At 32.1% G+C, this 117,491-nt stretch overlaps 5 protein-coding genes and 1 pseudogene across 17 annotated transcripts; all 6 read left to right on the top strand.

Annotated features, from left to right (window-relative positions):
* The first annotated feature begins 4,376 nt into the window (after nucleotides 1-4,376).
* Nucleotides 4,377-8,018, top strand: LOC132728492 (anhydro-N-acetylmuramic acid kinase-like). Its single transcript, XM_060714128.1, has 2 exons — nucleotides 4,377-5,723; nucleotides 5,924-8,018. Exons 1-2 carry the CDS (start codon nucleotides 4,980-4,982, stop codon nucleotides 6,317-6,319), a joined length of 1,140 nt encoding a protein of 379 aa, XP_060570111.1. The 5' UTR covers nucleotides 4,377-4,979; the 3' UTR covers nucleotides 6,320-8,018.
* Nucleotides 8,019-15,865: 7,847 nt separating this feature from the next.
* LOC132728491 (dynein axonemal heavy chain 10-like) lies at nucleotides 15,866-36,805 on the top strand. Of its 5 annotated transcripts, none has more exons than XM_060714125.1 (4): nucleotides 15,866-16,068; nucleotides 35,169-35,376; nucleotides 35,904-36,080; nucleotides 36,593-36,805. In XM_060714125.1, exons 2-4 carry the CDS (start codon nucleotides 35,191-35,193, stop codon nucleotides 36,614-36,616), a joined length of 387 nt encoding a protein of 128 aa, XP_060570108.1. In that variant the 5' UTR covers nucleotides 15,866-16,068; nucleotides 35,169-35,190; the 3' UTR covers nucleotides 36,617-36,805. The 5 variants fall into 5 exon arrangements, with proteins under 5 accessions (XP_060570108.1, XP_060570106.1, XP_060570107.1 ...); XM_060714123.1 differs by lacking the exons at nucleotides 35,169-35,376; nucleotides 35,904-36,080; nucleotides 36,593-36,805 and adding exons at nucleotides 16,855-17,062; nucleotides 17,937-18,113; nucleotides 18,770-19,168 and having other exon boundaries at nucleotides 15,884-16,068; XM_060714124.1 differs by lacking the exon at nucleotides 15,866-16,068 and adding an exon at nucleotides 34,426-34,577.
* Nucleotides 22,710-24,768, top strand: LOC132728490 (leucine-rich repeats and immunoglobulin-like domains protein 1). Its single transcript, XM_060714122.1, has 3 exons — nucleotides 22,710-22,902; nucleotides 23,309-23,629; nucleotides 24,421-24,768. The coding sequence occupies exons 1-3, from the start codon at nucleotides 22,842-22,844 to the stop codon at nucleotides 24,486-24,488; spliced, it is 450 nt and encodes a 149-aa protein (XP_060570105.1). The 5' UTR covers nucleotides 22,710-22,841; the 3' UTR covers nucleotides 24,489-24,768.
* A 20,585-nt stretch (nucleotides 36,806-57,390) lies between the features above and the next one.
* On the top strand, nucleotides 57,391-92,380 carry LOC132728494 (uncharacterized). Of its 7 annotated transcripts, none has more exons than XM_060714133.1 (16): nucleotides 57,392-57,541; nucleotides 69,006-69,032; nucleotides 69,433-69,645; nucleotides 70,023-70,055; nucleotides 70,365-70,571; nucleotides 82,617-82,694; nucleotides 83,216-83,242; nucleotides 83,906-84,112; nucleotides 84,578-84,610; nucleotides 85,702-85,908; nucleotides 86,548-86,609; nucleotides 87,786-87,801; nucleotides 89,173-89,199; nucleotides 89,896-90,108; nucleotides 90,902-90,940; nucleotides 91,335-92,380. In XM_060714133.1, exons 1-16 carry the CDS (start codon nucleotides 57,466-57,468, stop codon nucleotides 91,544-91,546), a joined length of 1,677 nt encoding a protein of 558 aa, XP_060570116.1. In that variant the 5' UTR covers nucleotides 57,392-57,465; the 3' UTR covers nucleotides 91,547-92,380. The 7 variants fall into 7 exon arrangements, 6 of the variants coding, with proteins under 6 accessions (XP_060570116.1, XP_060570112.1, XP_060570117.1 ...); XM_060714129.1 differs by having other exon boundaries at nucleotides 86,548-86,625; nucleotides 87,724-87,801; XR_009625493.1 differs by lacking the exons at nucleotides 82,617-82,694; nucleotides 83,216-83,242; nucleotides 83,906-84,112; ... (6 more) ...; nucleotides 90,902-90,940; nucleotides 91,335-92,380 and adding exons at nucleotides 71,398-71,475; nucleotides 72,000-72,026; nucleotides 72,694-72,900; ... (5 more) ...; nucleotides 77,717-77,749; nucleotides 81,576-81,682 and having other exon boundaries at nucleotides 57,391-57,541.
* Nucleotides 92,381-97,927: 5,547 nt separating this feature from the next.
* LOC132728504 (uncharacterized) lies at nucleotides 97,928-108,238 on the top strand. 3 transcript variants are annotated; one of them, XM_060714144.1, is made up of 4 exons: nucleotides 97,928-98,045; nucleotides 106,078-106,687; nucleotides 106,964-107,008; nucleotides 107,271-108,238. In XM_060714144.1, the coding sequence occupies exons 2-4, from the start codon at nucleotides 106,081-106,083 to the stop codon at nucleotides 107,729-107,731; spliced, it is 1,113 nt and encodes a 370-aa protein (XP_060570127.1). In that variant the 5' UTR covers nucleotides 97,928-98,045; nucleotides 106,078-106,080; the 3' UTR covers nucleotides 107,732-108,238. The 3 variants fall into 3 exon arrangements, with proteins under 3 accessions (XP_060570127.1, XP_060570126.1, XP_060570128.1); XM_060714143.1 differs by lacking the exon at nucleotides 97,928-98,045 and adding an exon at nucleotides 98,067-98,254; XM_060714145.1 differs by lacking the exon at nucleotides 97,928-98,045 and adding an exon at nucleotides 104,131-104,259.
* A 4,632-nt stretch (nucleotides 108,239-112,870) lies between these two features.
* LOC132728503 (uncharacterized) lies at nucleotides 112,871-117,273 on the top strand (annotated as a pseudogene).
* Nucleotides 117,274-117,491: the final 218 nt, after the last annotated feature.

Raw genomic sequence — 117,491 nt, 5'->3', positions numbered from 1 at the left:
CTTGGACCCACACACAGCCAACAACATCAACCAGCTGGAAGCTGTCCAAAGACGAGCTGCCCGATTTATAAAAGGCGATTACAAGACTACCAGCAACACCACTGCAATGATTGCAGACCTAGGCTGGCCAACTCTACAGCATCGCCGCTCCAATGCCAAGCTAGTGATGGTCTACAGGATCACGCACGACCTCATAGCCATCCCAGGTGCACAGTACTTCCACCCCCTGACACTTGGTGGCCACGGCTACGGACACAGATTCCATGTCCCATTCTGCAGAACAGACACCATGAAGTTCTCCTTTGTACCTTCGGCCATCCGCCTTTGGAACTAGCTTCCAAAGCACCTAGCCACAGCAGTCAACCTTGAGGCTTTCAAGGAAGGACTAGTCATGGGGCCCTTATATGCCGGAGTTGATTTTATTTTTAACATGTTCTTCTTTTAAATTTGCACTTATTCGCCGCACAACACTTTGTACATACACCCTGTACGTTAATGCCACAGAGTGGGTTATTGGAAGAAGAAGAAGAGGCCCGGGGCGTGGACGGTAGTCTGCACTTGAAAGTATCGTCCATGAACAGGCTCAATCAACCCGAGCCTGCAGCATTTTCAATTTTGCCGTTTTGGGCTTTCTTTAGGGATTCTTATTTTCTCTATTTGGTCTCAAGCTAGTAGCTGGCCTAAGATTCTGCTTTTAATTGAAACAATGTACAGGAATCTTCGTGAAATTAAAGTGTCATTCTCGTTTATTTCTCTAAATAAATCATACATTTAATAAAAAAAAAATACTTATTAGAAACAAAGTGGTCGGAACTGTTACGGATGTTCTTCAAACTTCCCTTTTAAATCTTTTGTAGACCTTCGTCTGTCTTCCGATAATTTTCTCTCTTTTTTCACACTGGTTTGTTATAATTTTTGGCAGTCTATACAAAAGTGCTTATCTTTTTTAGATGAGATGTTACGGCAATTGAAAATTCGGAAGTTATTCATCACTTTGTCTAATATATATTTCTTTTTTTGTTAAGTCGACGTAGACTCCATGGAAACCCATATGGATCTCAAAACTAAGCATACTATGTGAATTTCCGCTAATCAAGATGAAAGAGAAAATAGATCAATCACAGGATATATGTTTTCAAATATAAACTTTGATGTAAAATTCAAGGGGTTTTTTTGAAAATCGAAAGGTGATTCAACCATCCTGAATTTTCTCTGTATATACCCATTTTTGGTTCTGGATTTTTTATGCAATCTTCGTCAATATATTCTTCCCGTCGTGGGTAAACATGCAATATATATATATATATATATATATATATATATATATATATATATATATATATATATATATATATATATATATATATAATATATATATATATATATATATATATATATATATATATATATGAAGAAAATGCCACTAAAGGGACTCGAAACTTCCTAATGGTGTCGTATCCTTCATATATCGGCGATACGCCATATTTTATCATAAAAGTAAGCCATTTACTGTTACCGTGAATGTTGGAAGCTCTAAGGATACATGTATGTCATCATTAGAATTAAATGCCTCCATTTTTTAAGATTGAAACATGTGCTATATTTGATGTATACTGCATACACTATGTAATGATTGACACTAGAGTTTTTGTGACATTGGTACTGGTATGAATAGGTCATCACTGACAAAGCAATTTGTGTTGTTGTATTTAGGTTTGTTTATACTCGGCGCCGGAATAACCATATGTCCGAGATAAGTTATAGCATCCTTGCCGGTCTACTACGGTAGTCACATCGGGGACGTCTTTTTCAAGCAGAATCTTCCTGGTAGCCCATTTTTCGTTCGTCGGTGGTAAAGGAGACGACAATACTGTCAAGGCATAACTTCCTGACTGACGACAACAAAAACGGCCTTCGTTAGCGCCAACTCTCCAAAGTTAGTCACGACAGGTCAACCAATCACCTCTGGTACTTGAGATGACTTGATCTTGACCTGCCGTGTGCCTTCTCCGCGACGTGCACGCCTCTGGAAGGATTTGGAGAAGACAAAGCAATGCTTTACTGCTTCACCGGTTATTTAGGCAGTTCGTGTGGCTACTGTTTCCCAGTATACTTGTCAGATTGAGTTACACATATATTCTTGCTATAAAATCTGGCCCGAAAAAACTTACGCACTTCATCGTTCAATGTCTCTAAGCTGAATTTTGGTCTACAATTGTTATGTCAGTGTATTTTTATAAAAGGAAATTTTATTGACCGACGAGTAATTAGATTCTAAGTTGTTTGCTGGTTTGAACATTTAGTGAAAAGTTTTGTTATCTAAGAAGCTTAGCTTTGCATCCATGACGATGTTCCGACCTGAATACTACACATAAACATATATATTTTTTGTAACAAGATCATAATTACGTGACCGATTTTAACCGTGGTTTAATAATACTTTCTTTCTCTTTCTCCACAAATTTTTACAGCATTAGAGAGTTGAACCTTCCGGCCCTTTTTGAGAGAGCGACATTTCTACTTTCTTCTGCTTATCAACAGAATTACAGGTTATTTATACAGAGCAGTTAACGTTTTTTTTTCAAAACTGATTGTACATGTAATCAAGAAATTTTTGATTTTGGTATTTCTATTAATAAACATGAGATTGACGTTACGTTTAGAATTATTTTTTTACCTAGACACATTAATAATTATGGAACATTCAGTTAGATATATATTTTCTTTGACGTAAAACGAGACATTTATTGCCTAATCTAAAAACAATGGTAATTCTTGTCATAAAGTAAATTGTGAAAAAACAATAATGTTTGCACGAAGAATTTCAACTTATTACTTACTCTAAATTGATAAGGGAAATCATATCGTAAAAAACGAAATGGTAACCCTAAGTTCATTAACACTTCCAGCATCAGAACGAATAAAAAAATACGTGATTTGATTCCCAAGTCGATTGCCTTCATCAAAAATAAGGCACGCCATAAAACAGCCTTAAAGTACTGTCACCGAAGTATGTTTATCAACTTTATTTGCATATAAATCATTTTCGATGAGACCTGTCTTCGAGTGAGTATAAGAGGATTGATTCAATTTAAGGTTTTATCAACGCCTCTCTGGTTTGATGAATCAATATGTTTATTTTAACACGTTGATTTTTTTACCTCTACGCCTCGATTCACTTTCAAGTAGATATACGGTTTTTATATGTTTGAAAATACATGCATACTGTATATTGTTGAAGATATTGTGATATTGTGTATGTAAAACGTAATATACTCGTATTTAGATATATACATCCGAGAAATATAGTCCTTTGTAAACTGTTCTACTTACCGGATAGATCATACTATATCTTCTCCATTACCTTATATTTGTATCATTTCTATTTTGATATATCAGTCATTCGACTAAGCACTATCTTACCATTTTCTGACTTACAACCCCAATTTGTCATTTTTTTATCTCTGTCTTTTTACTAGGTCACATTATTAACATTTCTTTGTTAATACTTGACTTTTATTATAGCAAGATCTTCTATCGAACTTATTTTAGCTCTAAGATTCTCTATTTCCAACTCTAATTTGACGCTTTTGCATTTTTCACCCGCCTTAAGTCAAAGATCACTGTCTATATATAATATTCCCTATTATATACAAATCATGTTCTGAAAAATCCGCATTATTTACTGAAATAACTTATGTGTTTGGAAAATACCTTTATAAGCATGATTAAATAACAAAAACTCATTTTTTATTAAATAATTCAAGTGATTTAAAATATTAATGTATAATATTGAAAATCAAACATTTTGTTTTATTACCTCACCATTAAATAGAAAAAATAGGGGAAAGAAAAAGCAAAATTTACAGTCGATATTACAGTTACGTACAAAGATGCATTGTTGTATCTATATACGCGGAGCGTTGGCCCGTACCTTTGGGTATTACCTAGGTAGAAATCAGCTTAATAGATTAATGACCATTCAGAACTTACTATTCGGTAACTATAGGTCAAAAATAGAAAATAAGGAATTGTTGATATATGATCTGGAACATTTACAGTTGTAAAAAAGAATACATTTACGACATATCTTAAAGTGTATCATTGCTATCTTTGTAGACATAACTTAATCACCTTTGTAGCAATATTAAAGGTCAATCAGATCTGTTTCAAAATTCAAGCTCTCATGACTTTGTTATTACCTTAATTAAATGAATTAAATGTATGATATCGTTTTCTTTTCAGAGCTCATAACTTTTTACACGAAGTATATATGTATACTCTAGTAGTTAGTTACTTGAAGTATATTTAAATCATTCATTATAAGCAAGTATTAAATATTGTTGTGTATAGCATGATAAATTATATCTCATGGTAAAATCTTTCATGACATGTTTTTAGCGTGTGTAATGTGAGATCGATTTTACACAGCTGTTTCGTACTATACATAGGATAAAGGCAATATAATTATCAAGCTTTTCATTTCTTTTGTTAAGTATCGTTTTACGGTATTGAGCTGTACACAGCTGAATGACCGCTTTTAATGTACTGCTCTATAGTAAACAGGGAATTTGATATACACGAGAACAGGATATAGAATTTAAAAATGTTCTAAATAGTGATTACGACTCGTACTTAAAGAAGTACAAGGTCATCCGAGATAAAGCGTAAATCATGCTTTCATAGGATGTAGAAATGTTTGACTAAGGATAATCAATTCATAACACAGTGCACTGACACGTAGGCCGGTACGAATATTCAGTTCAAATAAACGTGTTTGCCATTCAACGAAGTCATTTAAGGTTACGTACACTCGGATATAAACTATGTGATATACAGAATTACAATATATACGCGCCAAATTGTAACAGGTCGTTGTATAATCAGTGATTAATCGATGAAGCTCTCTCCCTTGGTCAAAGCTAAATCTGACAAGTGATTGGTAGCAGGAACTATTTCTGTACTTATAGTACGACAGGATGGCCACATTTATCGGAATTGGTTGTATGTCCGGATCGTCTCTGGATGGCTTGGATATGTGTTGTGTTGAGTTCACAGGGGATGTCTGCTCAGATTTGTGGGGTTATCGGATCTTGTGTGCTCAAACAGTACCGTATACTGCAGAGTGGAGCGCTAAGCTTAAAAACGCGGCAAAACTTTCGGGTGCAGACTTAATAAAACTTCACGTTGAATACGGGCTGTTTATTGGGAAAAATGTGTCAGAATTTATAGAAAATAACAATTTGGAAAATGTTCAGTTTGTAGCATCACACGGGCATTCAGTTTTTCACCAGCCATCAGATGGCTTTACATTTCAATTAGGAGACGGACAAACGACGTCAACCCAGCTTTCTGTTCCGTTTGTCTGCGACTTCCGGTCCAAGGACGTTTGCCTCGGAGGCCAAGGCGCACCTTTAGTGCCATGCGGAGAGCGTTTTCTGTTCACAAACAATGAAATGTGTGTTAATTTAGGAGGAATAGCGAATATAGGAATAAAAGGTCACAAAGGTTATGACATTTCATCTTGTAATATAATACTGAACCGCCTCGCTGCCCAGAAAGATAGCAAATTGCTATTTGACAAAGATGGTAATATTGCAAGAAGTGGAAAAATTGTTAACGAGGTCCTTGAAAGATTAAATAACCTGTCATATTTCAAATTGCCACCGCCAAAATCTTTATGGAGGGATTACATTGAAAAAGAAATATACCCACTGTTAAATGTAAGTTAATAATTTAAATGTAGACATTTGTACAGTTATAAAATATTTGTACTTAACATTCTTATCATAGATTTCAAAATTAATATACAATCAGCTCAGCATAAACTCATTTATTACATTTAAAATAACTTCATTAATTACCATATTGTCTAATTAATTATGTTTAATATCTGAAGTTCACCTTTTTTTTCTCTCAATAGGTGAAGGAAAACAAAGTTGAAGATCTGTTGCGCACGTGCACAGAACATGTGGCGTTTAAAGTTGCTGAAGCATGCATTAAAGCTAAAGAGCTCGTGCCCAACGTCAGCGTCCCTAGCGTTCTTTTCACCGGCGGAGGAGCGTTAAATAAATTCCTGCTTGAATTAATACACGAGAAATTAGATGGCAGGGGGTTTGAAGTTGAACAGGCAGACGAGGATACAATCAATTTCAAAGAAGCGCTCATTTTTGCATTTATTGGATTACGATGTTTACTTGGCGAAGAAAATGTATTCCGGGAAATTACAGGTTCGAGTAGCGACACGATTTCCGGCAGTATTCATAGACCTTTAACAAGTGGTGCTGTTAAACCTATCAGTCTGCTGAACAAAAGATAGTGCTGTTGATGATATCCTAGGTTTAATGTATATACGTATCTTATTTATCAAACTGTGTCTTGGCTCACACTTTTACGTCTGTAATTAACTATGATTAATTGAACGAAAAAAAAAACCCGAAAGCATTTTAATAATTGTGACTGTAATTAGAAAATTGATAGCTCTAAACAGTAAACATTAATTAATCAATTTCTCTCAAAATACTTGTCTACACCTACATCACCGACATTTTATGACACATCATTACCATCAAATGAGACTGGAATGTGTACCTTCACAAAATCTGCCGAATGAAAATAAAAAGTTCATAACCGTTTTTTGAAGGTAAATTAAATAAATGTTCATGGACGTTTTAAAGGGGTTTTGGGAAATTCGTGTCCGATTGTTTTTTATAGTTTGTTTCGATTCATTTTGATGTGTATTCAAACTTAGTCAGTTGCCAGTATGTACATGTATTTATTTAGTCTACAGTAAAGTTTACATTTCGTGCGTGACAAATGCATTTTAAAAGTGTTTAGTTTTGTTGAAAAACATTTATGTTCAAGTGTAATAAAGTGTGCTGACCGAGAAATAGGTTGGTAACGTATTTAAGGAAAAAAGATATCATCAAAGTACACGAGTCAGTGTTTATTACGAAACTGTGTTCATCATACTGCATGTGAAACGTGTATTCACCATGCTACATAGATTGTCACAGAGTGTTCAACATGATACACGAGAAATATGTGTTAATTATACTGCACGAGAAACGTGTGTTCATCATACTGCACAGGAATCATGAATAGAAAGAACATTTTTGCAATGTGCTAATGTGCTTGGCATTTAAGTATACTTTCAAGTATAATCATTGCGTCTTGCCTCGTGATTTTAACATACTTTCAGGTATTATTATGTCTTGCCATGATGAATATCCGGGATGAGATATTTAAACTACATGTATAATGATATATTATCATGTTGCAATATATAACATTCATTCATTACTATCATTTAGGGTAATCATGTGACCTTGTCGATTATAGCGTAATAGTTAATAGATATTTTGAATATTAGGCTCGTGGCTGAATAGTTAAAGGCCCATTATGCCTAAGAAGTGCTATTATTTTTATTTCTTACAGCCTTTTTATTTTTCTTGTTCTGTTTCCAAAATGTTACTCATTTGCTTATTACCTGAATCTTCTTTTGCTTCTGTTGTCTTTTCATAATTAGTACAGTAGTGAGTAAGTATTTTGTATGGAAGTCAAAGTACTACTTTGTTTACATTTTGCTACTATTATGACAAATAATTTTGTATTCAACGCTACTTTCTGTATGTGATAAGCATTTGACATGCGCTTAAATCATTGTTCAAGCACAATGCAAGTGAACATCATGTTTGGCTATTCTAGAATATGGGAAACTCTAAGGCATACTGTGCCTTTAAGGACACTGACTTGACTTCAAAATACTCCCTCGTATCCAAGGAAAGCTCGATCTAACCAAGGGGCATATTTTTATCATCACCAATAAGTACCAAAGGTAAACAGAATGCGTGTTGCCATTATCAAACATGAATTATTTTTTAAGTTTGCTCGAACCATATTTCATACATTAATTTGAAATTTAAAAGAAGATTTAGTTTCGCGTCAATGAGTATAAAAACTTTTGAGCGATTGAAAGTTGTACTTCTGTTTAATGTATGGTGTTTAAATAAACACTGAGTTTCAAAACATGATATTTGTTTTCTTCTAGATGCATGTATATCAATATCTTCGTTTGAAAAAGAAGAAATGATAAAACAACAACAAAAAACAAACCAAAAAAAAACAACCGCTTATATGAGTGACACACGTTATTCATTAAAAGATTAATAAATCTTACTTTTTCAACTTGTGCTATTTATCTAATCAGAAAAAGTAGTATAATTTATAAACTTACGGTAATATTTATCTCTGTTTTTATATAGGTCATTGACATTTTACAACAAAGACAACGTTATTGCTTAAAGACAACCTGACTAGTTAATTTACTTAATTTCCATGACTAATTTACCTTGAGGCTTTTGCCTTTGTTAATATACTGCTCTTTTTGTATTTTATACCAGTCACATGTTTTGTGTTATGTACTCATTCAATGTCTTTTAAAACTTCTTAGTTATACGGGTTTAACCCTGACCATGGCTAAAATGGCTAGATGACCTTAAAACTTCCACTGTGCGGGATTTAAATATCAAAATATGGACATAATGGTATTGTCCTGAATTTGTGACCATGGTAATTTCCCATAATTCCGGGTAACCCATTAAAACATGTCATTTCACAGTCCATATGGGCGAGTCCTCCAGAAGAGTATTAGACATTTTAGATTTTGGAGAAAAGTGCAAGATAGAGATACAGAATGATGGCCCAATTCCAGAAGCTTCTCCTAGTTCTTTAGCCTGTCAAGTGTTTAAGCACTCATACACGGGACCTTGATTTAAAGTCTCTTCCGAAAAACTTACTAGTAATTTTAGTTGGCCAGCCCAGGAATCAAAACCACAATGTTAAGGTTACAAGTCTCGCGCTCTAACCAATGGGGTTATGCGGGCTGGTTATGGGCAATCGTTGCCGAGTATAAATATACTTAAATAAATAAACCCACGTATCTTAAACAACCCTAGATTATACAACATTTGATGTGTTAATAGGTTATCAGTTTCTATCTGTCTCCTCTGAAGTCTAAGTGTCTCAATGTTAACCTTGTATGAACTTTATGAAGTATGAACTTTATCTATCTTGACCTTGTAATAGATAAAAACTAAACTTTTTTCATACATGCTTGCTCATACAGGCATGAAAACTAGTTGGAATAGAATGCCATTATTTCGGAAAGTCAAGCAATTATGAATAGAATCACATTTTTATGTCTCCATGTTATATTTCTTATACAATAAAAGCACAGAGAAACTTATTGTCCATACAAACTTGATATAATTTAGAGAATTAATGTTGTTACATATTGTATAACAGTTAAAATTTACAATAATACTTCAAATATAAAGTGCTTCATTAGTACTGATATAAAGCACTACATCTGTAAACATAAAGGCTCTATATAAAAAGAAATGTTTATACAAGCTCGTAAATAACTTTACCAAAGTGATTAAATTGTAACGTATGTGAAGTTTCACTTCACGCTGCATTACACTTCTTCTATACAGCTTGATTTATAGACTAAACAATATATTAACTCAGTTTTAAAAAAAAATCTTTACCTAAATTGTTAAGAAACCTACTTTCTTTAATAGTTACCTGGATTTGTAATGTAATGTAGTACTCAGGCCGGAACATCATCAAGGATGCTAAGCTGAGCTTCTTAGGCTGATTTGGTAGACATGGCTCTAGACTAGTCACTTTAGAGACAGCTATGAGATACAAGGGAATCCGGCTCTTATTGAAAAGACCCCTTGGTCCGTTTACATACCAAGTGTATACCACTTATACAAGCGAGGACTACCAGGACTTCTTACCTGTACACCTCTAATTAGGTGGGAAACACTGAAAGTGTCTTTGAAAAATCCCAAGGGTGTTACCCAGCATCGAACCCGGGTCCTCGGGAGTGACAGCCAGTGGTCTAACCAACTGAGCTAGCGCTTCACCATTTATGCAATCCTCTTTCCCCGCTATAAAATTTTGAACCCTCTATTGCTGGTGCTAGGGATTTGGCTGTTAAATGCAACCAGCAGACTGCACGGATGTACGAGCTGGCCTGATAAATAGGTCAGTCATTTTTGTCACGAGTATGTTCACAGAATTATAGATAAAGTGCTAATAAGAACTATAGATAATAAGAACTATAGATAATAGTGTTAGAAGCGATATGTCGTAACGTTTTTACATAAAGAACCAGCCACCATGAAAAACTGTTTCAGTTGGACCAGTCCATTGTTGAATATTTATTTTAAGCATTTATATATTAACCTTTCCTATATCAACAATAGGCAGCTACGTTGCACAAGTCATGAAAATAGTTCCACTAAATTTAGCACTATTGAGGCCAATCAATTTCCTCAAATATGAGACATGTCTGCCAACATGAATTATAAAACACAGTTCACTTCTTTACTTCATAATACCTCTAAAGTGATCAATTACATTTAATAAAAACATAAGACGGAAATGTATTGAAGAACTATATTGACCTAACAAAAGAATGTCAGTATACATGAATATGAGTCAAGAATAGTTACAATACGAACATTTGCTTTGTTTTCAATGTCCAAGAATAGTTCAGCTGTGTTTTAAAGAATATTTACCGGTAATTGATTTCAAGTTTCCAATTAACAATTCCCTAAGAAATGAAACAGGTTTGATGGTGATTGACTAGATGCAACTGCTTTTTCACCCCGTGTGTAAAACTGTAAGGAGATTTGAAGTTTATTTCTCTTGCCAACGTTACACGGTTATTGTCATAGTTACATAGAACACGCTGCCTCCTGTAGCAACCTTGGCAGACGACATTTACTGTAGCACGTAGCATGTCAATCAGGCCAGCGTCTAACCCCAGCAAGAATATGTTTAGCTAACGATTAATAGTCTGTGCCAATCAATGACATGGTGTTTAGGAGTCCCTGAGGTAACTGCCAGACTAGACTAATGTAATGTTCACACAGTGCCTAAAACCATTAATTATATCATCTACAACATCCACAACAGCAACAAATGTCCATGCAGTGCTTTACTTACTTTAACATTTCAAACCGAAATCTTATGAACATATACATGTATAAAGTCAGATCGTTGTGGTTTTTTTGTGTTTTTTGTTTTGTCTATAAGCAAATGGCTTGGAAAGAAAGATCATTTGTGCATATTGAATATTTTAACAGAATATATAATTTTAAGTTAGCATAAAGGCATAATATAACGACGTTTCAGTATCAACATTACAATTTGCGTTAAGCAGTCATGCATATTTATATTAAACCTCACAATTGACAAAATTATGGTACTTTAAAACCATTTAAAAGTTACAGTTAACTGCAGTAACAGATTTAATCAAAGCAAAAAAGAAAAATATTTATTTTTCATTTTGCTTAAACGTCGGTTACATGAAAATAATATATTTTTTCAAGGTGAATACATTTGATTTTGAGTTTTACAGAAACTTTAATTTGAAAATACATTCTCTTTGTACCTAGATATTTAAGATACATTTAAGAACACCCAAGTTGTAAATATTGCAGACAAGGTTTGATTAAGCCTGTTCATTTACGATAGTGGTAACTGATAGCTACTGTCCATGACCCCCAAGCACCGAGGAAACCAGACATTATAACGGTGATTAAATTAGAATTTTGAAACATTCGTAGATGTGTTAAACTGTAGCCAAATTATTTAACAGCCAATTTGAATCACTTGGGCAATATCAGTACATCTATTAGTTCATCAAACTACGATACTGTTATATAACAAAATACTTTGAAGAAAAAGAAAAGCAAAGCAAACAAACAAAATCAACAACAAAAAACAACAACATAAAACACAAAATAAACACAAGGAAACAACAAGAAAAGAAAAGAAAAGAAAAAGAAAAAACAGCAGCAACAACAACAGAAATACAAATCATTTGGAAAAAAATCTTATTTCCTCTGAACCTTTATAACTTTTAATAAGATTTTTATAAAGACATGATGACAAAGAGATGAATTACACGGTGAGATATTGGATATTTGATTTTCTGATCATGGTTGAGTATCGTGTAACACTTTAAACTCGTCATGTCCAAACATAAGACGAAATTTCAAGTTCATTATCTATTCAGACGTTCAACTTGTTCTTTTTTTCTTGTTGACACAATTTAGTACAAAAACAACAACCATCAAGAGCACGCTATCAACATATTGTAACAAAGTGTCTCACATAATTTACGATAATTTTCAGTGTGACCTGATGAAAAGCATAGTTCACTGGCCTGCTTATAGATGATACTCCAAGTATTAACGTCATAAAATATGGGTTTATTGTTCAGATGACATAAAATCTTAACATTCTTTTCCGTTAAAAATATTTTTATTGAAAAGTCCCATTTCCAAATACAGGAAGGTCGCGATGTTGTGCAACATGTTGTAAGAGAAATAAAGATAACGTACATATGTAATCAGAATGTACTATTTTTCAAACTATTATTTTGTTTCTAACATGTATGTAATTGTACAACAACATATTAACCAAAACATCATGATCATTTCTAACGGCTATCATATTAGTGGCAATTAATCCCCTTTGAAGTAAATTAGGCTATCAAGTAATGTTTTTGAAACCTTACGATTGATTGATTGATTTGATTTGATTGATTGATTGATTTATTGATTGATTTATTGATTGATTTGATTGATTGACTGATTTGATTGATTGATTATGATTGATTGATTGATTGATTATGATTGATTGATTGATTGATTGATTGATTGATTGATTGATTGATTGATTGATTGATTGCAGTTAATTACATTTTCTTTTAATGAAGCTTTTCCATCACATTCAAGGGGAATTTTACATACCTAAATTTGTTTTGGCATAGGTTTCATCCGTACAAATAGTCAGACTTAAACTAAACAACTGTTACAACGAAAAATCTGAATGTTGATGCTTTTGAGCGGTTTGACAAGAGATTATAAAATTAGGTATATAAAATTAGGTAAACAAAATAAAGCTTGCAATTAATAACACGTTAACACGTATCGGCATCGTTTAAAATAGTTGATACAGTTGTCTCCCCTGCTTAAATACTACCATCATAAGAGGTAACTCGTCAATTTTTTCAATATGAAAAGGAAAACTTTCACTATTAAAATTATTATAGTTGTGATAATTTGATGATTACTGTTCAAAGAAATTTACCGTGTTTTCAAATTGATACTTACACGTGTTGTCTGCGATATTTTAATACTGATTGGACATAAATGCTTTTTTTTCCAAAAGGATCACTTTTTACATGCCCGAAAGAATTTCGGACATTTATGTTATACCCCCTGGCGTCCGTCCGTCTGTCTGTCCGTACAAAACAGAGCAACATTATGGGGTTAGGTCTATTGTTCTCATAACAATAGATGTTCTTACCAGAGCTACATTATTGGGTTTTCTTTTGTTATTTCTTTTGTTCTTTTTAACCCCACAATGCAGAAAATAACCCCACAAGAGAAACGGAATGAATGACATCAAAGACATCCGAGCAAACATTTTGGGTTTACGGGTTATATAACAGAAAAGAGAACAAAAGAGAACAATAGGTTCATTCCGTGATCAAAGGGTTTATGGGCTAGTAGCCCTTAAGAAAACAAAGAAAATAACAAAGAAAATAGCCCCTAAACCCAAAATGTTTGAACGTCCGTCCGCCCGTTAGCAATTTGGTTTCCGGAGCATAACTAAAGTTCCATTTGGCCCACAATATTCAATCTGATGATTGCCCATATTAGCTACAAGATCCCTATTGATTTTGGGGTCAAAAGGTCAAAGGTCAAGGTCACTATTACCTTAAAACTGAAAACAGTTTCCGGAGCATAACTTAAGTTCCATTTGGTCCACAATACTCAAATTTCATAAGATGATTGTCCATATTGGGTAGAAGATCCCTATTGGTTTTGGTGTCACAAAGTTAAAGGTCAAGGTCACTATTACCTTAAAACTGAAAACAGTTTCCGGAGCATAGCTTAATTTCCATTTGCCCCAAAGTATTCAAACTTCATAGGATGATTGTCCATATTGGATTAAAGATTCTTGTTGATTTTGAGGTCACAAGATCAAAGGTCAAGGTTACTATTACCTTAAAACTGAAAACAGTTTCCGGAGCATATTTTAAGTTTCATTTGGCCCAAAATATTCAAACTTCATAAGAAGATTGTCCATATTAGGTAGAAGACCTCTATTGATTTTTGGGCCACAAGGTCAAAGGTCAATATTACCTTAAAACTGAAAACAGTTCCCGCTCAATAACTAAAGTATTAATCATCCTATAGCTGAAAAATTTTATAGGATGAACAGCCATGTCTAATACATGACCCCTATTGAATTTAGGGTCATAAGGTCAAAGGTCAGGGTCACAATGATCTTTACACTGAAAATTGTGGTTTCTGGAGCAAAACTTAAGTTCCATTTGGCCCACAGTGTTCAAACTTCATAGGATGATTGTCAATATTGAGTAGAAGACCCCTTGGGTCACAAGGTCAAGGTCACTTTCCGTCCATCCGTCGTAGCATTTTATACTTACAATATAACAACTTGATGATGGTGCTTTTGAAACAGCAACTGTATACATATATATGAAGGTTCTTCAGCTATAAACTTATTTAATTCCCATGTCTTACAAATGCTTCATCCTTACTAAAAAAAAAAAAAAAAAAAAAACTTTTTCGTGCATATAATGCACCGCCTATAGCGATGCTCTTGTTGAAAGTCTGTCAAGTGCAAATTCACACTTAAACATATTGTAAAGGAAAGTATTAGATTGAGGGTACAGAAAGGAGGAAGACAATCTGGGCAGATCATAAATCTCACAGCACATTAAATCAGATATAAGAAGCATTGATAAATGTTGAATTCTTCTTAAGTCGGTTTTAGGGGGCTAGGGCGACAGCTTGCTATTACCACTACCGTGATTAAACCGGTCCAGCGACATTTTCAGTTTTGACGTATGGAATCTGTTTTTCTCTATTTTACAGAAATAGATTCTGGTAAACATGTTGGAACTGTATTTGAAGATCTAAGAAAAGCTTTTGATTATTTGCATGGCCAAAAAAGTTTTTTTAGATACGTTAAAACTTTATCATTTTTTTTCAGATTATAATTTGTCTTGAAATTTTCAAAGTTATGACATTTGTTTCTAAACTTGATTATAAATTTGCATTATCGTGGCGTATTAATTATTTCACACGATATAGTGTTTGACAAATGAAATGAAACAGTTATTTTCAATACATATATTATACCGAAATTTCTATTAATGCTGTACTGTTTGGAGCAAAAGAAATCAAAGGTAATTAGATATAATTATAAAAACAGAGCTGCAAGATTTTAAAACATTATATGAGCCGTGTCACGACAAAACCAACATAGTGGGTCTGAGACCAGCATGGATCCAGACCAGCCTGCGCATCCGCGCAGTCTGATCAGGATCCATGCTGTTCGCTTACAAACCCTATAACAAATAGAGAAACTGATAGCGAACAACATGGATCCTGATCAGACTGCGCGGATGCATAGGCTGGTTGGATCCATGCTGGTCGCAAACCCACTATGTTGGTTTTGTCATGACACGGCTCAATTCTATTTTGTAAGAACTGAATTTCATTCAATAAACGATATATTTTATACTAGGACTCTTATAAAGCTTTTAACAACCTTGTACCTTCTTATATATCTGAATTTTTGAACTTTCGGATATGAAAAATTCACATTTAAAGATATCAAAATCTTGCAAAATTGACAAGTTGGAGAGATCGCTTACCTATACAATTTCAGTGTCGATAGAAATCTCGTTCAAGTATTGATCAAGTATTGATCCATAACGTGTTCCATAATTTGACTTCATGCCTAAAATTAGCAACGGTATTTTAAAAACATTTTGCAATAAATACAGGTTCTACAACAAATATAGTACCTGGGGATTTACCTTAATGTAAGAATAATACCCGAATTAGTCACTAAATACAGCGAACGTGTATATATACGCTTTAACAAAGTGATCGTTTATTAAGATATAAAACATCTAAGGCGTCAGGTTTTTACGTTTAAAAGGTATGTCTTTTTTACCAATTCATTATTTTCGTTACTACCATTATTATTTGTTTTGTACGGTACTGATCGTCAAAACCCACACATTCATATACAAAGTAAAGCCTCTGAAAATCAGCATCGTTTGGAAGACTTTTTATTTTGGTTATTGCTGAAAGGGGTAGTTCCTAGAGAGTTGAAGACTTATTTTTAGAAGCATTGTTGATAAAGGAGTTTGTTTTTTTACACAGGGTCGCTCTACAGAAGGTGTTTTCTAATGGAAAATGTATATATCTATAAACAGTTTGCTGATATAAATAATCATTTTACAATATATATTATTATTGTTATATTGGCATTGGTTGGTTCTTACGTTTTGCTCCGCCGAACGTTTAACAAAGTTATCTTTACATTTTTGACAATAAATTAAAAAAAATAGATTCTAAATTAATTAATTAATTTTTTTAAAAAATGTAAGAAACAATAAAAAAATGTATATAAATTAAAAAATATACACGTAATAAACAAATAAATGTTGCAGAATATTGTCCCTATATTTTGGTGAATTATTCTGGCTTGGAAATGTGTTCTTATAGAGTTTTGTTAAATTGTTGAAGTTATTATTAAACAATTTACTAATGATATACAGTAATAAATTTTTCAGTTACAGACTCCTATTCATATTGCGTTAAATGATGAATAACATGTACATTCTTCAGTGAGTTGTGTTGTGAAGAAGGACATATTGGTGTCGTATATCCAAATTCTCTTGTCTTCATGTATTTTATTTATAAAGATATAATTTTACAGGATCAATTCACTGACAAACACCATGACGTCATCAGGACAGGTGATAGATGATGATAGAATATCTCGTATATCAGTTGCCAGCAACGCTGTAGCCGCTATACCGAAGAGTGATCTGACAGAAACTAAAAGTTATGCAGCGCCACCACAAGCTGTAAAAGATGTATTGGAAGCTGTGATGATTTTAGTAGGATACAAAGGGGCTGATTTGGTAATTTATATGAAGGACAATAATCTTAATGCCTTTAATCAGTTCAATTTATGAACAATATGCCTAGTTAATGACTTAAATGTAACACGTCTTATATATTGCGTTAAAGTGACATTATGCCCATACAAGGGTATATATCCTTTTAATTTAATTACCTCATTCGCATAAGATAAATAACTCGCGATGTCCAAGGCATTTTTGTGAATATCCAATTCTTTAAGTTGTTTAAAAAAGAGTACGACAGTCTTTTTATGTTTTAAGCAGATTCATATTTTAAACTAATCGTTTTACAATATTAATAGTTATTGTTCGTCAATCACCATTTTAACAGTCAATCATTTGAAATACTAGTATTAAGTTAATTCAGTTCAAGTTGATAATGAAAACTGAGCATAATGTCACTTTAGTGTATAAAGTTTTCTATCTGTTGTTATAGAGTTAGTGGCTGCAGTACAAACACCACTCCTCAACCGATGAAGTCCAAACTTGGACTTGTCTAGACCAAACCAGTTAAACCTCCCTGGTTCTAGGATAACAAATTGGCTTAGATCATTTCAAGAAATTATCATTCTAGTAAAAGAGGCCATTAGGCCTAAATACTTAACAAAACAATGGCAAGAAAAGGAAATACTCGTTCAAAAAGAAATTTACTTGTTACCGACATATTCAAGCTCATTTCCAGGCATCGTATAACTTATTTTTACACATTGATAGAGTAGTGTACATACTTTTGGTATACAGAAATACATTAGTAATAACGAAGATCATGAAACATGCTACCATACCCTTTATGTATCAGTATTCAGTATATATGTGCTTATTCAGAGATTTTTTTTTATATATTTAAAATGTAATTATATTTCTTTATGTAAAGGACTGGAAAAACATAAAGAAGGTCATAGGGGGAACACAATTTTTGAAGACCATCGGAGATATCGATTATGAAAAGATTTCACAAGAAACTCGTGCGAAGGCTATGAATAAAGTGTCTGAATATTCTCACGAAAGTATTAAGGCAATAAGCAGCGCGACAACAATATTTTATGATTGGGTATGTATATTTTAACGGATTTGATCAGTTGAGTTTAAATCTATTTATTTAGCTTGATTGTGAAACAAGTTCTTGCAACTTATATTGATTTATCACTTTGGAGTCCGCTTCCTGGAACTTATCAGTCATAAGAAGAAACATAGCTGTGACCAGAGTCTTGGGTTGAGAGGCAGGCACCTTAACCACTAGGTCACCGATCTCCTTAACGGTGTTTTATACTTTCGTTATTATAGCCGTCCTTAGGCAGCACATGTTTCATTTTTATAGTGATTAAGTAAGAAATAAAACTTAGCAGTTGCTATAGGGCAGTTAATATGTCACAATTTCAGAGCATAATATGAGTAATATTCTCACAAAGCTTTCGATAAATGTACAACACAGATCTTCTAATCCCTTTTGAAGCATCATTATTTCTAGAGTCAGGATGGCCTGTACTTATATGCACTCTGGCCCGACTCTACATTGTCGGCCGAATAACTTTATATTTTCGTATTGATAAATTAATTGATTTATTTAGATCTAATTAATTAAACTGGGCTGGGGAATTCCATTTCAGTATTCTACAGGTACCAAATACTTAGTATGTAAGTTTTTTTAAATACACCTTAGTACGTTTCATATAAACATAATTTTTATAATATAATGTTTATTTCCAGGTTATAGCAGTAGCTAAGGAATAGCAGAGTGATGTGTTTCACAGAAAACTTGCAATATTGAAATTTCACTGCGGAAGCTTACATACATTGGCACCCAAGGACATTCGTGTAATAAATGCGAAATTATATTATGATGACGACATTCATAAAAACAACAATAATTCTTACAACCGCTCCACTTTTCATTACACATTAATATTTTTGTACCATTTCTATAATTTAATGTAATCTAACACATGTTTCTATTTTAATGTTTGTTATTCTGCGTATAAGAAACTGTTGCATAGCAACAACAAAGATGACGATCAACCCATCTTAATTTTATATTTTGATTAAGTCTTTCTTGTCATAAAATGTGATAAATTCTGTAATAGTGCAATAAAGAGTTTTTCAATGAAACCAAAAGTGTTGTGCTTTTTTTGTTTGTTTGTTGTTTTTTTAAAGTGGACGGATCCACATAAGATCTCTATCTTTGCGCCTAACTGCCTTTATCAGGTCCCGAAGTAGAAATAAAAGCCAGCCGTTTGTGATTATGGTTCATTTCACATGGTACTTTGTCAGTACTTCATTTTTCCAATTTCATTGTGTATACATACGTAATTATACATTTTAACATATTAGAACCAAAGATATATTAAGTTGTCGCACAGTTTGTAATATGATGACTTTCCAGCTTTCCTGGTGGAGGAAGACCGTATTATTTCAGGCAAGAACTGGCCCCATCGACGTTCCGTAAGCTAGCTTGATAGCTCCCTCACATAAAAGAATCTAAAATCCCTTGAGGTTCAAACTGCTATGAAAAATGCTTCAATACTAATGAAACTTGGCACAAATGTTGACTGGACCATAACCTCTGTAACATGATGCTCAATCTTAAATTTCCTGTTACAATGGCAACGGGGGGACGTCTCAAAATTGCCAAAAATCGCTATTTTGCATTGTTTTTTTCCATCAAAACTGATTGCATTGAGATAGAGTAAAAGGCTTTTCAGCGTTGGTTACACGTTACATTAAGATCGTCCTGAGGTCATTTTTAGCCTGTCACATGTCCAAAATTTTCTTGGCGATGAGGGGGACTGTTACCCCCTTCAAACCCCCCAAACAGACGGGGGCACATCCCCCTTCTGGCAACCCCCTGATGTATCTTTTGGATAGGGGGCGGTGCCAAAAAAATGGTCACTTTTTTAACAACATTTCTCAAACGAAAAACAGTGTTTGGGGTCTAAACAGGGCATTTTTTAACTGTTTGAGGCCTCAAAAGGGGGTGGGGGCAAAAAGCCGTCAAAACACGTCTATATGAGGGAAAAGGTTAATGAAACACTCTAAATTGTATAAATTATACTTAAATATCAATGTTTCAATGTGAATTTGTATTATATGATTTGTATATATGAAGGTATTGTTATGATGATGAGATTAATACTCAAGTCTAAAATATATTTCTGTTCTTTTCTGTTCTGTTCATATTTTACTTACCTATATGCCATATTTTCCTTAAGTCATGTGACAATATTGTAATAAATTGATAGAAAATATCATGTTAATAATATTGCGAGAAGTTCAACCCTTACAACAAAAAGACTTTACTGCGATAGTCACGCACTAGAGATATGGTGACGAATAATTCAAAATCAGCCGGTAATCGCGGAGGCATGCACCTTTAACCTGCTGTAACCGGAAGTGACCAGTATGTAGAGCCATGCCAGTCTGCAAATCTGTACATCATGACCTAGTTAAAATATTTTGACGTGACTAAGCTAAATTCTGTGATATTTTAGTTCTAGGTCATATTCTCGCTTCGTAAAGCGAACATATAGCTCATACCCAAAATATCACAATATCTCAGTGCATAGTACAATTAGTTGGACTAAGTATGACCAGGCTCTATACTGTTGGTAGCCCAATTTTTAGAGCTTATAAGTTAATTGGCAATCTGAATAGGCTTTATCTTGATGTTCCAAAAAATGATAATTGGAGTTCCATCAATAGAAGCTGGATTACTAGTAGTACATTAAAGGAATCGAGAAGATTTAAGGTAAATGACCCAAAAATATTGAATGATATGTACCTGACATGAAAAGCACTTCTAAACATTAAAATAACGTCAGTATATATAAGAACTGGAATAAACTCTAATTTACTACACTGATTGGTAAATATTAATTACATTAATTTTTCATTCTTACACAAACCGATGCGAATCAGTAATTATTAATTTGGTGATAGACCTTTAAAGCTGCATGCCTCCAGATAAGCCAAAATATTTCAAGAAAATCAAACTTGAGAAATGATTTTAAGAAGAGTGAAAAGATTCAAGCACTAATTTACATGTAATGTGCGATAAATTACTGATTTTGCAGTATTATTCACCAAATTTCTTTAGCGTGACTAACGCAATAAGGGCTATTTTTGCATATTAGACCTCCTTATGGTAATTTACGTGGAATGTAAGTGCCATTTGCAATGTGTTAATGACTTTCTCTGTTCACTTCACAATATTTTATTTGTATATATATTTTCAAAATGATCATGGAAATTAGCATGAATCTGGAGGCAAGCTGCTTTTAATTATTTCTAATAAGGTATAAAAATTTAGTGCCATCTCATAATATAGTAGATCTATCACTTTAACCTATTCTCAGAAAATAGGTTATGTTTGTTTATGTTAATTAGTAAATAGATCTAGATTCAGGAGACTATTTCGAGTTTCAGCTTCATGTATTAACTAATAACTAGATGCATTATTAGTGCTTAAGAACACTAGGTACAATCGCAACTTTTCGGCGCTTTCCGTCAGTCTTCGGATAAGGATAATATAATATAGTAGATAAAACCCGAGGACATTCCGATTGCACTTGGTACTGCATAAACGGATTACTGCTTGTTGCGAAATCCTCCTCCCCCCAACCCCCCCCCCCGTTGAGCCGAAGCATCATGCACGTACGTGCAGTCTGACCAGCTGGAGGTTCTATACTGTTGGCAGCCTTTTTTTCGTATATTGATATTGAAATAACTTAAAGCTTTAATAGGTTGTTAAAGAAATCATTAACCACATATTCAGCACATTAAGAATTAAAGAGTTGTTTATTGCTTTGATTACTATTAACGTTACCAACATCTTTAAAATACGATAAAAAGATGCATCATGCAACAATCGTATTACAACATACTAGAAGTTTTGCTTAAATAATCTGTACGAAAGTTCATGTGTATTTCTGAAGGTAAAAACTGAGAAAGCCATACTACAATGTCTCTTATTATACCATATAATTTAAACTATTCCACATCTAATAGAATATAAACAATGTACTTTCAGCATTTGCACCACGTGGTGTTCCAATAGATATTATTATTGGATCCAATCTCGTTTTTATTTCCAGAGTCCAACAAGTCCATATCAAATCTATAACACACCCTTTATAGCCTCGTTTCCAGAAGGTTAATTTAAAATGCATATCACACCCTATATAGCCTCGTTTTCATTTCCAGAGTCCATGTAGTCTCATTTTAATTTTTTGAGGTCCAAATCCAAAGTCCAAATCAAATCGTTATTGCAATAGAAGAATCAAAGTTGTGTCAAAATATCAAAAAATTGTAGTGTGAAATAAAAATGTCATTAAACATGGTTATTCATTTGGACTCATACACAGCTGCAAAACCTACATCAGACTCGGATAGCACCCTGTCCATGCTGTGTACTCATTAAATAGAATTCATTATAATACTCAACAATGTATAATAACCTCACAATATTTTCGTTAAGCAAAAAAAAACAACATTTTTTATTAACATGATTTAAAGTATTTAGACTGTAGGAGAACTGAACTAAGAGTAATTCAGAAACAAGAATGACAAAAATAGTTACTGTAATTGCCGCACACTCGCACCTAGGTAGTTATACAAAGTAAATCATAAAGTTGTTGCATGTTGTATTTTGATGATACATTCCCACTGCAAGTTATTTTGTATTCTTGCAAATTTACGTTGTTGGCAACGCTACAAATATTCTCTGATGTTTATTTGATGATTTAAACATGATGTAATTTTGTATTGCTAGCGACAGAAAGTCAAAATGAGTTCTGTAACAAGTTCATGTATAATTTTATTTTGTATGGCTGGATTAAACTTTGCTGGTAAGTAATCACTTATATAAAAACGATGATTTTATTTGTGAAAGCATATGAATGTTACAATTAAAGCATTTGCCCCACACAATTGTCTCATTGGTTCTTTGAACGTTGCTTTCCTTTGTGGGCAATTGCTTTCATTTTCATGCCTCACCTAGGGTGGGGTTCATGCATATTAATTTTGTCGCTGTGCGTCCGTTCCGCTGTCCGCTGCCATGCTGTCACGCTGGTCGTTCATAGACTGACCCAATTTGTTATGTGGACGCGATTAAGAATATTTTGCAAAGTCAGTGGAAAGTGAGAAATGTTATTGAATATTTAATTAAATATTTGTGTCCAACATTTTACTCGAACATAATTCAGTCCATAAGATATCAGTTCTAAATTTATATTCAGTTTTTTTCCTCTTCAGCACAAATTTCAATTAGAGGACAAACATCTTTGGCTGCAGGAGACACATTGATGTTAGTCTGCAATGGAACCGACTTACAAACACCGCTGTCAAATTTAGACTGGTTAAAAAATGACAAGACACTTTCTCCTGACAAGAGAATTTCTATAGCTGTTTCTTCGAAATTATCCGACCGCACTAGAAACGTGTCCAGTAATTTGAGCATATCTCACGTGACTGAACAGGATGCTGGGAGATATACATGCAAAATTTCTAACGAAATGATGGAATTTGTAAACGTTCAAGTAAGCGGAATGGTGTTTACAGGAAGAGTGCCATCAGGTAAATGAATATACGTAAACTTTATCACGTTTTTCATTCATTAAATGTTTTTGTTAGTTAATAAATATATGATAGTGTATTTAAGGAACTCCACTGAGATACAATATGATAATAGAAGCCAGCTGGACACTTTAACACAAAAAGAAATGCCAAAGGTTACCTGAAGAAAGTAGGCTAAGCCCTAAATATGAAATGTCATAAAAGTAGCAAAATGTAAAAAAGAAGTATTTGAGCCGCCTCACGACAAACCAACGTAATGCGTTTGCGACCAGCATGGATCCAGACCAGCCTGCGCATCCGCGCAGTCTGATCAAGATCCATGCTGTTCGCTTACAAATCCTATAGCAAGAAGAGAAACTGAAACTGGATCCATGCTGGTCGCAAACCCATTATGTTGGTTTTGTCATGACGCGGCTCATTTGACTTCCGTATAAAACACTAATTCACCGTGACTGTGCAAATTGTCATAAAAGCAACAGAAGAAAGAGATTGTTTAGGTTATTAGCCAATGAGTATCGTTTTGGAAACTATTAAAGTACATCAAATATAAACGTTTTTACCAGTTTTGTTTTATGTCCAAAGTACTCAGCGAAAAATTATTCTTGTATTTAAAAGAATAAACCGCGAAATAAATATCAACAATTAAGAACTAATAGTAAGTCATTTCATAACATTATTAAATGAGAAAGGTCACGGTTAACGATATTACTGCTCTAGCTGTGTAATTGCATTTCATTTATTTCTTCATCTTTTTTTAATGTTTATATTTGTTTTGTTTTTTTATTCCACAGGGTCCGATGCAATGTCTTTGTCAGCAACAGCGTCGTTACTTCTGGTTTTCACAGTGTTCTTTGGATAAATAGATTGGAACTTATAGGGTCGCCCAAAGTCATATGAGTCGCGTCATGATATAGGGTTTGTAAGCGAACAGCATGGATCCTGATCAGACTGCGCGGATGCGCAGGCTGGTCTGGATCCATGCTGGTCGCAAACGCACTATGTTGGTTTTGTCATGACGCGCTCATACTTATTTCATCGCAAGCCTTATCTTTTGTCATACATTAAAACTATTTAAATCAAGGGGCAGGACGTGAAGTGGTTGCACACTTGGTTCAAGCGAGCGAAATAGTTGCAAACTTGACAAAATGGCGAACACGGCGTGATTTTTTGAAACGGGTGAACGACTTTTTGCCAGGCAAGTGGGTTTCTTTGTTATTTTGAAGTTCATTAGTATGTCTATTCCACAATGCAATATATATGCCACACTCGGTTAAATGTTTCAGCATCCTAGATTCTGTTTTGACGAAGTTATTGAAGATATAAACTGATCATGTAGATATTTTGAAATTTGACATGTGACTGTTCAGGTCGGTTTTTCTCCTAATTTATTCGAATTTGTAAGTTTTGAACTGCATTTAACAATAACAAAATATGTTTCTGTCAATGCTGTACAAATGGTTTAGCGATGAATATCTATTCATTTTTTAAATAATTAGCAATATTAAGGCAATTATACCCGTCCATCTAATAAGAAATATATATATATATACAAATTGTGCATGCGTGCAGATATATCCTAGCACAGGGTCTTTAAAATAGATATAAAACACAATATGCTAAATTGAAGTTCAGTTGTGTTTATCTTCATCATTTTTTCTCCCCGATATACTTCTTTTCTTTTTACAAAGTCTTAGGACATTTTTATATCTTGGCATGACTAACTGTAAAGGAAAAGAAGAAAAAATAGCAACAAACAGCTTTCATTATTGTTCTTTTTTGAGATTTGAAATAAATTTGATTATATAGTAGATAAAACTATATTAACATTGACACAAGGGCATTATTCACATGTTTCTTTAAATTGTTCCTTATTATTGACCTATCGAAACATCTTCCAAATTCCCTAACTCGACCAATGACTTTAAGTAGTTTTGTCACGTATCAGTCAATGTAAATAACCAATCGTATAACATTTATATCCCAAATCCGAAATATTGTAAACAAGCATGTCATTTTAACTTTTGGTTCGTAAAAATATTTTAAGTACATTTACATACTTTATGTCTAAAGCAACTGCTGATCTTTACATACGAAACAAACAAATTAACATTTCTTGTGGTTTTGATAAACTTTGGAAATTTTGCCGAGTAACATTGTATGTGTGCACATGTCCTTATGTTTATGATGAAAATAATTCACTTACATACAACAGAACTCTCACATACGTTTGTTTTGTATGTAGTTTTCATTTGCATTTTACATATGATGACATATTTTAGAATTGAAGTATCAATAAATATTTTTCTATATGCTATTATTTTGTTTGCAGGCTTTTACTGACTATTATAGTATTGACCTGAGAACCATGTAATTTGAAACATAAAGTGCATAATTGTAGTAAAAGAAGAAAGTATAAATAACATTTATAACAAAAACAAGTAACAGAACATAAATGTCAATAATTGCCATTGAAAATAGGTTAATAAATATAACCTTCTACACTCCTTTTTAAAAGTTTTACTATGGATTTCAATAGAATGAGAAGAAGTTTGCAACCAAAAATGCTTGAAGTATAAGCCTGCGACCAAAATGTGCTTGAACAAGATATTTTTGTGTATTGAACGTTATCTTCGGACTTGCGAACTAAACCATTTGTACAGCATTGACAGAAACATATTTTATTATTGTTAAATGCAGTTCAAAACTTACAAATTCGAATAAATTAGGAGAAAAACCGACCAGAACAGTCACATGTCAAATTTCAAAATATCTACATGATCAGTTTATATATTCAATAACTTCGTCAAAACAGAATCTAGGATGCTGAAACCTTTAACCGAGTGTGGCATATATATTGCATTATGGAATAGACATACTAATGAACTTCAAAATAACAAAGAAACCCACTTGCCTGGCAAAAATTCGTTCACCCGTTTCAAAAAATCACGCCGTATTCGCCATTTTGTCAAGTTTGCAACCAATTCGCTCGCTTGAACCAAGTGTGCAACCACTTCACGTCCTGCCCCTTGTAAATGGACAGTTTAAGTGTCAGTGTAAAATATTGTTTTCTTTACAGTTAAGTAGTGATTATCGGATTACCCACGTATATGCCTGTTTTAATGTTGGCAGTCCTATCTATAAAAAGGACACTTTTATACTGTAATAAAAAAAAACAACAACAAATCAAAAAAAGAAATTGTTTCTGTTATACTTGAAAATACTAATGTTAAGTATATACAAATATAATTTGTAGAAAGTGTAAAGTTGGAAAGTCTATACAAATCAATTCATGTGCATGTTTTTATTGGTTTACAAAATGGTATTTTTTCCTTTCTATTTTGGCATCCTTAGCTTGAAACACAATCCTAACATTTCAAGTGGTTGTATCAAATGAACTAATTATGTAACCTTTAAGTAGTAGATAATTTACAATAACAACAAGGCAGCATTATCGCAAAATAGTTCCGTCACAAAAGCTTTTTACAGAGATATGGGTATTATACATATGCATATAGGAGATATGCTCTGGGCAATATCCGGATAATATCTGGATATTTTATCATGTCTAGTGACTTTGACCTTGTAACTATTAACCTATATTACATGTGTCACACTTGTAGCCATGATAGTTATCATTTGTGTTACAATCCATCAATAAATGATGACTAGATTGTCCCTGTATACATCTTCCGTTTTTATCTTAAATTTGACCTCTGTGTGTGACATTGACTTTGGTAGCAAGAACCTGAATTATGCGCGCAATACTTAGCCTTACAATGGTGAATATTTGTGTCAAGTTACATTAAAATCCCTCAATGCATGTAAACAGTTTGCTTCAGACAAGCGTTCTTCAAGGAGCTCTAAGTATGAACTTGACCTTTAACATAGAGACCTGGTTCATGCCCGCGACACGGCTTCTCATAGTGTTGAGCATTTCTATGTAGTTTTAATAAAATAAATTTCCCCATGTGTGTAGGAGATATGCTCCGGACAAAATTGGACGCCGCCCATTCGTCAGGAGCGTTCACTATAATACGACCCGTTTTTAAAACGGGCGTATAGTAAACTTAAAAGAAAAAAGGAGTTGACATTCAGTGTTGATCTAAAATATATACTATGGTGGCTGATTTGTGCCATTCGTGTTTTTGCCCTGCGACCCCGCCAAGCGAAAAGTCGAGAATTAACAAGTTAAAATGGCGAGGGCGCGGAGCAAAAAGTCTCTAGTTAGCGGGGGCGGAGCGAAGTTTAATAAATAAAACTTCGCCCCGCGGAGGCGCGGAACGAGATTTAAGAAATAAAAGGGGGGGGGGGGCGTACCAAAATTTTTAGTTTTATATGTACCATCCACCCATAGTATTTTTGTGCAAATTTGATAAGATTAATCACTTTGTGTACCTATCATAATTTAATAAAGATGCTGAATGACAGGCGTTGTGTTGTTCCTGTTAGGTTGACACACTTATTTATAATCACTATTGGGAAATTGCATGGCAACATATGTGTTTATTCCTTAAGTCTAGTGACGCGTCTGGATAAATACACTCTTTTCATATGTTTCTGATAAATATATAACGTGCGCATGCGTCGGATTCGCTAACACCTAAATTCAAAGCTCATCTAAAATCTTTCTAAACACATCAATTGTCAACTAATATTGTTTATTCCTGACTTGATTTGATAGAAAACTGAAACATACTAGTACTTTCATTCATATTTATTGGGTATTTCACGGGATTAATCGTAAGTAAGTTTTTTTCCCAAGCTATGTAAATTTCCCACCATTGACCTTGACCTTCGTAATTCATATATCAACTTCCGGTTTAGAATTAGAAAATAACCGAAAACAACCAGCTCAAGACATGCTTACAGGTATTTATATTTCTTGTTGTATTGTAGCATGTGCAATTACACTCTTTGGAGTACCTCAGTTTCCAGAAAATGAAAACACATTACTCCATCCCAGACTTTTTAACCAACCAAATAAATACACCCCTCCAAGTTGTATTCATGTAGTCTGATCGTAAACAATCTTAATACAAGATTCAAATACAAAACAAAAGATGAAAAATATACTAATAAGAACTTAAGCCATCTGGTCATCCTGCTACTGTCAATCTCCTGCGATGTTGAGAGTAACCCAGGCCCTGATTTTCCTTGTGTAAGCTGTGACTCCCATGTCACTGATGATGATCCCTCTGTCAATTGTGATAGCTGTGGCAACTGGTTCCACATAGTATGTCAAGTAATAGAAAACACCTGGTATCAACAAATGGCAGAAACAGAAGTATCCTTTGCATGGACATGCACTTTGTGTAATAGTTTAAACCATTCCAACACCAGTTCAAGTATAATATCCATTACCTCACAAAATAGTTTTTTAAGCCTTTCAGATACAAATGTGACCCCATACCCCCACACTAGTACATCCAAACCACAAACTCACAATTATGTTTCGAAAATTAAAATTATCTGTGTAAATTGCCAATCTATTGTGAACAAAAAGCATTAATTTCAAAGTATGATTCTTTCTCAAAACCCTGATGTTGTCACCATAACAGAGTCTTGGCTGAAAAAAGAGCATTTAACATGTGAAATCTTTCTAACATCCCTAGGGTACACAGTCTACCGAAAAGATAGACAAACCGGAAAAGGAGTACTAATACTTGTAAAAAATAACTTTATCTCATGTGAACAACCAAAACTAAGCACTGACTGTGAATTTTATGGGTTAAGGTAGAAATTAAAGGTAACAAACCATTCTACATCGCATCCTACTATAAACCACATGAAAACGACACAAAAAGTACACTTGAATTTGAAAAATCACTAGACTTAACAAGAAATCTTAAAGGCACAAAAATAATTCTAGGAGATTTTAACTTTTCAAAACTTACATGGGACTCAGAACATAACTATTCTTATAAATCTCGCTTTAATTCAAACTCCACTTATGATAAATTTCGTGAAGTCATCGAAAATCATAGCCTTACTCAAATGATAAATGAAAACACAAGACAACACTATTTTAGATCTCTTTTTAATTTCAAACCACACACTTGTCAACAAAACAGAAATAATCCCAGAAATATCAGATCATGACATCATCACAACAAGTGTACACGCAAGACCAATTATAAACAAACAAAAACCAAGAAACTGCCAAATCTACAAAAAAGCTAACTGGCCTGAATTTAAAAATCATATGCAGATATTTAGCCAAGAAATCATACATAAAGTTGATACACTTTCAGTTGAAGAACTATGGACTCAATTTAAATCAACAATTGAAACTGGAATTGCTAAATTTGTTCCAATAAAAAGAATAGGATCAAAAAAATCCCTACCCTGGATAACAAAGGCAATTAAAAAAACTCATGACAAAAAGAGACCATCTATACCAAAAACTAAAAAGACATAAATCAAATCATGAACTTAGGCAAAAATTCAAAAAATGGAAAGCACTCATCAAAACTCAAATCAAAACATCTTACGACCAACACTTAGAACACATATTAGAACTTGATGACAATGATCCCACAGACACCCAAACTAAATTTTCTACTAAAAAACTGTACTCTCACTTAAAAAACTCCAAACAAGATTCCCAAAATGTAACAACTCTCAAATACCAAACAACAGGCTATCTTAAATCACACTTGTTGTGATGATGTCATGATCTGATATTTCTGGGACGGCGTGAGCGGTTCAGTGCTCAGCTGGCTTGATTCATACCTTCGTCCAAGGGGCTGTCGCGTGTGTGTCAACTCGGCGGTCTCAGCTCCACGGCAACTAGAGTGCAGTGTCCCCCAGGGTAGTTGTTTAGGGCCTTAGCTCTACCTAACGTATGCGGGAACCTTGTTTGACGTGATTCCATCTGGATTATCGGTGTATGGATTCGCTGATGACCATACTGCAACCAAACGTTTTAAACCGACTGAAGAAAATAGTGAAATTTCTGCAATCGCTGAATTAGAAAATGGTGCGATTGATATCAACGACTGGATGAACGCTAATAAACTCAAGATGAACTCATCGAAAACAGAATTCATAACATTTGGAAGTTCTCAACAACTCGAAAAGTGTCACCTAAAATCCATTTGTATTAACGGAGATAAGATCAACTCCGAAGAGTCCATTAGATATTTAGGCGCATTTCTAGACCAAACACTAAATTTCAAGGAACATGTCAAACGAAAGTGCCGTACTGCAATGTTAAACTATCTTAGAATAAAACGTATCCGAAAATACCTCACCAAAGAAGCAGCTGAAATACTAGTTATAGCACTCGTAATGTCACACTTGGATTATTGCAATGTCATTCTTTATGGTGTATCCGATTTTGAATTGAAAAAAATGCAACGTATTCAAAACATGTGCGCTAAGTTAGTTCTGCAACGAAAGAAATTTGACAGTTCAAGGCAAGCATTGTTCGACCTTCACTGGCTGTCCATCAAATCTAGAATCGAATATAAAATTCTGACTTTTGTATACAATTGTTCAATCGGTCATGCTCCAAAATACCTTTCTGAACTCCTAACCAAACAAGTACCAAATACCCGACTACGTTTAGCTAAAACCTCTGAGAACTGCTACGTTATTCCATTCAATAAAAGAAAAACATTTAGTGACAGAAGTTTCGGAACTATTGGTCCAAAATTGTGGAATCCGCTGCCATTAGAGTTGAAACAATCTAAAAATATTGATGTATTTAAGAGAAATCTTAAAACACATTTTTTCAGAAAGTTTGAATCACTATTTTAAAATCTGAAATGAGATAAACATGAGTAACGTATAACTGATGACTGACAGTGTGATGAATGTGCAATGTAAATGAATGTTTTATTCTTTTTAATCTATTTGTAATCAAGTTACATGTATGTAAATAATCTTATCTCATGCTACATGTATATCAGTTTTATCATTTTATGGTCTCTAAATTTTTTTAAAAATATGTTAATTGGAATTGCATGTAAAAGCTTTTATTTCATTTGATGTTGATCCACATATTCTTATGCATTCACAATTTTATTCTTATTATATTATATGTACTGTACAACGCCGTTGAATATTGTTAAATAGAAACAGGCGTTTAATTAAATAAAAAGTTTCAAGTTTCAAGTTTCTTAAATCAAACAACCGCGACAAGGCCAATATATTGAACACGCAGTTCCAATCAGTTTTCTCCAGTGCCTCTCCACTGTCTCTAAAACAAACTTACATGCAAAAACTTTATTACCTTGACCCCAAAAAATACTGTAAATACCCTCAAATGAATGATATATCTGTCAGCAAAAATGGGGTGCTGAAACTTCTTGCCAACTTAAAGATAGATAAAGCTGCAGGCCCAGACCTTATTCGGCCGGTTGTCCTCAAAGAACTGAGGAATGAAATCACAGATATCATCACAATTCTATTCCAAAAATCTTTATCCTCTGGTACAATTCCCTTTGACTGGACCAAAGCCTATGTTTGCCCTATTTACAAAAAAGGTGACAGCACAGATCCAGCCATCGATTTCATTAACAAGTATCCTTTGCAAAACGCTCGAACACATTGTCGCCTCAAATCTCTCTTCACACTGCAGTAATCACAACATTCTCTTCGACCTTCAACATGGCTTAAGGGAGAAACGCTTATGAAACACAGCTTATTGAACTAACAGACTCCCTTGTCAACAACATCTCAGTAGGGAAACAAACAGATTTTATTCTCCTTGACTTTAGCAAAGCCTTTGATAAAGTAAATCATCGTAAACTTCTCCTTACCCTTCAAGAAAACGGTGTCTCCACACAAATTCTCAATTGGACACGTTCCTTCCTGATAGGTCGGAGCCAAACTGTTGTACTGGAAGATGATCACTCTACAGAAGTTCCTGTAAACTCTGGTGTCCCCCAAGGCTCTGTCCTCGGCCCGCTCTGCTTTCTGATCTACATTAATGAACTTTCATCTTCTGTCTCCAAGTCTCAAATTCGCCTCTTTGCTTACGACACTGTGGTTTACATTACCATAAACTCGTCCTCAGACTCACAATCCCTTCAGGGGGATCTTAATAAGATGCAAATCTGGGAAAGGGAGTGGGACATGGAATTCAACCCCTCAAAATGTCAAGTCCTTCACATCACTAAAAACAAAAAAGTCATCAACAACAAGTACTTCCTTCATGGCCAAGCTTTAACACCAGTTCCTAGCTCAAAATACCGTGGCATTGACTTGTCCACAGACATAAACTACAACACACATATCTCAAGAATTACATCAAATGCAAACAAAACCCTAGGATTCATAAATCGAAATATCAATACAAAAAATGAAAAAGTAAAACAACTAGCTTATAAATCCCTAGTAAGACCCCAGTTAGAATACGCATCAACTGTTTGGAGCCCCTACACACAATCAAACATAAAAAAATAGAGATGGTCCAAAGACGAGCGATACGCTGAGTAAAACAGGATTACTCCCCTTTGTCATCAGTTACAGCCATGCAGAAAGATCTTGGCTGGCGTTCTCTCGAGCATCGCAGACTAGACTTTAGACTTATTATGTTTTTTTAAAATTTACCATAATCTAGTAGCCATTAGCCTTCCCACCTACATTAAAACTCCATCAAGGCTTACTAGACATATGCATCCCCTCTCTCTTAGGAAAATACAGGTTACATCAGACTAATATATACTAATAAAAATATTTTAATAATGACTAGAAGTTTTCAATGTCTCTCACTGTCCTGATCATGTTCATTTTCAGGTTTTACTTTCTCTCACACCTTTTACTAACACATCCGACGCGCACAATTTCCTGCCTATAACAATCGCGAGAGGGGTTGGCAGTATTCAGAGATAGATAGATAGAATATTTCGGTGAAAGACAATTGAACTGGCTAAAGGTTTATCCAAATCAAGAATATTAGAGGTCAAATTTGATCGTGAATACATACAATCCAATTAAAAAATGTACATTTTAATAATGCATGAAATAATTTTATTTTATATAAATGCCTTTTAGTGATCTACACCCGGTTTAAGGGATACAAAAAGGGCATACTTTCGAGAAATTTTCAGTATGTTTTGTTGTGCTTTAAAACCACAAGCTTCGGATGAGTAAAATAAATAAAGAAATAATAATAAACCAAACTTAAGAGATTTTTAAGGAAATGTATAACTATTCACAAGGCAGATGTATTAAGCAAAATATAACAGCATTTATTTATTTATCACCAAAATATTTTAAAACGATAACGTACAGGGTAAAAAAGAAATTTTCTGCATGTTTTGATAAGTAATGGGCAATTATTGTTGATAGTACATACCTTGGGGTAGACTAAATCATTTAATCAACTTTGCTCATTATTTTCCTATAAACTAACACATATCTGGAGGCGTGCTGCTTTAAGAAATATTACAGAAAAAAACCTGTATCAATTACATATTTACAATCGGAATTCAGTCTAAATTTAATTCTACCCGGGTATTTCAATATCAACAAAAGTAAATGATTACAAAAGAACTGGGCTACTTTTATCGACCTAATATCCTACCATATAACTATCAGTGTAATGTAGAACTTTAAAACCAAATCTTTTCAGCATTTAAATCAGATCAAAGATTTAATTATCTCAAAATAGTTATAAATCCTTATATATGGTGGCTACCATCTAAACAACACATCACTTAAAAATAATTCAATTTGAGTACGAGAAAACATTTTGAAAGCGGCCTTATAGAATAAATATGAATATATACATGACTAATTATGATCGATAATTTGACCTCGTGATATATTTCAAAGTTTATATTGCAAATATATATACGTATATATTGGGAATTTACCTGAATGGGAGAAAAATACCCGAATTAGTCACTGAATACAGCGAGTTAACTTGTATATAATAGCTTTCATGAAGTGATTTTTAATTCAGAAACGTTAGACGTTCAGGTTAAACATTCCGAAGGTAAGACATTTATAATTCCTTCATTGCCTCTTTCAAATGTTTTCTTGAGAGTGTAATTTATTGTCAAAATCCAAACCTAAGGATATTCCTATACAGTCACAGAAACTTTATAGCGTCAGTGTACTTTATGGCTAAAATAGTTTTGGAAATAACAGGACATGGGATATAATCATAATAAAATGTACTTTTGTAGTTCGCAGTGGTCTCAATATTTCGAAAGTTTATACTGTAGGGATTTACATAACAAGCAAATTATTACTCTTGTCTTGAATATTTTTATTCTTCTTGAAGTCTTAAAGTACATTTTTCACAAGTTCGATAGTCGTGAAATATTTTGTCATGCAGCTTGAAGTGAACAAAACTTTTAATGGAAATGGATTCTAACTAATTGCGAACATTTTATGAAATGTTCGGTATGATATGACATCAAGTAGTGTAGGAGTCTCATTTTACATAACTTTTACTGCTGAATATCTGTCATATTTCACTCTGTCTTTCCAAAGAAGAGGATCGTTTTGAGTTTGTTGAAAATACAAAAAAGAAAAATGCCATTAAACTAGATCATGTATATTCTTAATATGACTTTTACAGGATCAATTCACTATAAAACAAGATGACGTCATCAGGACAGGTGATAGATGATGATAGAATATCTCGTATATCAGTTGCCAGCAACGCTGTAGCCCTTATACCGAAGAAAGATCTGACAGAAACTAAAAGTTTTGCAAACCCACCCCAAGCTGTAAAAGATGTATTGGAAGCTGTGATGATTTTACTAGGACACAAAGGGGCTGATTTGGTACATGTTTTCTTTTTTAATCAATTACTGATGTCACAACCTTAATTGAATGAAAAGGATTAATTGATGAAAGTAAGAAACGTATTCTAAAATGAAATTCATTTTGAAACGGATTATGTGATATGAGAGACATTCATAACTCATTAATGTTTTGCTTGCAGTCAATGACTAATAATAACTAGTCTGATTACTACACAAGTACTGTAATAAAGTAAAATGGCATGCTATCATTCTTGTCACATGATCATATAACAATCTGATATCTATATACTACAAAGTTTCATCGTAATTATGCAGCATTTTCCAATGTACGATGACATAGAGGTGACATTTGCAGTATTATTTTATATTGTGGCCTCTATGTGCCATTTCCTACCATATGTTCTGTTTTCAATACCAGCTTGGAAATCGTATTACCTGTACTGCGATAATAATCACGCCCATGTAAATATTGTTAACGTTACATGTTTTAATGGTCATATTATATGACATACACTGGTCTTACTTAAAAGTATATTTATTTACAGGAATGGAGAAATATACAAAAGGCGCTAGGGGGATCATCGTTTCTGAAGGTCATAGGGGATGTCGATTATGATAAGATTTCGCAAGAAACTCGTGCGAAGGCTATGAATAAAGTGTCTGAATATTCGCACGAAAGTATTATGAAAAACAGCAAGGCGGCGACAATATTTTATGACTGGGTATGTTTACTTTAAGTCAAATAGATTGTAAACACAAGCGTAAACATATAAATTAGAAATCAAAACTCTATATTTTTCCGTATCATACGCTCAAACCATATAAATGTAAGACATGGTACTGGTGAAGTTGAAGCTCCTCGGCTATTATTTACTAAAGACGGATTGACAGTAGTTCTACCACGCAGTTTTATTTAAAGAAATCTTTGATAATGTTTAGCAAATGTATAATATTAAAAAGTATATTAATGTGGTACTGTAATACTTTTATCTTTAAACTTACTAAATAAAGATGCACATTCACTCGATAGATTGGAATAAACTTAACATCTCCTACCATTTAGTGATGTCAAGTACGTTTGTGCTATATACATGTACATTTACTTTTTACCGGTTATAGTTAAAATACTTTTTCATATGACATTTACATATAAAAGCACAGCAATTTTTTCTTTTCGTATGTGTGTGTCATTTAAACAAAAAGATGTACATAAATAAACTTATTTTCTTTTCAGGTTATAGCAGTATCGAAAGAATAAAGAAAATACGATTCAAACATAATAAAAAGAGCGGTCTACTCACGCTGCAGAAGAATACATGCACATACATGTCCAGCCAACTTAATTGATTATGCATGATGCCATAATTGACGTTATAATAATCATGACGTAATTTACCATAAACATTGTTGTTTTTAAATTTCATCCCAATAAAATAAGCATATCAAAAATCGTTTCTTTATTATTCTATCGTTAGTAAAATGTTAGACTAAGTGTAACATATAAATTACTGTTAAGTGTTAATTACTTGTGCATTGATGATAATAATTGTCTTTATATTTAAATAACTGATGAATCAATGCAAGTGTACTTTTTAAACTTAGATATTTTGCATGTTTTTAAATGTACGACACAAGCAATGGATACAATAAATCTGTAGTATCATTATAGGCTTGGATCAGAGATATATACATGTCTCTGTTTGAATCAAATAATTCAGAAATTCTTTTTGTATGGTTGGTTGAGTTGTCGGGTAGTTGGGTTTTAAGTTTTACAAGTGGTGGATGGCCACTGGTGACCTTTTGTGCATTTGAAATATCAACTTTCTAAATAGCTATGATAGAATTAAAAGTGCCTAGCGAGATTTGAAAACACAGCCGTGTAGAAACCGTTGAAAATCTTAATCAGAGCTAGATGCCATTCAAAAATTGGAAACGGTTATCCGAATATCGTTCCACTTCCCTTCTTTTGAAGACTAACTAGCCGTGGTTATCTTCCTTGGATGCGCAATAAATTGCGCAGAAAAAACTACCGAAAACGTCTTTAAATGCATGTTTACATCAAAGAAACTGTCCTGTTTGAATTTCGTACTAAGAACTCGTCTGTGATTGATAATACTATTCTTGTTAACTTCTTGGAGGACATGTACTTATTAACTCATCTCACTTTTTTCAAATGTACAGTGCTTTATACCTCGCTGCAGTCTGTCAAATGAAAATTAAAGTAGCATGCCTTCAGATTCAAACAATTTTTCATGCAAATTTTGAAAATATATTTCAAAGTAGTAAAATATTGTGAAGTGAACAAAGATAGTAATTTGCATATTGCAAACAGCTCTTACAATCCATTTTAATTAATATCCAAAATGAGGCCAAAATATGCAAAGACTGACCTTACTGAATGATTTTTTCTATTTTATATACCTTTTTCTGGTAACAGTAAGAGAGCTCCATCATTTAATACAAGGTCCTCATCTCAGCAACGACACTGTTCACATAAAAAAGATACAATTGCAACATCACTACTGTAAAATCAACGCTAACCTTCTCCTAGGAAGGTTGTAGGACAGGGTGGACAGTGAAACAGGCGGACCGTATGTTTGGACGGGGCGGACGATATTTTGGGACAGGGCAGACCTTGCATGTGAAGGTCAATGATTTAATTTACACTCTTAATTGAAGTAAAAAAAAATGTAAAAAATCAAAACATTTCTTCCTTTTTTTTCGAATATTCATATTCCTTTTTCAATGTTCGAATATTCGGTAGTGTTTTGAATATTCGAATATAGCTAATATTCCTGGCCCTATAAAATACCATAAAACATATAAATCGGTTGTGTGTTAGAATTTTTATAGAGGTTACTGGTATTTCACTTTAAAATATTTTTAATAGGCGATCTTTTTAAACAATGGTTTGCTAGTAAAATTGCCTTTTTGACACCAACTAATGTTTTCATTGAAATGATAAAATTTAGATACATTTAACACTAAAGTTGAGACAAATCCTAAAAGATGTCATGTGGCATCTTCGCCGCATGTGGCATATATTGAATTAGATATTACGTCTTATATCGCCCTTTAAAGTTGACAAATGACAATATATGGTAACAAGCCACAACGCTTCATATAAAATATTTCAACAAACCAAAACGCTTGATATAAAACATGACTACTGGCAATAATCCTAGGTACCTGATATAAACATGGCAATTTCTTAAAAAGCTTGATGCAAGATATACGGAATATTATGTTGTAGTAGCTTTCTGAGGCTTTGTATTTTTCTACGAGCAGCGGTCGAAAATTGATATCTCGCGAGACCGAAGGTCGAGCGAGATATCAATTTTCCAACGCTGCGAGTAGAAAAATACATAGTCTCAGAAAGCTACTACAACATAATTTTCCTTTTATTATATACCTTTTCGTTTTATTAAGAAAATGAAATGTAGTTGTCAAGAAATAAATTCAGGACTGACGGATGAATACGTAATTCTTACAAACTGGCCACGCCTTTAATAATTTTGGTTCCCGTTTCCAAATGCAACGTTATACAAAGCTAAGATCGGAACCAACGTCAAAAATAGTCCGGCACTTCCATATATGGTACCGTATTTGTCACTAACATAATACGGAAATTTCTATCCGTTGAAGCGTATTTGCGCTTCAATATTTGCGTGTATTTTAGGGAGAAAATGTATAGGTATATAATAAATATGGTTATAAGCCTTAATGCTTTATACAATACATGACGATACGCTCCAATATTTAATAAAATTCATGCAACAGGGAACCTTCAACAGGCTACAACGCCTGATACGAAAACTGGCAGTTAGCCCTTGAACTTGATACAAAACGTAGTCAATTACCCACACAGCTTAATGCTAGACATGGCAAAATCTGCAATGGTCGATAATATACATGGCAATAAGGCGCAACGGTCATAATGGGCCAAAGCGCTTGATGCCGTAAAGAAAAGGGTCAAATCTTGTAAATGGCATACGTCACCAGAAAAAAAATTAAACTTTGCAGAATATTATGTTTTTTTTTCTCTCTTTTAGCTGCAGTCATAACCAGTACAACATTGAGAGTAGCAAATTCATTAAGTTGAAAACATCAGCATAAAAATAATTTATAAAAAATCAACGCCAAACTTATTAGACGCTGTTAAAAAATAAAAATATTCGCTACACTTTTCAGATTAATATAATTATGCTCAAACTGAAAACTGTTTCATTGAACTCTTCATGATCTTTTCATAGTTTTAGAACACGATAAAAGACGCACTCATACAACGAGAAAATAATCTGTGGTTAACGATCTCTGAAGAAAGGTAATGACCATAAGAAATGTGTGCAAGCCTGTAAGCAGGGGAGACAACATTTCCGTGCATAAAACAGTAAATTGTATAATATGAATTGTCCCCCTTAGAAGTAAACTCTGGCAATTCACGCATTTTATGTTTGTATTTTATATCTGATATATACATGTATGTTTACATGTAGCCTATAGATAATACTTTTATAAATAAATAAATAATAAATGAAAGATGGTGTTTGCGATTTTGCACATTACAGACAAAACATGAAGACACACATTACAATGCAGTATTGGTCATTATTAAATATGTGACCTCATTGTTTAAACTTACCCGTTTTTAATAATCGATAGAGATTGAAATATAATATAATAATTTATTAATCTTAAGTTTAAATTGCTAATATATTTTCATATCGGGACTTTACCTTAATATTAGGATAATACCCGAATTAGTCACATTGATTTATAGTGTTACATGTAAACATATAAACAAAGTGACCGTTTGTTCATAATACGTTTATTCATAAAACTTTTAACAGGTAAGACAATTTCAGACTTTGTTTCGTGTAGATCGTTTCAGATATCATTCATAGTCAAGATATTTAAACATGGTACATAAGGTTTGTGACGTTTCTTTTCATTAGATAATCGTGACGTATATATTATTAGTTATAAAGATTGTTGACATGTTATATGGCCCTATATAAACGGTTATTTAGTAATATTTCACAAGTCGCTATTCGAGGGTTATATTGCAAACAACCGTTTATATCATAAATTATCTATTGACTTCAGTATATATTCATAGGTCCATAAACATATGATTCTGATACACATACAAACACAATGTCCAATTATTACAGTTACAAATAAATATAAATGCCACGAAACAAACCAAATCAAAGTTTATTTATTCATAAAGATGTATTTTAGAATCCGCATCTAGTAAACAAGATGGCATCATCAGGACAGGTGATAGATGATGATAGAATATCTCGTATATCAGTTGCCAGCAACGCTGTAGCCGCTATACCGAAGACTCACTCTGACAGAAACTAAAAGTTTTGCAGCACCACCACAAGCTGTAAAAGATGTGTTGGAAGCTGTCATGATTTTGCTAGGATACAAAGAAATGGTATTTTACGTGTTTTCTGGCATTTTTAAGTGTTGAAAATTGAATACCGCTCAAGACGGTGCTAGTGGGTGTGAGGGTTGTTGCAATTTGTTATTATTCCTCATGTACAGACTCATTCAAACAGAGCGTGCAAGTTTCAAGTAATTTTGCGGATTCTAAAGCTTCTGACGGTTAACTTTTTCCTGATATTTATATTATTTTATAATTTACTCACAATGAAATTAACACAAATGATAATATGTTTTTTTTTTTAAATATTTATTAGTAAACCTTGAAGAGGCACTTCAAAATTGAATAAAACAGTAGTTTCAACATTTAATCCTGCGGCATATGACTTTTATGCATTCTTTAGTCTATAATTCAAGTGTGAATTTGAAAAAATAAGGCTGTGTTTTAACAATAATTACGTGTTCTGAATATAACTCATAATTTGCTCTAAGTTCTTGGTGATACCGAGTATTTTTTTGTTGCTTTACTTAAGATATTTATATGAAATAACGTCTTTTTGCACAAAGTATTACTAGAAATAAAGTAAAAAAACAAACCGTTAAACAACGAGAAAAATAGAATCTTACATTTTTGTAAAATAACAAAACAGAACAAAACCTTCATTACTGTTATAAATACCTAGTATATCATGATATGAAACATAAATTCCGTGTAGCAAGTACATTTTCTGTTTCTTTCTTAAAAATGAAAAGTCGTTTACTTAGTTTTGATATTTTCTACAAATGATTAAAATTTGTGTACTGATTAAAATTATTAATGAATAAACAATGTGTTTACCCTATAATAAGGTAAAATGGTATCATGTCATTCTTGTCATGTGACCATATTGCCGTAAGCTCGTGCAGTATGCTTTCAGGCTTCAGTCTTAATTCAATGAATCTTCATCCACAGGGATGGAGGAATGTACAAAAGACTCTAGGTGCACCCCAGTCGTTTCTGAAGGCCAATGAAGATGTCGATTATGAAAAGATTCCACAAGAAACTCGTGCGAAGGCCTTGAATAAAGTATCTAAATATTCTCACGAAATCATCAAGAATAACAGCAAGGCAGTGGCAATATTCTATGACTGGGTATGCTTATATATAATGAGTATTTTAAGCAGATATATCGTTATAGTAAGCTGTAAAATAGTAAAAGTACATTAGGAGATACTAAACCTCATTTACATAGGTATTGTCTAGCAACGATTAACACACACTTATTGATAAATTGATGCTGAGTTTTAAGTTAAACCTAAACTTTAAAGGTCAAATGGCGCCTTTTCGCCTGAGCGTTTGGTAAGACTGCTGAATAGCATCCATACCTGAAAGAGTCCAATGTCACTGGCGGGATTCGAACGGACACAATTTTACTATTACTTTAATTGTATCAGGACGCAATTCTACTATTGAAATTGTTGTTCATTTGTCTTTTTGGTGGGTTTGTTTGCGTGTTTTTGTTTTTGTGTGTATGTGTTTTTTGTTTGTTGTTGTTTTTTGTTTGTTTGTTGTTGTTTTTTGTTTGTTTTCCTTCGTGATCATTGCCACTAAATATGTAGACAGAATACTGCTTAACAGGCCTGTGCGATTGTGTGCTATATAGCCCATGCTTTCAAAGTCTCTTTCTTACAGTTTAATTTTTATATTATGCAATCGTTTACAGTAATTCCTTTTTTATATGCATTCATATTTCTTTTAAACATATTAACAACATATATACTTATTTCTTTTTTCAGGTTATAGCAGTATGCAATGAATAACAGATTAATGGTACATACAAAATAACATTTCCTATTTTTGAAAGAGCTGTTTACTAGTTCTGTAACTGAATACATAAATATGCATATATTTATATATTGCAAACATTATATAAATAACACATGGGTTTGTTGGTAACAGTAAAAAATATCATCCCGAGGAAAATACTGTTATCCGAGGCGTAGCCGAGGGTAACAGTATTTTTACGAGGGATGATATTTTTACTGTTACTCACAAACCCATGTGTTATTTATTTTATTACCCCGAACAAAAATACTGTGATGATCTGAAATTGTCAACTAAATCTAACTGAAACAAAAATAAACCAAGAGTAACAATAACTAAACTGTCCTTATACCTTTTAAGTTTTAGTGTACTTTAGGCCTACTTGAGAAGTTTTCTTTTTCTTTTATTCTTTAAGCAAGAGATGATATCTACAAATCATAAACATACAATAAGCTAGGTTTTATTTTGAATACAAAACACTAACCCATTTACACGGTTATGATCTGTGAAATCTGATCCTTCTGCATCCAGAATATTCTTCACAATGGTTTTTGACAAAGTGCATTTAGAAAATAACGATGATATCCTACAGATGTCTGTCACCAACTCTATCTGTAACGTTTCACTGGTTAAAATTGTTAAAATTATCCTTTGTTACATGCTTTAACTGTCTGCATTGTTCCAGTTTGACACAAAATTCTTTACATTACAATTACTTCCGTTGAAAACGGATATTTCCTGTTGACTATTCAACAAAAAGATATTTTATACGCGAAATGAACTCTAGGGTGCAAAGAACTAAATTTTATGAAAGTAATAGTTACTTCGGTGATGCCCTATCGTCGAAAATAAGAATGAATCGAGAAAAAAATGGCGGCCATTTTATTTCATTTTATTTAGAAAATAGACCACGTGACCAGATTTTATACTGTTAAAAATACTGTTACCTATGTAACAGTACAAAATTCTTAGTCACGTTGTACACTTGCATTAACAGTAAAAATAACTCCCAGAGGCCTATGGGAAATTAGCATTACGAAAAAAGTGAGGGGTAATAATATATTTTATCACACACCCGTGCCGATTTTGCAGCTCGCATAATATAATGTTATTCAACATTTGCAATAAATTCAGTATTGAACTAACACTCATTCAATATCCTTTATATAATGCATATAATGCATGATATCCTAATTGACTTTTGTGATATAAAACTATATTAGAACTGTGGTGTATTTTCCGATTATTGAGTATAAAATATTGTATATACTCATAGATGATAGACAAAGAAATAATATATAGTGTACAATAAAGATGTAAATTTTTGGACAGTATATACTTCTTTTGAAGATGTGTTGTTAAATATTATACAAATATGTACTTTTTAGCTGTTGAATATGATGTGATATGTACTAAAAAATTAATATTGACCGAGGCGATAGCCGAGGTCAATATTAATTTTTTAGTACATATCACATCATATTCAACAGCTAAAAAGTACATATCTGTTTTATTATATAATTTATAAATAGCTTTTATATGGCTTATCACATCTGCCATTGCATACGACGGAAATCATTATTTTTCAGCTTGTCTACTGTTTCCATAACTTGGCCCTTTCCATTAATTGGCATGCTAATCCCTATTGTTCTTAAAAATGAAAAACGATAACTAAAATAGACTTATTTGACTCTTATGTACACCCACACAAAGTTTTTTCAGAATAATAACAACAAATTTGGCGTGACGTCACGTAAAAGTCTCGCGTCTTTAAGGGATTTCCAGAAAATCTATTTTTAGAAGAAAAACCGGTGAATATACTCTGAAAATCTATTGTTAGGAAAAAAACAGTGAATATACTCTGATATTGACCTGTTATTTTATACAAAAAGTTGCTTGTTAGCCAATCAGGGAAAGGCATTTCAAAGCAATTTATAGATTATATAATAAATAAATATATAAACTGTTTCACAATATCATAATTATGACAAATTATCTTATAAATGTATTAAAATTGATGTTGGTATCTCTAACAAGAAAAGAAGAGTTAGTAAACCCTGGTGGATCAGCAACGTATCTCGCCTATGGAACAAACTTTGTGAAGCTGAAAGAAAATGGTTGAAAAGTTATATTGGACCAGATAAAAATCATTTAAAGGGTTTTTGCCAATCTGCTAGAAAAGACTTTGACCGAGAAGTTCAAAAGTGTAAGAGAACATGTTGGGTTTCTTTGCAGAATGAGTTACTTCTTGATTGTGAACATAATCAAAAGAAGTTTTGGAAAACCAAAGGCAAGATAGGTATTAGGCAATCAAAGAAAAAGAGTATACCATTAGAAGTCATTTGTGAAGATGGTTCTATTACCAACAATATTAGTTCAGTTTTAGATAAATGGAAAAATGATTTTAGCAGTTTGTTTTTTAGTAGACAATGCAGTGGTTGAAACTATCGTACTCAATAATGGTTGTCAAAATAATCGCTCTTGTGATAGTTTGAATGAAAATATATCTACATGTATAATGGAAATAGAGAAGGCTGTTACCAAAGCAAAGTTTGGTAATATATGTGGTATAGACTCAATACCAGTAGACATTTTGAATTACATACTTAATAAAATGTTTGTTTTAATACTGGTACTATTCCTACAGAATGGGGCAAAGTTATTATCAGCCCTATTCCAAAATCTAGTACAATGGATATTCGAGATCCACTGTTATATAGAAGAATTGCTTTGTCTTGTGCTCCCTAAAAATATACAGTTCAATCCTAAATGAAAGATTGTCAAAATGGACCAAATCAAATAACATTTATGTGGATGAACAGAATGGGTTCAGAAAGGGTAGAAGTACAATTGATCATATATCTTCATTAACTTATATTATTGATACTAGAAAAAAAGCCAAAAAATCTGCTTTTGTGCTTTTATTGATTTCAAAAAAGCCTATGATTTTATAAATAGTACTATCTTATGGGACAAATTAATGAATTCGGAAATTGGTGTTAATGGAAAAAAATGAATGCTATGAAATCTCTATATAGTCAAGTTACATCTAGTGTTAGGGTTAACGTTTTTTTACAGATTGGTTTCATGTTAAATGTGGTTAAGACAAGGCTGCTCCTTATCACCTTTGTTATTTAATTCATTCGTAAATGATCTGGCAGTATCTATAAAGCAGCCGGTAAGGGTATTGTAATTGATAATGAAAAACTATGAATCTTTTATATGCAAATGATATTGTACTTATAGGCTGAAAACGCAGAAGATTTACAGTTCATGTTAGATATGTTAAATAATTGGGTGTATTTAAGAATATTATGATTGTAAATCCTATGAAGAGTAATATCATTCATTTTAGACCTGTTTCTGTTCCCAGAACTAAATACAGTTTCACATGTGGGGACCACAGTCTGAAATGTGTTGCCAACAATACTTAACTAGGTCTGTTACTGACCGAGATGTTTGATTTTAATATCATGGTGAAATCTGTTGCTCAGAGTGCTGGTAGAGTCCTTGGTCTCATTCTAGCGAAGTCGAAGTCCTATGGTGGCATGACATATAAGGCATTCACAAAACTTTACGATAGTACAGTATGGTCTGTTATTGCATATGGGGCATCTGTTTGGGGAACAAGATCCTATTCATGCATAAATGCAGTGCAGAGTCGAGCAATAAGATTGTTTATGGGATTTGGTAAATATACCCCTATTAATGCCATTTATGGTGAGTTTGGTTAGCAACCCCTTCATGTGAAACAGTGGAGATCTGTGTCTCAACATTAGCATAGAGTGAAGACAATGGATAATGAGAGAATTAATTTCAAGATTTTTAGATTTTGTGACAGTAAGATTAATAATAGTTGCAAAAAATGGCAATTTTTGTATAAGGAACAGCTATTGTCAAACAATTTATTGAATATATCAAACGATTGTATTAACATTTTTGTGATAAGATAATAAAGTGCACCATGGATCGGAGAACCAGTATACAAAATATTACGGGTCCCTCTGGGGTAGAAATAAACTTTGGACTTATACACAGTTTAAATCTGTTTATGAAACTGAAAAGTATGTTGAATGTACAACTTTGCCTAGTAAATACAAGTCTGTATTAGCTAAGTTTAGATGTGGAGTTGCCTTCCTCCGTTTAGAAACCGGGAGATACGAAAATATCCCAGAAGAACAGCGTCTATGTCCGATTTATAAACTTGCAGTGGAAAATGAAGTTCGTGTTTCATTTCATTGCCCATTGCAATCATTGTCCATCAGAGTCTCAGAAATAATATTGTTAAAAAGCTATTGAGATTGATGCCTCATTTAAAAATTCATGTGATCAGGATAAATTAATTTTGTACTCTTATATTAACATATGTTAAAAGTAAGTTCTTAAATGTGCTTTTTGATTTTAAAAGCCAGAAACAGCTATTTATACAAATAGGTTAACATACTACATTTCAGGATAAGTCTTATCTCCTTTTTATTATAAGTATAATTAATGTAACTAGTGTAAAGCAAAGTTATATTATCTCATTCATGTGGGAGATGGAGTATATATACAAATACTGACAGTTTAAAGTATGTTTGTTTCTCACAGACAATTCAAATACGTTTTTTTTTCTGCAAATAATATTGTATTAGAATGAGTGTAAGTCTTTAAAACATTTCTTAATTCATAAACAAGAGTGTCTGTAATGTATGTATCTCACTTCCTGCATGGAGTGAACAGTTTATATAATTTTAAATACATACAAATTTTATTTTAGAAATATGAATAGTGATATATTTTAAATTACATAAATAAGTTGTTTTATCCCAATGTTTTGATAATCATTACTGACCAGTTCATCCATGGTCTGACCATGAATGATAAAAGATTTTGTAACACCATTTTTTATATTGCGTGATTGTGCTTCTATTACAAAATTAAGTATTTTACAGTGTAATTTCTTATGGCAGTTTTTAAGACAATGTCAGTAGAGGCTATCAAACTTTTAGAATGTAAAAAGTCTATTATAATTTTGCAATTAAATGTCTCAAATAACTTTTTTTAATAATGACTATGTGCAATTAAGTCATCCTATTGCAACTGATTTATATGATGTAAATGTTGAGAATGTGAATACGTTAATAAGGGAGGTAAATCTTTGTGGAGTTATCCCTCTTAGTATTAGCTATAACAAGTCTCTGGTAATTCTTTCGAGAATGGCTATATACAATTCCAATGTTTTACAATTTTTATTTGTATAAATATGTACAGATGAGACTATAATAAAGAGTAAAATGAATATGATCACATCTCTTTTGTAAAAGTTTGTATGTTAATACTCTTTTAAATAAAGGCATATTGCATTTTTAAGAATGACTTGGTATTTGTGAAAATCTGCTCGCTGCTAGTCTGATTGAATGCCAAATAAATAATTGTTAGCTTGCGTTAATTACGCTCAACTTTCTGGGGGATTGATGTTTAAATTTAGACAAGAAAATTAATGTTCTAGAGTACATTTAATTGGTTAGGACTGATTGACTGGGATTAATATGCCATTTTCACTGGGATCCCAGTCAGCGGGATCCCGGTACCACTATCCCACTTGGTTTAATTTCATCCCGCTTAAATAATGATGTCCCACTGGAATTTGATCCCAGTTTGATTTTCTATAGGGCAGTGACCAGAACTCGAACCCGGGACCCTCAGAATACCATACCGCAGCTCTACGGTACTAAGCTATCCAGTCGTTTACACATCTACTCCCCTAAATAGTAAACAGTCCTGAACCATGACAAATTCCTACTAATTAAAAACAAATTTTTATTTAAAATCTTAAGAAAAGTTCTGTTATCATTATCAATAATAAATGCATATTAAGTAAACGGAAATCTTATCATAGGGAGGTGATCTGTTGTTTAGTTGTAACATCTTGATCTTATGATCCAAGGATCATGATACTACTAAGATCCCACCTCCACAAAGAGACATGTCAACAATCTTGCAGATGGGCCAAACATCCAATCAGAACCAGTGTTAGTGCCAAATCACGTGTTTTAATCTATTATCATATAGAAAAATATTTTGCCAGGAAGGTGTGACTTTGATTGAAATGAAATATACTCAGATATGTATCTAATCAAATTAATTAGAATTAAGACTGACTAATGAAGAAACATAATTACGTAGATCTACACTAGAATAAAAAAAACCCACACATTTGAACATTTTCTCTTAACATAATTTTGTTGCTGATGTTTGTTAAAATTTAAAGTGATACATTTATAAAAAAAAAATAGATTTATTCTTTCATTTTTGTGTTGTTTTTTTTTCTGATTTTAATTCCTATAAATTCTTCAGTTTATATTTTGTATCATTAAGCCACGGTCAAGCAAAAATGTCTTGACAGAGGAACCCTTTACTCGGGGATTGTCTCAACTTTTTTTTATAAAAACCCAAATTTTAGATATTACAGGGTTGTTAATTTAATTTATAATTGAGACCAAAATCATAAAAATAATTGACGCTTTTTTATTGTCTTTTTGAATAAAGGCTGTTACTGTCTTGATATTAAAATTAAATTTTTTCTTTTTTTAATTCTTGAAATTATTATAAGTCATTTAAAAAAATTTAAATTGATATCAATAACAGGAGTGAATGAAATATATAAACAGAGGATAGTATCTTATATTTATTTCATGCTTGAACTGGTACCTAAATAAAACACTTTAAGGTCCCTATAAATTAAATATTAACTGCAACATAATTACTCTATATGGTCACAATAATACAGTGCCTGACATAGCTTGATGTCTGATTTTTTATCATCACCATCATCACTTTCAAAATATTTCCGCTCATGATTACTGCCATCATCATAATAATCATCATAATACAATCCACATATTTCTGCTAATCATAACCATTATCAATTTAATCATCATCATCATCACTATCATAACTTTCTGCTCATGAATACCAGCATCAACTTAATCATCATCATCATCAACTTAATCATCATCAACATCATCACTATCAACATACTTCCGCTAGTCATCAGCATTATTAATATTATCATAAGCATCGTCATCATAACCATCAATAGGCTAGTAAATGTAAAGATTAACCTACAACTAATTGCAAAAGAAATTTTATCAACATCTCACAAAAGAACATAATTTTAAGTGCTTACCGTAAAAAATCCCTTAATTTTGCGTTTGCATTTTAAAAGATAAAAGCAGTTTTATGTAGTGATTTTTTTTCCAGTTTTACACTTGATCCGACTATGCTACCATACCAATATATTTCACGCGCATTGTTTGTGACGTCATGGAAAATGACTACTATTTTTGCTTCTCTATTTTAATTTATTTTTCGCTTTAAATAAATTTTTTACTTTTGACCAAAAAAAAATTTAAAAAGGTTTTTTATAAAATTATGCGTCTTTCCCAATTATAAAAGGGGCGAGACATAAAAAAATTTCTTTCACAATTTTTTGAAAATTTAAAAAGAGATATAAAAAAACAAAACAATTTATCAAACTTTTAATTAATGTTTACAAATTGTTATATTTGTAATCTATTGGAACTCCATCAAAATCTGTGATTTTTTGTTCCATGTGGAAACCTAGTTTCTGTCTTCACTTTGCAAAGAGTCAATCAATGGCAACGAATCTTCTGTCCGTATTTGAGTTGGGAAAAAATGATACTAAGGGATATGTGTATTTTCTGAACAAAACTATTCTGGAACAATACCATGAGTAAACAGACGTTGCAATACATGTAGCTCAAGATGCTCTTACGTTATAATGACATTTTTGTGTGTTATAAAGGTTTGGAAAAAACACTCGCTTTAAGTTGAAATAAATCTTCATGTTTTAAATCGCAAAAGTCATTTTGATAAAACATTTACATTTACAGATTAATCTGCTGAAAGAAAGAGCTGTAGCTCCCAAATTCCAAGCCTGGATGATTATTTTGTAAACTATTTTTTATAGAATTAAAATCCTTTGATACTATCTTGTTGTCTAGCTTAAAATTTAAAATCACTATTATGGAAACATTGATAGTGGTGATCAGAGGGCAAATAATGTTAAAATTCGTCTGCCTCGTGTTGTGATTGACCTACGTTGAACCAATGAACCTTTGTCATCAGCGATGTGACGTTAATTTAAGGACGGACAGGAAAAGGTATCCCGAGGGCATATCAGACAGAAATACATGAACCAATTACATTCAGAAGTCCTGGTTGACCAGGAAAAAAGGGAACAGAGAGATGCATTTGGAAAGGTCTTTTCATTTACTTATATTTAGTGACTTAGTGTAGGAAATGACAAATACATGTGGCAGCAAGGCCAAACATATGGAGAACACTTTTAACAAGCATTAATGATGGTCATTAGTGTCTGGTTTATGCAACCATTTGACTAAAGTTTATGGTTGTTGTTGGTATTAACAATTTTAAGCAACATTGAATTTACCAGAGCACAGTTAAGCAACAGCATCATTCCTGGGGAGACTGTCGAGTAGTTTACCAGTACTGTTGCCTTCATTTACGCAATGAACTGTAATTTCTGTGCCAGAGCAGAGGTAAAGTGCAAATAACCGGAGAAGGATTCCATGATCAGTCAAAACGAAGATGACCTACACAGTCCTGGAATCCAACCCGGGTCTCCCGATTCATAGCCCAAGGCTCTACCTACTGAACTAACCGTATGGCTCTAAAGTTTAGATCTTCTTATGTTTATTTGTAGATCTGACGATGACCGAAAGAATGTCACAGTCATATGATCTTGTATTCAGCCAATTAGTGCCCGCATTCGCGCCCAACATAATAAAGCACATCTTTTTTTAATCGTTGGAAACCAGACACGTGTAATGCTATTGGAACGATTTCAAGACATTGCATTTGAACAAAAATGACGATGCCCTGAAAACCTTTTAGATTTATGACCGTGATTGGATTTAACGCCTGATACCGAAAATTGATAGAATGTAATGTTTCGCAGAAATCATATTCTAAATATCTACTTTTTTTCTTACTTAAAGGCAAAATCAATTTACGGATGACATAAATAATTCTCCGTAAGGTTTTATTAAATATTCATATATATCAGAAAATTCAAACCGACCACGAGCCGATAATGAGTTACTGGCAATTAGATCTACATGTAAACATAGAAAGATAGGAAACTTCGGTCCAAATGGCGTTGGACTGTGAACCGAGCGATTCAAGCATGGTGTAGGTAACCGTTAAAGTCGCCAAATTACTTTTATAGTGTTGGTGAGACGTTAACCACATACAAAATACAATTCTCGTTTCAAATAATTAAATTATCAATTACTTATTACAATATCCTGCAAGAAATGCAACCACGGTTTATCTCTTCGCGATAGTAAGAGACGATTAAATTAGTTCGAATGAGTGGAATCTATGAACATCTATCTCTAAGCTGAAGCAGGTGAGGTAGTTTGACACGTGATGTTGCTTTTCTGAACAAAACTATTCTGAAACGATACCATGAGTAAACAGACGTTGCAATAGCTCATGATGCTCTAACGTTATAATTACATTTTTGTGTGTTATAAAGGTTCCTTTGAACCTAAAATGGATTTAATATGTTTTCGTTCGAAAGTAAGTTATGATAAAATCCAAAAGATTTCTTATGAAAACAGGAAATGTCCATTTTGTACATACAACAACATTAGTGATGTTTTTTAATTTATACTCCGTTGTCATGACCATTCGTTAATTCAACCTAATAAGCTCAATTATAAAATTAGAGATTCAAAATCTTAAAACTTCTTCAACGAATTATGTTTTTCATTGCCTTAATTTACTTTCCGCTAACAAGACTTACAAATTAACTAGTCTACTAAATATAGGTCATAGATCTCTGAAATCACATGCATCACTCGCATTTTCTGTTGACCTAGACAACTTACTATCATACATGTAAACTGTAATGTTTACTTTAAATCGAATCAAACGTTATGTTTTCTTTAGTTAATTTGGAAGTATTTGGCTTGCTTTGTAACCAAAAAGGTAATGTCCGGTGCTTTAACCGTAAGGAAAACATCCGTGAGTTGTCATATTAAGTTTATGAATGTTATATTCTTGCAAGATAGTTTGATATTGATAAAGATGGCAACATTTAGCCTTCAAAATTTTATGTTATAAATTAAAGGGGAGTATCACCTTTTTCGTGCCATAGTATCTGCAGGAACCCAGGAGGGTGTATTTAAGCCCAAGCGTGTAGGGCTAGGCGAAAAAAAGATCTATTAATCCTATTTTGGCATAAAAAAATTAACGTCTGATTTGGTAATTTGGCGTTTCGATAGTTGTTTTATGTATAAAAAAAACTTAACCATTATTATCATTTTTTTATAAGATTGGCTTTACAGTAGCTTAACATTAATTTCCATACTGTGCCGCACTTATTCACGGTAAATGTTAATAGTGTCAATAAGAGACAGTTATTCATTTATTTTATATACAAAAAATACCTACAAACATGTAATTGACTTGTTATGAACGGGTTTCCTTATCATTCATTAAATTTGGTTATTGTTTGCAAAAAGCGTATTTGATAAAACGTTAAATGTTTGTATGAAGGTGTAATATACTTGTTTATGATACATGTACTTAATCTACACTACGTAAATTGTCCGTTGATTATAGTTTTACCGTAAAACTATTGCTATCTAAACAATAGGTGTTCACATTTGTCTGTAAAAGGCAAAATTTGTAGATATTAAAAGGCAAGATTTGTAGATATTGTCTCAAAATAATGTTAGCTTTTTGTGCTTGATATACATGTATTCATGAGGAAAAAAGTAATCGGAAAAATCTGCTTATAAAGCTTCATATTTTTATTAGGATGTAAATAAAACATTGCACATATTAATTATTTTGTAAACAGTTATTGTATTCATTATTAAACTTAATAACAATTCGAAAATAATTGTTATCGGATTTATTTTTTATAATGTATGTTATGATACAAAATTTACGCGGAATCATGAATTCGCGACGCAGCCGAATTGCGAATAATAGCGAAAACTAAAACATCGCGAAAAATACCGGATTTACAGTAAATCAAACTACATATAACAGATAGCTTTGTTAAATAATAATGGTAAAGAGTAAGACATTTTTACAAATCATTGTTCGTAAAACAGTAAAACAATGATTTCAGAGACGTTTTTAACAACATATCTTCATGTAGATTTAAAAACGATTAACAATGAAATAGTTTAATCACAAGCCTGGTAATATTGCAAGTTGTCCCACCGAAAGCTCTTGTTCTCCACTAGAATAAAACGTCTTTTTATATGAGTTTGAAGTTTATAATTGTAATTATCATATCATGACATCAGTTGTAAATCACCAACGGTATTACGATATGTGTTTGTTAGGACAAGCCCCAAAACTGCACTTCTTATTTTAAAAGTCTTTTGTCTGGCAGCGAATTGCTAAAATAGACTTTACCGAAATAAGACAGAAACACGAAGTCAATAGCTACGTTCTTAATACATTATGAACGTCACGATTATCCAATGAAAAGCGATGTTACGTGCAGCATTATAAAAGAAAATCTTGTTGTCTACCAAACACGATTTTTCCCATGTGTTGCAAAACTAGTAGTACTCTACAAACCAAATATACCATGAACGCAGATATCTTTTTCATAACAAAAAATGTATCATTCGGGTATTATATATATTTCATTAAATACAAAGTCTTACGTATGATTATCAAGGCGCTACCCATAACCGTGTCTTAATTACGCCGCCGTGCACAGTCTTAACCAGAACAGAACAGCCAAAAATCTGTTAGGTTATAAATTTTTAAAACTGTTGAACACAACACAATTGTTAAATTTTCATTACGTCCATCCTAGAGTAAATAGTAAGTTTTCAGGTAAAATTCAAATTAAGCTTACATTTTGTCATATTTGTTTTCCTATTCATTGCAAAACGTTGCTTGAATAGTCAGTAACCCCATTGACTCTTAATATCCAATAATATCCTTTGGTATCTATCGGTAATGTTCAATTTATAAAAAGAGTGGAGAAGTCTTTATATTTTTAGCAGATTTTTAAAAATATTTACTCCTACATATCTATCATTATCAATTACTGTTTAATCGCTAAAAAACAGTCGGGTAATGGTTTTTTAGAATACAACTACTGTATCAGTGGCTTTAAAGAAACCTTGCCTATGAGAAACAGAATGTTGAATATCGTGATAGCCCATTTTCCTTTTAGTATGTCTTTACTTTTTTCTTATCATATACATGTGCAAGTTTTAATAATAGATCAAATGAATAATCAGTTCTTTTCATATTATACGGAAGGCCTTATAACACCCACACACAGTAAAGTGTGAAAATATTAAAGATATGACTTTTTCCTATTCGTATTAAGTAAAACAAAATCGCAAGACTTTCATTCCCTAAAATAAGCATACAAAATGTGTATGTTGTCATGGTAAATAAATGTTATATACTTCTAATTTCAATTACTTCTAGTTTAATCTAAGTATCCAACTGTATAAACGTTTCAAACTGTATGCTTTGTGTTTCATGCTTAATTAACATTCACGCCAAGCGAACACCTTGTAATATTCATACAACCAACATTACAAATTTCACCGGACATGACACTGATAGTTTTAATCTAGTTAAAAATTATTTCTTTATAATTAAACAATATTTTGCTACATGAACAAGGTTAATGACAGGAATACGTTTATCTCAGAAAAAAATAAACGCAATAATGAATGAACGCATGTTTTACCTTTTTTAAATTCTTTGCAAAACATGTTTTTTAAGATGCTCTTGTGAAGGATAATAAAGGATATATAGAAAGGAAAGAAAACCATTTGACTCAATTCATTTCGGACAACAATAATATGTTTCATTCAACTTGAAGTATGTTTGGTTGAATATAAATCAACCCTTTGATAATCACTACTCTACTGTCGCGTCATTATTACTCGGGCGCTTTATACATTTTTTACGAGATTTTGATCAAAATATTTTAAAAGTTTGAATAAACCTTTTCATGAAGATACATCAAGACGCAAAAAATGATTTCGTAGAAAATAATATGAAAATATACATAATTGAATCCATTATTATCAAGGTACTACCGTTATTACTTCGGCTTGATATAATCAAACACGTGCACTATTTTTCTAATATAAATTATACAAACCTGTAATATAAGTACCCCTATCTGATTACATTTATATTGATAACCATTATTTAATGTTTAACTAACCTTCAAACGTTTCGATTTGTAAAGATAAGTTCATTCTAATTTAAGGATTTTTTAAAATCAGAACAGAATAATAATTCTTCATTATAACGAAGGTTTTTACAAATTAATAAAAAAAATCGCTGCAATACATGCTTTTCAAAACACTCCAATATGTTAGAAAACTAGATAATTACGCGACATCGGCTCTGGAAAAGTTTATAGAACTTTGAGAAATATCGTTGCCATCATATAATACCGATTGTTGTTTATTTCGATGCAAAACTGAACGAAAGTTGATACGAAGCGTACAAACGGCAGACGTTTCATTTCTGGTTAAAGGTTGGTTAAAATTTAACCCACCTCCGACACATGGGTTACATTAACCAGAAATTTACGCTGGTTAAATTTAACTAAATATTTATATAATCGGTTAACCAAAGTTTAACTCAAAAGTTAACTTAACCACGGATTTAACCAAGTGGTTAAAGTTACCAACGTTTATGCAAATGGGTGCTGCGCGTACCGTCCTTAGATATAATATTATATATAATATGTAGTTTATTTGTTCTTACAATGTACATTAAAGGTGTTCATAAAATTGTTTATTAGAAATCCTGAAAATTATGGTTCTTTTGTATTATACCGAAGTCTCTTTTTCTTTAAAATTTTGTAGTGGTTTTAACAATTTATATATTCGGAAAAGTTCGGATTGGGGTAAGAAAAACGGTCAGATTAAAATTTATATACAAAGTACTATACAGGATTAAATCATGACAGAATGTTAGTGGTAGCTTTACAAATCTTTGGTCGAATTTTGAACTAACTAATCTACACTGAAAACTGTAAAAGTGGTAAAACATGGTCATTCTATAGTTCTCAAATACAGTAGTGTACATTAAATACTATTAATTGCAGCTAATAACAGAAATTTTTCTTGTGGTTCTAGGGGCTCAACTCACCTGCTCCAAATTAAAGGTTGTCTCACAATCTGATGATTTGTATCTGCTTTTATCACTTTATTCAATTGCCCTTCAGCATCCAAGCTTTCACAGTTTTTCCTGTAAACATCCTTCAAATTCTTCTTCAAGCACGTCTTAGTTAACCATGCCATTCAAATTGAATTGTAATGTCCCTTTAGAAACATCTTTCTGTCTATATTCATTCATTTTGGATGCAATGTTTCCTATAATGTCTCTACTTAGTGCTAACAATGCTCTCCTGCTGCTTTATATTGTTACTATATCCAGTTTCCCTTTTCTTGACTTATCTTTAATAGAATCATACACTTTAATTGTCTTTTTTAAGTTAAATACTATTCTAGGTATACCAAGTAATCAGGTCAGATATAGATGCCATAGTAAAAGCATCTTATGGGATATTTTCCTCTTGTCAAGAGAAAATCAAAAAATGTTTGTGCCATGTTTACAAAGGAATCGCATACAAAGGAATTTTGCAAAGGCCAGCAGGAGCTCGGAGGATAAAGTAAGATGGCACGGGTGATAAAGATATTTGAAAAAAAGCTGTGAAAATGTACAATATTATTCTGTCTTACACTGTCTTTCTTGTAACGCCTCTTTTTTCTACAGTATACATATCCAGCAAACCGTTAATAAATGGGTAGCTACACATAACTCTTCATTCGTCCGTCAAGAGTGGAAGATTTAAGATGGCACGATACATCTTGTTGTGTTTATTTCCTTTAATACTTTATTTTCAAATAACATTTGGACAATGGGCTGGAGGTAAGTTATATATTTCTGTTTACAATTTATATAATAAATAGCATATACTTTGAAAGAGGAAAACATTATATTCCCTATGTCGGTCTTGTGCTATTGAAACTTCGAGAAAACTACGGCTTCAAAATGGAAAAATAGAAACTTTTAAGTTAGTTTAAACTTAAATCATATCAGTTCCGGACTCAATTATCTATGCTAAAGTATTGATAGTGATTGATTATGTAAAGCTCGTGTTGATATTTCTACAAATTAGGTGTAATAAGTAAAGAAATTAAATTCAAAACTTAGTCTGCTGAAGGAAACTGAAGGGGTTTTCCATCATGGCCAGCGCAGACAAATTTCAGCTGTAACTTCCTTGCATTTTTGGTACAATTATACCAAGGCTTAAATCACAGCGAAAAAAATAACGAATGCACTTTGCTCTGATATAGACGTCAATTATACTTGTCATCGAAAATGTCAAAGTGCAAACTTTGATATATTAAATTTTTGTAAACCTTATTGAAGAAATATGTACTATTCTCTCTTTACGTTTAGAAACTTCGCCATGCTCTCACAAGTACATGTGAATGCAAATTTTTAAAACATGTCAAAATGAAATGTGTAAATATTTTATTTCAATTATTTATCCCAATTAATTGAAACGTATCATTGATTCAGAAATGATAAGGGCTTAGTAGCTGGTCACGTGCGGAGAAATTTGTTTTTAGGAAAGCCGTTAAAATGGACCTACCATCGGGTTATAATCATTTAAAGGCCTATTTAAAATTTCCGTAACATCCATACCAAACAAACAAACGAGTCTTCAATACTCATTTTATCTGTATTGCACATTGATATGTGTTTTCTTTATGTTGACTCATATGCACAATGAATATATGTTTGACGCACGGTGCGAGAAAGTCAGTGTCGCGTAATAATCGCCTGCGTGGTAATATTAGCACGCGTGTGATTATTACGCGGCGGCGTTATAATCACCCGGTTAAGGGCAGTGACGTAAGAATCACACACATGGTCTTATATTTACTTCAAAATAGTTCAATTATACGTACATCATTTCATTTCAAAATGAATTCCGCATCCTATTGTGTAACTTTTGTGTAAATGCTTCTTTAATTTTCTAACAAATGGGAGTGTTTTAAAAAGCATGTATTGCAGCGATTTTAATCTGACCACCTTCGTTAAGCATAATTATTATAATTATGTTTTGATAAATAATTTTAAACAAGAACCGGTTGAACAGGATGATGCTCCCCGAATAGGGTTTGGACACAGAAAAGGATACCTCTTGTAGTGTCATAGTTATGTCCTGAACATAGTTAATGTAAAATGAACAAAGTGCAATAACTCCAAAATAAGACAACGAGGAGTGATGGTTCTTTTGCACTACACATTAACCCAATGAGATCTATCAACCTACAAAGTGTCTTGTTCATATCTATTGTACTTTCAGAACTGTATCCTGGACAATGTTCAAAGTGTAAAATGAACAAAGATCGAGAAATAACTCAAAAATTAAGCAATGCAGTTTTACTGTTCTTTTGCCCTGCGCTTCTATTTAATAAGATCTAGTTATCTACAAAGTTTCTTGTTGATACCACTTATGGTTTTGGAGCTATGTCCCGGACAAAATTCAAAATGAAAAAATGAACAAGGGGCAATAACTCCAAAAAGGCAAGACAGAGTTACGGTTCTTTTGCACCGCATCTCTAACCAATGAGATAAATCTACCTACAAAGTTTCGTGTTGATATATCTTATAGTTTCAGAGTTATGTCCCGGACAAAGTTCAAATTTTAAAAATGAATAAAAGGCAATTACTCCACAAATTAAGCAAGGCAGACTTATGGTTCTTGTGCACTGCACATCTTCTCAATGAGATCTATTTATCTACAAAGTTCCATTTTGGTATCACCTATAGTTTAAGAGTTATGTACCGGATAACGTTGAAATTATAAAAATGAACAAATGGCAATAACTCCAAAATTAGGCAAGAAAGAGTTGCCATTCTTTTGCACTGCACTTTTACCTAATGAGATCTCTCTATCTGCACAGTTTCATGTTGATATCTTTATAGTTTTAGAGTTATATCCCGGACAAAGTTCAACGTGTAAAAATGAACAAAGGGCAATAACTCCAGAATAAGGCAAGACAGAGTTACGATTCTTAAGTAGTGAATGTGATCTATCTACATACATTGTTTTATGTTGATACCTCTTGTTGTTTCAGAGTTATGTCCTGGATAATAATAGCGGACGCACGGACGGACGTTCTAACGGGACAACAATAATGTGGCTACTCTATTGTTCTCTCTATTTAGCCACATAAAAACATTACGGAATGGATGACATCAAAAATAAAGAACAGATACCTATTGTTCCTCTATCCATTTATTACTGTTCCGTGAGAGCGGACAGACAGACGGACCGACGGACAAAGCGGCGACTATATGCTCACCCTTCGGGGAGCATAAAAAATTATTATTCCGACTTATATTATTAACTGTATTTTCACTAAGTGTTCAAGACAGTTGTGATTTAAATATTGATAATTTATTTTTTTGTCAGTTATGTAATAGGCAATCATTGATGTGTCATTTCTTCTCCTTAAATTAGAATAAATATATCTTTACAAACTGAAGCGTTTGACGGTAAGTTAAACCATTTAATAATGGTTATCAATAAAAATGCAATCAGATAGAGCTTCTTATATTACCGGAATGTATAATTTGTATTGGAAGAATAGTGCACGTGTTTGATTATATCAAATAAGTAATAACGGTTGTACCTTTGTAATTATGCGTTCGATTATATATCAAATCATTCAATCATACTTGCATTATGTATATTATAATATTTTTTATGTCTTCATTCAAAGGTCTATTCAAACTTTTAAAATGTTTTAATGTTAAACAAGATCTCGGAACAAAATGTATAAAATCTCGAGTAAATAATTTCGCAATAGTGGAGCCATTTTAATCGCACGTGTGTTAACATTTAACCTAATATACTTGAATTAAACATATTGTTTTCTAAAACGAATTGTGTCAAATGGTTTTCTGTCTTTCTTATTTATACTTTTATTATCAAACACGTATTCCTGTCATTATCCTTGTTCATGTGGAAAAAATATTACTTAACAATAAAGAAATAATTTTTAACTAGATCAAAATTATAAGTCATATCCGGGGAATTTATAATGGTGGTTGTACGCATAATACGCTTTTCCCCATGGAGTGTCCGCTGGGGTTTTAAAGGGTTTAAATTTAATACATAAAGTTTAAGAATTTTTTAAAAACCCAAATCCCTTTGGGAAAAACGGGGGAATTTAAACTAAAACCCTAGAAGAATAGTTTTTATTTACCATCCAAAAATTTACATTTTTTAATATTTAAATTTTTAGGGAATGAAATTTCTTGCGATTTTTTTTTTATTAATACGATAGGAAAAAGTTATAATTTTTAAATATTTTTAAACACTTAACTGGGGTGTGGGTGTTAAAAAGGGCCCTTTCCATAAATTTTAACAAACATATTTTTAAATTTAAAAATCTATTACGGGCAACTTGCACAGGGTATGTGATCCCAAAAAAAAATACGGGACATTTTTGTTTTATAAATTAAAACTTTTTCCGAAAACAAAAAACAAAAAGGGAACATATCCCTTTAAATTTTCTACTTGGGTCAAACCCTCTCCAAAAATTTCATATAAATGTAAAATTTTAATTAAAATCTTTACAAAAAGAAATCATGTCTTTTAAAAAATTCAATCATTTTAATTTTCAAAAAATTTATGACATATTTTAAAAAAGTTGTTTTGAGAATCCAAAAAATTTACTACTTTTTAATAAATCATATTGATTCTAACTATAAAAATTGTCCGCTTTAAAAAAAAATTGCTTAATACAAAATTTTTGGCCTAATTTCTTTTAAACCCAAAATTTTCCCATCTGCTTTTAACAATTGTATGAATTTATAAACACTAGGATTAACATTAAAGTATCTTGAAATGTACATACTTCTAAAATCACTATAAATTGCACATATGAATATAAAATGAAATGCATCCTCTATATCTCCGGACGTACATAATGTGCATTTTCTCTGACTTCTTTCAATACCCCTGTGTCTTCTAGCTTCAATACGTAGTTGATGGGAACTGATTTTTGCAAGAACTGATTTGTGTTTTGCATTGTCTTATAAATTAAGATAAATAGACATTTCATATTAATTTTAACATTGGAATACCATTGCAAAGAAGAGCATAACGCCATGTCTGCTCGCCATTGGGTTACATATACATCCCTGAGACGTGATCTGAATACTGGTATACATTTTTTTTATACTAACCGATTTTGGAAATAACCATACTTAGGCAAATCCAGCATTTCGTAACATGTCACCAAATTTTTATGACCAGTTGACAACATTTGAGTTATTTGATAGATCATTTCTTTGACAACTTAGAATAGTTGTTAAAATGCAGTTTTGACTCTTATCGCCGTGTAACTTTAACCAATATTTTGCTATCCTAACATCATTCAATATACAGAGGAAATCTACCTAGTTATTTTAATATTTTACCATTTACAAAATTTTCTTTGCACGCACACGTTCAATATTTTCTGCTTTAATAAAGCAAATAAATACCAATGATATTTATGAATATAAAGGGTCGTGGGGTTACTGTCTATTTAGGCAACATTTAAACGAGTATGACAAAATATAAAGCTTATTTGGATTTTACCTGAAAACGTACTATTTACTCTAGGATGGACGTAATGTAAATTTAACAAAGTTGGAAACCTGAATTAATTGTGTTCAGTAGTTTTATTAATTTATAACTGACGGTTTCTGACTGTTCTGTTCTGGCAGAGGCGTTATGAAGAGACGGTAATGGGTAATGCCTTGATAATCGTCAGATTTTTTTCTTGCATATTCTACCATATTTCGTCATATTTTCAATTCTTTACCGTAATTAAACAATTGTCCATGGAAATTTATGTCATTTCATCCGTAACTATTTTCCTACGAATACGGCGTAATTACTTCATTCTTTGCTTAATTTCCGGTAAGAGTATAACTAACGGAAACACCAGTCTGATGTGCAAGAAATATAATTCTGTTGATAAAAGTCTGACGTGCGAGAAATATAACTCTGTTGATAAATATTTTACCCCCCCCCCCCCCAATTTTATAACCCAGAAGTTAAAGATATTTGAATTTTTTAACTAAGTGCTAAAGATTATAATTCACAAAAATGAGAATTGTCATATGCGTATTTGTTGTGTTTTATCAAGGATAACAATCGACGATTATTTATATTTTTATCTATGTTGAATGTCGCTTACAGCTATATATATTCAATTGAGTATAATTAAAATTATAATAAAACAATGTAAAAATGATAATAATGTTTCAGTTTTTTTATACATAAATCAAATAACGAAAGGCCGAGTTACCAAATCAGACGGTTATTTTTTATGCCAGAATAGCGCTAATGCATCTTTTTTTTCGTGCTTAAACATCTGCAGAAGCTACTAAGTCTTATTAAACCCCTTGCCTCCCCATTTTGTGTTTAAATGCACCCTCCTGGGTTCTTGCAGATGATATTGCACGACAAAAAGTGATCCACCTTTCTAAAAGTGTAAACCTTTTATTTTTAGCTTAAAAAAGGTTTTTTAGGGTAAATTTTTTATCCGTAAACAAATATCTTGAAAAAATTTTACATTAATGCACTAAAAAGGGTGCCCCACGGGGGTAAAATTTTTCAGGTTTTTTGGGGAAAGGGGAAAAACACCAAAAATTAAATATTTTAAAAAATTTAAAATATTCAGTTGTAAACACTAATTAAAAAAAATAGGAAAGTTTTAATTTTCAAAGCAAAAAAATAAAAAAAAAGGATTTCCCAAGAAAGCCCCAAACGGCCCAAAAAAAAAAATTTTTGGCCCGGCTCGGTTTTATTGGGGGTTGTTAAAAGGGGGGGTTTTTGTCCCAAATGTAAAAAATGCATTACAAAACTTGCATTCTGAAACCCTTAAAAAATAAATTGGTAAAAGGGAAAACATAAAAAATTTCCCTTAAAACCCTTCCCTCCCAATTGAAACCCTTAAAAATTTCACTAAAAACAGTTTTCTCGATGAGTAATGATTGAAACACCTCCATTTTTTAAAAAAAATCTATAATTGTCACAGGGCGAGATAAATGTGCAACCCGACCAAGACTCGAACCTGGGACCCTCGGAATACTGTACTGCGGCTCTACTGACTGAGCTTCCCGACCGCTTACAAACTACCTCCCCTGATTAGAAAACAGTTCAATTCCGTGACAATCATTTTCTTAATAATTTGGGATTCTAACCTACCACAACTTTGGGTCTCCTGAAGAGTTTTTCAACATCATTTTTATCCCAACTTACTACTATGTTTACCTTTTAGCCCTAATTGTTCTGTAATTACATTCATTAAACAAATTATCAGGGTATAATTGGGAAATATGTCATCGTGGGAAGTCTATACAACAGTATTAAGAGACAGTGTGTGCCTTATCCGGTTAATCTAATATTAAGTTGTATGAATCCAAGAAATAGTAGCCACCACACATTACACACATTAAATTTGCTTGAACATCTTAGTTTTAATTCATGTTGTATTGCAAGTTGAGGCCTTTACAAAGCGAACGAATTAACTAAAGACAACATCACGTTTTATTCGATTTAAAGTTAACTGTACAGTTTACATGTATAATAGCGAGTTGTCAAGGTAAAAAGCGATTTCATACGAGTGATGATCTCCTTCTTCTTCTTCCACCCTCTCTTGGGCATTAACGTACATTATCTAAATAGTAAGTAGACTAGTTGATTTGTTAGCGGAAAGTAATTTAGGCGATGAAAAACAAAATTCGTTGAAGAAGTTTTAAGGTCTTATTTCATAATTGAGCTAATTATGTTACATTACCGAATTATACTTTTTCAGCCTGTAAGGCCGTTGACAACGGAATCTAAGTTGAAAACATCACTAATATTATTGTGTATACAAAATGAACATTTCCTGTTTTCATAATGATTTTTTATATATTTTACCATAATCCAGTTTCGAACGAGATACGATTTTATGGAATATATTTCAACATAGATTATGGATTATACATATATTTTTATTCTTGTTGTAGCATGTGATCATTTGAGTATTCAGCTCTTTGCAGCATCTGATAATACCAATGAATCTGTCTGTGAACATTTTATTTAAAAAATGTGTCCATAATTTAAGTCACTTTTTCATCAAGACAGCTATATGTGATTTTATTGATGATGATGATGATAAGTAGATCTATTTTGATGGTGATGATGATGATGATGATAATATTTATGATGGTAGTGATGAGCAGAAATATAATGATTGTGATGATGATGATGATTAAGTTGATGATGGTAATCTTAAGCAGAAGTATTTGATAGACATGATGATGATGATTAAATTGATGATGGTTATGATAAGCAGAACTATGTCGATTGCATTATAATGTTGATTTTGATGATGGTGGTAATCATGAGCATAAGTATTGTGATAGTGATGATTAATAGTATCCCTTTCCCAGAACTTAACTATCTCGTTCCCACGACTTAGTAACTCTTGGCCACGACATAGTATTTCGTTCCCATGACTTAATTATCTCGTTCACACGACTTCGTAACATAGTATGTCGTTCCCAAGACTTAACTATCTCGTGCCCACGACTTTGTAATTCGTGGCCAGGACATAGTATCTCGTGCGCACATGATAAATAAAATCACACACATAAAATCACACACATGTCACCTTTGTGCCACCGTAGACATGCATTAATGATACTGGTACTGAATTTTTATCTTTTTATGATTGTACCGCATTTTTATGATTGTACTGCACATTTATTTTGCTGGTACTGTAACTGAATTACTCGAATAAAAACACTACTGCTACTTGTACTGGTACTGAATTTTGTTTCAAAAATGGTACTGGTACTGCATAAATAACCCACAACTTTGGTTTTCATGTAAATTCCTATCACATATATATAATATATTTATTTTTATACTTTTATTTCAAGAAAACTATGATGTGGAAATTTATATTAGACAGCCTGTATGCAAAATATTGTGAAATGTAAAAGTACTGGTACTTAATTTCTTCCAAAATAAAAGTACTGGTACTTGTATTTAAGTAGTTTACCCCTAGTACTTATGCATTTCCGATTGTGTAAAATATGGAAGTTTAGGTACTTACATAAAGTGATTGTCCCTTATATCATTGTAAATTGTTTGCTATAATAATACCGAGTGTATAGACAAGGCAGGGGTCTGATTAACGTGATTCTGCAATGTCCAGGGTACCATCGACAGCACAGCGTCAGGTCCTATGCACCTTTACCATCTGGTCCTATGGTTTGGTCTTCGTCATTCAGTAAGTTGAGTTGTTGTATAATGTCATCAAGTCTTACTCCGAGTATCTGGAATTTAAGCAAGATTAAAAAGTATAATGGGCCCATCTGGCGATACAAAAATGAGACAAACTGAAGTTCTGAATGAAGGGACAAACTTTTCTTCAGAGTCACGTGTGGCCACACTACACCGTATACACTCATTATATAGATCTTATGTAATTACAAAAAGAGATCCATTGTAAAACATAAATTAAATTGACATTATGCCCATCAAAGTATAAATGTGGGTGAAAATGTCAAAGTCAAAACAACTTGAGATTTTTCCATAATAAGTTTCAATTTTTATAATATAGATAATAGTCAATTTGAATAATCAATAACCCACATAAATCACAATAAATTCAATAGATATCCTTCGGAAGACTTTCCATTGATAAAAAGAGTGGTTCAAGCCTTTTTTATTTCATGCAATTTATTATATTTTATCCTTGATTTATTTCATAATCAATTATTTTTCAATGGCCATAATGATACTCAACCTTTTAAAAGGAAAGATCTTTATAATAACGGTAAAAAATCATATCACCTAGTCCTAATTATAAGACCTATACGTAACCTTTTTCATATTTATTCTTCATTAATGTGATATTTTACATTTTTCATTTTCCATGTTACGCGCCTTCATAATATAAAATATAAAATAGCACAATGCTGAAAATAAAATGTTAAATAACTTTTTTTCATTTTTACTAGATGTCACCTGAATAGGTAACACGTGGTACAAGTTAATTCTAATTTATTCTTTGTGTATTGAGTCTTGATTTATTTTATTAAAAATATGTATATAATTAATAATTTGTCTATTTATGTATGTCTAATGTATGTTTTAATTATATGTGTATGTTAACATTATTGTTCATTTTTATTATTACCTTTTGCGCAAGAAGTACCTGGTCTTACAGTGCTGTCGTTGTTGCTAGTGTCAGATCCTCGGTCACTGTACCTGGTATCTGTCTGCGCAGCTTCTCACAAGTGGCACATACATAATCCTTTTGACTAGCTGCACGTATATGTGGTAAACATGTACGCAAGGTGTCTTTGAATGACGTAATCTCTAAAGTGCATACAGGGGGGTCTAAACAAGACTAAATGGTGAATATTATTTGGTTGTTGCAACCGCCAGATACACTCGTGCAATGGTTGGATGTCATCTGGTCAGCATGGGGCTTCAGATTGAGGAAAACCACAACCACAACCTTTTATAATAAACTGTCTTATTATCTGTGTATCATCAGACGTTTCACAACTTTCCTCCTCACTTCTTCAACTATCTGTTACATCAAGATAAGGCTGACTTTTCGCTACTCCAGCGTTGAAATCTCGTGCTCTCGCAGATACAAGTTCAGTTTCGTCAGTACATTCTTCCTTGTCTGAATAATCTGAGGCAGAATCGTGTGTGTTATGTATCGGAAACTTTGAGTTTTGAGAGTTGATAGGCGTGTTCAGTTGCATCACTAAGAACACTTTGCTTATTAAAACAGATAAAAAATATTCCGTTCTCTTTCCCTCATTACAATGTGTATTGGTGAGCTGTCTGATAAAGCTGGGGTGACTGATAAAGCTAAATTTGTAAGATATGCATTTTTTTAACGGAAATAAATGTAATGATAAAATAAATAGTCTTTATTGTTGTGAAGGAACGAAATTCTATCCTGTCCACGAAAGACGGTTACCTTGGCATTGAATAAAGGATGTAAAAAATAAATTTTCATCAACGAGTGCCACTGTGATAAAAAAGCTGAATTTATCATACTAAGGCATGGCTACCCGTTCTTTACTTAGTATATGTATGGTAATACGTATAAGCATCTCTTTACAAAGGAATCACTTGTCACATTGAGGCGTAACACTTTTCACAGCATATAAATGGACGTGTTCCTAAAGGCGCATGTTCATTGGTTCTCCGATTTATTCTATATTTAAAGTTTTCCCTGCAGCGATCTAACAGATATGTCACCTTGATTTTATCCAGTCTGAATTAGAATAAAACTCATTTTACTGCAAAGGGTATCAAGACCTGGATCTTGAGTTTTTTCCAGTATCGTTCATGAACAGGCTCAGTCATACAGAGCTTGCAACATTTTCAATTTTGCCGTATTGGGCGTTATTTAGGGATTCTGCTTTTCTCTTTATCTTTTAGTCCATCATAAATTTAGTATTGCTTCACGACACTAATAGATTTATCACAATCATTACCATGAAAGATCAATGATTAAAGAGCATATAAATTTCTTTACAAATGCAATTTTCAAAATCACTTATACAGTAGCGCAGAGAGCAAAAATCATTCGTGCATGCGTTTTTGAATATACATGTGCATGTACATCCTAAAGTAATCAAAAATGTTTTTCATCGTTAACATAATTATAGAAAGTGAACGGAAGACATTTTGCTTCGCATGCATGTTCAACCAATTCTGAAATCTGCTTAAAACTGTAGTCCAATTTTTCGAATTGCAACTTGTGCCAGAATTGACAATTTTTAAGAAAAATGTAAGATATACGCCGTTAATTAGAAAAATATAAACATATTTAGGTAGGATTTTGACTTCCGTTTTCCCGGTTGATGTAAACCTGACTTTTTAATCATGGCGACGATCAGAAAATGCAAGAAAACGAAACAGCTTCCAATGGAAGTCTGCTCTTATACAATCAACTTCCAAAGTTATACAAAACCTTTTGATAAAACGGCTCATAAACTAAAGAAGATTCAATTTTCTGTAACAAGCTTATATTCCCTCCCCTCGTAGACTGGTGCATATCCTAAAGAAATTGGTACAGAAACAGAAAAGTTACGGTGATTTCTATCTCGAAATCGAGCAATATTTGTGCCAAAAAATGACGTCAAGGCCACGTGGTATTGCTACGCTGATTAAGACCGCGTTGTGCGTCATTTAAACTTATTTCATGCTAAGTATTTTCTTTATTAAAAACAAGAGCAATGTTTGCTTATTATACGCTTTAATAACAGACTCTATGTATTATTCCAGAGAGTGCTGCTTGTCGGACAGAGCACGGTATGTAAAAATGATTTCTAAATACGAACTTCTACTTATTTAAACAGTTATTAGCTCAACTTTAGACGGAAGTAGACTGATTTTAAAACTTTTTGACAGTGACAAAACATTCGTTTAATTATATATTTTATGATGTCTCTTCGTGTTGTTTTAATATGAATTAATATACTAGTTCATGAATACGTAAGAAATATTAAAAAATGACGAGTAAAATGCAATAGTAAATTAGAATATTCATAAGATCTAAACATTTCTTTTCTGCTTGCCGTTTAAGATCATGCAACAAAGACATTGAATTTACGTAGATTCATCATAATAACTGTTTTATAAGACAAATAGAATTAGTTCATCTCAATTCAAACAAACAAAAAAATGTCAGTTAATTTTTAAAACAAATCAGGTGCTTGTACCAAACATGTATATGAAAACATACGCCTGACTGCCCTTCGAAGCTCCGGCTGCCAAAAGTTTTGCCAGTGCGTACATGCATCTACAGAATTAGACGGAAGTGTCACTTATATGTGGGTAGAACAGCAGTGCCCCCCGACAACACTTTTTGATGACAGCCTTCCAGCTCCGGTGTGTAATCATGCAGCGAATGTACAATGCACTGGTATTTCAACTATTTGTATCATATCTTTTAATTGATTCTTCAGGAAATTTGAAAAAGTGTAGAATAAAAACGGTATTATGCATTAAACAGTGGGGTAAATAACCTCTGCATGAAATATATTATCAGTTCTCACTTCTCTTATTTGTATTTTACGTTCCTACAAATCAGCATTCCTAACTTCCTAATTTATATTTAATAGATTGAATAATGCTTATATCAGTATAACTTTTGAACTTGCGAAAAAGGGACCAATAAATTTGACATCAGATGAGGAAAAGACTAGTCTATATATTAAACAAAATTTGCTCCTATATTAAACAAAACCAAAATTTATACTAATGGATGTCTATATAACAAGATTTTTTTATACATTTTAGGGACTTACGACGAGGATTGTAGTTGTGAACATGGTAATGTGTAATAAACTTTTTCAAAATTAAATATTGTTAACTACAGAATTTATAATGAGTAAAAAACTTTTTCAAAGATAAATATTGTTAACTACCGAATTTATTTAGCGGTTAAATTCCGCCTATATGACTGAAATACTGTTGGCAGAAGGCGTAAAATGAAACAAACAAACAAAAAAGAAGTTAAATTAAGATGTATAATAAATCTGAAAAATGTATAACATAATCATTCCAAATAGTTGCCAATAACACTAATAGAGTTGATCTTTTTCATATATTACAATTATAGCACACTATATTTGCTTTCAGGGGCATGCACTCAGTTTATTTATGAAAATGTCCGCTTAGTTGCGCAGACAAGCACCGGCTGTAAGAAATTCTGTCAATGTGCGCATGCGTCGACACAGTTAGACGGATCTGTGACGTATCATTGGGTGGAGCATACATGCCCTGCCGGGACTTTATTCGACAGTAAATTACGGGTCTGCAACCATGCAGATAACGTGCAATGTACAGGTGATTACATATTAATACTTCAGTGTTACATCAAAAGAATGTAGAACGAAATTCTTAAGACTTCTAGAGGTACTTTTTAAGTAAAACATCATCAAATTTAAAGGTAACTCATTTCGTCCAGGTATCTCGTCCGCTATAATACAAAGAAGACTTAACTCAGATTTGATATTAGAAAATATTGATAATTGCTACAAAGTGTCTTTGTAAATATAAAAAACATATTTGCCATCACACAAAGTAGATATGTTATGTTGAAAACTTTACACACTAAAAGTGTTCACAATATTAATACATAGTGTCATCAAAAAACGGGCAGGTTTTCTAAGAAAGGACCTACTTTACTTGACCTGTTATTGGTAAAACAGCTTCCTGATTCTTTTATTCAAATTAGACATATTCAGTGTTCAACATTTTGTGAATTTTGTCAGTTATTACAAGCCTGTGCTTTATACTCGTCATTTGATTATATTCATGAATTGTGTGAACGAATGAAGGAATTACTGGGGTCAGGTTTAAATTAGTCTGGTGCCTAAAAGCTCTTTGTACATATGTCAAAGAAAACAATGACTTTGGTGTAATAGAATTTGAAAAATCTTCTTTACATTCGTACTTAATAAGAAATGTACTAAAATTTCGTTCACCTACATCTAGATCGACGCTTGTGTTGAAACAACTTAGTTCAACGTAATATATATTTTTGGTACTATAGATGTAGATGTTGTGCCTTGTGTAAATACGTTATGATCTTCCATGTAAAGTAAAGAAAAGTATCTATCTATATATACCTTACACATATGTAACAAATAAAATAATTTTGCAATAATAGGATCGGGTCAAGATAATTCAGGCTTGAACGGTTCGCCTACGTCACAGCCGTCTGGAGGACAGGTTCCAATTGTTTCAGGTAATATATTTTCATCATAATAAACAATCTTTTTTTTACCCGATGACATAATTTATAATATCATTCACTAGCTCAAGTTGAGTCGAATTATTTAACCCGTTCTGTTTAACATCATACAAGAAAAGAATCTGTTCTGTTCTGATAACTACCTCCACAGTAAAACATGCATCCTGTGCCTTGACAAAGAAATTTGATGGTATTTCAGCGAGGAAGAAATAGCTATAAAAAATTTAAATTTCAATAAACCAAATGCGTAAAAACGTTAATAGAAATTTTGTTTTTGATATCATGGAAGTATTTGAATACGAGTTTTTTATTATTATTTCAGTGCTCAATACGTCAATGTCGTTTATTTATTTATTTTAATTATTGCATGCATTTTTAAATGTAAGTTCTTCAAAATATGTGCTGATATTTATTCAATATTATAAGTGTTTATAAGTAGGACAAGTGTTTTAAAATGTTTTGTAAATATATTAGTAACATTATGTAGTAAACATCACTTTCCGTTTTTATATTTTCAGGCGACAATGAATGTTTTGAAGAATATGGTAATGTTACTTATATTTGTACGTCAGAATCTTTAAAACGAATATTTAAATTTATTAAGTTCTTAAACTGATACACTAATATTTTTGTTACAATATTGCGTATGGACTATAACAGAGTGTAGCCTTTAAAGAAAAGGCTTACAAATTTATGCTAGTTTTTATGACCATATTGAAGATGAATTTAAAGGTAAAGAATTGTGAAGTGAACAAAGAAAATAATTAACACATTGCATACGACACTTTCAATCCACGTTTATAACCAAATAGAGGTTGAAATACACAGGAGTCGAACGCACTTAATGCGTTAGTTGTGCAGTAGAAATGTGCTGATCGATACGGCAAAATCAGTCTTTAATCGCAAATAACATGTCAATTATAACTTAAAAGTTGAATCTTTTTTACTTCTCTTACTACAATTTTAAATATTCAAGTTTGATCTGTTTAAAATTTTTGCCCATCTGTAGGCATGCAGCTTAAAGTCATTTTGATAAATATACATATATAAGTCTGTTTTAAGTGTATTTTATTTTATCCAAGAGTTTTATCTCTAGATTTCTTTTCATAAATACTCGAAAAACAAAAGATTCTTTGAGAACCCCCAAAAACTTGATTGCATTGCTTTTTTTTATCGAAATCGCCATAAAACATATCTTAATTATTGATGCAGGTTTTTGTACCAAACACCAATATGAAATTGTAAGACTGGTTGCTCTCAAAAGTTCCGGATGTAAGAGCTTCTGCCATTGTGCATACGCATCAACAGAGATTGACGGCTCCGTGACGTACAAATGGGTAAAGAAAACATGTCCAGCTAATACCTTGTTTGATGAAATTATTTCAGTCTGTAACCATGACTACGATGTTCAATGCCAGAGTAAGATATTTCATCTTTCAATAAGAATATGTACATTATTTGTTAATCAATATAATTCAATGATTAAATCATTCTGAGGTATTTTCATTACTTATATCATTTCTTTATTTTTTTGCAAGTTTGAAAATCTGTCATTCTTGTAAGATTTGTTTTTTTTTGCAATCATCAAACTTTATACGATCATCTTTAACCTCCATTGGTATGAACCTCAATTGACCTCTATGTATATTTTTCTAAATAAATATACATTTTTGAGACTATTTTAGGCATGCAGTAAAATTTAATATCTTCTCGTGTTTATTGATTACCGGGCTCAAATAAATTATAAACCATATGATCATTTTCAAGTACAAAGATTGAACTTTTTAACTTAAGCTTTTATAATGTATGAAGATATAAAGCCTTTAACTTGTAATTATCTTATATACACTCATGTTAGTAAACATGTTTACTTTATATTTTTCAGAGGAGGAAAGTGAAGATTGTAAATCGGAACACGGTAAAAATATATATAAAATAAAGAATTTTATATGGCAATTTTCATTTGCATCGCATAAATCACATCAATACGTATAATGATCTATAGAATCCAAAATACCTATTGATCAAAAGCAATCAATATAATGAGTCTTTTTTCTGAAGCTTGGTTTATTAAAATACGAATGAGATCTGTTTAATCTTTTTTTTTAAATTTTGTCTTTATGACAAAAATAACATGTACATGCCAAATTTTCGTGGCACATACATGAATAGCTTATTTCCAATGTCCTTTTGAAGTGTTTGAATCAGCTTAATATAAATTGAATCAAATCTAACACGTAAGCTCACATTGAATCAAATCTTAAACGTAGACTTAAATTGAATCAAATCTTACACTTAGACTTAAATTGAATCAAATCTTACACGTAGGATCAAATTTAATCAAATCTTACACATAGACTTAAATTGAATCAAATCTTCACGTAGATTTGCTTCCTTTGCAGACGAAAACGATTAACTTAATAATTTAAATAAATGTAGATTTGTTACTGGCGTAGACCAATGGAATCAAAACCGTGTATCATTATTATTACCATAGTGTATGTTGTCTTTGACACGCAGTAATCCCTTCCTGGTTACATCACTTCAACGCATACACAAAACTGTAAATGAATTTCTATGTTAAAGCAAAAACGCACTAACTCTTAAGTATGTCTTATTTAAGTTTTAAATATTCTTCAAATCATGAAAAGTTAAATGTGTTTTGTTTTGTAGTTTAATGATATTAATGTTTCTTTGTATTTTCCTTGAAATTATATTATATTCGTTACAAGTTTTCTTAATCTATACCTTGAGAATTATTGATTCATTTTTAAAGTACATATCATCCTTAGCACGATTTTTGTAATTATTGTGTAATGGCAATACATTAGCAAAAGGAATGATCTTTTTTGATAACAGGTACTTGCACAAAGTATGTATACGAAAATGTACGACTTGTACCAAAGCGAAGCTCCGAATGTTAAAAGTTTTGTCAATGTGCGCATGTAAAATAAATCTGAAAAGGTCCTAACAAGTTGCCAATAATACAAATTGAGTTGATACAATTCTTTAACTAATAGCACAATATATTTATTTTCAGAGACATGTACTCAGTTTATTTATGACAATGTCCGCTTAGTTGCGCAGAGTAGCTCCGGCTGTAAGAAATTCTGTCAATGTGCGCATGCGTCGACACAGTTAGACGGATCTGTGACGTATCATTGGGTGGAGCATACATGCCCTGTCGGAACTTTATTTGACAGCAAACTGCTGGTCTGCAACCATGCATATAACGTGCAATGTACAGGTAATTAAGAAAGACCGGTAGGGCCATTTCAACTTCATGAATTCCCGATTTCATCTTCATGAATTCACAATTTAAACTTCGTGCATTCCCGTTTTCAAAATACGGAATTCACGTATTCACGATTCAGCTTTATGAATTCACGACTTCAACTTCACGAATTTCATGAAGCTGAAATCAGGAATTCATGGAGTTGAAATGTCCCCACCGGTCTTTCGTAGGTAATTACATATTATTACTTCAGTGTTACATCAAAAGAATGTACAACGAAATTCTAAAGACTTCCAGTGGTGCTTTTAAGAGAAACATTATCAAATTTAAAGGTAGCTCATTTCATCTAGGTACCTTGTCCGATACAAAGAAAACGTAACTCAAATTTGATATCAGAACATCTTAATAATTGCTACAGTGTCTTTGTAAATATAAAATAAACATATTTGCCTTCACACAAAGTAGACATGTTATGTTGAAAACTCTACACACTATATAAGTGGTCACAATATAAATACATAGTGTCATTAAAAAAGGGCAGGTTTTCTAAGAAAGGACGTACTTTACTCCACCTGTAAATGGGAACACAGCTTCCTTCACAAAATTTATCGATTCATTTTTTTTTACAAATTAGACATATTCAGTGTTCAATGTTTTGTGAATTTTGTCTTTTATTACATGCCTGTGCTTTATACTCGTCATTTGATTATATTCATGAATTGTGTGAACGCATTTTATCCTGACTGGTGTCAGGATAAATGCGTCTGGTGCCTGTCAAATAAAACAATGACTTCTAGTGTAATAGAATTTGAAAATTCTTCTTTACATTCGTACTTAATAACAATTTTACTATAATTTCGTTTACCTACATCTAGGATCGACCGCTTGTGTTGTAACAACATAGTTCAAATTAATGTATTTTCTGATACTATAGATGTAGATGTTGTGCCTTGTGAAAAACCGTTATGATCTCCCGTGTGAAGTAAAGAAAAGTATCTATCTATATTTAACTTATACATATGTAACAAATAAAATAATTTTGCAATACTAGGATCGGGACAAGATAATTCAGGCTTGAACGGTTCGCCTACGTCACAGCCGTCTGGAGGACAGGTTCCAATTGTTTCAGGTAATATATTTTCATCATAATAAACAATCTTTTTATACCCGATGACATAATTTATAATATCATTCACTAGCTCAAGTTGAGTCGAATTATTTAACCCGTTCTGTTTAACATCATACAAGAAAAGAATCTGTTCTGTTCTGATAAACTACCTCCACAGTAAAACATGCATCCTGTGCCTTGACAAAGAAATTTGATGGTATTTCAGCGAGGAAGAAATAGCTATAAAAAATTTTAAATTTCAATAAACCAAATGCGTAAAAACGTTAATAGAAATTTTGTTTTGATATCATGGAAGTATTTGAATACGAGTTTTTTTTATTATTTCAGTGCTCAATACGTCAATGTCGTTTATTTATTTATTTTATTATTGCATGCATTTTTAAATGTAAGTTCTTCAAAATATGTGCTGATATTTATTCAATATTATAAGTGTTTATAAGTAGAACAAGTGTTTTAAAATGTTTTGTAAATATATAAGTAACATATGTAGTAAACATCACTTTCCGTTTTTATATTTTCAGGCGACAATGAATGTTTTGAAGAATATGGTAATGTTACTTATACGTCAGAATCTTTAAAACGAATATTTAAATTAACTTAAGTTCTTACACTGATACACTAATATTTTTGTTACAATATTGCGTATGGACTATAACAGAGTGTAGCCTTTATAGAAAAGGCTTACAAATTTATGCTAGTTTTTATGACCATATTGAAGATGAATTTAAAGGTAAAGAATTGTGAAGTGAACAAAGAAAATTTAATTAACACATTGCATACGACACTTTCAATCCACGTTTATAACCAAATAGAGGTTTGAAATACACAGGAGTCGAACGCACTTAATGCGTTAGTTGTGCAGTAGAAATGTGCTGATCGATACGGCAAAATCAGTCTTTAATCGCAAATAACATGTCAATTATAACTTAAAAATTGAATCTTTTTTACTTCTCTTACTACAATTTTAAATATTCAAGTTTGATTCTGTTTAAAATTTTTGGCCCATCTGTAGGCATGCAGCTTAAAGTCATTTTGATAAATATACATATATAAAGTCTGTTTGAAGTGTATTTTATTTTATCCAAGAGTTTTATCTCTAGATTTCTTTTCATAAATACTCGAAAAACAAAAGATTCTTTGAGAACCCCCAAAAACTTGATTGCATTGCTTTTTTTTTATCGAAATCGCCATAAAACATATCTTAATTATTGATGCAGGTTTTTGTACCAAACACCAATATGAAATAGTAAGACTGGTTGCTCTCAAAAGTTCCGGATGTAAGAGCTTCTGCCATTGTGCATACGCATCAACAGAGATTGACGGCTCCGTGACGTACAAATGGGTAAAGAAAACATGTCCAGCTAATACCTTGTTTTGATGAAATTATTTCAGTCTGTAACCATGACTACGATGTTCAATGCCAGAGTAAGATATTTCATCTTTCAATAAGAATATGTACATTATTTGTTAATCAATATGATTCAATGATTAAATCATTCTGATGTATTTTCATTACTTATATTATTTCTTTATTTTTTTGCAAGTTTGAAAATCTATCATTCTTGTAAGATTTGGGTTTTTTTTGCAATCATCAAACTTTATACGATCATCTTTAACCTTCATTGGTATGAACCTCAATCTATGTATATTTTTCTAAATAAATATACATTTTTGAGAATATTTTAGGCATTCAGTAAACTTTAAATAACTTTAGTAAATCTTCTCGTGTTTATTAATTACCGGACGCAAATAAATTATAAACCATATGATCATTTTCAAGTACAAAGATTGAACTTTTTAACTTGTAATTGTCTTATATACACTCATGTACGGTCTTAAATAGTAAACATGTTTACTTTTACATTTTTCAGAGGAGGAAAGTGAAGATTGTAAATCGGAACACGGTAAAAATATATATAAAATAAAGATTTTTATATGGCAATTTTCAATTGCACGCATAAATCACATCAATACGTATAATGATCTATAGAATCCAAAATACCTATTGATCAAAAGCAATCAAATATAATGAGTCTTTTTTCTGAAGCTTGGTTTATTAAAATACGAATGCTATCTGTGCAATCTTTTTTTTTAAATTTTGTCTTTATGACAAAAATAACATGTACATGCCAAAATTTTCGTGGCACATACATGAATAGCTTATTTCCAATGTCCTTTTGAAGTGTTTGAATCAGCTTAATATAAATTGAATCAAATCTAACACGTAGGCTCACATTGAATCAAATCTTAAATGTAGACTTAAAATTGAATCAAATCTTACACTTAGACTTAAATTGAATCAAATCTTACACGTAGGATCAAATTTAATCAAATCTTACACATAGACTTAAATTGAATCAAATCTTCACGTAGATTTGCTTCCTTTGCAGACGAAAAACGATTAACTTAATAATTTAAATAAATGTAGATTTGTTACTGTACTGGCGTAGACCAATGGAATCAAACCCGTGTATCATTATTATTACCATAGTGTATGTTATTTTTGACACGCAGTAATCCACGCCCGGCAAACTGTCGCTCCACTTGAAAATTGTGGTGTACGGTAAAACGATCGAACGGCATTTCCGAGATAGAGCGGAAGGCCGATTTAAACGGATAATTGCAAGTGTTGTTTATGTTTTTGTCTTGTTATTCATTTAAGTTGTATTTTTTCTAAAAACGGAAAATGTAGTTCCGTGTAGGATTGTTTTAGGCTTTCAATGATCTAAACTGTCACAGAACCAAAATTATATTAAGCCCGGGTGAACTTTTCTCCCTGATGAAGCGAACGACGATTTGTAGAATATTGAACTTCCCAACCATTCAAATGCCATATCCATCGGATTAAAAAAATTATTAGGAAAATATCAACCCGTAATAAGAACTTGTCCTTCGTGCAACATAAAGTACTCCTGAAGGATTTCTTAAATTTGTTAATCGATATTTTTCGAAAGTATTGGAGCAAAAGGGCAAGAGATGGAGCGAACGGTTCGATGTTGAGCGCAAGGTGATATTAATTTAGCATATAAGGAGGAGCGTAGTCTATCAATTTTATATATAAATGCTATAGAAGTTAAAATATACATGATCAAGTGTTGAGACAACGTCCTTTCAACGACTATAGCGTAATAAATGTTATCGCAAAGGAGTCACATATGGCTGCCGTATAGATATTATAATCTATGTTCCAAATTTGGATGACGCCCGATCATTGAATCATATGGTGTAAAACAGGGTGCCACTTATTCGAGGTCAATCATGATTTTGACACAGTTAAGCTGCGGTCTCACTCCCGGCAGAGCCCAGGACCATCCCGGTAAGTTATCGGGATGATCCGGGACGATCCGGGGTTAAATTATTGTTGCGGTCACACTTACCCCGGCAGCACCACGATAGTTCCCAACTATCCACCCACGATGCGCTCCGGATCACCCAGACAGAGCCCAGGTGAAGCTACCGTTCATACCGGTGCTTCCCCGGTCGTTCCCGGATGACACCGGAAGAGCCCCGATTGACCCAGGCAGAGCCCCGGTCGATCCAGGCAGAGCCCCGTCAGAGCCCAGGACGATCCAGGCAGAGCCCCGGTAGAACCCCGGTGGATCGAAAACTCCCGAAAATGATAACATTGATACATAATTTTTATTTAATATAATATCTATTCTTCCAGAATAGTAATTCATGATGATTTTCTGAAAAATCATTATGCAAGACTGGATAGAAGGGAAATGGGAAGGGTTTTAATACAAACAAGTGCAATCATCGCAAATTGTCGTTATTATTTTGAAATGAACCGGGCTTTGCCATAAAATGGATCACTACTACCGAGTTCATTTTACTACAACTTTCTCTAATTAATAGCTCTAACGTACATGTTCAGATCAAACACAAATAAGCCACGTTTTCATGAAATAGAAAGACTTTTGTAAGGTGGGGAATCTCTATGAAAATGGTTGACAAAGTGTCAGTCGTTTAAGGATATGAAATATGATAAACAAGATCAACAAGGAAAGGCGGCGTTTAATGAACGCAACCCCACGCGACCAAGCAAAAAGACTTTCTTTAGGGATTCTGTATTTATCTATTTTTTAACCGGTGGCAAGGAGCCCAGGAGGACCCCCCCAAAAAAACAGGACAGAGCGCAATGCGGAGCAGGACAGGTCAATCACTTATTAGAAAATGAAACATAAAAAGAAATAACCAAAACCGACAAGGAAAACAAAGAAGAAAGATAAATGACTGCTTAACAGGCTCACAAAGTAAAGGGGCATAGGGGAAGGGGATACGAGACCTGGGAAGGGGGGGGGGGTATATAAGTGTTTCAGTTATGTTTCAAGATACTTTCTTTCTTATTTAGAATTGTTGTTCAGTTTACAATTTTCCTCTCAAAATATAAATGGAAATGTTCACTTTTATAATCAAACACTGCATATTTTCAGTACAATATTGGTAAATGAAAGAAAAAAATGAGTGTAAAATTATGTTCGTTTATTCAGAGTATCTATAAACAAAACGAACGTAATAAAAAAGGCAGTGCTTAATCGGTGTACGGTCTAAAAGTATTTATAATTGAAATACCTAGTTATAGTAGAAATAAATTGATATCTTATCATATTTTTCCGGCTCAACATTTTAGTACGTCTTTTTTAACTTTAAAAGATTTTATTTATAGAAATTTGTAGACCAACTTAATGTCGCCTTGCGCCCAACAACCGACTTTTCGCTCCATCTCTTGCCCTTTGGCTCCACTACTTTTGAAAAAAAAAAAACGATATACAAATTTAAGAAATCCACCATGGGTAGTTTATTTTGCACGAAAGACAAGTTCTTATTACGGGTTGATATTTTCCTAATACATTTTTTAAAGAAATCCGAAGGATATGGCATTTGAATGTTTGGGAAGTTCAATATTCTACAAATCGTCGTTCACTTCGTCCGGGAGAAAAGTTCTCCCGGGCTTAATATAATTTTGTTTTTGTAACAGCTTAGATCATTGAAAGCCTAAAACAATCCTACACGGAACTACATTTTCCGTTTTTAGAAAAAATACAACTTAAATGAATAACAAGACAAAAACATAAACAACACTTGCAATTATCCGTTTAAATCGGCCTTCCGCTCTATCTCGGAAATGCCGTTCGCTCGTTTTACCGTACACCACAATTTTGAAGTGGAGCGACAGTTTGCCAGGCGTGTAATCCCTTCCTGGTTACATCTCTTCAACGCATACACAAAAATTGTAAATGAATTTTTATGTTAAAGCAAAAACGCACTAACTCTTAAGTATGTCTTATTTAAGTTTTAAATATTCTTCAAATCATGAAAAGTTAAATGTGTTTTGTTTTGTTGTTTAATGATATTAATGTTTCTTTGTATTTTCCTTGAAATTATATTATATTCCTTACAAGTTTTCTTAATCTATACCTTGAGAGTTATTGATTCAAAGTAGTGCTATTCATTTTTAAAAGTGTATATCATCCTAAGCACGATTTTTGTAATAATTGTGTAATGGCAATACATTAGCAAAAGGAATGATCTTTTTTTGATAACAGGTACTTGCACAAAGTATGTATACGAAAATGTACGACTTGTACCAAAGCGAAGCTCCGAATGTGAAAAGTTTTGTCAATGTGCGCATGTATAATAAATCTGAAAAGGTCCTAACAAGTTGCCAATTATACAAATTGAGTTGTTACAATTCTTTAACTAATAGCACAATATATTTATTTTCAGAGACATGTACTCAGTTTATTTATGACAATGTCCGCTTAGTTGTGCAGAGTAGCTCCGGCTGTAAGAAATTCTGTCAATGTGCGCATGCGTCGACACAGTTAGACGGATCTGTGACGTATCATTGGGTGGAGCATACATGCCCTGTCGGAACTTTATTTGACAGTAAACTTCTTGTCTGCAACCATGCAGATATCGTGCAATGTACAGGTAATTACATATTTGTACTTCAGTGTTACATCAAAAGAATGTACAACGAAATTCTAAAGACTTCCAGTCATGCTTTTAAGAAAAACATTATCAAATTTAAAGGTAGCTCATTTCGTTTAGGTACCTTGTCCGATACAAAGAAAACGTAACTCAAATTTGATATCAGAACATCTTAATAATTGCTACAGTGTCTTTGTAAATAAAAAATAAACATATTTGCCTTCACACAAAGTAGATATGTTATGTTTAAAACTCTTCAGACTATATAAGTTCTCAACAATATAAATACATAGTGTCTTTAAAAAAAGGTCAGGTTTTCTAAGAAAGGACCTACTTTACTTGACCTGTATTTGGGAACCCAGCTTTCTTCACATAATTCATTGATTCTTTTATTCAAATTAGACATATTCAGTGTTCAACGTTTTTGTGAATTTTGTCTTTTGTTACACGCCTGTGCTTTATACTCGTCATTTTATAATATTCATGAATTGTGTGAACGTATGAGGGAATGACTGGTGTCAGGTTTAAATGCGTCTGGTGCCTTAAGGCTCTTTGTACATCTGTCAAAGAAAACAATGACTTTGGTGTAATAGAATTTGAAAATTCTTCTTTACATTCGTACTTAATAAGAATTTTACTACAATTTCGTTTACCTACATCTAGGATCGACCGCTTGTGTTGTAACAACTTAGTTCAACTTAGTATATATTTTTGGTACTATAGATGTAGATGTTGTGCCTTGTGTAAATACGTTATGATCTCCCGTGTGATGCAAAGATAAGTATATATCTATCAAATACACATTTAACAAATAAAATAATTTTGCAATAATAGGATCGGGACATGATAATTCAGGCTTGAACGGTTCACCTACGTCACAGCCGTCTGGAGGACAGGTTCCAATTGTTTCAGGTAATATAATTTCTTTATAATGAAAATCTTTTTTTTTACCCGATGACATAATTTATAATATCATTCACTAGCTCAAGTTGAGTCGAACTATTTAACCCGTTCTGTTTAACATCATACTAGAAATGAATCTGTTCTGTTCTGATAATTATTTCCACAGTAAAACATGCATCCTGTGTCTTGACAAAGATTGTTCGTATTTCAGCGAGGAAGAAATAGCTATAAAGATTTTTAAATTTCATTAAACCAAATGCGTAAAAACGTTAATAGTAATTTTGTTTTTGATATCATAGAATTCTTTAAATACGAGTTTGTTTGTTTTTTTCATTGCTCATGATGCGTCAATGTCGTTTATTGATTTATTTTATTAATTGCATGCATTTTTAAATGTTAGTTCTTCAAAATATGTGCTGATATTTATTCAATATCATAAGTGTTTATACCTACAACAAGTGTTTTGAAATGTTTTGTAAATATATTAGTAAATATGTAGTAAACATCACTTTCCGTTTTTATATTTTCAGGCGACAATGAATGTTTTGAAGAATATGGTAATGTTATTTGTATTTGTACGTCAGAATCTTTAAAACGAATATTTAAATTTATTAAGTTCTTAAACTGATACACTAATATTTTTGTTATAATATTGCGTATGGACTTTAACAGAGTGTATCATTTAAAGAAAAGGCTTACAAATTTATGCTAATTTTATGATCATATTGAAGAAGAATTTAAAGGTAATTGTGAAGTGAAGAAAGAAAATAATTAACACATTGCATCCACGTATATTACCGAAAAGAGGTTGAACTATGCAGGAATAGCACGCACTTAATGCGTTAGTTACGCAGATGAAATGTGCTGATATATACGGCAAAATCAGTCATTAATCGCAAATAACATGTCAATTATAACTTAAAAAAGTTGAATCTTTTTTACTTCTCTTACTACAATTTTAAATATTCAAGTTTGAGTTTGTTTAAAAGTTTCTGCCCATCTTGAGGCATGCAGCTTAAAGTCATTTTGATAAATATACATAATCTGTACAGGCAAATAAAGTCTGTTTTGAAATGTATTTTATTTTAACCAATAGTTTTATCTCTAGATGTCTTTTCATAAATACACGAAAAACAAAAGATTCTTTGAGAACCCACAAAAGCTTGATTGAATTGTTATTATCGAAATGGCCAAAAAACATATCTTAATTATTGATGCAGGTTCTTGTACCAAGCACCAATATGAAAATGTAAGACTGGTTGCTCTCAAAAGTTCCGGATGTAAGAGCTTCTGTCATTGTGCGTACGCATCAACAGAGATTGACGGCTCCGTGACGTACAAATGGGTGAAGAAGACATGTCCAGCTAATACTTTGTTTGATGAAATTATTTCAGTCTGTAACCATGACTACGATGTTCAATGTCAGAGTAAGATATTGATCTTTCAATAAAAATATGTACATTATTTGTTAATCTATATAAATCAATAATTAAATCATTCTGAGGTAATCATTTCTTTATCATTGTTTGCAAGTTTGAAAATCTGTCATTCTTGTAAGATTTGGTTTTTTTTGCAATCATCAAACTTTATACGATCATCTTTAACCTCAATTGTCCTGAACTTCAATTGACCTCTTTGTATATTTTTCTAAATAAATATACATTTTCTAGACTGTTGTAGGCATTCAGTAATCTTTGATATATACTCGTATTTATTTATTACCGGTCGCAAATAAACTATTAACCATATGATCAGTTTCAAGTACAAAGATTGAACTTTTAAACTTCAGCTTTTATAATGTATAAAGATATATAGCCTTTAACTTGCCATTGTCTTATATACACTCATGTACGGTCTTAAATAGTAAACATGTTTACTTTTATATTTTTCAGAGGAGGAAAGTGAAGATTGTAAATCGGAACACGGTAAAAATATAAATAAAATAAAGAATTTTATATGGCAATTTTCATTTGCATCGCATAAGTCACATCAATACTATAATAATATAATGATCTATAGAATTCAAAATACCTATTGATCAAAAGCAATCAATATAAAGAGTCATTTTTCTGAAGCTTGGTTTATTAAAATACGAATGTGATCTGTTTAACTTTTTTTTTAATTTTGTCTTTATGCTAAAAAATAACATGTACATGCCAAATGTCATGTTTCCGTGGCACATACATGAATAGCTTATTTCCAATGTCCTTTTCAAGTGTTTGAATCAGCTTAATATAAATTGAATCAAATCTTAAACGTAGACTTAAATTGAATCAAATCTTACACATAGACGTAAATTGAATAAAATCTTCACGTATATTTGCTTCCTGTGCAGACGAAAACGATTAACTTAATAATTTACATTAATGTAGATTTCTTACTGGCATAGACCAATGGAATCAAAACCGTGTATCATTATTATTACCATAGTGTATGTTATTTTTGACATGCAGTAATCCCTTTTTGTTACATCACTTCAACGCATACACATCACTATATATGATCTTTTATGTTAAGGCAAAAGGCACTAACTCTTAAGTAGTGCTTATTTAAGTTTTTAATAGTCTTCAAATCATGAAAAGTTAAATGTGTTCTGTTTTGTGCTTTAATGATATTAATGTTTCTGTGTATTTTCCTTGAAATTATATCATATTCGTTACAAGTTTTCTTAATCTATACCTTGAGAAATGTAGATTCAAGGTAGTGTTATTCATTTTTGAAAGTACATATCATTCTTAGCACAATTTTTGTAATTATCGTGTTATGGCAATACATTAGAAAAAAGAATGATTCATTTTTTTTGATAACAGGTACTTGCACAAAGTATGTATACGAAAACGTACGACTTGTACCAAAGCGAAGCTCCGAATGTGAAAAGTTTTGTCAATGTGCGCATGTATAATAAATCTGAAAAAGGTCTTAAATAATCCTAACAAGATGCCAATAACACTAATAGAGTTGATCGTTCTCATATATTACAATTATTTAACTAAAAGCACACTATATTTGCTTTCAGGCGCATGCTTTCAGTTTGTTTATGAAAATGTCCGCTTAGTTGCAAAAACAAATTCCGGCTGTAAGAAATTCTGCCAATGTGCGCATGCGTCGACACAGTTAGATGGATCTGTGACGTATCATTGGGTGGAGCATACATGTCCTGCAGGAACTTTATTCGACAAAAAAATTCGAGTCTGCAACCATGCAGATAACGTGCAATGTACAGGTGATTACATATTGATACTTCAATGTTACGTCCAAAGAATGTAGAACGAAATTCTACAGACTTCTAGTAAAACATTATCAAATTTAAAGGTAACGCATGTCGTCTAGGTATCTCATCCGCTTTTATACAAAGAAAACACTGTTAATTGCTACAGAGTGTCTTTGTAAATACATAATAAACACATTTGACTTCACACAAAGTAGATATGTTATGTTTAAATCTCTACACACTTTTACATAATGGAATTATAGAAACGGTTGATTATGTTCATGAATTGTGTAAACGAATGAGGGAATGACTGGGGTCAGCTTTAAATGTGTCTGTTGCCTAAAGCTTTTTTGAACATCTGTCAAAGAAACCAATGACTTTGGTGTAATAGAATTTGAAAATTCGTCTTTACTTTCCTTCTAAATGAGAATTTTACTGAAATTTCGTTTACCTATATCTTGGTTCGACTGCTTGTGTTGTAACAGCTTAGTTCAACTTAATATATATGTTTGATACTATAGATGTTGAAGTTGTGCCTTGTGTAAATACGTTTTGCTCTCCCATGTGAAGTAAAGAAAAGTATCTGTCTATATATCTATGTACATGTATATATACATATCATATACCTTATACACATGTAACCAATAATAGGATCGGACCATGATCATTCAGGCTTGAACGGTTCACCTACGTCACAGCCGTCCGGAGGACAGGTTCCGATTGTTTCAGGTAATATATTTACGTTTTTACATAAAAAAAATTAACCCGATGACATAATTTATAATATTATTCACTAGCTCATTTTTTGTAGAACCATTAAACCATATTCTGTTTAATTAACATCATACAAGAAATGAATCTGTTCTGTTCTGATAATTATTTCCACAGTAAAACATGCATCCTGTGCCTTGACAAAGAAAATAGTGGATGTTACAGCGAGGAAGAAATAGCTATAAAGATTTTAAATTTCATTAAACCAAATACGTAAAAACGTTAATAGTAATTTTGTTTTTGAGATCATGGTATAATACGCGGTCTTTTTTTGTCAAGTACAAGTTAAAAAAAAATACAAGAAGTCGTTATATTCCGAGCTCAATGCGTCAATGTCGTTTATTTATTTATTATATTTATCAAATGGTTTTTAAATGATCGTTCTCCAAAATTTGTGCTTATATTAATTCAGTATTACAAGTGTTAATACGTTTGACAAATGTTTTGAATTGTTGTTTTTTATCACATGAACACATTTTTTTGTTTGTTTTTTTTTTTTCAGGTTATAAGTTTGTATCATTTTTATTCAAAATACAGCATGCCACGTTTGTTTGTTTGTTTTTTGTTGTTTTTTTTGTTGTTTATGGGGTTTTATTTACTTATATATTTATCTTTTTATCATTTGATTTATTTAAAAAAATATTTTTTTTTTTGTGTTTTGGGGATATAATTATTATTATTATTATTATTTGTGAACGCGTGAGGGAATTACTGGACTCAGGTTTAAATGCGTCTGGTGCATCAAGGCTTTTTGTACATCTGTCGAATAAAACAATAACTTTGATGTAATAGAATTTGAAAATTCTTCTTTACATTCTACCTAAATAAGAATATTACTTCAATTTCGTTTACCTATATCTAGGATCTACCGCTTGTGTCAACTTAATATATATTTTGGATACTGTAGATGTAGATGTTTTTCCTTGTGTAAATACGTTATGCTCTCCCGTGTGAAGTAAATAAAACTATCTATCTATATATATCTATGCAAACGTATATATACATATCATATATCTAATACACATATAACCAGTATTTTTTTTTTTGCAATAATAGGATCGGGACAAGATAATTCAGGTTCAAACGGTTCGCCTACGTCACAGCTGTCTGGAGGACAGGTTCCAATTGTTTCAGGTAATATATTTTCCTTAAAATGAAAATCTGTTTTTACCCAATGACAGTATTCATGATATCAATCACAAGCTCAAGTTGAGTCGAACTATGTAACACGTTCTGTTTAACATCATACTAGAAATGAATCTGTTCTGTTCTGATGATCATTTCCACGGTAAAACATGCATCCTGTGCCTTGACAAAGAAAATTGTTGATATTTCAGCGAGGAAGAAATTTCTATAAAGATTTAAATTCCATTCAACCAAATGCGTAGAAAACGTTTATAGTAATTTTGTTTTTGAGATCATAGTATGATTTGCGGACTCTTTTATTTCCAGTACGAGTTAAACAAAAAAAAGTTACAGGGAGTCCTTATATACGAGTTTATTTTTCATCGCTCAATGCGTCAATGTAGTTTTATTATTTATTATATTTATTACATGCATTTTATACAGGTTTTAAGATTGTGTCATTTTTATTCAAAAAATTATTATTATTATTATTATTATTATTATTATAATTATTATTATCTTGCAATCTATATTTTTATTTTAATTATCAAACACTCATGCAGTTAAACATGAACAGTCATATGATAACTTGTTTAACAACATTAAAACAACATTATTTTAGATAAGGTTATTTATAACATTCCTTTTGCACTATTGTTATTCAAGTGATACTATACCTATCCACGAGCAAATGGTGAGTGCACTCGTAAAAAATACTATATTTTGTCATAGTTGTGTGAAATTCTTTATTTTACTTTGCAAACAAAATAACCAATACACGTTACCACACTTTCTGAGTTCAGGGTTTTTAAAAAAGACGTGGGGAGGTGTTTTTTATAATCTAGGTAGCTTCTATCATAGTACTTTAAATTATAAATTATTGATCAATCACCACTATATCGATCAATCTCTTGGAAGATATAGCTATAATATCAACTCAATCTGACTTTTACAACGACATTAATAGCATAATGTCTCTAAATAGATTAGACATTAATCACCAGTTCTGATGTGTTGTTGTTTTTGCTGTTGTTAATTCTGCGATGAATTATTATCATGTGTCTCGTACATCAAATCTGCATTATAATAAGCATTAAAACAAATTTGCTTCATAGATTCAAATTGAACAATTTACAAACAATAAGAGTTGCTATAAGGAAATAAGATTCGTTGTGACTGTTTACCAGGGAAAGCAATAATATTGTTGTTGTAAGAAGGCAATTGCTCTATACAGAGTCAACAACTCTGCAGAAGTCATACGGAATTTATTTATCAGGGTAAAACGTTCAAAAACCAAACACATTTGTAAATATATTAATAAATAATATATATATTAATAAAATATGTATTAAATATCACTTTCCGACTTTATATTTTCAGGCTACAATGAGTGTTTTGAAGAATATGGTAACGTTATTTGTATTTGTACGCCAGAAACTTTAAAACGAATGTTTAACTTTATTAAGTGCTCCACTGATACACTAATATTTTTGTTACAATATTGCGTATGAACTTTAACAGAGTGTAGCCATTGAATATGAATTACAAATTGATGCTAATTTTTATAACCGTGGTGAAGATGTCATTTAAAGGTGAAGAATTGTGAAGTGAAAAAAGAAAATAATTGACACATTGCAAACAATACTTCCAATCCATATTACCAAAAAAAAAGAGGTTGAAATATGCAAAAATCGTACGCACTTACTGCGTAAGTCACGCAGTACAAATGTGCTGATAAATACTATACTGCAAAATCAGTCTTTAATTGCACATAACATGTCAATTATTACTTGAAAGTAAAATCTGTTTACACCTCTTACTACAGATCTATCCAAGTTTGATTTTGTTGAAAATTTTTAACTCATCTTGATGCATGCAGCATTAAGTCATTTTGATAAACATATACTGTACAGGCAAATAAGGTGTTGTTTTTTTTTTTTTTTTTTTTTTTTTTTTTTTATTTTATTTTAACCAATAGTTTTATCTCTAGATATCTTTTACGATAAGTACACGAAAAACAATAGATTCTATGCAAACCCCTAAAATTTGATTGAATTGTTTTTATCGAAATGGCCATAAAACATATCTTAATTATTGATGCAGGTTCTTGTACCAAACACCAATATGAAAATGTTAGACTGGTTGCTCTCAAAAGTTCAGGATGTAAGAACTTCTGTCAGTGTGCGTACGCATCAACCGAGATTGACGGCTCCGTGACGTACAAATGGGTGAAGAAGACATGTCCAGCTAATACCTTGTTTGATGAAAGTCTTTCAACGCCAGTGTGTAACCATGACTACTATGTTCAATGTCAGAGTAAGATATTCGATCTTTCAATATGAATATGTACATTATTTTTGAATCTATATAGATCAATAATGAAATAATTCTGAGGCATTTTCATTATTCATATTTCTTAATCATTTTTTGCAAGTTTGAAAATCTTTATTCTTGTTATATTTGGGTTTTTTTTAATCATCAAACTTTTTTCGATCATCTTTAACCTTAATTGACCTCAACTTTGACTTCTATGTTTATTTTCCTAATAAATATATGCATTGCCAAGACTTTTTTTCTTTGATTTATACTCGTTCATTTATTACCAGACGCAAATTATTATAAGCAATATGACCATTATGATGTACATAGATTGAACTTCTGAGCTAAACGCATGACTACATAGTGACGTGTCCCAGTAAGTAATTGCCTAGCATTACATAAGGTTCTCAGTGCCAAAGCATTTTGATAATATATAGGTAACATATAGGTAAGGTAAGGTTAGGTAAGGTCAGATCAGGTCAGGTCAGGTTAGGTATGATAAGGTCAGGTAAAGTAAAGGTCAGGTAAAGGTATGGTTTGGTAAGGTAAGGCAAGATAAGATTTAACAAGACAAGATAGGATGAGGACGAGGAGGATGAAGATGAGATAAAAAAAAATCCAATTTTCAATAATATATTTTTATATTTCAACAATAATTAAATTGAAATACAAATTTTTTTTCTTATTATAAATATATATATAACTTATATAGTGACATAGTCTAAGGACTATGAGAACTACTTATCAAACCTAAATCATATACATTGCACCTCTTACCTATTTATTAAAGGCGTTGGTGATAAGAAAGACGGTTGCCTCAATGAACTCGGTAATGTATTTATTGTGTTGGGTTCTTCTTTTAAATAGCAAAATGATTTAAAAATTGTAGAAAAAAAATTGTGTAAAAAATGGAATAATCATTGTATACCTTTGTCAAGAGTCATTAAAGCACAATATAATGCAGGTTTTAGTTTTCGGCACTCTGTATATCGCACTGTCTGTCGGGGATACAATAAATGCATGCTTCGATGCTCTTTCTATTACTTATTATGTTTAATTATGATTCCTCTTCTACAATGTTTAATCAATGCGTGAATATTTTACTTAATATAAATAAACTAATATGAATTTATGATTTAAATAGAATTATCATTTGCACTTCGAAAATTCAGGACACAAGTTATAAGTTAATTTCCAACATGTGATTAACGTCATTGTTTCAGGAACTTGCACAAAAAGTGAATATGAAGTGAAGAGATTAGCAGCGCTTCGCAGTTCCGGATGCAAAAAGTTTTGTCAATGTGCGCATGCGTCAACGGAACTGAATGGATCAGTAACATATTATTGGGAAGAACATACTTGTCCGAAGAACACGCTCTTTGACGAAAGTCTTCCGACACCAGTCTGCAACTGGGCATATAATGTTCAATGCTAAAATATAATAGGCTCAATATATGATTCGAACTCGTAATATGGCATGCTGAAACTCGTGATTTCATTTTTACACATGATTAATCGAATGAAAGTTCATTATTGTTTGCTATATTTTGAGAAATGAATTAAACAGAACAAAAACTTTAATTAAAACTTGCACTGAAATGTAGCAAAATCAGATAGCAAAGAAAATGAACATCTATTCATGTTGTTCAGATACTATAGATATCCATAAAGAGCACGAGCTGGTAATTAATGCAAACTAAATATTCAATAAATTGAACTCTACTTTGCTTGTTTTTTTATATCTTAAATTGAGCTATGTTGTTTCTTCAGATATTAAGTTTTTTATTTTGTACTTTGCTTGTTTTTTATATCTTAAATTGAGCTATGTTGTTTCTTCGGATATTAAGTTTTTGATTTTGTACTTTGCTTGTTTTTTATATCTTAAATTGAGCTATGTTGTTTCTTCGGATATTAAGTTTTTGATTTTGTATTTGAGATAGCTAGCTTTACTTATATAAAAAAATCTAATATTGTAATATTATTTTAAAGAAGATACTGATTTCATTTATTTACAAAATAGCTGAAGTGACCAATTATGTTAAGATTATGATGTCTGATCGAGGCCACATTTCATTTACTTTTTGATTATTTACAAATTCAATAACCAAGAGAACACAAACACAGATACGACACACGCACGCACACACGCACCAAGAGAGCAAACTACTTTTTTTAGTTTCATATATTATTAATGAATAAAAACATAATTAATTTAGTTTAATAATATTTTATTGTATATTTTGTACATGATAAATTTACACAATCTACCATCATAAGGGTTGGACCAAAAGTTATACCAACATTATCTAGGGTCCTTCCCTACATAATTAATGATGTTATAACATCACAATATTTGTATTGCTGCTATAACTATCCTAAATGATTAATGCAAATAAAGAATTTAATTTGATTGCTTATAGCACCCTTAAGATATTGATAAGTTTAAATGAATATAAAATGGATGAATATAAAAAATATTCTCTTTAAGTCCAACTTTAAATTTTGGAAAACACTGCATGAAGTAATGCAACCATCCTAAGAAGTATTTTAACTTTTAGTCATTATTATCTTTATTAATACAAATTACATTTATTTTATAGATAAAGTGCTTATACTAAATTAAATGATTTTAAAATGGAGCTTAATATATGTATATATGTGTATGTACGTATGTATATCTGTGATTTTAACTGCTAATAAATTATGTGTTTGTATCTTAAAACGTTTTCGTATTTCTTAGTTTGTTTATATACGAGTATATACCAAAGTGCGTAACATAGGTACTTACGCAATTTTTAATATCAAGCAAACGACCGCACTTTGGGGTAATAAAAATCAAGCCAATACAAATGAATTTTAGAAATACTTTAAAGAACATGTAAAATGTTGTTGTTAATGCCAATGGTTAACTTAAAATAAGGAATGAAGTACTAGGCGAAATATATTAAGTCAGATAACAAAAGCAGATGATCGCTCTGCCTATTTTTCCAAATTTGCAATTAATTATATTTTTATATTCCATTATGTGTGTCATAGAAAGAAGGCCTCTATGTAAGATACATTTATATATAAATGCATGTATGTTTGATGTGAATATATTAGGTAACATTTACAGCTGTATACAGCTTACATCGAAAGCAGCTTACATCGAAAGTAGCTTACTGTAAGCTGTATACGTTAAGAACAATTAAGCCTACGCCAATGACTACGCCCACGACAATGACAATGGCCCCGCCTACATTTTTGTGACCAATCACTTCGACTTTGAATATTTCAATCACTTCTTTTAACGACGACTAGTCCTTTACTACTACGACGATGACCCTGGCCAAAAATATTCTGGACGTATACGATAATCAAAACAGCTACAACTTACAGGGCGACTACAGGTACAACGACTTGCATATCAACGACTTACGATTACGACTTTTGAAACAACGGCCATCTTTTCACATAGGACACTCGTACTGTTAGTTCTATGAAGTGGATTCGAAAGAGATTAAAACAAGTTGCAACAACTCGTTTCACGATCGAGCTAAATAAGAAAGCAGTTGTAAGTGAAAATCTTTGTAGTACGCATACACATGTGAAATATTAAAATAAAGGATTTTTGTATCAATTAATTTTTTTTGTATGGAATAGATTTGCATGATACGAAACAGAAATTCAGTCGTTGTTGAATAGGTAACAGTTTGGCTGTCTGCAAGTTTGTTACATATCTTATTAATATTGCACTGCTAAGCGTATCCATTTTAATAATTTCGGTATTTTAGCGTTTCTAGGCAATAAGCATAATGATAAACATATCAATTACTTTCATATGGACTGCCCGCCAAGGCTACGATACATGAATTGTTACTTTAGGCTGTTTATTAAATGTTTATTTAGAAGTGGACCATAGTTCTGTTGACACTTTTCTTCATCTCTTCAGGAAATGTGGAGCTCCAATGATCATTTTAACCGCCGATTTCGCTTTGATAAGCAACAACTGTATCAGTTACCCAGAGTACACAAGTCCATACACATGGAAAAACATGTATTGCCCTACGGGTTTGAAGTTCAATAACGACGTTCAGAATTGCGACTGGCCGGACAACGTATCATGAAATATATATATACATAACATATAAAACATTGAAATTGTATATAGCCATTCTCGAAAGAATTACATACTAAGAGGGATAACTCCATAGTCCATATTATAGAAATGTATAATATGTACTGTAGATTTACCTCCCTTATTTACATATTCACATTTACAGTTGATTCATATGATGTAAATGTTGAGACAAATCAATTGCAATATGATAACATAATTGCACATTGCCATTATTTAAAAGTTATTCTAGACATTTAATTACAAAATTATAATAGACTTTTAACATTCGAAAAGTTTGATAGCCTCTACTGACATTGTCTTAAAAACTGCTATAAGAAATTATACTGTAAAATATTAAATTTTGTAATAGAAGCACTATCACGCAATATAAAAAATGGTTTTACAAAATCATTTATCACTCATGGTTAGAACATAGATGAACTGGTCAGAAGTGATTATCAAAACCTTGGGTTAAAACAACTTATTTATGTAATTTAAAATATATCATATTTCTACAATAAAAATTCTATGTATTTAAAAATATATTAACTGTTCACTCCAGGCAGGAGGTGAGATACAGACATTACAGACACTCTTGTTTATGAATTTAGACTTTTTTAAAGACATACATTTATTTTAATACAATATTATTTGCAGACAAAAAAACAAACGTATTTGAATTGTTAGTCTTTAAACTGTCAGTATCTGTATATAAACCCCATCTCCCACATAGAATGAGATAATATAACTTTGCTTTACACTATTTACGCTAATAATACTTAAAGTAAAAAAGGATATATGACTAATCCTGAAATGTAGTCTGTTAACCTATTTATATAAATGGTTGTTTCTGGTTTCTAAAATCAAAAAGCAAATTTTAGACCTTACTTTTATCATTATGTTTATTTGAGAGTACAAAGTTTAATTTATCCTGATCACATAAATTGTTAATGAGGCATCAATCTGAATAGCTTTTTTAACAATATTATTTCTGAGATTTGATACAGTGGGCAATGAAATAAAACATGAACTTTATTTTCCACTGCAAGTTCACATAATCTGTCAGGAATATTTATATAACTGATAATATAAACGTTACTATTATCTAATGAAAAGTGACGTTACAAACGTGCAGATTATAATAATAATAATAATAATAATAATAATAATAATAATTTTTAAAATACATACAGTGTATATATATATATATGTGTGTGTGTGTGTGTGTGTGTGTGTGTGTGTGTGTTTGTGCGTGCGTGCGTGTGTGTACTTCTTTACTTTATGATATGTTTAAAAAAAAATTATTTCTTGTTTAATTTTATTAAGTTTGTATGTTAATACTGTTTTTAATAAAGGCAGTATTGCATTTTTAAGATGACCTGGTAAGTGTGATAATCTGTTCGCTGCTGGTCTGAATGCCAAATAAACAATTATTAGCTGACGTTAATTTAGCTCAACTTTCCTAAAAAAGATCCTGGTTCTACAGCATAATAAGTTAACAAACATACATTGGTTTTTATCGTGTAAAATAGTCTTAAATGTACAGTTTTACATATATTGCATTTATGAAAGTACTTTCTTATAGTTCTTAAAGAATAGCCGTGTTCTTATTTCATGTTTTAATATTTGTATGATTAAATATTAGTGTACATGGTTAAGAATCAAATAAATGAATGATACTTACTTCGGGTTATCAACCTATTTAGAGGCGATGCATTTTCGTTGTCACTTTTCAACAGTTAAAGTATTTGAAGACAAGATATAAAGTATATGCATAATTGAAAGCATGTGTGCTTTGACATTTACAAGTTCTATGTTGAACATAAACAAACGTACATGATTTTTTTTAAGATTGTTATATCCCCATGACATGTCAGTTTTTGGTTATGATTTTTATTGTGTATTTGCCATATGTATTTTAATTTTTGTATTGTCAGTGGCAGATCTCTGCCGAATTGCAAATAAAATTTTGACTTTGAAAAAACAAAACAAAAATAAACAGTTTTTAAGTAAAAGAAATTCCCCTTTCCCGCTTTTATTGTACAAAGCAGCATCCGCGAAAGAAAAATTCATAATGCATAAAAAACGGTGAAAAAGGTTGAATAACTTAATTTGCTTAATTTATAGTTAAAACTTGTTAAAGATAGTCACATTTCAATACTTTAAAATTCAATTACCGGCTTTAAAAGATAGTATGAAGTATATATAGTAAGAGGCATATCAAATAAAAACCTCATGGTGAATGATGATATTAATGATAAAAATATTATTTATTTGTGACAATTTATTTTTGATTTTCAAAAATATTGGCTCAAAAAAACCGACTCAAAATAATTTGTTTTGCTGGATCTATTTATAAGTTATAATATTTGAATCGAAAATGAAAGTAAGTCAAACACCCTGTCGATCAGTGAGATTTTAGTGAATTTATACATGTATTTCAAAGAAAATGCCTGAATTTATACATGTATTTAAAAGAAAATGACTCAGTGTCTAGTGTTTTAAGTTCGAGAGACATACTAGTATCACATTTATGGTAATATCAGATTATTTGATTATAATGCAATCGTTTGAGAATCAAGTTGATCAAATAGTTTAATGTGAGAAGTACTGCGATTTAACTAAATTTAGATATTAAACATTTAAACAGTTGAGTAGTTTTATTAACGCTGCTTTTATTTCCCAAAAAGGTAAGTGTAAAATTCCCCTTTATTTTTCGGATTTTATTTTCAAATCAATGTAAGACAACATATAGACTTTTTAAAAAAAATAAGTAATGGATACAACTATTATACTTTCTTACTTCGATAGATTCACGTCTAATTCATGGTAGAATAAACAGCATAAGTGAATGCAAATAACAAAGAGATTATTAATAAGAACAAACAAAACAGAAAGTACGCTAACTTTCTGTTTAGAGTATCCGAAGTTAATTCATGATTATACTTTTACTTTCGTTTCTGAAATACATCTAAAGATATAAAATAAAAATACTTTCATCTTCAATGCTTACTAACCTAGCTGTTCTCATTTATCAAAAACGTTAATGTTGCTTATAAATAAGAACGTTCAAATAAAGCGGGCAAAAGAATTGTAATCGGGGAAAATAATACAAATAATTACAGTGTATCATTACTTTATTAAGTTACTAGAAATATACAATAAAACAGTACATATGAAACATAGTTCTCGTATTCAATCCTTTTGGTCAGAACTGAATGACAGTTCGCGGGTTACCAATCAAATAAAAATAATCTTATAATGGAATATGAAAGACTCTTAGTCCTATTACCTGTCGAACAACCCTCGTATATGGCACATTGTGATGATTCTTTGCGTGTGTTTTTGCGGCATTTGTTTAATTGCGAGAGTTGTCAGTCATTTTGAAATCACGACATTTCTTATTATTTTATGTAATTGATTGTTCATGATGGCACGGACAGGGACGGAAGTGGTATAAAAAGAAGAAACAAAATGTCAAAAACGCTAATAGTTACATTCATATATATACTCCGGTTTCCCAGTAAATGCCTTTTTAGTTCTATTTATAATCATAAAGGAAAACTAAAATTTTACCCCTTTACACTTTTTATATATACATGTACATTTATTTTTTAATTTGCAAAATGAAAAATTCACTTTTTTTCTCGAAAAGTTTGACAAATTCATATGTTTGTTCTTATGTCTTAAGCCATTGTAATTTCAAGAAAGTTAACATGGTCACATATTTCAACACGTTTAAACAAATTAAAGTACTGAGCTAACAATTTTATAAAAACTGGAAACCCAAAAGACAAGTAATAGCAATAATGTAGTTTGGACGACACTTCTTGTTGTAAGTTGTAATTTCATAGTTGTTAATGTGAATACTTTGCTAATAACATTTAACTTTAACATTAAAAAGAATCTTTTTTTCAAATAAATTATTTTATTAGAGAAACCCGATCTACTAATATATTACTTTTTAGGTTAGTTAAAATATCTCATTTTTTGTTTGGGCTAATTAGTGTAATCGTTGGATTAATAGGAACGAAATAAGAAAAGGTTTGTTGTTGTCAGTTTTCTACGAAATTATTTTGATTATAGGTCTAGGTTTATTAGTTTATTTAAGTCTCATTCATTACATGTACATATAATACAAATATACATTCAATAAAACTTAAAATGCATGTAAATGGTCATTCTTATAAAGAATTATAAGAGACTATATGTATATTGTTACAAACATGTTACAATTATCATAAAATACAATCCACATTTAAAAGGTTAGATCAGATTAAACCTTACACAGATAGGTATTTTACATAGTCATATATGAGCAGTCCAGTAAGATAAAATAAAATACATATCTGAGTAGTTGTATTACTTAAATATTAGATAAGAACTTTAATTTGTTACAATACTTTAAAACAGCTAAGATGTTTAATTCTTTACATTTTAAAATATCTTTAAAAAACAGCTAAGATTTTAAATTCTTTAAAAAAGGTGATATCACTAAAAAGGCCTTTTTTGTAGACAATAAAAAAGTCTTAAAACCATATAAAACTATATATATAAAAAGACCTAATCATAATACAAGCATTTTGCACGTTTTTCTAAAATAAGGTAGCAGGATTTTGCAACTTCTCTAACAATACTACCATTGGAAAGTAAAAAATTAAGCTTGCTAACATCATTTAACATAGGAAACCCATTATCAATATACATTGCTTTGTCTAACAAATTTTGTCTGATATCTAAATATTGTGGACATTTTAAAAGAACATGAATTTCATTTTCTACTTCTGTATTACACAATGGACATATTCTATCATTGACTGCTAGTCTTTCATAGCGACCAGTTTCTAGTCTAATTGGAGCGACTCCACACCGAAATTTTGCAAGTGCTGATCTATGCTTATATGGAAGCAGTACTTTGATATAGTTCTCAGTTTCAAAATCAAATTTGAAATTCCTGTATGTTCTCAATTTATTACTTCCAGACCCATGTGAACTATATAACCCATGTAAAGATTCAATCCAATTATCTAGATACTGGTTAAAATAGTTTACTTGCAATTTCTCTAATAGAGTCTTCTTATATAAATGTACATTTTCTACATCAATATATTCACTACAATGATATCTTTTGAACAACTCGTTTACTGTAAAATACCAGTTTTTACAATGCATACCAGATAAATGTTTACAACGATTGTACACCATTTTATTTATTCTTCTGTCTAGCACTTTTGAAAATCTACAACACAAGTTCACTACACATTTTAGTTGTCTAGAAAAAGTTGGCTCCCAGCCCATGTCACCTGCAACAGCAAGGTTAGGTGTGTATTTACCAGTTCCCATGAAAAAACGCATGGCCCTGTTTTGTATTGCATCTATACAACTGAACTGTCTAGTGCCCCAAATGCCTGCACCATATGCAATGACTGGCCAAACAAGGCTGTCGAATAATTTTGTGAAATGGCATACCACCTATTGCCTTGAATTTTGCAATAAGTAATCCTAAGGCCCTTCCTGCTGCTTGTGACACAAACTTAGCAGTCACTTTATAATCTAAAAAATCATTAAGAGTCAGACCAAGATAGGTATACTTTTGAGTGTATTGAAGTACCTCATCATTGCATTTAAAAACAAACTGAGATTTTTGCATAGACATTGTTCTAAAGTGTACAACATTACTTTTGGTCATATTGATTAACATGTGGTTATTTTGACACCATTCACCTAGGCAATCTAACATCAATTGTAAATTTTGTTCATTCTTTGCAAGTATAACTATATCATCTGCATATAACAATATTGATAAACAACTACCATTTTCGACTTCGATACCAAGCCCTAATGCATTCAATTGTATGGCTAAATCATTTATGAAACAGTTGAAAAGTACAGGAGAAAGAATGCACCCTTGACGTAAACCAAACTTTATATCAAACCAATCAGACATGTATCCATTTAACCTAATACAAGACTGAACATGTGTGTAAAGTGCCATAACCGCTTTCAACATTTTATTATTTACCCCCATTCGAGCAATACGGTTCCACAAAGTGGATCTATCGATTCTATCATATGCTTTTTGAAAATCTATAAATGCAGCAAATGTAGGTAGTCGTTTTTTCAGTCTAGATTCAATAATTGATGTCAAACTCGCCAAATGATCAATGGTACTTCTCCCCTTTCTGAAACCGTTTTGTTCATCTGCAAGCTTATCATTGTTTTCCAACCATTTTGAAAGCCTGTCATTTAAAACAGAGCAATATAACTTGTACATTGTTGCCGCTAAAGTTATCCCTCTATATGAAAGAGGGTCTCTAGGATCTAACATATTAGATTTTGGTATTGGGTTAATAATTCCCTTACCCCAGTCTCTTGGTATCTTACCAGTTTCATAACAAACATTAAAAACTCTATGCAGAATGCGAGTACAGGTATTATATCTAAATATTTCATAGGGTATGCTATCTAAACCACTAGCTTTATCATTTTTGGCTTTCTTAATAGCTTTTTCTACCTCAAAAATCGAAATATTTTCACTAAATTCTAGAACATGTGTTTCACTATGAAAAATATTATCATCTCTATTAACGCAGTTATACTTACAGTTTAAACCCTGGTTATCATTGTATAAATTTTTAAAGCTTTTTTCCCATCTTTTCAAGACATTATCTGGGTTCGAAACAATAGAACCATCCTCATCAACAATTTCCATAGGAATAGACTTATTCTTACTTGAATTGATACCTATTTTCCCAATATCTTTCCAAAATTTATTTTGATCAAGTTCAACATTAGATAACAAAATCTTCCTGTACCGTATACCAGTATTTCCTTTTACATCGCTGTACAGCTTTACTAAAAAAAATTCTACATTTATTTATATCTAAAGTATTTATTAAGTCATGTTATAGACCATTTCTGGCGTAAGATTGGGGGTTAAACGTGACACGTACAATTCAATGGACCAACTCAACGACTACCTAACTACGGACTTTAAATTCATTCATGTATTCCATATCTTTCAGCGGAACTAATTCTGGCTTCCATAACTTTGTATGTCGCTTTTATTTTGACGGTGTGTGACAGTAAAGTTATGTGTCAACGCTACCAGAATGTTGGCAGTTCGTGTGCAGTTAGAGACTATTTGTTAGAGAAATATGTAGAGATTGTCTACCAATATGGAGTCTGTTTTCAACTGAAATCTCGCGGGACTTCAAATGTTGTGAATTCTAGCACCTATTTTTAGTTACGGACCATACACAATTTTAAGTACTGTACTATTTTTAATAAATACAAGAAAAAATAATTCATTAATCATCTCTCACAACAATATGAATCCAACATGTTTTTTGGTACAATGCATGTTACTGAATAAATACACCGTAATGTATAATTGCAAAGCCATGTTTTCAATTAAAAGTAGCATTTGGGTCACCGAATGTCATACAAAGGTATCCGAACGTCACATAATGATTATGGCAGCAATGGCGGCGAATTTTATGAAATTTAAACGCACTGATAAACTATGACGCATTATTTCGTCAATCTACGCTTCTTTGTTCAAAAAATTACACCGAAGTGTGAAAAATATATCTAATTACCTGTATTATGATAGCTTTTGTCCAAATAACGCAAATTTATTGATTACAGCCTGACATAAATATGTCACAGTACTATTTTTCAAGAGATGCATTTTCGTTTAGTATTTGAAGACGAGTAATACATACTCGTATAATAATCTAAAACATGTTTCCTCCGAGATTTACAAGATAAACAAAGGAACATGATATATTTTTATTTTAAAATGTTGTTATATATTCCTTCAAATGTCAGTTATGTTCTTGTATTATATGTATTATTGTGTATTTGCCATATGTATTTTTATGAATGTATTGCAAATAAAATTTTCACTTTGAAAAAAAAAAAACCATTGTTATTACGTAAAAGAAATTTTCGTTTTCCCGCCTTTATTGTACAAAGCATCAGCCGCTAAATGCATAAAAACGGTGTAAACGGTTGTATAACTTAATTAGCTTAATGAATACTTAAAACTTGTTAAGGAAAGTCACATTTCAAAACTTTAAAATTAATTTAATGACCGGCTTTAATAGATGGATATTACTTAATTTGTAACAGTAAAAGTTGGGAATTTTAAAAATATTGGCTAAAAAAACCTATACAAATCCCGGACTCAAAATAATTTGTTGTGCTTGATCTATTTATAAGTTATAATATTTGAATCGAAAATGAAAATAAGTTTAAGTTAGTGAATGCAAATAACAAAGAGATTATTAATAAAAACAAACAAAAACGAAAGTACGCTAACTTTCTGTTTAGAGTATCCGAAGTTAATTCATGATTATACTTTTACTTTCCTTTTTGAAATACATCTAAAGATATAAAAAATACTTTCATCTCAATGCTTACTCATCTAGCTGTTCTTATTTATCAAAAACGTTAATGTTGCTTATTAATAAGAATGTTCAAATAAAGCGATAAGATCGGTGTCGAAACAACTATAATTGTATGTAGATAATAATAATAGAGAGTAAACAATGTTCTCATTTTCGGAAACATAGACTTTTTTCTAAAACATTTTATACTAATATTTGAATAATTTTACTCTTTTTCATTTTTACTCGGGGTCGTCAAATTAAAAAGAAAGGCTTGCTAAAATACGAGGGTTGTTCAAAAAGTAATAGAACAATTATGTACGCGACCCGTCTTACGATAACAATACAATAAATGACGTTCAAAGCTTTGCAAAATAAAAACAAAGTTTAACAAGCGTTATTCTTTGATAAAGTATACGCCCTAGTGTTCTGGGTGTCTGAATAACGTAACTATAAACAGGCCATATTTGCAGATGTGAAACGGGAAAGAAAGCGATCATAATTTCGTTCCCCTCTCCGATAGAATTGCTCGGTGGCTAGCCACTCTCCGCTTTTTCTCGTGATTTTAGAGTAATTAAAGAACTCAGCGGTCATGGACATAGTTATAATTTTAATGTAAAAGCGATGTATAGTAGTGATTTTACACATGTCATCATCGTTCTTAAAACAAATGATTATGTACATCACAGTAAAATAAAGAAATCAACTGAAAAATTTTCTCTTTTTCTGAGCTATCATTTATTAAACAAAATCAGGGAAAATAATTACAGTGTACCATTACTATATTAAGTAACTAATAACACGTATATCTAGAAATATACAATAAAACAGTGTATGAAACACATGCCTTATATTTTATCCTTTGGTCAGAACTGAATTAGTAGACCCGATGCAGACAACAAATATGACGGGCAGTTCGCGGATCGCTAATCAAATGAAAATAATATAAATTAAATTGAATATGAAGACGCAAGACTCTTAGTCCTATTACTTGTTGAATAATCCTCGTTTATGGCACATTTTGTTGATTTTAAAATATGTTTGAAGTTAAATTAAAGTTGCCAGTCATTTTGAAATCACAACATTTCTTATTTTATGTAACTGATTGTGATATGCAAGGACGGTAGTGATATGAAGGGAAGAAACAAAATAAATATCATATACGCTAATTATAGTTACTTTTTTATAATGACTTATTAGATTTTACACTTTGGTTTCCCAGTTTATGTTTGGACAAATTTTATTTATAACATTAAAAGAAAAAAGGGGAATATTTATATATACATGTACATTCATCATTTTCTATTTGCAAAATAACAAATTCACTTTTTTTTCTTGAAAAGTTTGACAAATATATATGTTTGTTCTTATGTCTTAAACAATTGTAATTTCAAGAAAGTTTCAATTTACAGAAAAATATATATTAATACTAAAAGCATAAAACAGGGTCACATATTTCAACACGTGTATACTCAGTTCTAAAACGAAAGTACTGAGCTACACAATTTTATTACATAAAAATTGGAAACCCATAAGCCAATTGCAGGTTGCTGAAATTTATAAAAAGCACACTGAATTTTAGTTGTGTAGTTTTCACGACAGTATTTCCTGTCGTAAAAACTTCTTTAATGGTGTTGTAGTTACAGAGTTGTTAAGGTAAATACTTTACATATAACATAAAACTTTAAACATTAAAAATCTATTATAAGATAAATTAATTTAATATAGGTTCCGATTTACTTATATATTTATTTGTTGGGATAGTTTGTTTACCTCATATGTAATTATTTTTGTTTTGCTTAATAAATGCAATCAGTGGATTGATATGTACGAAATAAGAAAATCCTGGTTGTCATCTAAAGTATTTATTAAGTCATGTTATAGACCATTTCTGGCGTTAGACTGGAGGTTAAGCGTGAACGCACGATTCAATGAACCACCCCAACGACTACCTAAGTACGAACTTAAAGTTTATATTCCATTTCTATTAATTGGACCCATTTCATTTGGATTTTGAATTCATTGCAGAGTATATTGAATGCGGAATAGTTACATTTCACTTTCTGTTTATAAATACATGTTTGCATAACGGGGTGCATTGTCAAAAAAACCCAGGAAAATTATGATTCCGGCAAAAAAAAAAAATTAAAATTAAAAAAATTATGCTTCCAGTTTAATATGTGGGATGTTGAAAACCCGTCACAATCCAAAGCAATCAGTGAAACAGAAATAATTAGAGGTGATAGGGACATGTCATATATTGTACCTTTCATATTTTGTCATGAACAGAGTCTGAAATGTCCTTATTTTTACTATAGATGGATTCCCATTCCTCAGATTTTCATACTCTCAACAGCAGGTTTTAAGTCCAGATTTTTACCTTCTTTTCTAACAAGACGAAAAATGTGTATCGCGTTCACCGTTATTAGATATTATTTTCTTTTATTTAAAATTCATAAAAATATTGAAAATAAATCAAAGAGAATCATTTTACTTAAATTGATTTAAATCTAAGATACATGTATCTATTTATATAGTGTGATAAAAGGACACTTAATTAAATAGGATCCCATTTTTTTACAAATTGAAGAATGGAACAAATAACGCTGGAATACATGTACATAAAATTAAACGGAAACTTCTATAAGAAAAGAACAACAATAAACGATTTAAACGAGAACTTAAATTTTTATACATATAAAACACGGGGGGCCTAATTGTTAAACCATGACATAGCTCTAGGGAACCCAATATTTATACGTGGAAAATCTAAACAGAAATCAGGTCAAACATAATTGTAACGAATATTGATTTAATCGGAATACTTCGAAAACTGACATTGGTACTATTTAAAAAATGGAGAAAAACAAAACCACAACAACCGAAAGTAACTTAACGTTTAAGCTAAAACTTCTGTGTAACGATCAGCCGATTCATTTTATCATTGTAATACTTTAGTTATATTACATTTTAGCAAGGTTTTACTTGCAGTACATAATCGTCTTTTAAATATAAACGAGTAGCTTTAATTTTATTGTGATTTATACACTTCGTGACTTACAAAAATGATACGTGTGAATAAACACGACAAAATATCCATACCAAAAGTATTATTATTATTATTGTTATTATCATTATCATTATTATTTCAATTATTATTATTATTATTATTATGTATCAGGTTTGAAATCATACGTTCATCTTTATGCTATCTATATGTAATTATTTTTGCGTAGTGACTTTATCATTATTTTTAAAGTTATAAACACATACACTTGCCCGTTAATCAGGTCAGCAAATCAGACTGGAAACGAAACTTGGCTTGAAGAAAATAACAAACACACCCATGCAGTTTCCCAATTATATACTGCCTTTTCTATTGTGAAAAAAATTGCAAAAAAACAGAAGTAATCATATCATTCAGATAAATAAATATAAAAAAGTAATGAAAGCATACATTACTTTCGTTTTCAGAAAATGGATAATGAAATGGTATATTTTATACGAATCCTTTTGCTGATATTTAAAGGAGGGAAGATGGTGTGTAAAGGAATACTTGACAAGGAGCTAAAGGATGCAGGCGTGTCACTAGACCAGATTCTTAAAGAACAGGAGGAGAAACTAAAAAATAAGATCTTAAGAATTCAACACTCATTGTTATTTCCACGAAATGATCGAGTAAATCCAGGAGATTTTGATCTTTCTCTGCTGATTGTTGTTTTACTTGACGTGATGAATATGCCTGAAGAAATAAGAAAACTCATCAAAACTATCAAAGAAAACCGAGACGAGATTATTCATGGTGGTAAGGTGGCGTTGACCCAAGCTACTTACGAAAGTATGAAAGCTTCTCTTACGGATTCGTTGCCAAAGTTAGGAGAGAGTCTATCGGATGATATTCAAGTGGAGCTTTCACAAATGATCCAGGAATTTTTGACAGAGCCATTTGGCGGGCGAGCAGCGCTTAGATATGTCGATGGCATGAAAAACGAAGAGGAAATTCTTCAATGGGTTCACTCAAAAGTTGAAGAATTAGTCGGAGAAATAACAACACAGGAATGTCAGATGATAGAGAATATGAAGCGTAAATGTGTTATACCTTACATATACTCCTTATTTAATTAAGACACAATCTAAAATAAATATAGATAAAACTATAAGAAATAATACTATCTTACTATCTTATTTGAAAGTCAAATGACATAATCGCTTCTATCTATAACAATATAAATATATAATAACGTTACCTAATCTTATCTTCCAAAACAAAGCGACCAATTTGCGTTAATCCTACACAGATCTGAAAGTATTTGAATGATTTATCGTATGCTTATAATGTAATTGTTTTTGTTTTTTTCAGAAGACCAAGAAATTGTCTTAGATAAACTGATACAAACTATGGAAGGTAGGATCCTTAATTCATACGTTATGTTATTTTGAATTGTAGCTGACCTAAAAAACCAACTAACTTTAAGCATGGGATGAACCAAATATGTTTATTATCCCTCATGAACAGACTCAATCGAATCGAGTCTGCATTTTTCATGTAATTTTGTTGTGATTAATGCTTCCGAGGGATCACTTTGTTTCCAGATTTTTATATCTGAAATATATGTATGTACTTATTATGTCTACTTTTTTCATAAAAATATTTTTCATTTATACAGAATTTAATGAAGATAAGAAGACTTTTAATGGTCCAAAAAAGCGCGAAACTTCGACCGACATAAACTGTATGCGATGCTTTGAAAGTTATTTACTAAACTCAGCTGTTTTTTACTGTGCCACTTGCAAAATATATTTATGTGATGACTGCCACACAGAGACACATACAAAATCTCTGAAAATCTCTATGAAAAATCATCACATTCAAAATGCTGAGGCTGCAGCTGAAACCGTTGATATGAAAGGTATGGATATTTGTGATACACATAATGAAATAATTACGTACTACTGCAAAAATCATAAGGAGTTATGTTGTGACAAATGTAAGAATAACAAACATGACAATTGCCATCAACTTGATGAAATAGAGAAATTCGCTCAGCATTCTTTTAATGAGGAGCTCAATCCCGTGGCTGAAATAGAAAAACTTCAAAGACAAATAGGGCAATGGAACAATGGATGACAGCATTGAAGACAAAAATGGACAAACAGTTATTAAAACTTCCATCAAAATTGCAAGATAAGAGAACACAAATGCTTGAAGCTTTTGATAAGAAGGCAACATTACTAGAAACGAATGCAGAAAGAATCCATGAAGAAAAAATGGGAACAATTTCAAGAAATCGATCTCAATTTAAAGAGCTTAATCGAAAGAGTGATCAAGCTAAAACGTCACTTAAACTAATAGAGGCTTTAGGCAGTGCAGCGGAAAGATTTATTGCTCGACATTACCTTAACAGTCAGTTTAAAACTTTTGTGGTATTTTTTGATAATATCAAAGAAATGTATGAAAGTGGAAATGAATTAGATGATTTTGAAAGTATTGATAGTCTCCATGACGATCTTGAATCACTATCCTTAAATGAAGCAAATTGTAAAGATACTTGAATAAAAATACACATGTATCATCAAACCACATGTTTTATATAGATACTACCTTCCACATTTTAATAAAGCTTTAGCACACATGGTTTAACTATCCACATTTAGACATGCTACATCATATGAGGTGTATAATTCTCAATTAATTAGATGTGCATTCGTGTTGATGATTTTAATGAACGCAATCTATTTATAACTAACAAACTTCTTAAACAAAGTTATCGCTGTCATAAATTGCGTAAATATTTTACAAAGTTTTACCATCGAAATTCAGACTTAGTTTTAAAATTTAATTGTAATTTAAAAACTCTTTTACGACTAGGTATAAGCAAGTCTAACTTCTATGGAGATGTGGTTTACAAACTTCGTAGGATCATGGGTCATAGTATTTTTCTGCCGTCTTCACTAAAATTATCAAACGGTTTATTAAAAGAGGTTATGACCCAATTTTTTTAAGGCATACCGCATGCTTGGCGTTCAACCCTTTGTCTGTTGGACGCTACGCTTTCCTCTGACGGACTAAGTGGGAGACTCTATGATGGACAATTCTTAAAGCCCTTTGGGAGTGAATTGTCTTAATATTCGTCTTCTGTTTTGCTTCGTCGGGCCCGTGTAGGTGATTTTCTTGTTGCTCTGTCCTCCTTTAAGGCATCGAGTACTTTGGTAATGGTCATTAGGCTGTACCTTTTTCTACATATTTACATAATTTTGTATGTGTTTTATTTATTTCGTCTAATGTAACCATGACCATTGGTAGAATTTCACTCGGCGGGGATTAATTTTATTTACACTTTCATGTTATTCAGGAACATATTGGGGCTAAGAGTGAGGTTTGGCGCGTCTAAAACCGGTTTTAACTCCAAAGTGGATTAACTGCCACTGACCGTTCCAAGGCAGTACTCCTCTGTGTTCCTTCACGTGTTTTTCATGTCTGTATTGTTACTTGTTTTAGATGTTTACATGTTTTGTTATGTCTGTCTTGTTAGATTGTCGTCGACAGTAGGTATATTTTCAATCCCCCCTCACCCATTTTTACCCCCCCCCCCCCTTTTCACCATTACAGTCCTTATCCCTTTAATTCCCTTATGGTCCCGTTTTAGTTGATATTATTTCACATTACATGTCCCACTCCTTTCACCCTTATGTCCGCTCGAGGTTTTTTGAGTGAATCGGAGGTTGCGTCCTGTGAACGTTGCCTTTGCCTTGTAGATCTTTATTCTTGTTTTTTGACTTGTATTAAGTTCAATTATCTATAAACTCCCTGTTAAATATGCCCTAGAATCCTTCACGATAAATTATGCTTTGTTAAGTCATTCAATCATTAATCATATTTCTACCTACATTAAACTTCCCGAATTATTTTATCTGTCCGGGAAATTTTCAAATTTCATTTTGAAAACATAACTATTTGTTCGTCGTAGGTAAATTTCAAGTAGTAATTTCTGATGTTCAATCAATCTGATTAAAGAAAAAATTACTATCTTTACAGTTTTTGCATTAGTTCTGTGTTAGAGAAGAGGCGGTCCATTCTTGCACAAACATGGCCTCAATTCCCTGGCTGTTTCTATGTTTCACCTGATGAGCTGATATCCGTACCTGGATTTAGATTGGAGGCTCAATCTGGCCATTCAGTTCCCTCATTCTGTCCCCTAAAGGGACTCGTTTAAATGAATTGATCGCACACTGACCGGCATACAGCCTAATCTTAATGTCTTACATGTCATCGATGTAGCGCCGGCCAGTCAATGTACCTCTATTTACCACAAAAAGGTCAGTCCGTCCGTTTTAGCTTATGCCGTCACACCATAACTTATAAATTCTATAAGCACAAATAGTGAAAAACGCGCAAAACAACACATTCTTTATATTTACGTTCTGCATAAGCCGGTGCTAGTGGGTGTGAACGGTAATTTGCATTTACCACTGCCATCCATTAACAGACTGAAATTAAATTTACTCTGCGACATTTTCATTTCATTTCTTTCGTGTTGGGCGACCTATAATGTTTCCAATTGGACTTTTTCTGTAGTTCATGAGTTGACAACATTCCCTGAGCGGCGCTTCACTAATTACTTTTGATTACTCGTGGTATCCGACTGATACCTTCATTGTCCTACAAAAACAAACTCTTATATGAATTGACTGTTACCTACTTGATGAATTTTGACTATTGTCTATACGGAATATATCGCTAATATACTGTGAGAGCGGAGTTGCCTTGATAACAACGATCGATAATGCCATTAAAGTAAAAAAAAGCTGGGTCAGATACAAATAAAAATATCTTTCTACTTAACAAAATATGATAAACAAGATCAACAAGCAAAGGCGGCGTTCAATGAATTGTATTTTAGAAAGACAGACAAAGAAATATCAATCAGAAACAGATTGTCAACATACTATCATTTCATAGATAAGAATCGATAAAATATTACAAAGATATACGCGAATATGAATAAAAATTATGTGTAATTATTTTCTAATAATGCCGTGTTTTAAATAATTTGAAGAAAAACTATGACGTTCATGCTTTGAATGTAAAATAATCAGGATATATCTTTGAAATTCAAAGAAGATCATATCAGTAGATCTTAACTATAGCGATATTAACAAAGCATTATAATTGTATAAAATGGTTCAACCCGTCCGAGTAATCATATGCTTCTTGAATCTTCTTTAAATATGGTTATTTGTTCTTTCAAATGGAGGACATACGCCGATTTTCATGGTAGTCACAAAGTGTCTCATTGAAGGCCGTAAAACACACTACTGTAACATACTTTCATTATAAAGCAACGAAGCATATTGACTGTTGTTGTTTTTTTTCATGTGCGAGTGCATTGTGATACTATGCACAAGGTCTCTGACATTTCTGAAGAGATTCCATTCATTGCTCTCGAGCGATCTCCCTTTTCCAGATTCTTTTTACTCGGAACAGCAATTGTTTAGTTCTTTGCGACAGCTGTAAGAAGTGGCCCAGTACTTCATCAGACTTTTCTTATTTATTTATTTATTGGTTTCAATGTATAATGCGATAACATACATGTACATTTAACAGAAACATATATAATACAATGATATATAAAGATCTGGAAACAAAGTGATCCCTCGGAAGCGTTAATCACAACAAAATTTCATGAAAATTGCAGTTTCGTTTGATTTAGTCTGTGCATGAGGGATAATGAATAAGTGCAACATCCCTCGCGTCCCCTAGCACCGGCTTGAGCGGTACTCAACACTTAAAAGTGTTTGCATCAATGATCCTGAAGGACCAGAAAATATAATAACACTGAAGTGAAGAACGGGGCAAATTTTCACAGCTGCCACACGGCACTTGACGCCTTCTGTTGTGAAGTAAACAAAGTGATCCCTCATACCCCCTAGCACAGGCTTGAGCGGTACTCAATTCTCAAAATAGAGAAAACATGGATTCCTAAAGAAAGCCTAAACGGCAAAATCTAAAATGTTGAAGACTCGGTTTGTTTGAGCCTGTTCATGGACGGTACTGTCAAGTGCAAACTACCGTTCACGCCCTCTAGCACCGGCTAGATGTTTCTTACTTCAAAGTTTAACCATTTTTCTTGTTTAAATGTTAGATACTGCTTAAGCCGGTGCTAGGGGTGATTTTGTTGTGATTAATGATTCCGAGGGATCACTTTGTTTCCAGATTTTTTCGAATATCACTATTTCCCATATCACTTATTTGTTTGTCATGTTAGCATTGTTCATGCCGTGTGCCTGTCGTAAAATGTCTCCCCTTTATTCTTTGTAATTGTTCGGCACGACAATCTATTTTGTGTTTGTGGTATTTTAATTCTGAAAATTTGATGATTTCTCGTATTGTGGTTCCAGTTTTCCTAACTATGTATTGTAAAATTACCCTAAGGTTCATACATTGGAGGTTCAATGATTCGGTAACAGTCGGCATAATAATACTTAACTTTAGCTCGGGGTAAATTTTTCCATTACATTTTATTTTACTTAAAACAAGAAATAGCATGATTTATTGCGGTAACAATTTCTATTCGAATATTTGCACAGGGCGATAAGATATTTGAAGATAAATTGTAATTTATAGCCTTTTTTATAAAAGCAATTTAAATTATGAGTTTTGGGCGTATCCGATAAAAGAAATACTAGGCTCAGTAATTACTTTCACCAAGATCCGCTGACTCGTCTTACACCATTGCTATTCTTAATACGCGATTTCTTGCTTTGAAAGATTTCCTGAATAATATAAAGACGTTTGTGCTCCATTTGTTTAAAACTGATCTTGACATCGATGTCAACCATTCTGATTCTGAAAATTGCACAATACTTTCCTTTTTGACAAATGTATTTTTAACTGAGTTGTCGAGAAAATCTTTAAAGGTAGAAATATAAACTAAAACTTCACTAAAACAGTGTCCCGCTTTTGTTTGGTGTCCGCCTGGGCTCCTTGCCACTGGTTCTTGTTGCTGGGTCGTGTTGGGGTTGCGTTTTTCCTTGTTGATCTTGTTTATGATATATAACTCTACAATGTGTCCACGTGTCTTCACGCGTTCTCAATTTATCATTTATATTTTAGATGTTCTCAATATTTAAGCCATCTTGAAACTATAAACGTTATTTATAGATGTTTGCTTAAGCTCTCTACGGCCACTGATAAACTTGTCATATCGATTGAGATTTTATTACTAAAGTACATGTGTATCAATCTGTTATCTATTGTCGATCAATGATTTAAGGAAATTTTTGATTTCACGCGAACTTTTTCACTGGGAACGGCGGATAAATGGTAAGATCTTATTGTTTATACATACTTTTCAGTGGAAAAAGTTAATACGTGTAAGAATATACAGTATTTATCATTAGAAAAACGAAGAAAAACTGAAATAATTCTTCCTTTACTTACATGCATTATTTTGTACATTGGATTTAAGTATCAAAATGTTTTTCTAATCTAAACTGATTTTCATTTGATAAAGTATCCATTTTAATTTCGTTTGTGTCGTGGAAATTATTTCATTAAATAGTTTAACAAAAAACTGCAAAAATGCTTTGACTATGCATACACTGATGTACACTAGTCATCAGCCTTAACTCAGTTTTTATTTATTTGCTATTCAACATTGATATTAATATTGATCGAACACATACCTCTTCATGATATCCATTTGTTACCAAATTTATAATCATTGATTATACATAAATCAATAAGAACTTGTATTTCAAAATAATTCATAGACTTTTTTCTTACAGAAATATTTAGACAAAGAAAATGGAGGAATATTTTGATGACTTAGAACTTGACGTTTTTCATAGAAGCATAAAGAAAGAAAATAAACAATTTTTCGATCTAGGAATGAGAATTGACCCAAATAAGATCAACATGTGTAACGATAAAGGTGAAACGGCCCTTCATATAGCAAGCATGCATTTGAAAGTGAATGCGTTCGCTCGGGAAATTATTTCTGCAAATGTGGACGTAAACGCACAGAATTACTGGAGACAAACACCGTTACACTATGCTGCCTCTGTTTGTTCCGTGGAAACAATGGAACTACTACTTAACCAACCAGGAATTGATGTTAATCTCAGAGATGTGAATTGGTATAATGCTCTGCATACATTTGTATCCTCTTGCCAAAAAAATGATGAAAACTGGAAAACGGGAATGCGTCTCCTTCTTGCAGCAAACGTGGACATAAATGCTCAAACTAATTATGGCCAAACAATTCTTCATCTAGCAGCTTTGCAAGACTGCAACTCAGAAATGTTAGGATTCATAGTGAGAAATTACCAAAATATTAACACAGAAGCAGTAAACAAATTAGGAGAAAACTTTCTTCATGTCTACGTTGCGTTAGAAATTGGTGTCAATTGTATGATTTTTTTCGAGGAATTAAGACAGATTAATAAGGCTGTCGTTGCAAATCTTCTTAACCAACAAGATGCCTCTGGATCAACACCATGGTGTCTTATGGTTGAAAATGGAGAACTTTTTGTTGAACATTTCATTACAATGACAGAAGCTTATGGTGTAAACATTCATCCCTCTGACCATCTTGGTAATACCGCATTGCATCGACGTGTTGGCAAAGGTGGTGCAATAGCAGAGCATAATTTGGAAATATGTGATCTGATGATTCAGAAAGGTATAGACAAAAACTATCGAAACATATTTGGTCAATCAGCTGCATCGGTTTTCTTTTACAAAGAAGTTTATGATATGCTTCATAAAAATAATGTCGATTTCAAACAACCAGATCGCTGGGACGGATTCCGATCTTTAACCTGCTACACCAGGACACCAACCCTACTATTCTCTGTTCATTGCTAGAGGAGCACTCTGTCATGGTAAATGCTCGAGACTGCTTTGGTGCGACGCCACTTCATTATGCTGCATATGGTGGATTAGAAGATCATATACGTGTTTTATTACGCTTTTGTCCTGATTTGACTGCAAAGGATGCATTGGGGCATACTCCATTAGATACTGCAAGATGTCATGGAAATAGAAATAGCTGGCAATTATTAGCTTCAAAAATGAATTTGCCAACCGCTGAATCTGATTGCTTTTTGTTTCGATGCGCTGAAAGTAAACTGCAATATTCTTCCTTATATGCAGGTAAAACTGCATGCCAACTGCTCACTGGATTTCCAGAGAATTTGCAACAGTTTTCCGCTCAAGCTCTTAAATCGAGCTATAATGATGGCAATGCGAATGATGCATCAGAAATAATTGAGAAGGTAAATCAACATGTCAAACGTATCTGCATGCTTGTAAGCAAATACGACTCAAGATTTCGAATGACCGTTTTCCCTACCGGAAGTTCAGCCGAAGGAACGAAAGTAGGACCACCAGATGAATTTGACTTCGTACTTTGTCTAGAAGCACTAGCTACAAATTGCGAAATAGAAACATCTGAATTTGCCTATCCTGGATACGCTAAATTACGTTTCAAAGAAAATCCCGTGCCAGATGAATTCATTTCATTCTCTGATAATAATCGCTATTTCCTGGCACTTCCATTTTTACACTACCTTTTCCGATACATAAGAAGAGCCTTAAACGAAAAGCATCTGTGGACAAACGGATGGTTTTATACCAGATCAGAAGAATCATTCCGTGTCATCTACAAAAAACCTGTCTTCACGTTCAACATGTACTGGGTTGGTGCATATGAAAAGCAATTGAAGATAAGCATCGACCTTGTGCCAGGTGTATATCAACGAGGATGGTGGCCACCTCATACAACATTTGATAAGATGAAGCTGGTAAATGAGACGGTGAAAGCTGCAGGCTGCCTTGTTCTAATGCAAACTGAGGAGAACATTTTCTCTACTGAGCCATATAAGATGCAGGACTCGATAACACTTACCTGTAAAGTCTTAGATTCGAATGATAAACAACGCTGCCTGCTTATAAGTGTTGCTCCTGCAGAAATTGCTCTCATGAAATCACTACCAGAAATATACAGACAAGCGTATGCTTTGGCAAAGATAATGAAAACTTCCAATATCTGTCCAGATGTTGAAATTGATATTGAACCACCAGACATCTACCCTTCAATTGATAAGAATTTTAGAGATCAGTCTGGAAAAAGGCGTGCACGCTCCACTATCAGTCCATCAGACGAGATCAAGAGTTATTGGATGAAAAATTGTATATTTTACGTAGCAGACGAAAATATGAAACATGGCTTGCGTGAAGACACAACTCCGCTTGATATAACCACTATGGCGTACAAAAAACTTTTAGACTTCGCCCAGAGTTGGAACTTCAGGCCATATATACTTCACAAGTACGATCTATTTGATTTTATACCTGGAACATATACGTTCGATGTATATATCACAAGACGGAAAGTTTGCTTTGAAATGATGCTGTTTTTGCTTGGACAGCCATTGGACAAAAATTTCATGGCATGGATAGAAAAGTGTAGTGCTAACTACTCATCTAAGTAGAAATTATGAACTATGTCAGTTTAACATTAAATAACTTCCGATTTAAACGTATGCTAACTTTTGCTTACTAACAAGAACATCAGCTTACCAAACAAAAGTTTTTTTTTAAAGAACGATTAAAACGATGTTGATAATATTAGCCATTTCAATCGCTAAGCATTCGAATTCTTTCTTATTGATCCTCGCCAGCCACATTCTCTTTTCGTTTGTTTGTTTTTCTGGGTTTTTTTATTATTTGTTTGCCCTATACAAGTATATATCTCCTAAATACTTCCCTATTCCCGTTTTGAAACGATTTCCTGTTTTATGTGTGTTTGGTGGCTGCTTGGTGTTCTGTTTGTTTACAAAATATATATTTGACTTGATGTTCTTTACATGTGGTTTGTTTGTTGGTTTGTGCATTTTTTGGTTGGTGATATATAGATTGATAAAATATTAACGTACCTGTATTTAGTGGCATCCTTTTCAAAGAAAACCAACTGTTACCTTATGGTCTTAATAATGTTTGTTAAGACATATGTGGATGAATTTAATATTCATGGTTATGCACTGAAAAACACTGACATTTTGAATTCATATATAATGTTATTTTGTGTATATGCATGCGTGCGTGCGTGCGTGTGTGTGTGCACGCGCACAAATGTTACCTATACTTGTACTTGCTACATTGGTATGTGTATTTCTTTATTAAATGCTATAAAACAATAGTACATTGTCTATCACAGTCACGTGGAGAGGCATATGTTTTTCACTCACCAGGCTTAATAGTGATAAACATGTACATTGATTTATGTTTGTGCCAATAAAAATGTTGAATCTTTTGTCAATTAATCAGAACCAGAACCAACATATGCCATCATTCTACAGTGAACACTTCACTTTCTGTCCCTCTACCCTGAACTACTTTCTGATCTCTTTATATCCTTTTTCCCAATGTCGTGAATAAAGTTTGAATAAACTGTTGTAGTGTTGTTTTTTAGGAGAGTGTTTCATATAAGTTTAAAACTTTTTACCCAATTCTGATTGTTGTTGATAAAATTGATATGCATGTTCATTTAATTTCATAATGAAAATCTCAATATCTATAAAATTTGCGAATTTGGCAAAATCTGGATATTTCGATGCACAGTTACTAGAAAATCAGTATAATCTTAAGTAGCTCTAGCAGAATATTTAAACCTCATGGTTACAATAACAATTAAAAATAAAGCCTGTTTATTGATCAGACGTTTGACGGTGAACCTTGCCATGATTCCTGATTATTTTAATAGCTTCTGTACGAATGTAGCTTCTAATTATAGAAATTTGTTTAGTGTAGCATCTGGAGCGGATACACGTTTTTATACTAGTAGTAATAAAAGGCTACAAAAATGAAAGGAGTTTTTATCACC

This window comes from Ruditapes philippinarum, unplaced genomic scaffold (assembly GCF_026571515.1).
Source record: "Ruditapes philippinarum isolate M1 unplaced genomic scaffold, ASM2657151v2 ctg527_1_1_1_1, whole genome shotgun sequence".
Taxonomy (NCBI): domain Eukaryota; kingdom Metazoa; phylum Mollusca; class Bivalvia; order Venerida; family Veneridae; genus Ruditapes; species Ruditapes philippinarum.
This window is presented reverse-complemented; position numbering and strand designations above follow the sequence as displayed.

Excerpts from the sequence above, each read along its gene's own strand:
- LOC132728494 (XM_060714129.1), top strand. The coding sequence starts at position 57,466 with ATGGCACGATACATCTTGTTGTGTTTATTTCCTTTAATACTTTATTTT. Across the intron at positions 70,056-70,364 it reads GGATTGTAGTTGTGAACATG|GGGCATGCACTCAGTTTATT; the intron begins GTAATGTGTAAT and ends ATTTGCTTTCAG. Across the intron at positions 86,626-87,723 it reads ACAGGTTCCGATTGTTTCAG|GATCGGGACAAGATAATTCA; the intron begins GTAATATATTTA and ends TTGCAATAATAG.
- LOC132728492 (XM_060714128.1), top strand. The coding sequence starts at position 4,980 with ATGGCCACATTTATCGGAATTGGTTGTATGTCCGGATCGTCTCTGGAT. Across the intron at positions 5,724-5,923 it reads AAATATACCCACTGTTAAAT|GTGAAGGAAAACAAAGTTGA; the intron begins GTAAGTTAATAA and ends TTCTCTCAATAG.
- LOC132728490 (XM_060714122.1), top strand. The coding sequence starts at position 22,842 with ATGAGTTCTGTAACAAGTTCATGTATAATTTTATTTTGTATGGCTGGA. Across the intron at positions 22,903-23,308 it reads GGCTGGATTAAACTTTGCTG|CACAAATTTCAATTAGAGGA; the intron begins GTAAGTAATCAC and ends TTTCCTCTTCAG. Across the intron at positions 23,630-24,420 it reads TACAGGAAGAGTGCCATCAG|GGTCCGATGCAATGTCTTTG; the intron begins GTAAATGAATAT and ends TTTATTCCACAG.
- LOC132728491 (XM_060714125.1), top strand. The coding sequence starts at position 35,191 with ATGACGTCATCAGGACAGGTGATAGATGATGATAGAATATCTCGTATA. Across the intron at positions 35,377-35,903 it reads GACACAAAGGGGCTGATTTG|GAATGGAGAAATATACAAAA; the intron begins GTACATGTTTTC and ends ATTTATTTACAG. Across the intron at positions 36,081-36,592 it reads CGACAATATTTTATGACTGG|GTTATAGCAGTATCGAAAGA; the intron begins GTATGTTTACTT and ends TTTTCTTTTCAG.
- LOC132728504 (XM_060714144.1), top strand. The coding sequence starts at position 106,081 with ATGGATAATGAAATGGTATATTTTATACGAATCCTTTTGCTGATATTT. Across the intron at positions 106,688-106,963 it reads GATGATAGAGAATATGAAGC|AAGACCAAGAAATTGTCTTA; the intron begins GTAAATGTGTTA and ends TGTTTTTTTCAG. Across the intron at positions 107,009-107,270 it reads ACTGATACAAACTATGGAAG|AATTTAATGAAGATAAGAAG; the intron begins GTAGGATCCTTA and ends TCATTTATACAG.